The sequence below is a fragment of the Carettochelys insculpta genome, chromosome 20 (genome assembly GCF_033958435.1).
Source record: "Carettochelys insculpta isolate YL-2023 chromosome 20, ASM3395843v1, whole genome shotgun sequence".
In the NCBI taxonomy this organism is placed as follows: domain Eukaryota; kingdom Metazoa; phylum Chordata; order Testudines; family Carettochelyidae; genus Carettochelys; species Carettochelys insculpta.
The window spans coordinates 6,176,527-6,320,705 of record NC_134156.1 but is presented as its reverse complement, the minus strand read 5'-3'; the positions used below and the strand labels follow the sequence as shown (position 1 = coordinate 6,320,705).

General features: G+C 45.2%; 1 protein-coding gene across 3 annotated transcripts; it reads left to right on the top strand.

Moving 5' to 3' along the window:
- Positions 1 to 74,294: 74,294 nt before the first annotated feature.
- Positions 74,295 to 122,635, top strand: SEC14L1 (SEC14 like lipid binding 1). 3 transcript variants are annotated; one of them, XM_075014571.1, is made up of 17 exons: positions 74,295 to 74,431; positions 77,905 to 77,986; positions 103,554 to 103,703; positions 103,800 to 103,931; positions 105,056 to 105,184; positions 105,443 to 105,677; positions 106,078 to 106,187; positions 107,066 to 107,255; positions 109,939 to 110,027; positions 111,174 to 111,244; positions 112,463 to 112,634; positions 112,936 to 113,070; positions 115,189 to 115,323; positions 116,312 to 116,563; positions 118,763 to 118,941; positions 119,662 to 119,763; positions 122,065 to 122,635. In XM_075014571.1, the coding sequence occupies exons 2-17, from the start codon at positions 77,924 to 77,926 to the stop codon at positions 122,078 to 122,080; spliced, it is 2,160 nt and encodes a 719-aa protein (XP_074870672.1). In that variant the 5' UTR covers positions 74,295 to 74,431; positions 77,905 to 77,923; the 3' UTR covers positions 122,081 to 122,635. The 3 variants fall into 3 exon arrangements, with proteins under 3 accessions (XP_074870672.1, XP_074870674.1, XP_074870673.1); XM_075014572.1 differs by lacking the exon at positions 74,295 to 74,431 and adding an exon at positions 75,196 to 75,298; XM_075014573.1 differs by lacking the exons at positions 116,312 to 116,563; positions 118,763 to 118,941; positions 119,662 to 119,763; positions 122,065 to 122,635 and adding an exon at positions 115,967 to 116,285.
- The last annotated feature ends 21,544 nt before the right edge of the window (positions 122,636 to 144,179 follow it).

The window sequence follows — 144,179 nt, the reverse complement described above, 5'->3', positions numbered from 1 at the left end:
TAACTCCCATTGAAATTAGTGGTAGCTTGGTGTCTAAATACCTTTAAAATCTGTCTCTGAGTGACTCAATCAAGTGAAGAAGAGTGTTCACAGCCGAACTAGATATGGAAGCCACATTGCCTCGGTCCCACTCTTGCATTTTAACTGCCTGACACTTACTGTGCGCTGATGTAAATGATTGCATAAGAGGCATATCTGTGGACCTTAATACTTGTTGAGCACATGCCTGTATATGGCAGTCTTCTTGCTATTTTGGTTGCTGAGCCTTGCACGTGGTATTTATTTTAAGTAAACATAGTAGCAGAGAAAGGAGTAGAACTGACACCTTTGGAGAGAGGAGTCCTTAATTCACCCCCTCAACTAGTACAGCACCGGCTTACTGAAATTCTGGGAGGTGTGTGGGAGAGAGGCCACCCACTTCTAGAGGCCCTTCCCCCAGTCATACAGGAGGAACCACTAGATCCAGTTTTCAAGTGATTTCAGGGGACACCTGAGGAAAACCAGGAGCCGGAGTGAAGGCCAGTTCAAAACGAGGGATGTGTAGCTTGAATCAACCTATCAGCAATAGACTTATCTGCATGTCCTCACCAAAGAAAATTGAGAGGAGAGCTTCTCCTGTGGACCTCCCTTACTCCTGCCATCTTGCGAGTACAGGGATCAATGCCGACCTCTGATAGGTCAATTACGCACAAAATCGTACCCCAGAAGACTGACCCTGAGCAGGTCGATCTACGGGGCTGGGGTAGATGTAACCGGAGGCCTGGTCTACACTAAGGATCAAAGTTGATCCCAGATGTGCAATTCTAGCCATGTTATTAGCATGGCTAGAATTGACATATCAGGATCGACTTTGTTCTCTGGTGTAGATCAGGGATCTTCAGGTTCGCGCCAATGTCTCTTCCTCCATGCATCAGCATGGAGTACCAGGGTTGACGGCTCAGCCCAGAGAGATTGATTTTGCTGCGCCTTTACACATGCAGCCAAAAGGATCCCTAGAAGATCGATCACTGTGCGCCAAGCCCTCCCGGCACCCCCCGTAAGTATAGACGTACCCTAAGAGTCTGCCTAGAGAGCAATAGCTGTACATGCTGTAGCCTACCTATGCTAGCTTGAAGCCAGCTGCCGCAGGTAACAACAATAGTGACATCAGCATGGGTAGTACCAACCTGGCACAGACTCAGGCTTGGCATGCTGTGTGTGACTGCATAGCAAGGCATCCACCAGCTACCTCCCTGTCTCTGCTCCCAAATGCTCCCCTGAAAGATGCTGTGTAGTAAAGTCCCCTTTCAGGGGAGAGTCCTACTAAGCCCAGAAACATCTCATCTTTCAGCTGGCCAAGCCGGCACGGAAAGCCTGGCCCAGAAACCGTCAAAAAGGAAACACCTTGCAGTCCGCTCTCCTTGGAGTGGTGAGGAAGGGAGGTAATTGTAGCCATGTACTTTGCCAGCACTGCGTATGCCTAGTATCAGGGTCTGTTTGCGTTAGTGTGAGTGTGGCCAGCTGTAAGCGTTTCATTACCAGCAGAAAATATAGTAGGATTGTCACATTTCAGGTTTCTCCTTCTCTCCCACTTGCCACTTCCCTCACAATCTCTCTCTCAAACACACACTCTCACAGATGTATGGTGCACTCTCAGCTCGCTGTTTTCCTCAGCCATCTGAGAAAAACACACCTCTGCTTTCTCCCCAGACTGTTGTCTGGTTTCTCTACCTCCGGAAGAAGAAAATTGGTGGGTCTGTCTTACTTTCAGCTTGAGTAATGGAACGCTAATAGCATGAAGCTCTTTCAGGACGTTTTAACTGCCATGAGTGCAGCACTTCAAGGTGCTGGTGAGATGATCCATGTACTCTGGAGTCATATATTTGTCTGTGCATTAGGATGCCATTTTTGTGACCTTTCCAGCTAATGGGTCTTATTCCTCTCTGTCTCTCTCCAGCTCACTGGGTGAGCACTGGTTCTGATTCTATCTGCGTCAAAAGCTGCCAAAGTCCCTTGAAAATGCCTTGCATCTCTGCAAATCAGGTCATTAGCATGTCTGTCTGCATAAAGCACAGACAACGTCAGTGACAGCTGCTTCACCTGACCTGTCTATACTAACCTTCTAGAAGAACCAGAGTGCCCAGGCCACCTGATTCCTAGGAGAGACAGCATCAGGGACCCAGATGCTATAGATTAGCTCTTTTACCTAAGTTTAGCCGCCTCTGTGCACAGGAGACCGACACAATCTGTTGAGCCACTGCAGTGGGATAGTCGGAAACAGAAAGTGTTCTGGAGTGTAGTGGGGCTGAAGTGGTCACTGATCAATAACCACTATACATTGGTATGGAGCAGCTGTGAGTTCAGCGTTTTGCTGGGTGATGCCGAATAAACATTGCAAACAGTTTTTTGCACGTATTCACTCTCATTTTGTAATTAATTTGCTCTGGCCCCGTATTTGCCCATTCTGGGTTATGTCTATACTTACGGCAGGTTCGACGCACCGCCATCAATCGGCCGGAGTTCGATTTTGACGTGTCAGTGAAGACACCACAAAATCGATCTCTCTGGGCTCGGCTGTCGACGCTGGTACTCCATGCTGCCGTGTGGCGTAAGGGATGTCAGTGCGAGCCTGAAGATCCCTGATCTACACCAGGGAACAAAGTCGATCCTGATACGTAGATTCCAGCTATGCTAATGGCTTGGCTAGAATTGTGTATCTGGGATCGCCTGTGATCCCTAGAGTAGACCAGGCCTGGGTTTGTTCTCTATGACTATTCTTGCACTGGCATGAATGTTTGCAGAGAGTAACTTTCAGAGTAGCTTTAGTGTAGTCTAGGGTTCTCAGACTTCATTGCACCATGACCCCCTCTGTGTAACAAAAGCTATTGCATGAACCCAGGAAGTGGGGAGGGGGTTGAAGCCTGAGCTCACCTAAGCCTTGGCAGTCCTGGTGGAGGGAGCCAAAGCCTGATACCTACAGCCTCGTGTATTGAGTGGAGATCAATGCTGAAGGCCAAGGGCTTCAAGTCCCAGGCAGAGGGCCTGTAATCTGAATCCTGCCGCCCAGGGTTGAAGCCCTAGGCAGGGGGGCTCAGTGTGTAGCAATGGTTTTCAAACTCCAGGTGTAGTCAGCAGTCACTTGCTTAAATTTAAACCAAAATTTACAATGGCCTGTGTAGTGATCCTATGCTGGTTCTATGTATTTGGTCTGGGAGCTACAAAGACTGAGAGAACCACAGTTTTGTCTGTGTCCTCAGTGAGAATCCCCTCCATATTCACTACAGAAAGTTCTGACTCCTCTCTCTCCAGAGAAACATGAGAGCAAAATACCCACTCATATTTGCAAATGCTGAATTTTAGATTTGCTCATTCCGGTATTCACTCCAGACATTTCTGTGCCCTTCTCCAACCTGAGCACAGAAGCAAGGCCATGTGACTTATTGGGCCAATCACCTTGAAGCATCACAGCTCAGTCAGCAGGTAGCGTACTCTTCAAGTCTATCTCCACTGTTGCATAAGACCAGGGTTCGAACTCAGGCCCAAACCTGTCCTCCCTTTTGTCTACGCACAAATCACACTAATTCAGGGTTTGGACCCACAGTCCCATTCCTCCACATGCGTAATGAGCTTCATTCCCTGGGAGTCTGCCCATAGAACTGGTGAGGCCACGTCTGGAGCACTGTGTTCAGTTTTGGGCACCCCACTACAAAAAGGATGTGGACAAAATGGAGAGATCCTAGCAGAGGGAAATGAAAATGATTAGGGGGCTGGGGCACATGACTTATGAGAAGAGTCTGAGGGAACTTCGCTTAATTAGTCTTCAGAAGAGCAGAATGTGAGGATGGGGGAACTGGATTTGTTAGCAGCCTTCAACAACCTGAAGTGGGGCTTCCGAAGAGGAGGAAGCCAGGCTATTCTCAGTGTTGGCAGATGACAAAACAAGGAACAATGGTCTCACGTTGATGGGCAGGGAGGAAAAGGTTGGATATTGGAAAAAACCATTTCACTAGGAGGGTGGTGGAGCACAGGAATGGGTTACCTCAGGAGGCAGGAGAATCTCCATCCTTAGAGGTTTTTTAACGTGAGGCTTGACAAAGCCCGGGCTGTTGTGATTTACTCAGATCCTGCTTTGAGCAGGGAGTTGGACTAGACGACCTTCTGAGGTCTCTTCCAAACCTGATCTTCTATGATTCTAAGTATTCCTCAGTCTATATGCTGACTTTCTTTGTCCTCTGGCCAGTTTTGTGAACAGTCGAGTTTTCTACCCTGCACCACTAACAATGGGCTAATGCAGCCACATTTTGGACTGGTAAATGCCAGGGACTCTGAGATACAAGTGGCTGGACCTAAACCCCAGCTGAGATCCCAGGTTTAACAATTCCTAATCTACAGTTAAAATAGAGTGTAGGCACTAAAGCCAAATGTTAACAAAATCCAGGGGCTACTAGCTCAATTTCTCTTAACCCAGGGCTTACACTGCAATGTAGAAAGACTCCGATCAACACATAGAATTCAAAAACATTCACAGGAAAATTAATTGAATAGAAAACAACTTCATGGGAGCTCTGACTTTTCTTATGGATAGTCCAGGAGCAGAAACAGAATTGAAAATTGACAGATGAATTATCATCTGTGAATGTATTTATTCAGCTTCGGGACCTGTCTACCTTGATTACTTGTAGGTGGTGAAGGGTCCCTAAAAACAGAGAGAAAAACCATCCCTGCCTGCTGGGCACTGTAATTCTTCACACATGGTTAATAATTTGACAGGCCAATTACAGGCTAGCCTCTTTAATAGTTATTGGTTTGAACCCTGACTAGCAGGAGTTGAAATTTTCCAATATGTTGCCCTAGTACAAAATGCAGCAGTGACTTAAAGTAGTAAATGCTCCAGTTTTTAGAGCACAGAGATGTGGTTTGGGTTCCCTGCATTCTCTTTCTGGCTCTGCAGAGCAGTGAGTTGAAAGTATAGTAAACCCTTGATTTAACCAACTAATAGCAGAGAGGGTCCATTAAATTCGAATGGTTATACTCTATGACAATGCACTGATCTTCCCAGCCCAACACTCACTCCTGTCCTCTGCCCCCTTCCCTTCCCGCCTCCTACCCCATTCTTCCCCTCACACCTCCATTTCCCTCTCCCAATTGCCAAGAGAGGAGCTGCGCGCTGGCTGGGCTCCTTCACCTCTCACGGCTCTCAGCACGCTCAGTGCTGCGGCTCATCCGGCCCTGGTGCCTCCAGCCATGATGGCCACAGCCACGGCCCCGGCTGTTCCAGGGCAGCTCTGGTGAGTCACCAGCATTTATTTGTGGAGGGACAGGGCTGGCGGACAGCGTCCATTATTTCCAAAGTCCTTTAAATCGAGGGTTTACTGCAACTATAAGTAACTACATCAGTACCCAGGGGCCTAACCGAGCTGCGTGATTTTCACAGAAAGCTTCTCTTTAATTCAGTAGTGCTCAGAAGTCTTGAAGATTAGGTCAGTCATTGATGTGCCTACCTTTAGGTACCCAGGTAAGAAAATGGTGCCCATTTTTCAACTCACCACCTGCCAGACTGGAACAGTCAGAGCAGCCCAGCTGAAGAGGTAGACTGTGGTTGGCAAACACTTGGACAAACCCTTTGGGAATCCCAGATGACGGGCTCTATATAGAGGCAAAGTACAATGTTCACTGTACATTCGTCCCTTGTCTAGCTCTAATTCTTAAAACCCTTTTCGGCCCAAGAAATATGATGCCCCCAGGCCGGCTGGCAGGAGGTGCATGGGGTCTGGTGATTCAAAGGGGCCTCGGGCTCCTGGCTGTTCCTGAAGTGGCAGCTGAAGCCCCAGGCCCTTTAAATTGCCCCCGGAGCGCTTTGTGCGGTTCTCAGGTCTTGGGTGGGGGCATGCCTGGTTCTGGGCGGCACGGAGGGCTAGCTGCCCCAGCTCCCCCCTCTTCCACCTGAGGCCCTGCCCCTTCCAGGAGCTCAGAAATGCCCCCCCACACACACACTTTGCCCACAGGCTCGTGGATGCTGTTGGCTCCTCAGCAGACTCGCCATAGAACTGGGATTCCTTTTTACTCCCGTACTTGCCAGCTCCTGAATGGAGTTACAGGCTGGTGTTGGCGAGAAGGGCCTGTACATTAGATGGTTGGCTACATTAATTCAGCATTTGCAGGAAAGACACTTGATGTACAGGTTTGTCAACAGCAATGGGTGAAATTCAGAGGATTCACTTGACTGGCCCCAAATATCTAAATGCTTTTCTTGAGTTTGCCCAAACATTTGAATTAGTAAATGGTTGGAAAGCCCATTGGAAAAGGCTTCCTATGTAGGCTACTAATGCGCTAGTCCTTCGGGTTCAACAGAAGAGAGCACAAGCACAGGATTTGATATGATATTTTAGCACATCAACCACCTAGATGTGCAGAAACATCTGTAGAAATGAAAAATAAAATGTTTAAATTGGAATCCTCCAACATATTCTAAACACCAGAGAGGGCAATCTTAAATCTTGGACAAAGGCTTCTTTCCGTTCTGATCTTCACCATCACATCTTGCCTGTGTAGTACCCGGAGGCACTGAGACCTCATCTGGGGTGAGTGAAGTCTCTGCTCTACAGCCTCAACTGAGAGCCAACTGGTCTTTAGCTCACGTGGTAGAGTGCAGGGCTTTGGACTCTATGCTCACAGATTCTACCCCTGGGGCCGGCAGCCTAGGTCTGTTGGCATTACACCTGTCTTTGCCTATAATTTGACTGTAAAATGTTTACTCCGGGCTGAAATGTGGGGCCTCCCTCTAGGAGCGACAACTTTCTCCCCACCCTCGCTTTTACTGCAGTCCACAGAAAACTGCATTTGTTTAAGGCAAAAGGTGTAATTTAGTGGCTACAGCATCAAATATGAAAGAGGCTGGGGTGGATCTTCAGTGGAGGTCAATCAGCATAGCTTCACTGAAGCCAATCAAGATATGCTCGTTCACTGCAGCTGAGAATCTGGTGCCCAGACTCAGCTCAGACCCCAGCTGGCAGCTTAACTCTTTGCCCTGCGACCGATAAGATGATTTCCATGCTGTTTGCTGTATCGGGAGCTTTCAGTTAAGAAGTTAGATGACGATAAGCATGCTCCTCTTTAATGTGATGAACATTAAAGAGCCTGTGATCTTTTTCTCAAGGGCAAGAGTTCTTACTAGTATCCTTGGCCAAAATGCCTTTTTTTCCCCCCACCCACTATCATTAATTGTAATATTCAGCTCCCCATGCTATTACTGAGTAGATTTCAAAGTGCTTGCAAAGGATACGCATGTGTATTTTACGGACTGGGAAACTGAGGAACAATTCAAGATTGCGCAATGAGTCGCTGGCAGAGCTTCACATAGAAATCAGACCTCCGAACTCCGCGAGACCACTCAGCTTTCTGTCTCCTCGTTTGACTCCCACTCTCAGCATGATCGGCGAGTGTTTTGCTGGGCCCTATTTTAGAGGTGGCTGCATTTTAGCAGTGCAGCTTGCAAAGAATTTTGGATATCTTTGGGTATGGAAGAAGACAGATGAATTATGAATCTGCGAATTATTAACAGCCACATTTTCCTGAGATCTGCACTACGTCTCCCTCATTTCAGGGTGGTACATAGAGTATATAGAGAATGCATTCATTAAACAGATCTAAGCTTTGTTTCTGAGCCCATTTGTTACACCAGCAGTTTATTCTCTACACAGTTTATCCCTGTTGTTGGGTACATCAGTGTATTTGAGAGGTCTGGACATAGTGCCAGTAACATTTGCACACAACAGATTCTGCATATATTACACAGATTAACATTTTTGTCATTCACAGGCTATATTTCTTTGTGCAATGTTGTGAGAAAAAGCTTTCACGCCACACAAGAGCTGCACAGGTAAAAGTAAAAGTACTCACAAAGCCAATGGATTTTTTTGAAACCATCCAGGCTGTTTTGACACTCCGTTGCCCAGAATGACAAGAATAAAAAAAAAAAGTTCCATCAGTCACTGCTTCTGTTTCTGAACTGTTAATCCAATAACTGACAGTTTATTTGTACTGCTTAAGCTTTTTAATCCCTTGCATGAAATTAACTTGAATTCTACCCCCTCCCCCATACACACACACACACAGAATTATAGCATGAGAAAGACTGTGCTTTTACCTACAGGATGTTCACTGCTTATCAGATCATGGCTATATTATATTGTTGTATCAAGTATCATGTCTGTGCACTGATGCCCCCTGCTGGATGTGCTCAGGCACGGTCAAGGGTGTCTTCCTCGGTTTTCGTGCTGCCCTCGCTAACTAGAATTATCCTGATGTTGTTCTTTTTGATCAGAAGGACTCGAGATCTACCTCCATACGCACAGGGACCCTGCAGCGTATTGGGCAGAGATGTCCTGGTGGCCGTATCAGAATGGGAAAGTAATAAACCCTGACTTCCCAGCTGTCCCACTATTCCAGGCTTAGTGTGTTGATGCAATGACCAGTGGGCTGGTGGACATGTCTCCTTCTTACAGAAACCTGGAGTAGTCCAAACTCACCTTAGGGACATAGATAGAAATAAATTTTTTGGAAGTCCAGCTTCTGAAGAGCTAAACAGCGCCCAGGTGCTGCTTTCTCTTTAACATGAGGCGCAGGCCTGGAGGACTGGATAACCCACCACGCAGAAGACCTCCTGCAGCCGATAGAGAAGGTTACTGGAACTATGTTCTGCTCCCTCGAATACAAGTGGGGACTCTATGGCTGGTGTGGCTCTGGGCTGACAAAGTTGGAGGGTCCTTGCCCCAGAGGAGTTGAAGCACGGTTGGCATGCACAGCTCAACCCTCATGAACGTCTTCAGTTATTTCTTGCTGGTCTCGGCAAGCATCTAGATTTTGAAGCACAACAGCTGGTCAGTTGATCTAATGGCTCCATGGGCTATGGGGTGCTGAGGTAAGAACCAACGGAGACTAACAGAATTTCCACTGTGGCGTGCAGCGACGTTGGAGTGAAAGGGTAGCTGGTTCTGGCAGCTCAGGATGAAGAAGGTGGTAGGGCTGTGTGGGTCAGGGCTGAGGACTGTGACCATCCATCCCGTTTTTACTGGGACAGTCCCTTATTTAAGCTGTCTGAAAGGCATCCTGACTTTTATGAGAAAATGAGCTAATGGTCCCGTATTTTGCGTGGCCCCTGTGCTTTGGGCTGGCAGCCTCTCCTGCCAGGGAGCTCCTCCACTGGGGGGCTCCCTGTTCCCCAGAGCTTTGCACCTTGCGGCAGCAGCTCCTGCTGCAGGGGAGCTCCTCTCTGGGGCAGCTGCCCCATTCCCTGGCACCCCTACCCCCCCGCCAGAGAATTCCACAACAGTGCAGCTGCCTCGTTCCCTGGTGCCCTACACTTAGGGGAGGCAGCTGCTGCTGCCAGGGAGCCCCTCCATAGGTTGAATGGTTCGTTCCCCGGCCTCTCCTGCCTCAGGGAGGCAGCTCCTGCTTCATGCCCTGGCTCTCCTGCCAAGAGGCTTTGGAACACCCCCCCCAGGGGGTTCTGGAGCCCCCATCCTGCACTCCCCTTTGACCCTGGTGCCTCCCCATTGGAGGCTGCAGAGTGCCCATCCCTGGTGCCTCACCCTGGAGCAGCAGCCCCCATTACCAAGGAGCCCTGACATGGGACAGCAGCCCCGCCCCCACCCCCAGAGGCCAGTGTCCTGTGTTTGCCATAGGGCACTGCGGTCACCCTCAGGCTAAGGTGCAAGGGTAGATGAATTGTATCTCTCTTGAACAGGACACATGTATAGTTCAGAGTGATCAGAAAATATTATGGCTGTGTGTGAGTCCCCCAATGCGCTGGTGTTATTTAGGCTGTAGTTCAGCATCAGTTCTCAGTAGCTTAATGTTACCTGGTAGCTTAAACCAAGGGAAAATCAACACATGGTGAATGAAGAGGGATTCCTCTGGTTTCTTTCTGTTTCAATTACTTTCCTCCTAATGAGGGCATGAGTCAGGCAGTGACTCTCAGGTGACTCTCTTGTCACTGCCATATGTAAGCCCAGGATTCCTGTTTAACACACAATAAATCAGTGTGGTAGGGTGAGGGAAAACCTAATTCCATATTTCTTCAAGCAGCTCAGTGAACCAAATTGCCTGTCTGTATGGGCTGCGGACAGAACCTGGGAATAAACATTAGAAGATCAGAGTTCTAGTCCCAGCTCCGCTGCTGCCTTGCTACATAAACTTGGGCAAGTCATTACCCTGCTCTGTGCCTCAGTTTTCCCTGCTTGAAAAATGGGTATAATGATTCTCCCCTTCCTTTGTAAAGAGAGCGGAACAGTCCTCTTCACTTGATAACAACAGCTCGTTGCTTCTGAAGACAAATTTCTTTACACTAGTTGGGCTGAGGCTCTGCCATGTCATGTCAGAGTAGTTATAGTGAGCGCACACAGAACACTCCTGTTGTAAATGGTATTTCTGTGGTACTTAACAAACTAAAGATGCCATTCACTGAGTTGCATACAGCAGCCCCAAGTATATATATTTTTTAACATACAGATGACAAAACTTCTTGGCTCCTGCCTCTTCCTTGACAGCCTGGACTCCAGAGCTGGCTCAGCTCCGCTCAATGACTCTCACACCCTCTGATCACACAAGTTGAAATTATTTGGAAATCTGACAGAGCGTTCTGCCTGAGACTGCCTCATGAGGTTATAAATTATTCCAGCCCATCAAGCCAATCTAGATCTATCCCTGGTATGTGCAAGGCACGCTTTTTTCTGCAAGAACACATTGGGCAAATAGAGCATTAAAATATATCTTCCAGTTAAAATCAAATATATTTTAAACAATGTAAACTTTCAACTTGATTTATCGGTGTCAGTACAGCAGACTCATGGCTGTTCAGTTGCAGTTCTTTGCAGTATGAGAATATAATAGTGTTTGGTTTTAAAATAGCTCTTTTCATACCCCAGTAATGTTAAAATACTTAGCAGTTGAGTGGCGGCAATGCAGCGATGGTAGGGAAAATTGGAACGCCCCAGTCCTTGCTCAGTTCCACATCACATTGGCAAGAAAAGGGTGCTCATTGCTAGATCTTTAGCTTCCCCAGCAATCAGTAGTTGGGAAATTTTCAGCAAAATGTTCTCTGCCTTTGAAAAATGATGATTTATGGAAACCAAAACTGTTCACGGGAAAGGCTGTTTCACTGAATTTCCCATTTTTGAAAAAAATGAGAACAGCAGTTTAGACATTGCTTCAATGGGACATTTTTTAACTGAAGAGTTCTGCTTTTCATTTTGAAACAACTCTGTTTTGAAATTTAAGTTAATTTATGATTAAAAAGGTTAAAGCATTTTAAAGGTCAAAAATGAGACAGAAATATTTCAATTACCTCATCCGCAGTTGTTTCAGATGTTTAGGCAGCAAAACTTTTGAGTATTTTGCTTTTTTCTGCAAATGTTGATTGAAAAACTAGTTTCCCTTCAGCTCTAACCCCAAAAGACCTCATCTGGAAACCTCTCTTAAAGGACAGCACCTTTTGCAATGCAGCTTTTCCTGACCCTTGCACTCACATACGGTGTGAGAACTGTTTTGTGATGAGCCCTGTTCTCCATTGGATAGAAACTCATGCCTTCAATGAGAGTGCAAACAAATGGGCTGTATTAACAATCTCTTAGGTACTTATATAGGCCTTGTCCCCATGATGTCTGAGTGCCTCACCATCACTAATGGAATTTATCTCCACCAGGGGGCTGGACTCAATGACCTCCTGAAGTCCCTGCCAGCCCTGGGATTCTATGAGACTATGATTTTTCTATGGCTGAGCAATGCCAGCTGACTCAGACTTGCAGGGCGTGAGCTCAGGGACTGTTTAACTGCAGTGTAACTGCTCAGGCTCAGGCTGAAGTCTGAGCTCTGGGACCTTCCCATCATCACGAAGGCTCAGCTCCGCCAACATACTTAGGCACCTAATGCCCATTGAAATCGTAAGCTCTTCAGGCTATTAGTCTCAGCAGGGCAGCTATGTTAGTCTGTTTGTAAAAAATAAATAAATAAAATAATCCTGTGGCACCTTAAATACTAACAAATTTAGTCTTTTGTGGCTCCGGCCCATGAAAGCTTGTACCCAGATTAATTTGTGAGTCTTTAATGTGCCACAGGGGCCTCGTTATTCATGCTACGTAACTTTCAACGGGAGCTGATTTAAAAAAAAGGACGTACGGTAAAGCCTTGACATACACGGCTTCAAGTTGCAGATAACCCTCTTTAATGTGAGTTAAGCACAATTTAATGCTGCTCCGCAGCTCGTTCCCCCTGCCTTTTCCCAGCCGCACAGCTGTCAGCCTGACTGCTGCGCCACTTGGGGAAGGCAGGGAGAAGCAGCCAGGAAACTGACCAGCCCTAGTGGGCTGGTCAGTTTCCCAAGTCCACAAGTGGAGGGGGACTGGGAACCAAGTGGCAGCCTGGTTCCCATCTCCCCACCACCACAAACTTGTATGAAAATTTGAGTTATGTGTGGGCTGCAGGAACACAACCCTTGTGTAACTTGAGGGTTTGCTGTAATAGAAATACATAAAATGGTTTAGAGGAGACTCATCAAGTTCTTTCTGTTCTCCCCATCATAATATGAGAACAAGGGCTTTCAGTGACATGAAATCTGAGAAATTCATAACTGAAAAAAAAATCTCATGCAATCCATAACTAGACTGTGGCACTCATTGCCACAGGGCATTGTGGGGTCAGTAATTTAACAGGATTCAGAAACAGACTGGACATTTCTATGGATTACAAGAATATCTGGATTTATTATTAATGGCACATTCTGGAAGACAAAAAAGAAGTCCTGTAGCTCTTTAAAGACAAACAAAATGATTTATTAGGTGATGAGCTGTCATGGGACAGACCCACTTTGTCCAGCTCTGAAGAAGAGGGTCTGTCCCATGAAAGCTGGTCACCTAAGAAATGATTTTGTTAGTCAATAAAATGCTTTTTTGTTCACTGTGACAGTTCTTCTATTGCAATGTTTAAATATGTGTCTTTGTGGCTCCCAGGTAAAGCTCAGTGCAAGCCAATCACCAGTCAGAGAAGATAGGGCTTGGATTTGGACTTGAAGAGCTGCTTAACTTCAAGCCAGTGAGTAGACGGGGAAGTCACCTTTGTCTCCGAGGGATGCAGTGTTATTTAGTGGTTAGAGCAGGGGACTAAGAACCATGACTTTGGGTTCTCTTGTCAACTGTACCATTAATTCAGTGGGTGACAAGTAAGACAGAGGCATAGGCTTCAGCTGCCACATCTATGAAATGAAAATAGAGAAGTGTCCTTTCCTCACAGAGGCGTTTGTTTCTAAAGTGGTGATGGGAAGGCAGCTGGAGATTAAAGGGACACTGTAAAAATCTGAGAAAATAACTTCAGACGTGAAAAGAAAGTGCTCAGGTGGATTAGATGTGAGAGACTAGAGCAGTGTTAAGTCTTATTATTTATTGTAGGTTGTGGACTGAGCACTGAACGAGCAGAATTTACAATCCATGTAATGGAGCTTCTCTTCTTTGCATTTCAGTCTCACATTTCCTCCCATCAGGGATCCAAGGACACAGCCAGCAAGCTCAGTACCATCCCATCTCCAGTCTTCAGTGACATCTAGTGGCACCAAGAAAGTTTAGTGATATTACAGCAGTCCCCTCTGAGGGAAGAGCAAGCAATTTCCAGGATCCAAGATGAAATGTTTTCCAGCCTTGGTCAGAGGTATATGATCACAACTACAATACATGATGCTCATGGGGAGTAGAATTCTTTTTTGGGAAGAGAGACCACCTGAGATCTGCACACTTTAGGCATTTTAGTTAGCTGCAGGTCTGATGAACTCAGCAGGAATCACTTAAGGGCCAGGTGTTAAGGAAAAGGTTCAATAGATTCAAATATTTTAAATACATGGATGCATCTTTCCCAGCTGCAAGCGCTAAGCTAGAGCTCACTAACACAGCACTTTGAGAAGCCCAGACTTTTAGGAATTCATCAGGCAGGTTTCTTATACCTTCCACATCTCCTTGTGGAAAGAAAAATCTTAGCAAAACTCATTGCTTATGTAACCCACACACCTACTGGGTGTGGGTCACATTTAGAGGGTTGCAGCTCACTTACAGAGAGAAACAATGAGTCTCCTCTGCAGCCATAGCTGAGAGCCAGCTGACTTCTGGCTCCCACTGTAACTGCTTATCCTATGAGCTTCCAGGTTCAAAGTCTCCCAGTGGGCGGTTACACTAAAACTGTTACCCCAGGTGCTGCCTCTAAGAGCTAAAAACTAAGGGCTCAAGAAACCAAGCTATAGTTCTTTCCAACTGCAGAACCATAACATGGAGTTCTGTGTTATGTCTGCACATGGGATGGCTGAAACGTAGCTGGTGTGACTCTGCTTAGCTCTGTTGATGCCAACGGGCCAGGTCCCCAGCAGATGTAAAATTGATGGCGCTCCAGTGAAATCAATGGAGCTAGCTGAGGCCAAGGTAACACTTGAGTCTCCTATAGAAACATAAATAAATACAACAAAATGAAATAAGAAAGGAGGCAGCGAAACCATGGTTCTCAGTTGGTTGACGTCAAGGATGGGATGCCCAAAGCACTGAGCATTGATCTAGTCACTCCCATTGAATTCAAACGTTCCCATGGGCTTTCAGGAGAGTCAATGCACCATATAACTCATGTGTCCCACCTCCATTCGAGCAAGAGTTATGTGTTGGCCTCTGCACAGAACTGAGTTCCACCCACTCTTGAGAGAGAGACTCAGATGAAGACCTTCATAACTCTCCTTTGCACTTCTGCAGCACGCTCTTTCCTCTGAGACGTGAACATCCCTGGAGGTAGACAAACATTACAAGGCCTGTTTTCTAAAAGGCATGGATGGACTTGGCTATCGGGACGGTTCATTCAATGGGGATCTGGGAATAGGCTGCAGGAGACTTGCGCGGGACTGTATGAAAACGTCATGTATGCAAACTATGAACTTGTCAAACTCTGCACAAATCTCTTCCTGAGATGCATTCAAACCTCACTGGTGCATTGGGTCAGCCCTCAAGACACCTGTCTGCATTGCTTACACTAACAACCCCAATAGTTCTCTTATTTTATATAGCCTATGAGGGGCCAGATGCCAACAGCCCCTCTGCTGCTCAGATTGCATTCAACAAGAAAGATTTTATTAGTGTGCCAAGCACCAGGCTGCAGAATTGCACAGAGAGATCAGGAGGACCAGAGCAGCATTCCCAGTCCCCTAGCCTTCTCTCAAAGATGTTACTGATGGATGGCATGGAGTGGAGGGTTGGTGGAACCATCCATGAACTACCAAAGACAACTGATGGAACAAGCCGGCTAGATTCTCTTGGAGGACTTAGGAAGGTGTTCCAAACCACCACTGCTCATCTTCTAGGACGGGGTGGGCAAAAATCTCTGCTCTGATGATTTCTGAAAGAATGTGGTAAGCAGCCAAAGGCCACACTTTTCTAGGATATGAATGGAGAAAATGCAGGGCCAGGGATGAAGGTTGGATGCAGAATGGAGCTTGGGACAGGGGATTGGGTGAAGGAGGGAATGTGGAGTCTGGGAGGGAGTTTGGGGGACCTGGGACAGGGGATTGGGCTGCAGAAAGGGGTTCAGGGTCTGGGATGGGGTATGAGAGCAGGAGAGACGAGGGTGCAGGAGAGAGGTGCAGGGTTTAGGAGGGAGCTACGGCTATGGGCAGGCATGCAGGAGCGTGTGCAAGCTGGGGTAGGGGGCTGGGGTGTAGAAGGGAGTGGAATGTCAGATGTAGACTCTGACTGGGAAGCACTTACCATAGTAGGTGGCTTCCGACCAGAAGCCCAGCAGGACCTTCAGGCAGGCTCCCTGCCTGCTGTGGCCCTAATGCCATTCAAGGCAGCCAAATGCTGTAGCCGTGTGCATCTTTGCGCTGCACACCTCTTAGAGGAGTGGGGGCTTTGCCCGCTGCCTTCACTGCAAGCATGGGCAGGCAATTCTCATTGGCTGGTTTCTGGACAATGGGAGCTGCAAGGATTGTGCTGAAGGGTGGAGATGGTATGCGGAGCTTCCTCCCATGGGACATGTGGTTAAAAAGACACTTGTGGCCCCAGGTGCCAGCCGCTTTGAGCTGCATGTGAAGGTGTGGCAAGCAGAGAGCCTGCCTGTGGGTCCTATGGGACCACAGGACATTGATGACCCAAAGTATGGTGGCTGAATCTGTCCTGCAGGCCATATTTTTCCCACCTCTGCTCTAGGAGATGGCGTGGGTTTGTATTTACACAAGCACTCCGCGTTGGAATAACTATGTCAATATTTTCAACAGGAGCAGAGCTGGACAGCTTTGAGCACTTCTGAAAAGCCAAGCCGATGTAGAGAGGATGCTCCGGGGCTTGGCAAGGTGTAGCATTCGCTCTGGACAGCGCTTACTCTAGTTTTATATGTGTTCATACAAACCTAAAACTCCTAAAAGCACTGGGTTCACCACAGCCCCTCAGCCCAAAACAGCAGGTTTCAGTCCACTCTGCTTTGCACTTTCACTAATCCTCAGCGGCTGCCTTTCAGTGATTAAACCAGACTCTCCGTGGAAGGAGAATTAGAGCCCCAACCAACACCTGTGACCTGGAGCCAGGTCCTGCCCCATGGGTTAAATCTATTGTCATGCCAAACTAAATAGCTTTGAGTGCCAATACATCCCATCAATGATATGTTAGTTTAAAGACAACTGATCTACAAAGCTGATTTCCAAGCAAATTAAATGTAGAGCAAGAGTGAAATCTAAGTGGTGCTGCACAAATGTTTCAGGCTGACAAAGAGGGGAACAGTTGGACAAGAATGCAAAAATCAACAGTAATTGCTAAACACGTTGCCATTCTTTACTGCAGTGAAATGCTGGAATCATAAAACCCACATGTTTAAAACTTTAAGTTAAATACTTTTTAATGAGATAACGTAGCCATGGTATTTATCCGAGGCTCGTGTTTTACATACAGGCTGCATTTTCATACCCTCTTCCTTTGTAATGTGCCAATGGAACGTTTAAAAAAGGAAAGCCTGTAATCTGCAATTGACAGAAGCACAGAAAGATAAGCTTAAGATGTCTTCCGCAAAGCTGGTGATGGAATTTTGTTTTTTTATCTTATCTTCAGCTTCAACACTTTAGGCTTAGTGCAGGATTCCCGGAGTGGGGGTCTCAATGCTACAACACCCATATATTTTGCTGGGCACTGACCCTGAGGGCACCTTGAGGTTTCCTAGTAAATGTGAGTGACTGAGTGTTTTCCAATGATAAACCCAATTCAGACCCACAATGCAGTTCACACGTGTCACAGTCACACTGCCAGCAATTCTGCTAACACTGTGTTTGGAAAGTAAATATTGTTCGGCACAATGGGTCTTCACAGAGCTAGGAACGACGCCATTCCTAGGAAGAGTTAGAGAGCTCTTTGAAGTGCTGAATGCCTACAATATAGGACCTATGCAAATGTCCAGCATGGTTCCTTGCACTCAGTTTGTTTTGTCAGCATGCAGCCAATCTGTTCCTCCATCTCCTCAGGTACTGCAATAATTCCTAGGGCTTATTATTGTATTTGTCTTCTAATTCATCCATAACTGATATAACTTTCAAAGCTCAAATATGCCTTGATCTAAGGCATCAAGCCTTTCTAGCCCTCTTTCCTTTGAACTCTGATAATGGAGCTTTAAGAACCCAAAGGCTATCGCGTTATGCTTTTCTTTCAATCAACTTGTTATCCCTCACCAAAAGAAAGAAGTATTTGAACCATGTTCGATGTGGAGATTACGGCACTCTGGGAAGAGTGGGGGATGAAAGCACAACGTAGCAAAAGTGTGTTTTCTTTATATTTCCTCCATTTTATCTGGTTTGATTAGGGACCCCAAGACGCAAAGAACTATACAAAAACCAGTCTAGCAGTAGCATCACTCTGACCATCAAGACTCTTAAGTAATTACAATAAATGGTTTAATGAAACCATAGGCTATGGAACTGCATATGTAATGTGATGCTTCAGTGTCAGCTGTACAAGATAGTCACATCCTGTACTGGAACGTTCCTGTGTGGTGTTAGAAATGTCATGCGTCACCCCAGAAGTGCTTGCATTTCCGTGGTGGTTGCAGTCAACCTTTTGCATATATATACAATATACACACAAACAGTGGGTCATAATCTGGCCCCTGACAAGGCTGTTTTGTGTTAGTTCATTGCAGAGTGGTGCAGAACCAATGTCGACAGTATGTTGGGTCAGTGAATGGCTCAAGAGGTGGTATGACCAAAGCAAGGAAATGCTCCAGCAAGCCCCACCTGGTGTAATGATCCTGTGGGAGTCAATGCCAGCCAGCATATCTTAGAGCTACACTAAGTCTTTCCAGGGGACAAATGAACCCTACCTGGCCCCAGAACTGTAGGGCAATGCAACTGTGAGTGAATACCTGTTGGCCAGTCCCAACAATCAGGGCCTCAGAGTGCATGCAGCTGGTCAGTTTCATCCATTGCTGTAAAGGCACCAGGTGGTAGATGCATAAAATGTTCATTAGTGCAGAGAGGTGAGCCAAACTAGAGCAACTTTGTTCCAAAGAAAACAAAACAGCAGCCTGTAGCGTAGAGTTCTAGGGCTGGAAGGGACTTCAGGAGGGCATTGAGTCCAGCCCCCTGCCTAAAGCAGGATCAACCCCAACTAAATCATCCCACCCATGACTACGTCAAGCTGGGACTTAAAAATCTCTAGGGATGGAGATTCCACCACCTGTCTCGGTAACACATTCCAGGGCTTCACCACCCTCCTGGTGAGATAATTTTTCCTAATATCCAAACTACACCTCCCCCTCTGTAACTTCAGACCATTGCTCCTTGTTCTGCCATCTGTCACCACTGAGAACAGTCTCTCTCCATCCTCTTTAGAGCCCCCTTTCAGGAAGCTGAAGGCTTCTATCAAATTGCCGCTCACTCATCTCGTCTGCAAACTAAATAAACCCAAATCCCTCAGCCTCTCCTCATACATCACGTGCTCCAGCCCTTTAATTATTTTCGTTGCCCTCCACTGAACCCTCTACAATGCGTCCACCTCCTTTCTACACTGGGGAGCCCAGAACTGGACTCGATACTCCAGATGAGGCCTCACTAGAGCTGAGTAGAGGGAATAATAACTTCTCTAGATCTGCTGGAAAGACTTTAAAAACTAACAAAAGAATTTGTTAGGTGATGAGCTGTCGTGGGGCAGACCCACTTCAGACCTGGAGGCAGTGCTGTACTGGGAATAGTACAGAAAGTGAATTATTGGCATGATGAGTATATAACAGAGAGAAATAAATAAACAAAACATTGAAATGAAAACTGACAAATCAGAAAAATGCACCTCCCTTTAAGGCCTAACCTGAGACCTGGTGGAATTGGGGGAGCTGGACTCCCACAAGCTGATCTCTCTCTTGTCAGTCATGACAGAGCCTCGAGGGAAGAAGAGGGAAAATGCAGGAGAGAATTGGATTTGGTTTACACGTCCCATCTGGGAGACCCCCTCGAACAAGCAAGCTGCCAAGTATGGACCCACTGCCTGAGCACTCGGCCAGCTGGCTGGCTAACAGCCCTGCTATGCTTGCACACGTTAGGCTGGTGCTGGTGTAATTGGGAGCAGATCTTCTCAAAGCGGTTTAGTAGCAATAATGATAATTAGTACCCAGAGAGTATCATCAAAGCGCTTTACTAACATGAACCAACTCAGCATCACTACCCTTGGAGGGGAGTAAGCATCAGCCTGCAGGCGCGCACACAAAAACCCAGGCATGGTGTGATACAGAGGTTCAGCTATTTAGGCCAAAATTGCCCACCCATGAGCCTTCTCGTTTGCTTTTGCCTCTGTGGGGGATGAGCAGCTATGAGATCTGGAGGCCAATTCCAAGTTTAAGGCGGCTGAAATGAGACGTGAGCTCTACACAGGCCACGTGCTGAGCCTCTGCACAGGAGAACATTTCCCCCGTTGTGCTCAGTGGACCAAAATAATGCTGTTCACAAAGAACTGTTGAGCACTGGTAGACAGCGACACTCAACACTTGCTAGTATTTGTCGTAACAGACATTCTAACAAAGCCGAGTGAGGCCCACAATGGATAGGCTGCACGTGATCTGTGCAGAGATGTGATGCAGCGCACCTGAAGGAGACCTTCATTTAGATTCCACCGGAGAATTAAAGGAAAGATTGGGGTGATTTCCCAGTCTCTGATCCAGATGTCTCCTGCTGGCAGTGATCTGTGAACCACAGGAATAAAAGGGCTGCTGAAGGGCAAAAAAAAAAAGTCACCGCATTAGTTTGTGCTGAACGATTCACGTTGCAGTGTGACTTTTTCAGGAAAAATGGCCATTTTTGTCAACAAAACACTTCCAACTTATGAGGAGCTTTTTTCTTTCTCCCCCATTCTTCCTCTGTTGCAGACGAGCGGGCGGTGTAGACAGCCCGCGGTGTTTCCAGATTCCGGCATCCACGAAGTGGGTCTCAATTTCCAATCAGCCACTCTAGTCAGCAGTTTGAACTCGGCTGGCCTGCAGCCAGGTGACCAGCTACCCACCCTCTCCTGCAAAATTTAAATCCGCTTTCATGCTGGCCGGCTTTTCTGTGTGAGTTCATTGGAGAGGAGACTGACTGTCTGGTTTCATCCACATGGCTGTTGAGGAATTTGATCCGATGCATGATGTACACCACACAGGCCTGACCTTGCAATGCATGGTGCCTTAGGCAGCCTGATCACCTGGCCCCCCTCATGTCCTTGCAGGCTGGTTCAATGTGCAGTGGTCTTATGGCACATTCCCAGGGGCTCGTGCCCGGCTACCGTATCAAATGCTCTCTTGCTTGCACCACTGTGGAGCTGTTGGATTTGATCAGTGTATGGGGAAAGGTGTCTGTTCAGTCCCAGGCACCGTTCTCAAGCCTTGTGCGAAAAGGGGTATGAGCGGAATGTGTTGCACTGCTGAGGAAAGACTGAAGAACTCAGACAAACCCATCACAAGGCCCATGAGGCAAACCGCTGCGCCGGCGTTTCATTGAAGACCTGCCCTTTCTATAAGGCGCTGGATGCTATACTTGGCACTGAATACTACTTCAGAGGGCACAGAGGCAGTATATGCAGGAGCTAACGTGGCGGATGAAATAGTAGGTGAAGAGGATGGGATAGACAAGTGTCTCGGCTTTCCCCGACTCCCAGAATCACCAAGCGTGTGTGGCAGCCAGTCGCTGTTCTCCACTGACGACGGCCATAGCCAAGCTGAGCAACCGCTCTCCAGGGGCCAGGAAGCAGGGGATGAGACACTGTGTAAGTGGTTGTGGCTTGTGGCAGGCAGTGCGGAGGGCACAGAAAAGCGGGAGGCTAGTTGTGTGTTTCTGTGGTTTGCACGTAGCCATGTGCAGCTAATCAATATGGCCTAGAAGGGTGCTGGTGCTCGCTGTGATCTCAGTGGAATACTGCACAGAGAGGCTATCAAAACTTTTCCTGAAATACTTGTTGATCTTCTACCTCAGGTTCCATGGCAGTGCAGCTTTGTCCTCTCGCCCACTGCAGGACACTGTCCCGTACCATTCAGCAGTCACCGGTGGACTGCGTCTGTAGCAGGGTGAAAGCCACGACCATGGAGATGATGTGCCCTGGTTTCCTTGCTTACTCTAAGCAGGGTGATGTCTGCCAGGGTGGTACCTGTCTGTGCAGAAATGGGGCATAATTAGAACTCTGTTCCTGCAAAGGGAATTTTCTAGCCCTGGTTGGAATTTCTTTTGTCTGGGTACACAGTAGCCAGGCACCTCATCCCTTCACTCTCTGTGATTATAGTCCTTGCCAGATGTGTTCCTTTTAAGGATCAGTGGAAATGTTGGAAAAGGGATTTGTCAGTGAAATGTAGGACTTGCTGTTAACAGACCCTTTTTGGGGAATCACGCTGAACAGCTGAGGCCTTGCCAGCTCTGCCCCGGAGCACATCATAGAGGTTGCAACAGCTAAGAAAGCACCCTGGAAGAAACAGGGAGGTTTTGGTTCGCAGTGTGCTAAACCAATCAGCCAGTGAGCGAATATGCCAGGAACAACTGTTTGCAAAAGAAGCTGCACAACCACCAGGACAACTAGGCCTTTGCCAGGCAGGCCACAGAACATGTGATCAGGGCGCTGAAACTACAGACATAGATACTCCAGTGATTAGTCATTTGTGAGTTGTAACCCTATGCCAGCACCTCACTTACCAGCTGTCAGGGGTGCTTTATTGCATTTCAGTTCACTGTTTTCTCATAAATAAAGACACACTTTTATAACAGTACCACACAGTTATTTACTGTTCAATGATCTCATAACAGTTACTGTGATCCCAAGGACAGCCTTTAAAGGCATGTTCCAGGCTATGCGTTGCGTAACCTCCACCTCCCCTTCGATATCCCAAAGGAACAGTTGACCACCATGCAGCACCTGCCTAGCCTGTTGCTAAAATGCTCCTTTCTGCTCTCCAGGTGCCCCAGGTACAATTTCATGAGCCAGGTCAGGAAGAGGGAAGATGGGTCTCCCAGGACCAGAATGGGAATTTCCACATCACCCACTGTGATCTTGTAGTTTGGGAAGAAAGTCCCCAGCTGCAGCTTTCTGTGCAGGCCAGTGTTCCTGAAGATGCTTGAATCACGCGCCTTTCCAGACCACCCTGCGTTGCAGTCTGTGAAATGCCCACGATGATCTGCAAGCACCTGCAGCAGCATCAAGAAGGGATACCACTGTGGAGCACTCACAGGGGCAGACAGCTCGAAGAGCCGTCGTTACTGCACAAAGTGAGTAACTTCTCTTTCCTGTTGATGTAGCAAGGTAGGCTGGCACTAAAATAGGAGTCTGTCTGCCATCTGTTGTTCCCCTACAGTTGGGAAATCCCACGTCTGCAAAGTCAGCCACTATGCCATGCACATTTCCCAGAGTCCCGGGCCTCTGCAGCATAATGAGATTTATTACCCCGCACACTTGCAGCACCGATGGTAGACTTCCCCGCTCCAAACAGATTTGCACCTGACCGGCAGCAAGCAGGCGTTGCCAGCTTCCACATAGCAATTCCACACACTTCTCAACTGAGAAGGCAGCTCTCAGTCTGGAGTTCAGGGCAATAGCCTTGTTGCTAAAAGCTGTGTAGTGTATACACAGCCTCAGCTGCCAGTCTCCGCTGGCATTGTTAGCCACTGGGTGGGCTGGGGTTAATTTCTTTCTTGAAGCAGGCCAACCAATGAAATGATTAAGGGGAAGTCAGAGAAGCGTGAATGAACTATCAGGAATTGTCAGCTTGTGAACCGAGCTATAGAATCACAGAATAGTCACAGTCCATTGGATCAGCTTTATAAATCTCATATGTATCCGTATGGGTTGGTATTTGTACTTTAGCTTCCCAGGGGAAACATCAGATTTTCCTGCAGGATCTAAAATCCATAAGTAGGTAACCAGTCCAGAGATACCTCAGTCCAGGAGGAAGTGACATATAGTGGTTTGAGTGGGCTGGAGAATCCAGGTGGACAAAGAAGTTGTGAGGGATTTAAAGTAACCAACCTGACACAGGGAATGAGGATCACTCTAACAAGAAACCACGACCACAAGGGACAGACCCTGCAGAAATGACTTGAGGTGCTCCATGTGGAAGTTGTCTGGCTGCCTGGGAAGCTAAGACCTTCATGTTAACTGTTGATTGTTTTCCTACATAAGCTTCTCTGTAGGCCTTTAGTTCTGAATAACCAGTACTTTACTTGGTAAAACTGAGCTGGTCACTGGCATATCCTGTTATTGTCCCTAAACTGGCAAGGCAGATTTGGAAACAGAGGCAGAGAAAGATGTGAATTGCTAAGAGGCATGTAGCTAATCGGTGGCATAAAGGGGGACGGAATCCAGGCATCTATCCTCACACGCAGTCCATTGCCCTAACCACTAGGCCATATTGCCTATCATGGTAAAGTTTCCTTTTTTTTCCGGCTATAGAGACAGTAAGATTAAAAGACGCAGGCCTGCAGCATGACAGTGCAAATATATCTGATAAACTATGTATTTCAGAGTGACTGAGTCTACTCCGAAGAAAAATCTGCAAATCTCATGAGAGCCATAAAAATTGGACTTTTAATTCAAAACTATCTTTCATTGACTTGTGCATCTCTCCTCTGAGTCTCTGTTTCATTTCCCCTTTTGCAGCACTAATTAAAAGGTAACAAGGGAAAAGGAGAAAACTTATTATCTCGTAGGCTAGCTGTGTGATTTCGCTGATTTAAATTGTAGCTATAGGAGTGCTGGGATATTAATTTCTGTTTTTAAAAGCATAGCTCCTCCACCCTAATTTACCGCTAAATAATAAATGGCATCATAAAGCACTCAGGAAACATAAAGATGCCCCAGTAAATCAAGCATTCAGTTCGTAAACATATATGGATCAGTCTGTCTGGTATGTGTATTTAAACGGTTTGTGTTTTCTCACAAAGCAGAAGCAAGCAGGCACTTAACTGATGCTCTCTGCCAAACCAGAGGATGAACCGGCCAAACAAATTGCTTCCCCAGTGTTGCCAATTACCGTCCTGTGTTTGTAGAATCAGGGTAAAAATGGAGATGCATGGTTCTGAATTGTTCAGCTAGGAGGTGTTAGAATGAAGGAAGTTTCTCCACAGCAGCAGTGTGATCAGAATTTGAAATGTCTTTCCCAGCCAGGATCTGCAAAAATGCCTTGCCAGCGTGGCTGTTCTTGGGGGATGTCCAAAAAAACTCTGCAGGCCAAAATCCTAAACTAGGTAGTCCAGAATGACATGCTTGGGTCAGGTAATCCACACTCCTGAGTTCTCCTACACTGATTTACTCTGTGTCAGGGTGTACAGCTACACTGCAGCTGGGAGGTGTGATTTCTGACTCAGGTGGACACACACATGCACCAGTTTGAATTGAGGTAGCACACTAAAAATAGTGGTATGGATGGCATTTCAGGCTAGCCACTGGAATACATGCCTACACCCTTGTTCAGCACAGCTGCACTGCTATCTCAAGCATGCTAGCTCAGTCAGAGGTAACATGCACATCTGCCCCAGCTGGGGATTACACCTCCCAGTTGCAGCGTGCCCTTGTGGAAGTGTTTGGCAGTTTGGTGCCTCAGTTTACCCCTCAAGGAGAGGAAAGTTACAGCTGAGTTATGAATGTTAATTGGGAGATTCTATAAAACATGGAACCTAAACCTGGAACACTTTGAGGTTTGTTTCTTGTTCTTTTTTACCAGTTTTGCACGTGTTTACAGACTCCTTCTCTTTCCAAGTCCTGAAGATGTTCGTCTCCCTCCCTCCATCTGGCCTGAGCTAAAACGGGCAGCGGAGTGGAATGGCTGCTGCTAATTTCATCTAGCAAGAATGAAATAGTGCCTTGCGTGGCAAAGTAAGATTGATACTGAATCTGTCTATTGGTAGGATATGAATTAGTGCCTGTGACAACGGTTGCAGCTCCGTCAGTGACATGGGATCTAGCACTGCCCCCTAGACTGGACAAAGACACTTTGGGGTACACTTTTATACACATAGAGACATTATGATATTTTCGGTCATATTATCTAGTCCATTCTTATGATTTCCAACATCGTTTGCTTTTTGACGGCCTCTGCATATTAAGTGGATGTTTTCAGGAAACTGTCCACAATAACTCCAAGATCTCTTTCTTGCGTGATAACAGCTAATATAGATTTTGTGCTATATGTATAATTGGGAAAGATTATGTTTTCCACTGTGCTCTACTTTGCATTTATCAACATTGAACTCCATCTGCCCTTTTGTTGCCATGTCATCCAGTTTTGTGAGATCCTTTTGAAGCTCTTCACAGACCGTTTGGGATTTAACTATCTTGAGTAACTTTGTATCATCTGAAAATTTTGCCACCTCTCTGGGCACCCTTTTTTTTCCAGATTCTTTTTGAATATATGGAACAGGATGCTCCCAGTGCAGATGCCAAGGGAAACCAATATTAGCGTAACTCCATTATGAACACTCAGTCTGACTGAGGAGTGCTGCATACTTTCCCTTTGTTTCCTGGTGGAGAGGAACAGCCAGCAATCGTCCCATGTGGACTGAGGGAGCTGGGAAGCTCAGGGCTGGACCTGTCATGGACTAGGGAGGGAGAGGCACAACCCCTGCAAGCCGCTGTCACCTGCCAGGTAATCCTGTCCCTTTTCTTTATGGTTTGATGAGAAGCAATCCCATTCCAGGCACACCCCATTTTCCTGGCACTACCAAAGTCTGACCTGGCTTTAAGTTATGAGAGGAAGCTGCATACCACATTTAGTGGTCCTAGCTCTTACCATTAGGAGGGCTTCTTGAATGGGCAGGCAGGCAGGCAAACTCTGTCAAATATACAGTAGATTACTATGTAAGCAGAATACACATGCTCAGCCGTCACTGCCTTGCTCGCCAATCCTGATCAAGGCAAGCAAGCTTTCCCTGATGGCCAGGCAAAGTCAGTTTCATCTGGATTCTAGTTGCTGCACCTCACAGTCATGCAGAGGATTCTGGCTGCTCTGGTCTTAAGCTGTGTCTCGGAGGTGAGTTCCTCCAACCTTCCACTGAAAGTGAGAAAATGCCAAGTGAGCGAGTGGTAGCCCTAACTGGGGCATGGCCTCGCTGTGTGACTGCCAATTCACCCCCGTCCTGAACTGTGGCACTCCCAGCACATTCCAGCCCTGCGATCTCACATAGCACTGTTGGTCCACTTCAGACCTCACCCCCAGCTTATCCTCGCTCTCCTCATGTTGCATCCCTGCACAGCTCTGCCGATTCTCCTACCTCCCTCCCAGCATCATTCCTGCTCTGACAGGTTTCCTCCTCTCTTGGACTGCTGTCGTGGGACATGTTGCAACAGTTAAAGTTCATTTCATGAGTGCTGTCAAAGTGATTGGATCAGAGGTCTCCATGTGGCTGACTAGCACATTGTGCATTGAGTCCTGCCACACTCCGAGAGCAAAGGGGTCTTTCTTCACCACATTGCATTGCAAAGGTTTGCCCTTGCTACCCAAGTGGAGAGGATCTGTCAGGAATAGTAATACATGAATAATAACAGAAAGAAAGCCGTGCTAGTCTACGTACTATCAAAACAAAAAAGCAGTCCCATAGCACTTTAAAGATGAACAAAATAATTTATTAGATGATGAGCTTTTGTGGGACAGACCCGCTTCTTCAGACCATAGCCAGACCAGAACAGACTCAATACTCAAGGCACAGGGAACCAAAAACAGTAATCAAGGTTGACAAATCAGAAAAATATTATCAAGGTGAGCAAATCAGAGAGTAGGGGGCAGAGGATGGGGAGAGTCAAGAATTTTGCATCTTACTGAAGAGGAATTTTCACAACACTTTGGAAAGAGAGGCTGCTGAACTCTCTTTTATATTCAAATTCGACACATTAACACGAGGTTTGAATCTGGATGGGAATTTTCTAGGTCATTATAGGGGTTCTTTTGCATACTTGGCTTTATCTAATTCTTGACTCCCCCTCCTTTTGCCCCTCTACTCTCTGATTTGCTCACCTTCATAATATTTTTCTGATTTGTCAACCTCAATTACTATTTTTGGTTCTCTGTGCCTTAAATATTGAGTCTGTTCTGGTCTGGCTATGGTCTGAAGAAGTGGGTCTGTCCCACGAAAGCTCATCACCTAATAAATTATTTTGTTAGTCTTTAAATTGCTACTGGACTGCTTTTTTTGTTTTGATAGTACAGTGTTAACAGCTGAGGAGAGAGCGTGGGGAGCTTTTCCCCCTGCCTGTTAATATATCAGGCCTCTAAGAATCTGCTTTCACATGCACATTTTGCTATTAATGGCCGTGTAAGAACTAGAGCTGCTTGTTAGAGAGGAACTGGATGAGTCTGTCTCAGTGGGCAGCAAGTGGTTTGCAAGAAGCAACAGCAGAATGGCTTTGAACAAAGAGATTTGAATAGGACTGCAGGATTTGGCTAAAGAGGATTGACTGTGGGATGTTGCCTGGGCAGACCTGGCAGCCTTCACGCCTGCTCTCTGAAGTGATAGTCGGTGCTTCCCAGAGCACGCAGAGGATGTGTTTTCAATAACAAGACAAGCTAATCACTTCCAACTAGCACACGGCTGCTTGAAGGGCCAAGGTGGTCAAATTGGGAACACAACTGGAGTGATGCCTGGCAAAGTCTTGTGTGTTTCTCGCCCTTCATTTACCTCAGCTTGCAGTGCAAGAATATTTTAGCTTTGGCTGGTGCTTAATCACTATGTGAACTCAACCGTGTCTCAGCTCAGTCCAAGCCAGAGCTGTGGTAGCAGCTTATAACACGCTCACTGCCCACAGCACCTTTGCTGGCTCTCCCTTCCACTCTCACTAACAGATTTGTGCTTTTGGGGTGATCCTGCTGTGATGGGTTGCCCCATTTTCAGGTGTACCTGGTGTATTGGGATACCACCAAGCTTCTGCCAGCCTGGGCACCCTTTTACTCTGTCTTGCTCTTAAGCCTCCCCTAACACACACACAGGCAGGGCCACACCCATCTGCAGGAAAACACTGACATGGAGATAAGCTCTGGAAAGACTGCTTCAGAGCCTGCCTCAGCACTTAACATTTATTGTGAAATCTGCCCCCTCCTATACACCTCTCACCCGCCCCTCTCCCCTGTTATGATTTGCAAAAATGGAGTTTCAGAATAAACCAAAAACAAGTTTATTAACTAGCAAAAGGCGATGTCGAGAGATAACAAAGAGGACAAAGCAGATCACAGAGCAAATAAAATATGCAAGCTAAGATAAGCGGCTTACCAAAATGTTATTTCTTACCCTCAATGTTTTTTAGGCAAGTTGCAAAGTTTCTGTTTCTTAGAATTCCAGTTATATCTCTTTTCAGATTTGACTCCTGTCTCAGTCTGGACTCCACCTTGCCTTCTCTTCAGGTTTCTTTAGCAGTATTTCTTCTTGGGGCGACAGGCAATGGAGTAGAGTCCAATTTGCCTTCCTCTCCAACCTAATTAAATACAATTTAAAGAAGTCAGTAATCTTTTGTTTCCCCAAATTGACCCCACCCCCTTTGAGTGGAAATTATTAGAAGTCCAGGATCACTTTTAGTATCAGGAGACAGGACCACCTGACCTAGTAGCGTCACAGCTGTGTCCCAGGCTGCTTTTCTGGAAGAAGAGAGATTAGTATCTTCAGTCTTGTTGTTTCTTCCTAATGGCCCATCAAGTCTGATTCCCATTGTCGAGGGTGTCTCTCCTAAATACTTCAGGTATAAATGTGATAGATACAAATTGGGTAACCACAATCAGCAAATCATAACCTTTCAATTGATGTCTCACATGACCCATCTTGCATGAAATGTATCTTAGTTGTCCCATATTCATCTGTCATGGGGTGAACTCACTGCTAGGGCCTCCTGCTGGTTGATGAAGGAATTAGCTTATTCTTCTCAGCTGGGCACCTCCCTCTGGCTGGTGTGTCATCCACTACTGCTCCCTGCACTAGTTTGTGCTCTGCTTGGGACCAGTGCCGCTCACAGGATATCCGGGTCCCCTTTGGAGCACTGCTGGGGGGTCCTTGCTCCCTTCCTGGGGCCTCTGCAGTCCTTGTTCAGCATGTCCATCCACATGGCTGGCTGCAGTCTCTATGCAGCCTTGTACCTCAGGAGCAAGCACAGCCCATATTGGCCACAGTTGGAGTGGCTGGGTACATGCAAGGGGGGAGGGAAGGGACTCAGGACCACTCACGACTCTGAGTCTCAGCTCAGGGACCTTCTGGCAGCAGCTTTATCCTACCCTCCTCCTCTCTCCCCTTTGGCCACTTCCCCTGTGACTTGTACACCTTCTGGGCATCTACCTCAGGGCCCGCAGTTCAGTGGGAGTCAGGCGAGAGCTTTCCTTAAGCTCCCTTTAGTCTGCCCAGAACTTCCCTATCTAAGGTGCCAGCTGTCTCTGGGAACTCATCCTGTACACTTTCTGACCAGGACCCAACTGACCCAGCTCTGCTGGAGCAGCTCCTTATATGCAGGGCCACCCCAGCACGCTGTCCTCCGATTAATTGCTTCTAAGCCCTTTTCTAATTGGCTGGGGTTGCTGCACAGGCTCCCTCCAGCCTGCGTGAACCCCTTCCTTGCAGTAGTGGGGCACCTGCCCCGCTACAGGACCATAACAACATTTCTGTGAAGAATATGGGGTGTAATTCCACACCTACCCTTTTCAATCCGGAACTGCTTATCCTTATTTACCCACACCTTCCCCGGACCCACCCAAACCTTCTGCCTCTTCTTCTACACACGTACGCCCCTCCCAGCCCCTGTACCCCAATTCCCTGCCCCAGGTCCAAACCCCCTCCTGCCCTAGGTCACAATCCACTTAGTATTTCTAAGTTCACACACGCCAGTGATACATGCACACAAAGGCCGTGTCTACACTACAGCGATCTTCTTTTGAAACAGCGCATCTACACACAATAAAGCGGATCAAAAGATCGATACGCTCTTTCCATAGAGAGCATCCATACAGCCCCCGCTCTTGAAAGAACGGGCCGGGGATTGAAAAATCCAGCGCCATGAGGACCACCCTTTTGAGAAAGGGCCCGCGGGTATCTACACGTGCCTTTATCGAAAGAAGTTTTGAAAGGAGGTGCTCTTGCTGATCTGGGCGCAGAAGAGGGCTTCCAGAAGAACTGCATTCTTTTGCTTGACTTTCAAAAGAGCATTTTGTGTGTGGATGCTCAGTGTGTTCTTTCAAAGGAGGGCTGGATTTTCCAAAAGAATTTGTGATGTCAGAGTCTTGAACCTACAAACAGACACAGAGCTGGTCTTCTGACTCATGCTGGTGTTGGTTTCTTTTGTCCTGCATGGCATCCTCCTGCTGCTTCATCCCGGCATCCAAACTAAGTGGGTTAACACCAAGCCGTTTATAGAGGTTTGGAGTCACCTTCTGAGGCAGAAGGAATTGGGAGTACAGGAGATGCTATTGGGAATAATCCTAGAAACAGCCAAGCTCTAGTCTAGCAGGAAGTTTATGCCTGCTCTTTAAGTTAACAATAAAAAAAGAGAAGAGAGGTATAAATGTGGAAACTATTCACCATCTATTTTGTGCTAAGAAGAGCGGGAAGGGTTTTGATATCAGAGAGGCTACACAAGCAGTAATGCTTAGACCTCAGAGGTTCAGGAGACAAATTAGTAAAAGAGCAAAAGTAATGTGAATTTCTCCCCTTTGCTGCCAAGCTGTTGGTTGCAATCAGGCTGCCACAAATGATTGTGCTTATGTTGCCTTCTCTATCTGATCAACAAAGAGGAAAGAAGCTTCATTCAGGTCTTCCTGGAACAGCACAGGTTGAGTCTCTTGCATTCAAGTGGTGTTCTGCAGGGAGACCAGGCAGTCATGATGAGTTCTAGCTCATGTTCTGCACAAGGGTGCCTAAGTCTCTATAATAGTTAATGTAGCTCCTGAATTGCAATATCCTGGACTATCATAGTAACGGAGAGGTAGCCGTGTTAGTCTGTATTCTAACAAAACAATCAAGATCTGGAGCTCTGAAGAAGTGGGTCTGCCCCATGCAAGCTCATCACCTAATAAATTATTTTGTTAGTCTTTAAAGTGCTACGTAATTGCTGGCTTGTTTTGCTGGACTATCATGTCTAAGGCTTTGTTTTGACAGTGACTTGGAAAGAGGGAGGAGTTGTGGTTTCAAAATGCAATTAGGCTTTGAAAGGCTTCTGTTGTTTTGTTTTGCCAGAGCTGTTGAAAGAGAGGGCAGCTCCAGCTGAAAACTGCCTTTAACAGTAGAAACATTCAGCTAGCTTGCAGCATGTGCACCAGAAGAAAAACAAATTACAGTGACATAAATGTGACTCCATTGGGGGGGAGGGAACTGGTTTCAGAATCCATGTGTTAGACTTTGATAGTAACCATATAATGGCCCTTTAAATGTCATTGGGGATGGCGACGGTTTAGTAGCAACAAAAAAGCTGCCAAGCCAAAAAGCATGTAACAAAATAGATGGATGGATAGATCTATCTAGTATATGCTCCCTAGGAAGAAAAAATAGCAAGAGAGGGAATTCAGGCTGAGGTTTGATTGGACATGTAAATCTCAAAGAGGTGATATTTTCTTTAATTTAAAAATAAACACGCTTTTTCTTTTTCAGACGCATTCCCTGCCATCCGCCACATGGGTGGAGGTGAGCTGTACATATGAGATATGAAACATCTGAAGTTCGCTGCAACCTTGACAGTGTTATGCTAATGAAAAATGAAGGCACCACAGCATAGTTTGGGCAATCAATCAATCAACACCAGGCTGCAGTAATCCATACAGATTACTATCAACTGCTCAGTAAGACAGGTAGGAGTGGTTGCATGTGTGTGAGAGAGTCAGAAGCATGAACACATGCGGTGAGGGAGGGCCTTTGTTTTAGGGTCTCATTGGCTTTTCTGTTTGTCTGGATTGGACCTGGGCACACTTCTGAGGTGGTGTGAACCCATGGATTTTTATCTAGGCAGAGCGGTAGGCTGCCTTGCACAGCCTCGTTCCATGGGACCCTCTGAGCTTTACTTTGTGGAAGTATAAAAGCTGGAGCCATGAGCTCTGTTGAGCACTAGCTGCTGAGGGAGCCAGATGCCTTCCCTGAGCTCGGAGGCTGGTTTGCGCCTGAGGAAGGCTGACCAGGACCACTACCAATCTCAGAACTAGAGCTGCCGGCAGCTCTGTCAGAGCCTCTGTTTCATGAAGACCCAGAGGAACTGGTCCCAAACCAGGCAGGCCCACAAAGGGAACTGGAAAGCAGCCCAGGAGAGCTGACCCTGATCCAGCTGAGGAGATGGAAGTGAGCTGAGTCAGTGTGTTGTGGTCAGGATCTCTGCTGACCCAGTCAGTGGCAGCTGGGGTGCCTTTGTTAGGGCTGTGGTCTGGGATGCAGAGGAGAAGGAGGGCCTGTGTCCATACCCCTGAACCTGTGGTCGGCAGTCTCCCCACTGTTTTGGGGCAAAATGCTTGTGCTTGTCAGAGCTAGGAGACCTGACTGCTGCTCAGCCTGAACAATGGCCTTGGTATACTGACACTCTGCTTGGCCGGGACACAGACCCAAGTATGGGAGCCCTTTGCGTGCCCTTGCCCTGAAGCAGGGGCTGGGCATGTTGACTGTTGTTTGGCCTGAGCACCAGAGCTGTTCTAAAAAGGCCTCTGGCAGTAACTGGTGGGTGCGGTGCCATGGTGGCACGCATCTGAAGAAGCAAATGTGACCTCAGTGTTGGTGCACAAGACAAAACACACTCCACTCGCGCATGAAAAATCTTCGCCGGAACAGTGCCTCACCCGCCGCGGTCCTATCTCCTCACTATGACTACAGCTCCCTGAGCTAGGGTGAGGTTATTAGCTCTGGCTAGTAGGCCATACAGCCATGGGGAGGAGGGTGGATTTACTCGGTCTAGTCATAGACCATACTGCCTCATGACTAAAGGTGAATGTATAGACACAGGTTGGGAAGAACACAGTCAAGAGTTGCCCTCACCTATTCCCTGAGGGAGACAAGTGCACTTACCCAGCACTGGGTTTGTCTTCCTCAGCCGTGCCTGAGAGGGTTACAACAACCTGGCCTGTAGAGAACAGTAGATGGAAAGGTAAATACGGGTATTGATTTACTTCATATCAATGTGTATTGGGTTTTCTCTGCTATTGAAATTAGTCACTGCGTCCCCCCATGTATATTGATTTAGTGGCTGAGGCATACATTTTTTTTTTTAAAACCTCTATAGTTTTCCAGAATGTGGATGTTTTATATAAAGTGCCCTATTTTTTTTCCTATTTTGACAGAAAAGTAGTTCTCCCAATCCATCCCCAAATCTATTCCCAGCATTTTTAGGACCACAATGGTGTAATTCACACCTAGAACTAATCAATGCAAAGGTCAGGTGAAAACAGATTTGATTTCTTCCTGCTGTTCCCTAAGCCTGCCACCCCAGCTCTACCTTAAAGATCCCTCTGAAGGTAAATCCCTCCTCCATTAAGCAGGTTCTCATTTACCCTGCTGGATGAGAACATTTAGTTAGTTCCCCACCGTCTCCTTTCACTCATTAGGAGCCTGAACACATTTTGTCTGGGTCAAAGGAATGTCAACCTTTTTAGAGCTTCTTCGGGAACTGGAAACTATTGGTGTGCTTGCTACCAATGTTGCCAGCAGCAGGGAGACTATTTGCACAAATTATGTCCAGGGTGATTGCTGGTTTTGTACAACTGATCGTATAATTCGGTCTCATGTTTACATACATTTTCTGTGTTCTTCCTTTGCCTAAAATTTGTGGGGTGCCGGGGGGGGAGGTGCAGGGGTGGGCCTGAGGTAGGGTGACCACATTTCCCTATGATGAATACAGGACCCCAGTATATTTGCCCAAACTCAAGCGAGTTCAAAGGCAATCAGTCAGAACTAGGTGATACCCTCCCCAAATTGAGGGCTCGGTGGGGGGCGAAGAGCCAGTTGACCTTGATCTCAAGCTCAAAGGGGGCCTCAGATTTAGACACTTGTTAATTTTTTGGCATGTGATAGGCTAGAGAAGCATTTGTTAAATAATTACCAGTATTCTGACTCTGTCTCTCTCTTTTTTGGAGCTTTGTTTTGTTGTCATGTATCTTCTTTTTATTGGTTTAAGATGAGGGCCCTCAAAAGCTGGGAGTTGCCCGGGTCTCTCTGGACCTGGGTGTTCCCAACATGCTTTGAAAGCTCCAGGGCCCGGTGGAGGAGGGGAGCCATGAGCGTCTGGGCTGAGTTGGGGTTTCAGGTATAACTGTAGCGTGACTTCTGTTTTGGAGCAGGGCCCAGCAGGCTCAAGCCAGCTCCATATGGCAGGACCAGGGAGGCAGCACCACTTCCAGGCCATTCGTGCCAGCAGATCACCCAGCCTGGCTTGGCTGGGGTGTATGGGGTGGGGCAGGGAGGCTCAGCTCCACTCAGAAAGTTTGAAAACCGCTCAGAGGAGTGGTTGGGGCTGTGCGCAGCAGGAGGTAGCTAGGGGACCTGTGCAGGCAGCTCAGGGTTCAGGGAAGCTAGAGGCTGTGTGTGTATAGGCAGCTAGCCCAGGGTGCAGGCAGGAGATTGCTCAGGGGACAGGTAGAGGGCAGCGTGGGGCTATATGCTGCCAGGGGGTAGCTCAGGGTGCAGGGATGGGGTAGTAGGGGCTGTATGTGGGCAGGAGGCAGCTCAGGGAAGGGATCTCTAGGAGTTGTTTGCAGGAGGGCATAGCTAGAGATTGCTTGGGGGCAGGGATGGAGTAACTGGAGTCTGTGTGCCAGGAGAGCTCCCCTGCAGCCCCTGGTCTCTGAGGGCTCTGCCAGCCATGGAGCTGGGTCCCCCACCCTGCAGCTCTTACTGGCTATGTGAGAGAAGGGAGCTGGGAGCTGGCCGGGGCAGGGAGAGGGGCTGGGTCTGTCCCTGGGACTGCCCTGCAGTTTTACTTAAGTTTTGGCGGGGGGGAGAAAAGGGTTTCCCAGTGCTTGGGCATTGGCAGGAAAGAGGGGGAACAGCAGGGAACAGGGCATTAGCCTAGGGGAGGAGCATGCTGGGGATTGGGATCCAGCCTGGGCGGTGGGGAGAAATGGTTCACTGGGGAGCAGGTCTTCAGCCTGCGGGGACAGGCCCACCAGGGAGTGGGACTTCGGCCCCCAGCTCCTGTCCTCAGCCCCCTGGGGTCAAAATCTTAGGCATTCAGCTCTCCGGCTCTCAGCTTCAGTGGGGGAAAGGGAGTGCCGGGGTGGGAACGTCAGCCTGAAAGGGCTGGCAGACTCCACCTCCCCGCCCCACTGAGAAATGCTGCTTCAGGGTGTACATAGGGCGGGGTGACAACCCCTCCCACACACACCCTAACACTCCATCAAACACAGGCTGCCTCTCCTGTGACTGGCTTCATGTGTGCGTCTGCCTCCGACCCTGCCTGAGAGCACTGCCTGCTCCCTGCAGCCTGCCTGGGATTCTCCCGCCAGCCATGGGCAGGAGGAGGCTACAGCTGCACGGACCGGGGCTGCTGAGCAGAGGGAGGGCTGGAGCTGAAAATATGGGACAATTGGTTTAAAAAAAAGTTGCCTTAACTACAGCACTGTCCTGGCCAGAACGGGACGGATGGTCACCCTACCATGACGCTGGCTGGGGGATGTGAGGGAAGTGTGGCATATTTTCCCCTGCTCCACTCTGCACTCAGTGGGAACCCCAAGTAGCTACCACCTCTGAGATTTTCAGGGCAAACCTTTTATGTAGGCGCCCAGGACCAGGATTTAGGAGTCTGACTTTAGCTCTTGGGTTTGAAAAAATTAGCCTTACGCGCTCAGTGCCTCAGTTTCCCCATCTGGAAGATGTAGAGAATATCTCCCAATTTCGGGGAGTGTCGCAAGATCGATACAATATCCATAACGCACATGGAGATCCTCTGTTCAAGGCTCTAGAGAAGTGGCTGGTTCCATTTTAAATTACTCATGAATTCTGTAAGGTGCAAATGAAGAAGAAAATAACCCTTAATTATATGTGGCTTTTATTTCCTTTACTTAACAGAACGTTGGGCTATGTGTACAGTAGAGTGATCTGTTGCCAGAAGTCACCATCAGAAGAGATCTTTTGACAAAACTTCTGTCGACAGAGTGCAAGAGTGGATCCCAAAAGTGGTCAGCTCTGTTGACAGAGAGCTGCCAGACTGCCTGGCCCTCTCTCAACACAGCAGCTGACCGGAAGCACAGCAGACAGGGCTACCCAGTGACCCGGAAGCCCTGTCTGTGGACAGAGGGCCCCCCAGAGCATCCACACGTCTTTCTTATCCACAGAGTCTGTCGAGAAAGGTGTTCCGCCCATGGGGGCGATGCAGAAGGCTGTAGACCAAAGTGCCGAGTTTTGTCAACATACTGTCAACAAAACACATTTTAAATAGCAACAGAGAGGGAGCTGTGCTAGTCTCTGTACTATCAAAACAGAAAAGCAGTCAAGTAGCACTTTAAAGACTAGCAAGATAATTTATCTGGTGAGCTTTTGTGGGACAGACCCACTTCTTCAGACCATAGCCAAATACGGAGTCTGTTCTGGTCTGGCTGTGGTCTGAAGAAGTGGGTCTGTCCCACGAAAGCTCATCACCTAATAAATTATCTTGTTAGTCTTTAAAGTGCTACTTGACTGCTTTTTTTGTTTTGATAAAACACATTTTGTGTGTGAACGCTTCATGAGTTTTGTGAGCAAAACTCTCTAGGGTAGCTGTAGGCTTGGTGTGTTACACATTTAGAAGCCAAAGACCAGCCTTGGCATGCCTGAGAATTATGGGCGTTGAATTTAAGGGTATTATTACATTTATACTGTTTTATTTCTCTCGCAATCAGTGACTAGCTCCTAGCCAATCAGAGGAACACAACCCCTAATCATGATAGGTCAGTCTAGCTCCTCCTCCCGGTAATCTTATCATGTCTGGTCTTACTGGTGGCAATGCAGTACTCCCTGAGGCCTAAAAGAAAATAGGGGAACTACAATCTTCCTTAAGCACTGAGTAAATGACAAAAACCCTGGCAACTTCACTTCAGCAGTTCTTTTAATAACTACAGCAATAGGCTGGGGTATCTGTAAGTAACAAAGAAAAGGCCATTCTAATTGAAAATATTGGCAGCTGCGAAACAATTCGGTTCAGGCTCTTACCCCAGTGATGAATAGGCAGGTGCATCTGAGCATCTTCCAAAGTGAAATAAAACTCCAAGGCTACGTCTACACAAGAGGGTTTTGTAGACAAAACTCGCGGTGTATCTACACACAACATATATTTTGTAGACAGAAGCTGTTGACAAAAAAGCTGTGTAGATGCTCCAGGATGCCCTTCTACCGATAGAGTGGATCAAAAGATCCATCTGCTTTTATGTGTAGACAGGATCTGTTGACAGAAGTTTTGTCGGAACATCTCTCCTGATAGTAACTTCTCTAGACAGATGCTTCTAGCATAGACATAGCCAAAATGATTATACTTACAGCAGCCAGTTAAAATGTTCCCCCTTTTCATCAACTGTACGAAGAAAATACAAATAAAAAATGTCTAGCACGTATTTATTACTTTATTCTATGCATGTTTACAGAAATCAATGGTCCTTCATTCTGAACTGTTTTTCATGTATGAGAAGATAAGCACAAATGGAATAGGAGTTAAGACTGGAAGATCAAACCGAATTTCTATCCTGGACCCTCGTTTTCCTGCCTCTCTTGCGGTTAAGCCAGACATGATACTGACTTTGTTGCGTCTTTTGTGCATGTGGGTGGTGGTTTCATTAATCATGCCTTGCTGCAACCAAGGCAGTCCTTCGGGGTAATGTTAACAGATGCTGCCTGTGGTAAAGCAGGGGAGAGAGGAGGGCAAATTTTACTAAGTCACTGAAGTTACAGGAACTCAGCTAATTAGCAGTGAATGTAAATCTCCAAAGCTGCACATACAGTATACGTCACCATTCAAGAGGCTCAGCTGTCTCTAGTAAATACTCTTCTCATCCCTTTGGGGCATCTGGAAGGGGCATGGAACGCAGAGCATGATTAATTGTTCACGTGTGGGAGAATGAGAGCAGAAGGTCTGTCTGGCGGAGTTTGTGCTCGTGAATATTCATCATGGGAATCTGAAACAGCTGGGAAGCAAGTTTGTATCTGGAGAAGATGCAGATGGGGTTAATGGAGCAAATGGAACGGAACGTGTTGGGTCGCACAGACACTTTTTTGTGCCTTGGCTTCGTAGCAGTGGTTAACTGGAAAGAGAATGTTGGTGCTTCTGGGGAGACAGTTGTTAAAAGTGGAATGTTGTTTATGAAGGCCATTCTGTATCTAATGGAATGAAATTAAAGTAGGAAAGGCAGGTTGAATATAAAAAGCCTTTTTGAGAGAAGCTAGACTGTAGGATCGTCTCCAAATAAGAATGCATTAAAGCCACCCCTACAGACTTGTCACACTTGACTGAACAAAACAATAGAGAGAGCCTCAAATGTCATGTTTTTTTAATGTAATTTGAGTGACCAAACTGCGTGGGGTGCCTCGGCCTAAGGCGGTAACGTTCATGTAGTTAGTTACCTACCTAACTAGAGCAGTGTTTCCCAAGTGGTGTTCCGCAGAACCCCGGGCTTCTCAACTGAACTAGAGAGGGACCTGAAATAAAATCATCTGTAATCTGAGTATATTTGTCTACGTGGCTGTTTGGAATATGAACCTCTATTTGAATATTGTAAACGGACCATTTACTATAGGTAGTTAGGAAAAAATCCTAGATTCACCAAGGCCCAAACTTTGGGGTGTTTGAAATCTGGATAGGAAGTCTGTGGCTGTGGACCACCACATATTTGTAACAGGCTTAATACTCCTTCCATTGTGTTAGGAGAGAACCCTGTACTGAACAGCATGTGAAAATGCACTAACTAGGGATGGATGAAGAGGTTTGGATAAAAACGCTTTATGCAAAACTCAGGTAGAACCTTTTCCATTTCTATAACCAAGTCAGTCTGAAAGTTTGAAATCTTCAGTATTTTATCACATCTGGCTTTTGACTGGCCCAAATAGCCCCAGTCCAGACATGCAGGTTCAGGAAGTTGAGAGAATTTGGAGACCCGGAAGCAAAGTCCCTGAACATCTGGACTCTTCCGAGAGCTAAACCCAACTCCGGACCTGTGAAAGTCTGTTGCAAACCATGTGTTTTTACAGTTGCATGCTGACCTGGAAAGCTAAAGGGAAAGAGAGCTTGGTAGAGAGCTCAGCTCTCAACTGGCTTCCTGCTCACTGATCCAACAGACCTCAAACCTGTTCATCTTCTGTGTCTGTCATAAACATATAACAACTGAAAGATATTCCTTCCCCCTCCCCCCCCGCCACCTCCCCATTTAGATTCCTGACAGATGTTGGAATGGAGAAGCTAACTCCGGTACCTTTTTATTTTCTAAATTTTAGAATAAGCTAATAGTGACTTCCCTTTTTAGGGGGGGAACCTCTGGCCCAGGTCACTTGCTTTTCCTTGCTCTGAATGCATGAGCATGCACAGTGTTTTAGCTGTATTGGTTGCCGAGCATCGGAGCGACAGCTTCTATTAGTTAGAGGGAGACCTTCAGGGTTCATTATAGGGCATGCGCAAGGCCCAGCTACCCTGGCCTATCCTGGGCTGCTTTTGCATGTCCTCTGGATTAAGTCCCATAACCCTTTTCCCTATCTAGTATTTGGAAGAGGGATTCTTTTTGTTGGCCCTCTTGCACGTTTCTGGAGCTGCCAAATTGCATGCCTGCCACAGCAGATGTTCTGGCTTTATTTATAGCATGTGCCCCAAATATTACTGTCTTCTTTTCCAGGTAACTGAAGATGTGGAGTTATTAACTCTTTACTGTAAATTCATTACATTTAATTATAGTATTTTCCTGAGGCCTTTCTTTTCAAAGGCATTTAGACATCAGCCTGTACCTGTGGATGACTTCCAGCTTTCACCTCCCAGATGTTAAAATTTAAAATAACACTTGATTTAAAGATTCAAGTCTGGTCTCTAAAGTCCAGTTGATCATTGACCAAAGCGTGTTTATGCAGGTACATGTAGTGGATGCCATGCCAACTCATCTTACAACAAAGAGAATTTAAAAGCAGATTACACAGGGAGATTTGTGAACTAGGGTTCATGCTCAAATTTGACATACTAACACTTTGGATGAACAAAGACATCAATTATCTCATGCATTACAAGGACTGCTTCCCTTCCTTTGATGTTTGTAATTATTTCAGGCAAGACACTTAACATCCCACACCCCTCACCCTGGCTCCTTCAGTTCCATGGATTTGATTTGTCAGTTTTTATTGCAATTTTTCTTGGATCTCTGTTCTATAAAACTGAGTGGAAATGCTATAGATCTGAAGAAGTGGGTCTGTCCCACGAAAGCTCATCACCAATAAATCATTTTGTTAGTCTTCAAAGTGCTACATGACTGCTGTTTTGGTATGCCAATGCACGATATCTGTTCCTGGACATCCCCGTTTGCTTATGCATTATTGCCAAGATAGATATGTTAACGGATTCACTTTTCTATTCCTTTGCCTTTTAATGTCATACTTGTGGTGGGAGCCGAGGTGTGACAAGTGGTTAGAAACATGAAATTACTTATACTGAACTTTAACATGAACATTCTCAGAGTGCCTAATTAGAGGGCCACGTTTTCAGAAGTGCTGATTATCAACAGATCCCTTTGATTTTAATTGGTGTTATGGATTTTTCAATACCTCTGAAAATCAGAGTTAATTGGATGGTAGTGCTATTGGTGTGTATATATTCAAAGCACTGCCTGGAATTTAAGCTGTTGACTCACTAATTCATGGGTACTACACAGCTGAAGCACAATAGAACACTCATAAAATTTCGAGGATAATTCCTGGTTTTAATCAACTATTTCTTGGCAGTTGAACAATATAACTGGGAATATAATTCATAATACAGAACCATATGAATTAGGTAGAGCCATCACATACATAGTTTTAACTGTAAATCAGAATAAATACAACTTCACTGCAGGTAGCATCTGTTCAAAAGTAGCACAACCGGATTTGCTGTGGGCTTCTGGATTACTTTTGTAATTCCTGCACTATCAGGCTACATCTACACCACAGCAATCTTTCGAAAAGTCCTTCCAGAAGATCTTGTCTGAAAGAACTTCTTTTGAAAGAGTGTGTCCACACACATGAAAGCTGATCAAAAGAGTGATCTGCTCTTTCGAAGGAGAGTGTCCACACAGCCTCTGCTTTTGAAAGAACAGGCCAGGGATCAAAAAATCAGGCACCACAAGGACTGCCCTTTTGGGGGAAAAAAGAGGGCCCACGGAATATCTACACACGTTTTCTTTTGAAAGAAGCTTTCGAAAGAAGGCACTCTTCCTGAAATGGGAATGGAAGAGTGCTTTTGAAAGGAGCACCACATTCTTTCGATTTCGAAGGAACACTTTTTGTGTGCAGCTGCTCCAATGGATATTTTGAAAGAGCCCCTTCTTTCAAAAAATATTTTGAAAGAACTTGCTAGTGCAGATGTGGCCTATCTTTTTCAGTAGGAGCTCCCTGCACCCCTTAGACTAATGCATACTGAGCCAGACGCAGCATAGTATGTGGAGGGATTCCTCCCACTGCAATCCCAAATACAGCTGAAAAAGTATAGGAGGCCGTTAACAGCCTACAGCCTGTTTTGTTTATTGTGGCCTAGTAACGTACTTTGATCTGTCTGTTTTCACTTGCAACCACATAAATCCTACTTTTTGTACTTTTTTTTTGTTTTGTTTATTATCAAGCCCAGTGTAAATAATTGTTTCCTCTGGAGAGCAACCACTGTACGTATCTTTTATTGATAAAGGGGGCTGACCAGATGAGCTTTCACTGTGTAAAACTTTTATGCAGAATAAGACAGATTTACACGAGATTTTGGGTCGCATTGGGGCTGTGTTCCTGGGTGCTGACAAGACCCTGTAGCTGATCATGAATGATAAACAAAAAATCAAGACCCTGGTATTTGGCACGATGGATGGTTCGAATAGGAGAGGCAGACCCCACAGAGAATGGGTAGATGATATAGTAGATTGGTGCAGAGCTAGTCTACAGAAACTAAGCCACTCCACACTGGGCAGGGAAAGATGGAAGGAAATAGTGAGGGAGGCATCGGACACCAGTGGTTGGCATTGATGAGGAGACCCACACACTTTGAAAGAGAAAGCCAGGAAACGGGGTTAATGAGACACTACTTCTGCAGTTCTGTGTTGATTGGCTGCAGGTTGAGATCCACTGACCTAAGCAATCACTTTGACCCCGTTGGTAGGTTGGTGCCTGGGTGACATGGCCTTTGTATTTGGAGGAGCCCTGGTAGCTGAGAGGTGACTCGTTAGGTTGACTAACACTGTCCTTGAGGGCCCTTTCGAACATTCAGCTGCTGCAACAACTGAACTGTCACATGTTCCCCTACCTCCCAATGGAAGGTGGCATTAATGAGAGGCAATCATTTTGTTGAAGTAGGAGGAGAATTGGGGACCACTTAGATTTCTCTAAGTGGGAGAAGAGGCAGGTGGCCCCCGGAAGGTAATTCTCCTAGTTATAGCCCTGCCATTTCCACGCAAAGCATTAAATTATGAATCTTGAGGAACTAGTGTCAAGGCTGGATGATTACTGGTCTTGTTTCATGATAATGTAACGATAACTTGTCTGGCCCTTGCCACAAATCAAGTAATGTCAACATAAGTACATCCAAAAGAGCAATTAAGTGGGTGTTCTTCCTGAGTGCAATAAAATAAAGTTGACCTACTGCAAAGTTACTGCTGTTTTAAATAACGAGCACTTGTCATTTCCCTAAAATAAATCAAGGAAAAGAGCTGATTTAACCGATTTACTTTTTCACTGTGGTTCATAGCAACGTCAGCAAATACTGCTGACTTTCTCTACGCTGAGAGGACCAACTCTTTGCCTATATGTCCCTCTTTACTTTTCCTTTAAATAACCTGGGGGTTTGGAGAGTCTGGCACTAATGAGAAAACATACAATCAGGTACAGTTTTAATGTTGTATCTAAACGACTATTATATCTCCCAAAGTGACTGGAATTGTGAGTATCTAACTAGACAGACCTAGCTAACAGTCCAGTAAAACCCAGGAGGAACGTGTTATCACTCAGTTTCTTAATCGGTGTGTCATTGAGCATGTGTATGGCAGTTATGAATAGTAGAAGCACAGCAAGAGTTTCAAAAAGTGCCTAGATGATCGAGGGGCACATGGCCCCTCGCCTGCTGGAGAGGGTCTAGTGCCCCCAGCTTATTCTCTAGTAAGTCTGTAATTAAGCTCCAGCTAAAACTAAATAATACTTCTAAAATCTGGAAACATCTAACCAGTGTTCCCACTAATATTTTCCATCCATGAGCAGAATAAATTATGTTCACCAAGGCATGTACCGGTGTGTATCACCATAGAAACATGTGCTGCCAGCTGTGGTTGGTTGCAGGTGATAATTACCTGGGCAGTACCAGTAATCTGGGTCAACACTCAGTTGACACTACAGTTTTGGCTGTATCTTCCTACATTCCTTGGTGGTGACAGTCTGCCTCCATCCTATTCTCGGGATCTTTCCATAACTCCTCTTGAATGCCAATATCCCTCTCTTCGAATCTTTCATTATCACCCATATCTCACATCCGTACAGCATGCTGCTGAATACACGTGATTTCAAGACGCTCAGCTTCATTCCTAAGCTAATTGCTTTGCTTTTCCAGATCTTTTCCATCACCTTCAAACTTGCTCTTGCTTTTGCTATTCTAGTCGCTATTTTCTTCTTACAGTCTAGACCTACATTATGTTGGTCCCCAGATATGTGAATCTCCCACACACGGGCACTCAGCAGCTACCTTATCACTTTTCCACTCACCTCCTTCCCCCACCTCGAAACCTTCAGTGATAATCCAATAGAGCTACTAGTCCAATTTTCTTTAAATTATATTAGAATTTGGGCCTATATTCAGTAAACTGGGATGTGAGCCGTTTACTTGCCAAACTCCGCCATCAGGCAGGGACCATGTTTTGACTATATTCTGTAGAGAGGTCATTGTATTATATTTGAAAATATATATTTGATACTTTAGAATTGAGAACACTGCATCTGCATCTAACTGCAACAAGACTTTTGACTCTCTGAAGTTTGTTGATTAATGCATGATGCTGCCCCTGACTAACAGCTAAGCTCTTTCTTGTTGAGGTGCCCTGTGGTATAAAGATAAAACCGCTGATTGGAAACCAGCTGATCATTCTACTTTGCCTCCTGGGTAACTATTTATTCACATGTAGCTAAAAATGTCTATCCAGAAATCTAGTTGCCAGCATGGGAATTAAACCAATGAATTAAGGTTAATAAAGTACAAGATTTATAGACTTCCAACTGGCCAGGAAAGGGCAGTGTGATGGAAACTGAGCCAGCAGTTAGTGAACACTGCACTTGTCTGCTATTTATATGGATTAACATAGTCTGTCTGTTCATTTTTCTTGCTGTAAAAAGCTTTTCCCTGGTGTACAAAGCAGCATTGAAACAAGCAACAAATGCATTAATTATTAAAGCAAAGAGAGACTTCCAATATGTGATAAGGCTGTGGGAAGCTTTGGGTTCTACCTACAGAAGATGTCATCAGCTTGAGAAATGCTCATCATTTCCAAAGTGAAGTGACAATGGGGTCACATCACTGAGAGGTGCATTAAGCAGGATAAAGTACTGCCTAAGAAGTATAACACCCTATTCCCTCCACCCAGCATACATTATAGCAGGGGCGTGTGTGAAATTTTGTTGGGGGGGGTACAGTGCGATCACTTAACCAGTCGTGGGGGCAGAAGATATCTTGCATCTTTTGTGTGGGTGTCACCTGCTTTGCTTTAAAGGGGAAGGTGGAGGTGTTACTGGCAGCAGCAGCAGCAGCAGCAGGGGTGGCTTCTCTAACGTCTCCCCTGCTGTTAACCTGGGGGTGTCAGCGCTGCTGTCTCCTCCTCCCTGGTTCCCACATGGCTTTCAGCTCTTGAGGCCCGAGCGCCCTTTCCTGCCCAGTCTGCATCCCTGGCTGTGCAGCCAGCACCCAGGGAAACCCCACTCCCAGGCCCACCCATCTGCTCCAGGCTCTCCCTCCTGCTCACTCAATGCCAGGATCCGCTTGCAGCCAGTGCAGTCTGGTTCTCCTGTGCTGGGCTGGGCACTGACTGGGCTGTAGGAGGGGCTGGTATGTGTCTTGCCAGAGGGCTTCTGCCCTGCCGCCTTCTGCCTGAAGCCCCTGAACGGCAGGCTTGGCTGCATCTGTTGGCTTAGAACCCTTGTATAGCAAGCAGCATGGCCAGCACTCCCCAGCAGGCATTGTAACAGAGACAGCCAGTGGCCTCATCACCTGAAGGTCTCTTTCTCAGGCTTTTCTGTGCAACCTGCAAGGGTGAAACTGACTTCCCTTAGCAAAAAGGGCATTGGCTCTCCAATGGTTCAGCGCTGGGGCTTGAAGAGGAGGCCCTGGCAGACTGATGGGTCTCGGGGGGGGGTGCTGCTGGCTTTCTCCTCTCTCTGCCTAGGACAGGGACGAGCAAAGTGGGGGAAACTTCACAAGGGGCAGCAGTGCAATTGACCTCCCCTGTGGCCTCCACTGGCACTCCCCCCACCCTGGCCTATGTAGTAAGACTGGGGAGAAGGGGGGCCTGCTAATTGCAGGGATGGAAAAGGGGGCCGAATATAAAAAGCTTGCATGCCCCTGCACTGTAGTAAAACTACTTATAAGACCTGTGGTTTAGAGGCTGCTTTGACAAGTCATTTTATTGCAGTGTTTCCTCCTTGGAAGCCAAACTCAATATTTTTAATTTAGAGAGACGAACATGTATAAATATTTAACTCCGCAACTGTAAAATAACAAACCTGCGTGCATGTACAGCAGCAGGGAATAGGAAGGCATTTCATAGTGTCTTTTTGGAACTTGATATAATTTCTTCCATTTTGTTAACATAAGAGATTTCTTCCTGAATAAAACATTTGCTGAGCCTTATGTTCTGCAGTTTGGTATACACACAGTTTCCATAGCTTTGTGTCTGACTAGCTCACCTGGTCAACATCCAGAAATGGTTTTTATCAGCCAAAGTAGAGCATAGTGCATTTGTACCTTTGCTTTGACATTACATATTTTCACTCATCTAGGCTAGCATCATTTTGAGCCCTGTGTGCTTTATTTTGGAGCAGGTGCAGGTTGAGAGTTTCTAGATCACCTTTGTTTATAGAGTGATAAACTAATGGGAGTACTTGCTAGCTGTTAGCAATCTTAGAGCTGTTTTGTAATTGTGTCCAACTTGTCATCAGACTCTCCCAGTACATTGTCTTTTACCTTGCAGAATGGGGCTTTGCTTAAGAATGCAAATAAAATCTGTCTTTAAAAATATTACTGTAACTTTTTTTTAAATCCTTGTCATACCATATGCATAAGCTTACAGGGGTTCTCTGCTTTGCAAGTTTCTCCTGCGCTTCTGGCACCACTAACTCTTGCGCAGGCAAGTTCTGTACTCGTGGCAAATGGGACACTTCCTGTCTGTGATGTGGTGCTTTGAGGCTCTGTAGAAGTAATTGAAACCTTGCTGTCCTTGAACAGATCAAGAATTTGAGTATATTCTTGACATGGCACTAATAATTTTCTCCACTAGAGGGTGTAAAAGTACTGTATGCTAAATGGCTGAATTACAGTTCAACAGAGCAGCCTCACACTCTTTTAACCAGAAGTGCAAGCTGGTGGGTGAGAGCCAGGTTAGGAGTGCTTCCCATTTTAGGAGTTCTCTGTCTCATCAGTTGGCTGGTGTTCAGGATGAATACAGGTAATGGAAGGGGCCAGCTGTACTGATAATGACACCCACATGACAATACGGTGCTGCACATTTAGGAGTTAGTATTAAGGAAATAGTGTAGAAGGAGGGGCTGTGTGTATTTTGGAGGGAGAAGCACCCAGTAGTAGTTGCTGGATGTTATGACTTTTAATTTGCACTGCTCTGTAAAATGTGCGGCAACCAGGAGACTCGCCCTACTGTGAGGAGAATAACACACTAAATCTGCAGCAGCTAGCACCTAAATCCCTGTTACTCCAGGCCAGGGATTCCCAACCTATGCGTCAGGACCCAAACATGGGTTACCATTAGATTTTTCTAAGGGTCGCCAATTGGGTGGCTGCCACTCGCAAGTGGCTCTTTAAGGAGCCATTTGCAGCTCCCACCTCTGCGGCCACTCGCTCCTCTGGCTCCCAGTCTCTGCCCTGCTGCTCTGTAATGAAACTCAATTTAATTGGTTTAACAGCCAGCAGGAGGGATCTGGCTGCTAAACCAGTTAAATTGAGCCCCGTTTCAGGGCAGCAGGGCAGGGAACTGCTCATGCTGCAGGCGGGGAAAGGGAATATGTGGGCTGGGGGGAGCCACGTGATGGTGGCAACAGGCTGATGAAGGAGCAGCAGGGGGCAGCAGCAGCACTCGTGTGAGGTAGGTGGGGGGTGCTTTAGGGCTGCGAGGGATTTAAGGCTGGGGGCAGGGGGTGAATCAAGATTTATTTAAAAAAAAATTTGTCATGGGAGAAACCACACCCCCTTTCCAGTCTTGAATTGCCGTGTGTCACACAGTCTTACTGAACGGTCAAAATGGGTCACCGTCTTCCAAAGGTTGGAAACTGCTGCTCCAGGCCAATGTCAGAAGCTCTTCCTTCATGCTTGGCTTGGACATTTTGCCTAAGGCCTTGTCTGTGCTAGAGAACTGCAGTGGTGCAAAGATTAACTGTGCAACTAGGCCTATTCAGTTGGTCCGTAAGGGCTCTGGAATGGCTTCTTGCAGATTTTATTCAAAGGGGAAAATAGCTGCTTTCTTCATAATTGGAGATACACATCTCCTAGAACTGGAAGGGACCTGGGCAGGTCATCTAGTCCAGTCCCCTGCCCTGTTGGCATGACCAAGCACCATCCCTGGCATCTATTTGCCCCAATCCCTAAGACTGGGGCCCCCTCAAGGATTAAGCTCACAACCCTGGGTTTAGCAGGCCAATGCTCAAACTGGCTTCTAGGTGAATGTTATCATCTTACAAGATCAAAATTCAAACTTCTTTACCAGGCCTTGGCATAAATGGTTAGTAATGGTTGTGTGTGCTTAATAGATCGCGTTCTTATGCAAGCATCTGCTGTGATACGCTTGCTATCTTGTAATTGTTTTACTGGTATACTTGCCGAACATGCATTTGAGGAAGTGGGTCTTTGCCTGTGGAAGCTGATGCTCCAAAATACGTGTTAGTCTGTAAGGTACCACAGGACTTCTTGTTGTTTTTGCAGATACGGACTAACACGGCTACCCCTCTGATACTTCCCTAAGCAGTATCCCGAAATAGGTGCACCATGGCTATGCAATACAGCTGTCATTTTGAAATATTTTTCGAAATAACAGGCAGGCTATTTCAACATCCCTGTACACCTTATCATAGGAGGAGTAAAGGATGGAGGCTTCAAAATAGCACATTACTTCAACAGCGCCACATGCTGAAATAGCCTATTTCGAGTTTAGGCTGTTGTGTGGACGTAGCCTGAACAGTTCCACGGTCAGTACAATGCGGTGTCTGGATTGCTTAGTTATGTTAGGTGGATTGCTGTGGTAACAGCCCATTTTGTCTCTAATGGATACCCTCAGGAGAGTGCGCTTCCGTGCAATCAATGTGCAGAGGCCTTTTTTTATGTACTGATGTAAAATTGCAGCAACTGGATTAGTGATGTGTAAACATCCTTCTTTCTAAGAAAGCAGAACTGACTTGTTAAATTGGGTCAGTTGTGTATTCACAGCTGTGTAATTTGCAGAACATACTTAAGTATGTAACCAGTTTGCCAACAGAAGTGGTGTTTTGCATATTGTGGAACTCAATTATGTATAGTAACAGAGAGGAAGTCGTGCTAGTCTATACACTATCAAAACAAAAAGCAGTCAAGTAGCACTTTAAAGACTAGCAAAATAGTTTATTAGGGGAGCTTTCGTGGGACAGACCCACTTCTGGTCTGGCTATGGTCTAAAGAAGTGGGTCCGTCCCACGAAAGCTCACCTAATAAACTATTTTGCTAGTCTTTAAAGTGCTACTTGACTGCTTTTGTTTCAATTATGTATGTTTGAAGTAGAGAATGGCTGTAACCCTAACTTTTCTCCTTTTGTCTGGCTTCTGCCATATAGAGTAAACGCCTTCATATCCAGCAGCCCCGGGACCAGGAGGTTGCCAAATATTCTGGAGAACAGAGGGGTATACCTAGCAATGCATAACACTAAAGGAAAAGATTAGATATTAAGAAACAAACAAGTGTATGCTGGGTACTCTTTTTGCCAACGACAGTGGTATTGTACACTATAAACTTATACTGTATTTGCTATATTTATTTGTATTTACTTTCACTATACTGTATTTATAGATACATGACTAAAACTTGCTTATGGTTAAAATGCCAGTTATCTGAGAGCGTCGGATATGAGCGTTTACTGTAATCAGTTTCACTCTTTCATGGGCTGCTAAGGGCCAGGATATGCCTGGATTTGCTTATCGATCACCCACTTTATTTTCATCTAAGTGGTAGCTGCTGAGGGCCTTTAAATCACATATTACATGTTATTGCCAAGACAAAGAGCTTATCCAGACACACAAGCCTCTCTGGGTTAATATTATAGGTGTGTATTTTATTGTCAAATTGTTCTGCTGGGCAATCTCCTGCACTTAAGACACAGCAAATTCATTACTCCATCACACAGTTCCCTTCCCTGACCTAGCTGTAAGCACACCAGCTGCAAACACTCCCTTTGGCTGTAGATCCCCTTGCTGACTTCTCAACTGAGGGGGAAGCCTATCTGCAAATGCCACTTGAAATAAAAGCCTCTGGTAAATAGAGGGCTGTATCTACTGCTTCCCCCAGCCACGCAGTCCAAAGGAAGTTAGCATCAGACTGGCACTTGGGAGGATAGGATGCGGGTTCCCGACCCTCCTGTTGGCTTGTGTGTTCTTGCAGGGTCGATGCAGTCATGTGTTCCTGGCTCAGCTGGGTTTTTCTAGGTCTTATGAGGCCTTGTCCAGTGATTTCTGTGTCTCCAAAAGCTGAGCAACAGTATGAATGTTGGGAGAATGCGTGCGTCCTTCTGAGCACTTGTGGAGGACAATGAGAAGACATTAGAGAGCTGCCTGCACCCTGGCTGCAAGGTAGGCAGGCTACCAGCACAAGTGCAGGTGCAATCCAGGATGTAACCCACATCCCCACCTAGGCCAGTTTGCTTGGATTGAAAGCATCACACAACTTCTCTGAGAAGGCTTTACCTGTAAGCAGGGGAGTGGAGCAACATCCACATAAGAACCTGAGCTGGCTTCAGTGAAGATGTACCCCTTCACCTTGGTGCCTCAGTTCTCCTCTCTGCAGAGTGAGAATGCAGGGCTTTCCCATGTTTGCAGAGTGTTGGAAGAGCCATGGGAGAGGCGTGCTATGTAAGCTATGACTCACATACATGAGGATAAGCAAGCGTTCGCTTGTGGGGGTCTCTGTGCTGTAGCAGATAGGAAATTCTACAACTCCAATTTTGAAAAACTTTTGTCCTGTAAAACTCAGCTGCTCTCTGGAGTCCATACAGCCCATGTGCTTCATCAAATAGTAAGTTCAGTTGATATGGGCCACACAGACTTCCACTGATTTTTTTTTTTCTTGCAATGGCAGCTTGGGAACAAGAAATGTCCTATCGTCTATAGCAGCAATGGGCAACCTAGGCTAGCAAGCAGGCCACGTGAGTGGCCCTCCACTCCGGTGGGTTGTAAGATTGTCATAACCAAGACAGTCTTCCGGGACGCAGGGTGGTTTTGCTAACTGTGCGGGCGTGCCTAAAATCTGCAGGGTGTGCTGGCTGAACTGGGGCAGGCCTCTGACTGAATGCAGAGGGAGCTCTCAGCTCTTGCAGTCAACGTCGTGCGCAATCGGCACCCACCTCAGTTCATGTGCTGTTGCTTTGTGTGTGTCACTTTAGTAATACCGGGGTGCATTGGGGCAGGCAGAGACTGCAACCACTGGAATCTTGCATCTCTGTGGGCGATCAACAGTAAACGAAACGTCTTGTGGGTTGCATGTAGAACTCGCACACGCCACATGTGGTCCATAGGCCACAGGTTGCCCACCATTGCTCTATAATGATCACTATTTAGGGAGGCTGGGTGACGGGAGGATTGATCTGAATCAACTGTGTGCACACAGCAGCCTGCCCCCGGGTCAGGACAGGTCACACAGAGCCAGTCTGACTCCTCCATTTTGCCCTGAGGCTGTTCAAATTGAAAAGCAGGAAGATAAAACTCAGGGTGTGTGTACACAAAGCAGGAACAAACTCCTCCCCCATTCTCCGCCAGTGCTGCTTGACGGATTCCTTTGTGTGGGTCCTGCGTCACGAAGCACCTGTAAAATCCGCAGAGCCGGTTCTTTGAAGACCTCCTTGATGGAAGGGAATTCCTTGCTGCTGCGAAGAGACCATGCCAAGCCCCTCCCTGTGCCCAAGGGAAAGAAGGACTGGACTGGTGCTTCTTGGGGCTCCTGGCCACATAACTTAGAGCAGCCCATGGGTTGTTAATTCTGGCAGGGAACCAGCCCTTTGCACAGCTCAACCAGGAACATCATAACATGAAGACAGAAGAGGCTCCATTGCCAGCTGAAGTCAAATCTTTCCTTCCCCCAGTAGAATTGTACATGCCTTAGCTGCAGCTGTGGGTTGGAACTAAGGTCTTGCCCTAAGGCTTTTTGTTCTCCCAGTGTCCGTGGTTTGGCATGCTGGTAAATTCTCCATGTTACATGCAGAACACCTTGGTGCTTACTTTCTTTGGGAGAAGAGGAGGGGTTATTTTACAAGTTGGCTGAAAGCAGGCAGCTGATCCTGATGTGCTCTGACTCAGTCACTCCCATCCTCTTTGGATTGACGGCTGCCTTTCCTGCAACATCCTTGGTTCCCCATGTTCCACATCTCATTATGGCTGCCACCATCATTCCTTATTTCTGTCTACTTGTTCCCCGTCTTTTTCCCCATTTGTACTATTCTTCTTCTCCTCCCACTGTCTCCAATTCACATTTGGCTCTTGGCATTCCATGCCTGCTGCCATCATTCTGATTTCCTGTCCAACCTGTATACTTGCAAGCTCTCTAGTCTGCCTTTCAATAAATTAACCTTTCAAATCAGAGGGCTAAATTCACCTCTTGGAGACCAGCACAAATCTTCCACTGGGTTCAGGGCAAGTTAAATGCTTTTCAGTGGGAGAACTGTTTGTCATTCACATGTAGTCTTGCAGCATTTGCTGTGTCTGAGCGGAACACAGCACTTCTCTAAATCACTGTGGTGTAGACATATTCTATCTCCTCTTTCTCTGCAGGGCCAGTCACCTACCAGGTCTCAACACTCAGCCACTTTCTTGGTCCTTAACATTCTGAGGAGAACATGATGGTTAAAACACAAATAATCGTTTTAAGAAGCCTATTTATAACAACAAGTTATGTGCACTTTGATAAGGTGAACTATGTACTTGTTTATCCGGTTTGCAGTGAGACATTCCTTCCTGAGTGGGTAAGAATAGTCTGTCTCATTAGTACACAAGCCTCCAGAGCAATGAGTTATCTATTTTGGACTAATTCCACGTGCTGACTGAGAGCCCAAAAGGAAGTGTGTGTGCTTGTTAGAGAAAGGGCCTCTCTTGCTCGAAGGAATGTTGTTCGTTGGTCTTGGTTACATTTGCAAAGGACTTTGGAAACTACACGCTTTCAGCTTGTCCTGGAAGTAGCAGAGGTAATGTCTTCATTGGTTATGTGTTTATAAATACAGCTTCTTGTCCCGACTTCCAGCGACTCCCTTTCGTGAACTCCCAATGGACAGAACTAGTTAGAACTGACTAGCACTAGTCAGTGACATGTAGGGGCAACGAGCATTGACAGCAGTTTTGTACTGTTTATGACCCTAGGCTGACAAATGGCTCTCCCTAGTCACAAGAGTAACATACACAATCTTCTTTTGAGGTCCCTGCATGCTTGCCAGTGCTCTGTTATTCCACAGCCACACTTAGCTCTGCCAGACATCACTGTGTCTGCTCAGCAATCTTTGCTATTGTAGTTCAATATCCTTGCACAGCCCCGTTGACAATTTAATTTCTGCCCTTTTGCTGTTCTGGTTATAGGGATCCCTGGAGAGAGATCTGTTAATCATGCACTGTGACTTTGGGTAGGAGACTAGAAGGGTTACCAAACTTAATTTCATTTGGAATCCAAGATAGGATTTGAACCTAAGACACTAAACAGGACCATGTTAACCCACTTAGCTGTGCTTGCCTCCCCTTCATTTCCCCACCCACTCAGTCCACGCACACGTAATCTCCTGACCAGATAAACTTCTAGAATAGTGGCTATCAGCTATGGCTTGACTAGGAGAAGAGGTGTGCTCTTATCTGAAGGCAAACTCATGAAGACAAGGAGCTACCATGTGAGTTAGCGTGTCCGGTTAAAAGATCAAGTTCCCCATATGGTCTTTAACTTGATCTGCCAAGTTGTGTGAGAGCTACAAACTGTCTTGCCTTCACTAGTGTGAGTTAGTTAACTCAGAACACACCCCCTTTTTTCCCAAGTGAAGACAGGCCATCACTAACTTTGTCTTCATTGCCAAAACTTGCATCTACAGAGGTACAACTAGCGTGCATCACCTATCCTGTAAAATCTTCCTGGAGACAAGGTGCTTTCGTTTTTATCAAGAGGTAACCAGACCAAGTTAATTATGGGAAAGATATAGTGCTGACCTTGCCTAGCTGCCTCATGCTAAAAACGACAGATGCCTTTTCTCCACTAGGAGTTTATAGTGGGACAACAAACCCCTCAAGTGCTCACATAGGCATTTTTGCAGTGAAGACAAAGCCCTTGTTGTAAAAATGCCCAGTCGTCAGATAATACTGCTAAGAGTGACTGGCTGTATCCTTTGTGTACACGTGTGATGATAGCAGGAAACGCTCCCTTGTGTGAACGGCAACAGATTACTCCTGCTATCCACATGACCTGGCATGGGTTATCACATTCCTGTTATGATAGTGCTAGTAAGGACAAGGATCAGCATTTAAATGTAAACCCCCACATGGACATTATGATTCAGCAGTCGAGGCCACTTGGACAGTACACAACCATGTTGCTTTTGAAGGGGACAGGAGAGTTTATCCAATACACACCATCAGCTCTTGCAATAGAATCCTATTTCTCGAGAATAAGGTTTTTTTTTTTTTAAAGGAAAAAATGTTTGGGGGGATTTACCCAATTTCCTCTGACAGTTTGTGCTCCCCTTGCTGAGCATGCAGTAAGAATGGATAAATGCTTTCACCACCAACGTGCTGTGTTTATGCACAGCAAGAGGGCTTGGGTGTGATAAGGCCCCACATAAGGAGTTAGACTAAAGAAGCCAAGTTCCTCACCTTTCTAGGTACAGCAAGTGAACCAGCGTTTGATGTGTGGAAAAGGACAAAACTCAACCCTGGAGAAAAACAACAAGAAATCCTGTGGCACCTTATAGACTAACAGATATTTTGGAGCATCAGACCAAGCAGGTCTTGGCCCACAAAAGCCTAGGTTCCAAAATATCTGTTAGTCCATAAGGTGCCACAGGACTTCTTGTTGTTTCTGAAGATACAGACTAACTTGGCTACCTCTCTAATCCTGGAGAAGAGGAGACTCTTGGGCTTCTCGGGTGATGCTGCAGACAACCCAGAACTCAGTCACAGAGAGAACTTTGAGGGTTGAATTTCCAAGTTATCTTTTTAGTGCAGCCAAGCCCTGTTTACTACTTCTGCTGAGAGAGAACGTGAATGTTGGGGTGGGAAATCTGAAAGATGTGTGCTGACATCTTGGTCCCACTGACTTCAGGGGGACCTGAATTTTCACCCCTTATGTCTACTTTTATACTGCTAGCTTACTGTGCCAGTGTGAACAAATGACGCGTATTTGGGGTTACAAGAGTGATCTTCTAATGCTGCTCTGCAAGCGCCCATCAGGGATTGATTTCCCCCTTGTGATGCAACAAGAAGAGAGAGTTCTTACCCTAGTGCGCTTATTAATAAGCATTCTTAGCGATTGCCTGGGAATGACTGCAGTAAGGGATAGATTGCCTTTTTAATGGCTGCACATATAAACGTTACTAAACAGCATCCTATATCATAATCTTGGCCAGTTGCAACTTTTCCTGTGCTCTTTCTCACGATATGGGTTCCAGTGAAGAGTCCTGCAAAGTCACCTTTCTGCTGGGGCTTTGTGTAGTAAGGATGTTACATAATGTGTGTTCCGTAATATGCCTGCAGAGGAAATAAGTTCTTGGCAAAAACACTGTGTGCTGAAAAAGCTTTGGGCCATAATTCTGACCCCCTGTGTGAGTGCTGTGATAATCAGAAAGGGAGAGGTAGGTAGGTTGGGCAACTTGTTGAACGTGCAACACAGTCAGCGAACAGAGTTCTGAGGGTTACTTTTCTCCCTAGTGCAGCAGGGTTTCACTGTCCCTGTTGTACATGTCTAGTGTGGGATGGGAGAAGGTAGTGTTTGTCTGAATTGTTCCCTATGACCGCTGCCTACAAGGGCAAGTTACTTTAAAGTGGAAATTTACCCTTCTCCCCCATTGGGACATCTGTATAATTTAGCCATCGGGGTGTGTGTGTGTGTGTGTGTTTTTAGAACTTTATTCTCAATATTGGGCAATGAGCTAGAAATTTCTTTCTCTTACCCGGGGAACTTCAGTATCAACACTGCTACTGACTTTTCCGTTACTTACCACCCTGAAATCAGAGATATCTCCCTGCTAGCTGGTCATTATTCACTCCCCATCTAGGCTCTGTCTACACGGCACCCTAACCTCAAAAATAAGCTACGCAATTTGCTCCATGCAAATTGCCTAGCTTAGTTCGAGTAATTTTGAAATAGGTTGTTTCGGCATGTAGGGCTGTGTGAACAGTGCCACACGCTGGAATAAAGCACTATTTTGAGGCATCCGTACTTCTCCTGCAAGGAGGAGTACAGGGATGCTGGACTAGCACACCCATTAGCTCGAAAACTGTTTCGAGACAAAGGACACGTTTCCTAGACGCGTGCCCATTGCATAGACCTAGTGCTAGATGCAGTGTTGTGCCTCTAGTTTCCCCTCTATCACATACACCCAATGTACCTCTATACCACAGTGAGGGATTCTTAATCTGTGGAGCCAAGGATGCACATGGAGGAATCAAACTTTGGTTCTCTGTGTAGTATCCAGTCTGGATCCCCTTGAATGGAGGCAGAGCTGAAGTGAAAAGCTCCATGCTCAATCCACTAAATCAGCTTTCCTGACTGATGAACCTGTGGCATGGAATGAAATCTTGGCCCTGCTGTAGAAAAGCGTAGGGTTCTGTGCGGGGTTGAAGCACAAGCTGTGAAGCCAAGCCCTGTAAAGAATCATAGACGCGTGGGACCTGACAGGTCATCTCGTCCCATCCCTCGGACTTGAGGCAGGACTAGGTATTATCTGTTCTACGCTGACAGATGTTTGTTTAATCTGCTCTTAAACACCTCCCTAGTCAATTTATTCCAGTGCTTAAAGGTCCGGCACGAGGGGCCATTGAGTTGTTAGGATTTTATGTATGTTCCTGATTAATTTAGGATCCTAGCACCTTGGAAGAAGCAGGACTGAAGTGGGCCTGGGCCGAAGACCCAAACCAGTGCTGCTTTTGAGCTGACAGACGTACAGTTGATGCGTTGTGCCCCGATCCATTGCAAAAAGGTACCGCGGAGGCACCCAAGTCACAACCCCCAAGGTCACTTCTAGTCCTCTGGACCTTCCCCTATCATGATACCCACAAGCAGCTTGACAAGGGCTGAGTAGCTGATGTGCTGGCGTGCAGCTGATCATGCTGACAAATACGATGCCCTTGTTCCCCTGTGCTTCCCTGCTTCCTCCACCTATTGCCTCTTGCTCTAGATTGTCAGCTCTCCAACCTGGGGGCCACCTTTTCGTTCTGTTTGTACAGTGCTTAGCCCAGGGAGGCTGTAAGGTGTGGCTGGGACCCTGAGGTTCTGCTCCCAGACAAATCATTAAACATAACAATCCGATTGTGCCACTCTCAGGTGAGGTCTTGTCCTACTCCTGGGTCCCAGCAGTGGAGTAAGGAACATGTGAGTTGGGAGGCAGGATCTGGCCCGATTGGAGCTGAGGCTTGAATCAAATGTGGGTAACTTTGATAGTCCTGGGACTGCGGTATGCAAACTGCCAAATTTTGCATGGGAGGAAGAGGAAATTTATGTATCTGTCACTCTGATTTGCATAGGAATTGGTAGGGTGGAATTGAGGGCTGCAGCTCCTTCTATTCATGTAAACAACTAATGAGCGGCTTGTCTTCACGTTTTTCTCCCGCCGCCCCTACCTACCTCTGTAGCGACTGAACACAAGCCTTATGGGAGACTTGCTAGACTTTCTTGGATTTGAATGCAGCCCATTAAAATACATGTTACAAGCTTGAGACTTCTCCCATAGGAACTCTTGTCGCTCCAGCAACTCTAATCCCTGCACTGGAGATTCAGACAGATGTGACCATGGCCATGCTCCAGGCCCATCCCCGACCTGCTTCACGCTCTGTGAGTCTGTGTGACTCTTCCCACGGGCTGGGGCTGCACTGCCCACCCTCTGGGCACTTGCAGGCTGCAGCCCCACTGCCCATCCTCCTCTCGCACTGAAGGGCTAGCCCGGGGCAGGGGCTGGCAGAATTGAAGGGCAGGGTTTTGAGCAGAGGGGCAGTGCTGGGGGCTAGCCTCCCAAAGCCAGGGGTTACAGGTCCCCATGCCTGCTTTAATGAGCCTCTGTGCACGGCCCTGGTGCAGCAGTGGTAGCTACCTCCCGTTCTGCGGTGCCTGCCAGAGCCTGAAGTACACTGCTGTCATAAAGACTTGAAGTGCACAGATAATGGAGGTGGCAGGAACTGACTGAAGCCTTGGATATATTCAGTGGGGCCAGACCCACGAAGCCACTGAAGCTGCACCAATTCATGCCATGGGGAAGTTTGGTTCCTGTTCTGGCAAACTGGCTTAATCGCCCTGCCCAAAGAGTGTGGAACCGGGCCACCGGTCCAGGCCCCTGTTTTAGGCAAAGCATTGCTGTTGGTAAAGTAACGGAACTGCCCCATCACATAGCAGGAGCGGGGTGGCATCCACCCAGTCTACCAGTCCAAATTGGTGCCTCAGCTGTGGTAGAATCTGACATGAGCTTAAGCCAGGAACAATCCTCTTTGGGACATTTAGCCTCCAGTTGTGTGGTCTCCTTGGCTCAGTGACTGGGAAGCAGTGCAGAGAAACATCTTACTGCAGGGGAAGAGAGTGGTAGATGGGTCCATAAAGCAATAACGTCTCTTGGAGTTCTGCAGCCAGGGGCTGAGCTAATGCCACTGATCTTAGAATAAATAAGCACAACACTTGTACAGAGAGTCAGAACAGGAAAGGCGTTTGGTGAATTTTACCAGAATCCTTTAGTAAAATATTACTATCTGCTGGGTGGAGTGATTCCTGAAAAATCACCCTGGCTGGAGATGACTCATTCTTCCTCCAGGCTCAGACATGTATGGCCCTTCTTTTCCAGTTATTACTGAAATTCCAGGCTTTTTCCTGAATTTTGGACCACTCAGGTACACAAGAATGCTGATTATTAAGAGACTCCAAATTGTTGTATGAGGTTTATGCCAATAAATGTGTGTGCCTATGTTTCTGTGCTATTAATAGAAAATTCATGAAATAAACCATAGCATTATAATTCTTTCACTTTCAGTACCCTTCTGAGCAGTGCTTTTACTCCGTCCTTTCATCCTCCATGATTAACCCTGCTATTTATTTACTCAGAAAATTGTGAAGTTAATTTTTATACTGATTTATTGCCTGTTTACTAAGTTTTGCAATAAACACTCATAAATCCCCGGGAAATTTTGGGCAAAAAATAAAACCTGACATGGAAGGGCCTTGCAAATATGTTGGCAAAGAACAATGTGTCCCTGTCAATGGTGCTGAGTGTCAGGTATTTAAAGTGTCCTGGGAGAGATGACCAGTGCTTCTTCTTCACCTAACTCCGCTACAGACCTGTCTCCTCTTGGGGCTAAGAGTGTGAGACCCAGGATTGCACACAGGCTTGAGTTAGCTCTCCTGAACCTATGCTCCCATTTTTAGCGAGCTGGTGTGCACTCATCTATGCAAACTGGGACTCACACCCCTAGCAACAAGTGTGGACACAGCCTTTGGACACACAACAGGGGGGATCTCACACGTGCACACATGCATGTGAACAGGCTACAGTAGCGCTTGCAAAACAGTATAAACCATACAACCACTGGGCTGCAGAAATGGGGCCCTCACCTGTATCTAAAGACACTGGCAAGGGCCAGGCTTGGACCGCGCTTTAATACCTTCTGTGGTGAGGGAGATGAGAGAAGCAGGCAGGGTTATGGCATTTTGTGAGTGGGAACCTTTCCAGGGGATGTCTCATTTCACCAGGGTAATGGGGATTTTCTCCTTGACTATACACGCTGCAGGGAGGTAAGGGCAGCTTTATAGAGCCTCAAAGCAAACAGCATCAGCTGTGCCTGGATGGGACGGGCACTCAAATGGTGCCATGTTGGCTTGAGTTGCTAAAACTGGGCCTGATGTATAGTAGGACTCTTGTGTGTGCTCGTGGCTCAGTCAGTGGGCATTTGTCCAGTGTAGCACAGCTGCTGCTCTCTGGCCAGCCTGCCTACCTACCTTTGTAAATAAACAGCTGCAGTGTTCTCTGCCTCCAGGTCCTTGTGCATCAACTTCAGTAGCACTAGAAAGGTTTTTGTTGTTTCCCATAGCAAGGGCCTCTTTTTGAGGGACCTGTACTTTGTGATAGGGCAGCACTGGCACCTAGCCACGAGCTCTGTGACAGCATTTCATTTGCATTGGAACTCTGCAGCCAGCCCTCTGGAATATACCTGTATGGTAAAATCTACACGTAAGGTTCCCACAGACAACTCACAGCTGTAGCCAGAAATATCCCAAAGGACCAGGCACAATGACCCCAATGCACTGCAGCTCATCTAGCACGGAGTCTGCTCAGCTAAGCAAGAGTAAAACTCCTGACAAGGTCAGTGCAGGGTCCGGGCTGGGGAGGAAAAACACCTTTGGTGACCTCTGCTTGCAACATACACTCTTACCTTGTGACACAGACAACCCCTGCCCAAGGTGTCAGGACAACTTAGAGCAACATTTAGTTAAGGATCATCAACCTCTGCTAAGAAGCTGTTTTTAGCTGCTCTGGCGAGAGCTGATTTCAGAATACTGGTCTGGCTGTAGATAGCATTTTGCTTCAGCAGCAATAAAATCCAGCTGTTACAGGATTGCATTTCTGAACTCCAAGCAGTTTGAAGTAACTTCAGCCTGTTAATGAAAATCTACCATGTTTTCATCCTGCAGGGGAAACGCAGTCATGGGTGTTTCAGGGGGAGACTGGGCCGGATGGGGGATAGAACAAGCCCTTCTAGACATAGGTTACATTTGGGTCACTTGTTTACTGGGGTTCCAGGATTACACAGTGGTAGGAGGTCCTACTTTTATTTGCCCACTGCTGTGTTAGGAGGGGAGAAAAAGAAAGAAAAAGGGCTTTTTAACTTAGCTTATGAAATCTGCTAAGCCAGCAAGTTGGGCATTTTCACTGAGACGTGATCAGACTTAATTTGACAGTGATTTCTTAAATATTTAAAGAGCTGCCTGGAATAAACTGATCACTTCCAAGGAGTGACCTAAATTCCACTCGCTGTAAACTTCATTAGAAAGTGGATTTGTGTGCCTGCCAGGAACCAGGCACTCTGTAATTGCATTGATCTGGCCAAGCCAGTGTGCTCTATGAATGCTTCTGTTGGCACATTTTAAAGAGCACATCACAGCCTTCTACTATTGGAGTCACATGGCTTTGTGTTTGGTGGGTTGTTTTTTTCCTCTCCCTTCCTCTTAGTAAAGGGATCGTGCATTCTAACTAACTGTGCTGTAAAATAGAGGAATTGGGACTTCCCACTGGCTCTGTGGACTGCGATACCACAGCCACAAAGATGAATGATGCGTTAGATGATCTTTACCCAGCTTGAGACTCTTTTCTTTCCCAGCCAAGTCACCCTCCCATTCTCTCAGGCCTAGTCCAGACATGGGTGAGGGGGCCACAGTTCTCTGTAGCTACCTGGTCACACAGCTCTGCATGCTGGTCATTGGGGTGCCTCACAGCCCTGCTAAAAGCATCCTTTGCCTCTCCCTTCTCCCAAGGACCCCGACAATACTGTATCTTTCTACATCACTTCTAGCATCACGGCCTAAGACTCATGGGACTTGGCCTTGCAACCATTGGTGACTATATCTTTCTGTGACCTCTGCCAGCTTCAGTAGCATTCAGGCTGCACTTTTTCAGCTAGAGCTAGGCCAACATTTTCAGAAGCAGCATGTGATTTTGCTTGTGAAAATACTGGCCCAAGTTCTACACTATCAGCCCATTAATGTCATTTGGAGACCCTAGTTCTTGTGTTATGGGAACAAGTAAATCACTTTTCCTTATTCACTTTTCCCATGCCAGTCATGATTTTAAAGACCACTGTCATATCCCCCTGCATAATCTCCTCTTTTCTAAACTGAAAAGTCCCAGTCTTTTTAATATTTCTTCACACGGCACCCATTCCAAACCCCTCATCATTTTTGTTGCCCTTTTCTCAACCCTTTCCAATGCCAAGCTATATTTTTTTGAGACAAGGTGACCACATTTGTACTCAATATTCAAGATGTGGGCGTACCATCGATTTATATGGTGGCAATACGTCTGTCTTAATCTCTTTCCCTTTTGTAATGATTCCCAGCATTCGGTTTGCTTTTTTGACTGCTGCAGCACATTGCATGGATGTGTTCAGAGAACTATCCACAATGACTCCAAGCTCTCTCTCTGGCGTGGTTATAGTTAAAGTTAGTTTGCCCCGGTCTCATCATGAAGAGCAGACTAGCCGATTTATGCTCGGGTAGAGGCATTTTCATGAGATATTTGCAAGGCTGAATCAAAGGAAGAACTCCAAAGCAGCCACTTTTGGGCTGACTCTCTCATCTCCCCACTCGGAAGCCCAGTGTGAGTTTCATTTGACTTCTCTGATTCTTGGCATAAAGGAGCCTCAGGAGCAGCAAACCTGGGCTGCTGTCCCCTCCCCTGCGTGTATCCCTCCAGGAGGAGCTGTGAATCAAAGGCAAAATAAAAGCTGATGGGATCTTCCCCGGCAGGTAGATTGGCCTTCCCCTCCCCCATGTGACTGGGCTACCAGAGACACTGCTTTGCCTCATTCATGTCATGACTATTAATTTTCATAAGCAAAGCAGGAAACCAGTGCTTGAATGGAGAGACGGCTCTGCTGCCACAGGGGTCTGTGTTAAACTAATAGACTGGCTATGGAGCCTGCAGGTGCCCAGACAATGGTTAAATTAATTTTCCATAAATCTGAGCTGTTCTACTAGATCTTTATCCTCACCTTGCCTCTAATATGCTTATTGTTTTATTATTTGCTGCAAGCTTATGATAAATTCGCTGCCAATTTCCATATGGCTGGATGTTTGCTGGAAGGGCACCTGGCACAACCTTATTTTACTAAGGTTTCTTGCACAATTTAATCTCTGGATGTCAGGTGGATTTGTCTTGCCTGGCACATGGAAAAGAGCACCTTTGGTTTCTACACCCATGTATTACCTCCAGTCCCAGGAGGCCTGGGGCTAGGAAAGTCCTTTGTTGTGCTGCTTAATCTCTGGGGACACTGTGCCTGGATGGGAGGGGACTCACCAAAGGTGCCCAAGTGTATAGTGTGTTTCCAGGGAGAACATTCCAGCCTGGCAAAACAACTTTGATTGCAGAAAATGCAGGAGGGGGCGTGAAACCATCTGGTGCATTTACCCCTGGGTTCTGGGCAGAAATGGAAGAATGCATTAAACTCTCACATAGAGGAAGACAAATGGTCCCTCTCCCTTCTACCTGTAACTTTGTGGCTCAGGAATGCTATTACTCTGTCTGTGACTGGGTTGCTGGGTAAGCTGTGGGATCCCAACCTCCCGTGATGAGTGTATAGGTTCTGGTATGTTGTACTGGCTTTGGGACCCTAACCTTCTCTCTGTGACCTGACTCAAATCCAGCAGTTAGTCCAGTATAACTGCGGCTCCGTGTGCTTAGAAGCCACTGCAGGCGCACTCACTTGTGCCCCTCACTCCCACCAGCTGAAAAGGTCTCCCAAGTGTAAGGTGCCAAAACGTTATCGAAGCAGCAATTCTCTTCCTCCCTCAGAAAAAGGTTGAGAGACACATGTGATATCTTTAGGAAAGCTTGGATCTCTTGTCTTAGGCCAGCTAATCTCTGCCAACAGAGCTAAAGATGGGGGAGGATTTTTTCCCCTATATTTAGCTTTGGAGAAATTGCTGTAACTAATCGGATTTAGGATACTCTGCTCTCTTTTATTTTATCTCCATCCCCCTAGCCCTTATCACTTGACTGTAGACTGCTATTTGCCAGCTTTCTTTTCTTTCCCCCCTCCTTTTCTTGGAGTCGATTAATAACCTCAAAGAATAACACCTACAGCTGTTTCATTTGTAGCTGCTGGGCATGGAGACTAATTACTCGGAGCTGCCGTTGCCCTACTTTGCATGTAAAAGCGTAGATGGCTAGTAATGTGCTGAGGAGATGGTTATGCCTCATGAAAGCATGAAAGGAATGTGATTTGGGTCACTATTTTTAGCACTTTGAAATGAAATGTAAAAATGCCTTTCGGTATCTTTTTTCCTTGTAAATCTGACCAGGCCCATGATGTGATTCACATGGTACTTTGCACCAACTTTTTGCAGTTACCTAAATTTGTGTCTTGCAAAATCAGGGGATATAATTTAGCGATGCAGTAACAGGGATGGGTTAATATGAAAATAGGGTACATGGAATTTTTAGATTATTAGTCTTGTCAAAAGCAAGACTTCCTGTATCAGACTTAGCCAGATTTTAAGGCAGTTCAAAGACTGTTCTACCACTCAGAGCAGTAGATCATTTGTTGTTTAAAACACACACAAACATATGAAGAGAGTCAACTCAGGTTGTCCACTCTCCTGCCTCTTCCTATCCCTGTTTTGTGGCTCTGCTTCCTCTGGAGAGTCCAAAATGGTGAGCACAAATAACAAAGTGATAAAGTTCCTGGGCATCCTTGACTGAGTGAGCCAACAACGCACAGTCATCAGCAAGCTGAATATCACAGATAGTTGTAGTAAACACTTTGGTGCTGGCCTGAAATCTCTGGGGGTTGAAAATACTTCCCTCTGTTCAGAACGGAATAGCTATGTCCAACGTGCAATCCTTGAAAGCAACTAGCAGCACCATTGAAAAGTAGATGCTGAACAGGAGAGGATCAAGGACACGTCCTTGCTTTGTACCATTGGCTATTTCAAAAGGTGCTGATGTCTCTCCCTTGCGAAGAACATGACCCAGCATGCTGTCATGAACAGACTGAACCATGCTGATAAAATTTTCAGGACAGTCAATTTGGCCAAATACTTTCCAGAGCCCACTTCTGTTGACCGTTTTGAATGCCTTGGTCAAGTTAGTGAAAATCACATTGAGGTCCTGATGTTGCTCTCTCCATTTCTCTCGTATTTCCCTGGCTGCAAATACCACATTGGCAGTGCCTCGACTGGCACAAAATCCGTACTGGCTTTCAGGAATGATGCCAAATTTGGACTCATGTAGTGAAAGCTGGTTGTAAAGGAGGCGGGCCAGGATCATACCAGCTATGGACAGCAGAGAGATGCCCCGATGGTCATCCAAACATGCACAGTCACCTTTTCTTTTGTAAATGTGTACAATCAGGGCATCTTTGAAGTCCTGGGAAACTAGCTCCTTCTCCCAAATGGTGATAAATAGGTGAGATGATTCATCTACGGGCCACCAGCAGCTTTGTAAATTTCTGATAGAGCTGCACCACTGCCAGGTGCCTTTCCAGATGTCATGCGTTTAACCGCTTTTTGAACCTCATCAAAGAGTTGGTGATACGACCAGCTGTGAATCATTAGCCCACTGAGCAATCTCTTCAAGAACGTTGCTGTCAAAAATTGAGGTCTGATTTAGTAAACTTGTGAAAAGGTTCAGTCCTGTGGTCAAGGATTTTAGCATTGTGATCAGAGTGAGGCCATCAGCAGAGCACACTGCTGTAGAGCCAGTAATATGTGGCCCATAGACTGCCTTCAGCCCATCACAGAATGCTTTAAAATCATGTTTATGTCAGTTGCATCTGGAAGTTTAACTGCTCTATACTTCCACCAGTTCTCTTTCATTTACCATAATCTGACTTGTGACTCCTGCTGTGATGGGGTTCTGGGGTCCCCCAAGCTCTGCACCCCGTCTGCAGGCAGGAGAGTCTCTCACTTAGCAGGAAAACAGCAGGTTTATTAGCCGACAGGACACAGCATCGTACAGAGGAGTCAGTACAGCCGGCAGAGACAGCCAGTCCCATCCATGTTGGGGAGAGGAGGCCCCGAGGGGCCCCCAGAGCTGGGGCCTTGCCCCCTCCTTTGTCTCTCTCTCCCTCAGCCCAGACTAACTGCTTCCAACTCCCAGTTCCAATTCAAACCCCTCAGGCTCCACCTCCTCCTTTGTCTCCCGTACAAAGGTGTTACCTGGTTGTCAGGGTTACCCTCAGCAGGACCCCACACCCTCTGTGAGCCACTCACATACACACAGGTATCCCCCACTCCATCACACCTGCTTAGCTCGAATATGTTGTTTTCCTGGAGGCATGCTCTTTATCATTGATCCAGGCCAGGTGTGACACATACATCTTATCAAGGAAAGCTTGGGCATCTGTGTCCTTCTTGTCAAACCAGTCCTTGGGCTTGTGTTTTTGGAAACTGAGGATTTTGACAGCAGTTCTGTTTCTTTGATGTTAAGAGCATAAGAACACACGAACGGCCATTACTGGGTCAGACCAACGGTCCATCTAGCCCAGCATCCTGTCTGCCGACAGTGACCACTGCCAGGTGCCCCAGAGGGGGTGGACCGAAGACAATGATCAAGCGGCTTGTCTCCTGCCATCCATCTCCAGCCTCTGATTGAGGCCAGGGACACTATTCCTACCCCCGGCTAACAGCCTTTTATGGACCTAACCTCCATGAATTTATCTAGCTCTTCTTGGACCCTCTTATAGCCCTTGCCTTCACAGCCGCCTCTGGCAAGGAGTTCCACAGGTTGACTGTATGCTGTGTGAAAAAGACATCTTCAACAGTGGAGGACTCAGGGCTCTGGTCACTGCTGCAGTATCTGGAGCCCTGGATGCCTTTAAATCACTGAGCTCCAGGCAACTGCCCTGTTGCCTCCATTGATGGGCCTGGCTCTGCTGTGGTTGGACACGTGGTGCAGCTTGTGGTGCATTGTCCCAGCGCCCAGGGCTCCTGGTTCAGGATGGCACTGGCAATCTCCTGCACCACATTAAGGGGCAGGCAGCCAGGTGAAGCCAGCAGGTTAAAGGAGCCAGCTGGGTGCACACTGTAGGAGGAGACGTCTCAGCCAGGCATCTGATGTGTCCGAGCCCATCCTGCTGCCCCTCTCTAGCTGGATGCTGGGCAGTGCATATGCAGCCCCTGGCATTCACTGCTGGGGGCAGCCCCTGGGAAGAAGCCAGGAAACAGGAGTGGCAGGCCAGGGGGGTTCTCACAGCAGTGCTGTCTGTTTGCCTGCAGCAGTTCTCCCACATAGCCCATCCACAGCTCCCTGGGCAGCAAAGAGGAGCAGCAGAGAAGGGACCCATCCACCAGCTAACCAAGGTAACCCAGACACAGCCCCCCTTTCCTGAACCGCCCACACAGTCTCCACGTCCCCTGCCCTGACTCCTGAACCACCTGCACACCCGCCCAGCCCTCTGCCCCAAGCCTGCCCACAGGCCCAGCCCCCTGCCTAGAGCCCTCCGTCCCACAATTACATTTCTTACAGGTACTGGTACATTGCAATCCCACCGCTACCACCAAAGCCCTGCTCTGGCGGTGGATGAATGATACGACGGTACCAGGAAGAATGTAAGTTACTTTCACCCATGTTGCCAAATCTGAGACTTGCAGCCGTGTTTTAGTCTTCTGGGCCGTTAGATGGACCTCAGTTGTCAGCACTGCCTGTGTGGCATCTGCAGCCACTATTAAAATCCCCATAGTGAAAAATCATCCTCGTTCTGTTTTTACTGTTTGCACCACCAACTCAGTGATTTTCCCCCTTCAGACTGCAAAGTACCCTTGTCCCACAGTCTGACACTGATAACTGAGAGATGAAATCATATTGACTGTGTTGCAGATGCTGCTGATCTAATTTCTCTCTGAAGTCTGTGCTATCAAACTTCGGAGTGTTATCTCAGATGGGCAAGGCAATAAATGTCAGGTCTGATGCTTCATCAGGAATATACCTGTCACTACGCCCCCTCTCATCATGTTGTCATTATTTACAGTGCTAGCAGATCTCCTCCTGCTGCACTAGCCCTGGGTATTATGGGTGCTGACTTTAAATCCCCACGTAAATGGAAAAGGTTTGCCACACTTTCTGTGGTCACATGTGCATCCTGATTCATAACTGTCATGAATCAGAACGCAATGCTGTTTGCCACTAATGATCTGCATAAATCTTAACATACTATTGGCACCTGTGCTATAGCCTAGGTCAGAGGAATCAGAGGGCTGGCAGCTTCTGAATCATCTTCCCTGCATGTATTTGAGAGTAGGGACAAAGAACATCTTCCCGATGGTAAGTGACTCAGGACACCAAGGTCTAAGAACCTCCAGGGCACAAGAAAGCCATTAGCTCAGTTCTCAGCCATGTGGAGCTGGATAAATGTTACTGTAGTTGGAGTGTTGAGTTGGTTACTAGTTTATAGTGTGATCCAATGGAGCAGTGACTAGCCTAAGACTGAAACAGGTGGATTCTAGTCGTGGCTCTGCTATGGATTCATGTGTGATTTTTAAATGCAATATTTTATGGGCCTCGATTTTCTCCTCTGTAAAATGGGGATAATAAATACCTTTCCTCCCTTTGTACAGTGCTTAAATCTCCCCATGAAGAGTGCTGCTCTCTCCTCTTTCAAATCCTCCCCCAAAACAAAGTCTCAGAAAAATTCATACCCCTCTTCCAAATCAACACCCCAGCCTGCACTTGTAAGATATGCCTACACTGCAGTCAGGAGGGATGGCTGCAGCACAAGTGGGCATACCGAAGCTATATCTGAGCCAGCTTGCTAAAAGTAGTAGGGTGGGGTGGCAGCATGTGCTTGCTGCCTGAGTATGTAGCCAGAGTCTTGGATGAGAATGCATTCCATCAGCTGGCCTGTGCTGCTGGGGGTTATATTCCATTTTTAGCAATCTGACTCACATCAAAACTAGTTCAGCTGGTCCTACTCCTGTTGCAGTTACACTTCCCTGTTGCAAGGCAGGTATATCCTCTATGGCTCAATTGTTTTGTCACGTCTGAACCAGAATGCTAGTTCACTTGGACACAGACTATGTCTTCTTGTTTGTCAATCATCATGCTCCTTTTACCTGGGGAAGCAGTGCAGGATTGAGGCTTTTTAATGGTTTGGGGAATGTGAAAACTGGATTCTTTTCTCAGTGACATCAGTGCAAATCAATTATTTCATTGACTTACCTGGCATTGCTTTTGATTTACAACAGTATATCCAAAATCAGAATCTATTGTTTTGTAGCATTTAATTTATTTAAGATTTAGCCATCAGAACTTGTGATCTGTGCGTGATCTGTCCTGCTGAGCAATGCATTATTCACAACTTCCTTCTTTCTTGCAGTTTTAACACAACAGCAGCAAAGATGCAAGTTGGTTTTCAGTGTTTAGCAAAGTCTAACTGAATTCTTGCCCTTACTCTGTGATTTGCAATGAAAGGCAAGGACCAGTCCATTTCTGGTGAAACTCCATGGACGTCTGTAGAATTATATAAAAGATTAATTTGGACACAAGCTGTTTTAAGTGCCCAGAAAATCACAGGTCAATTTCATTTAGGGTGACTGTTTTTTATTAATAATGTAACCTACTCCAACAATTCCCATTGACTCCAGTCCATATATTGCCTAAAATGGAAAAAAATGTTGTATAATACGAATTCATAACACTGGAGAACGTAATGTGAGAAACACATTCACATGATCGGGAATGACCTTAAACAAACCAAACAGTATTTAACTTCTCTCTGTTGCTAGCAAACCACATCCCTTAACTGGTGGAAACATTTGTTGTGTCACACTTTCAGTCTGCATCCTGTAGACTTCAACCATCCCCTTCCTTCCTTATAGACAAAAATGACATTTCTTCACAATCTTTCACAAGATAGATCATTTTGCTGTTTCTTAATTCGCACCTTTTCTAAAGACTCACTTCTGTGATACCCATATGCACTGAGTCAACAAATATTAATAGTAATATTTTTAAAAACCCAGTGAGTCCCTCCTTTGTGCCTGTCTTGCTTAACTGTAGTTTTTAGTAGGGACTTTTGACAGTTTTATTTGCACATCACCAAACACAATGGCTATGTCTACACCAGAAGCATGTGTCTACATAAGGTATTATAAGTGGAGATGTTCTGACAAAACTTCTGTTGATAGATTGTGTCTACACATAAAAGCGGATCAATCTTTTGATCTACTCTGTCAGCAAAAGGGCCCCCAGAGCATCTACACAGCTTTTTTGTCAACGGTTTCTGTCAACAAAACACATTTTGTGTGTAGGTGCTCCATGAGTTTTGTTGACAAAACCCCAGTTGTGTCTGCAAAATTCTCTAGTGTAGACGTAGCCAATATCAATACTTAAAGAAAGAATACATTAATAATTTCCTTCTTACTCTTTGTATTTTTGAATTGGGGGCACTGAACTAGAACATAGATTACACAGAATCTAACGAGATAATATTTCTGAGTAATGAGAACCATACAGTGGAATCTCTACTGGAGGCAAATTCCAAGTCCTAAGCACATATAGTGTTATTTTATTGGGCTTCATATCAGGAAAAGGATATCGGGCACACAATTCTGAGGACAATCTAAAAGGCAACTACATTTAATAACACAGTATTGTTGGGTGACTTCACTTATGTGTACATAAAACTGGTCAAATGCTACAATAGGAAAAGGCTTAGAGAAGCAATTTCTCAATGTCTTAAGTAACTACTTCTTATAGTACCTTGTGTGAGAGAATGCTAGGAGAGGGGGTATTATTGCCTTAGTTCTAAGTACCGGACAGTTTGGTTCAAAAATAACCATAGCTGAATCACCAATCAATAGTGAGAAAAATATAATCAAGTTCAATGTCCTCAAGGAAGGATTTGCACTAAAAACATTCCCATGGCACCTGAAAAACTTTAGAAAGAGGTATTTCAAAAACATGAGGAAGCTTGTCGAAAAGACTCTAATGTCCAAAGTAAGGAAATTAAGTTTCTTAGGGTACATCTATACTGCCATTAAGATCAACTTCGTCAGGGTCCATCTTCCAGAGTTTGATTTTGTGGATCTGGTAAAGATGCGCAAAAATTGATCTCTCTGGGGTCGGCACTCGACTCTGGTACTCCACACTATTGCAAGGAGTAAGGGAGGTCAATGGGAGAAATGCTCCCGTCGACTTTCCTTAGTTAGGACAGTCAGGTGAGTTGATTTCCAGTGCGTCAGTTCTAGCTATTCAATTGCGGTAGCTAGAATTATGTATCTGAAATCAACTTATTTCCCTAGTATAGACCTAGGCTAAAAATAACAAGAAGGTCATGCAAGCTTTCCATAATGCAATCCCAGTGGGCATGCACAAAAGCCAGATCCTAATGTCTAGATCAGTGTTTCGCATCCTTTTTTATAAAAGACCCCTTTTTCAAAAGAAAAGAAAAAAAGTACCCCCAGACTTCTCTTGCCTACCCCTCAGGGCACACATACCACCAGTTGAGAAACAGGGTCGGGAGGTAATCTGAGGTTTTGAACCAAATGCCATTCAACCTTTCTAGATTACTGTACCCTTTTCAGGAATCATGTTTGTTTTGCATACCACCAAGTTAACACCTCACTTACTTACAAAAACATGCAAAAATATCACAGAAGACTACTACTGAAAACTTGCTGACTTTCTACCATCATATTATCAAATAAATTAATTGGAATAGAAATATTAGTACTTACATTTCAGTGTAAGGCATATGAAGCAATAGAACAAATCACTGTTTAAATGTACTTTTGGATTGTACTGACTTTGCTAGTGTTTCTTATGGAGCCTGTTGTAAAACTAGGCAAATATTTACATAAGTTAATGTACCCTTCAGAAGACCTCAGAGTACGCCCAAGGGTACACATACCCCTGGTTGAGAAACACTGGCCTAGATTATTATTGTAAAACACTTATACCTAGCATACAAAAACCACTTTAGACAACCAAATTGTATTTCTTGCTTTTGGCTCTGTCATGAATGAATGCAGGGAAAGGGTTAACTCTTACAGAGGCAACTCTCTGCAGGGGTTGGTCAGGTAAGCCAATGGGAGGAAGAGAGACTTTTTTGAACTGAGAACAATTGCAGTCTGAGGGGTCATTTGTTTGCATGGTTGGTGCAGCAGAGACAGAGATGGTTACTCCTAGGCAGTTAGAATGAAGCTTGTAAATATCCTGACCATCTCGTAATCAGCCTTAGCTATGTAGTTAGAAGGGAAATGTGTAGTTAGATGCTATCAGGTTATGGCTATTTTGAATTTGGTGTGGACTGTCTTTTTTCTGTGGCTTTGGTTAATGACTTGATTCTCCCCCCTTTATCTGTATGCTGAATTTCAGGGATGTAGTTTTCCCTACTGCGACCAGTATGATTTATTTTCTCATTTTGTGAATAAACTACTCTTTTTAAAGCAAATGATTTGATCCCCATGTCCTAGAGAAGAGTCTGTGTATATTCATGCCTGGGACTGAAAGGTCAGCTACCAGATGACAGTTCTTTGTGTCTGAGCTCTCAGCAAAAGGAAGATTAAGAGCTTTGTGTACCCCACAGGGAGACACCCCAAGTGTGTCTTCCCAGATTAAAGGGGATTTTTCTCTCTCAGGTGGTGGCAGCAATTAACCCCCTTCCTGCCTCCAAGGTCAGGGAATCTGTGGCCTTGGCGAGCTTTTTAAGCAAAGCCTTTTACAGGCAAGGTATTTTTTTTCAGGTTTTTGCAGAACCCCACCTTCTGCACTCAGAGCGTCACAGCGGGGAAGCAGCCCTAACAGGCGCATTACAGATTACACAGTTATCTTTATAAATGCGAATTAAGATAGCCCTCTCCCAGCAATCCACATCTGCAGAATCTCCCAGCCCCAGTAATTGCAGGCTGAATGTAGAACAGCTAATCAAAGCCAGGGAAAGATGAGTGCTATTGGAATGACTGTGTGGAGGGGTGAACAGTGTGCATCCTCTACAAACGACAGAGTATACATGCTGTAATCAGTTTACTTTTGGAGCCAAATCAGCCTCCGTAGCCTTTTTTGTTGACAACATCAGGAAAATGAAAATTAGAGCAGAATTTTCTTCCAGATTCATTGTATTATGAGTGGAAATATGAGGACTAGAGCGATAGGGATGGTCAAAGAGTTAAATTTAACCCCTTCACACATTTATTTTACAGTTAGAATTATGTCTTAGGCCTCAATCACGGAAGGACAGCAAGGAATAATGCCATCCCTATACGATGGGACTGTGTCTGAGCGTAGGGTTTACTTGAACGGATCTCTTTGCAGGTTTCAGGGTCTTACACCATAAGGGTCAGGGAACCTCCAGCCCACAGGCTGGATCTGGCCCCTGCTTGCTTGATATGGCCCAGGGCCCTTCCGCGTGCAGGACCACAGCATGCTGTGAGTGCAGGGTACTGGACTTGATGACTTATTTATCTCATACAACTGGAAGGGACCTTCAGAAATCATTAAGTCCACTCCCCTACCCTCTTGTAGCAGTGTTTTTATTTTTCAAATCTGCTTGTTCTGGGCCCTCAACTGGCCTCCTCAAAGATTGAGCTCACACCACTAGGTTTATAAGGTCAATGGTCATAACGCCTGCAGTATCTCTGCACCCTAAAGTCCTGCCCCTTCTATGAGATAGGTATAGCAGTGTGCTGGGGTCAGGCCATGGGCACCACACTGCCCATCACTGAGGTGCAGCAGCGTGACCTTGGACTTGTGCGGGAGAGGGCAGGAGCTGTGCACATTGCTCCACTTTCTGGGCTCCCACTTCCAGAGAGTGGGCAGGCAGGGGCTGACCTCTGCTGCTACCCTGCACCAACCCCAACTCCAGATAATCCATCAGGCTGTCCTGGGACCTGAAGGCTCCCATCACGATGGGGCAGTGTCCCATCCACGGGACGGGATGGAGCAGCCCCTCTGCAGCCATCACAGTGGAGGGCCTGGGTGGTCTCCCCAGTGGCCAAGGGCCGGGACAGCTTTGGGTGTTACTCGTCCAGAGGATCTACAGGCTGGGTAAGGATGAGGAGAGGGAGGAGCTGCACAGAGGAGCCTGGGGCTGAGCCACTGGCGCTCCCGTCCCCTGCAGGAACACGTGCTACCAGCCTCAGGCCTGGAGGCAGCACGAGGAACTGACAAATCCTACCCCCGTCAATCACGCGAGCGCACGCGCAGGAGTGACAGCTGGGATCAGCGCGTCGCTCAGCTGCGCACGCGCAAAACTGCCAAGCCGGGCGGCCGTCCCGGGCCGAAGCCGGACGCAGGCGGGGCATGCGCAGTACCTAACTCGGGAGCCGCGCTCCGCCGGTTGCGTGCGCGAGGCCTTCAGGGTGCGCATGCGCGCGAGTTGGCAGGCGGCCAGCTCTCTTCTTTCCCTGGACACGAGTGACAACAGGCGGCCGCTGCCTCTCCGCCCTCTCCGGAACCGGCCGGCGGCGGCGGCGCCGACATGAGACCAGCACCCAGGCGGCCTTTGTGACAGGAGGTGAGTGGGTGGCGCCGAGTGGCCTCCCCCGCCCCCCGGGGCTCCCCTCGCCCTCCTCGCCGACCCCGCAGCCCCTTTCCTCCCCTGCGCTCTCACCGCGGGTCCCCTCAGCTCCGCCCTCCCCTGGGCCCCCTCCGCCTCTCCCGTCTCCCCGAGCTTCTCCCCCGTGTGTCGCCCCCTTTCTTCCTGTATCGGCGGCAGCTGCCCCGTGCCCCTTCCCTGCCCCTCTCCCCGCTGCACCTCTCCTCCGCCCCGCGCCCTCTCCTGCGACCCACACCCTGCTGGGACCCCCTTTTCCTTTTCCAGGGCCCCCTCTCCCACTGCCGGCTCTACCTCCCTCCTGCCCCTTCTCAGTCCTTTACCCCCTTCACGCTGCTCCCCCCGCTTGGGTCCACGGGCCTTGTAGTGTTCAGACTTCCCCCTAAAATGCTGTAGGTTCCTTACTCTTCCTTCCGCTCCCCAAGAACTTCCCCTTACTGCTTCCTCCTGTTTTCTTCTGTTCAGAGTCCCCCTCTGGTTCCCCATTTATTCCCTCCTGTCTGTTATACTTTCACGCTGCTCGCACCCTCATTCTGCCAGGGAAGGGGAGGAAGCAAAAGGTACAGTCGTCTTCCCCCTTTCACCCCCTCACTGCTTCCCCTATGTCTCTTTCTGCCTCTGTCTACGCTGCTTTGGGTGTTTTCTTGTGCTCCTCTTTCTGCTACCATGAGGCATTATAAGGGAGAAGCTTCTTTCTCCTGCATTCTCTGTCCAGCTCTATTGAGTTTTCCCTCTTCCCCACATCTCTTGGAAGGGGGAAAAAATATATCCCCATCTGAAGAAAACAGTCCCTGCCCTGGGGGAGAAACACGCTCCCCCAGTTTAAAGGTGATTTTTGTCTCCCCTTTAAGAAAGCTTCTTTATTGTAGACAGAAACACCAAAATGTCAGATATGAACTGTTACTTTGAAAAGTCTTTCCAAGTTTTCTCTAAAGTCTTGAGAGCTTTGTAGTTTGGTGGGAAAGTGGATTTTATGTCTGTTGGTTTGTACCTACATTTTGTTCAGGAAAGCTGCTTTGGTAAAGCTAGAAAGATGCTTTTGACATAAAGAATCTGCCCCATCTGTACTCTTTTTTTCTTGCACTCTAGGTTTTGTAGCTTTCAATCATTTGTCAAATAGCTTTTAAAGTGTCTCTTGTTTTCAGATGAACCCCCACCATATTCCTGGCTTTTAGAATCTTACCATATATTTGTTAGTTTAACATATAATTTAAAAACTCTTAGAAGAGGCTGTTAACATTCCTTTGGTATTTTGAGGGTTGGTGTTGGAAAGGCTGAATTATACATTTGTATTGTCTTGCTGTAACAATAGAAACTATGCTTTCCATGGACACTAAGCAGGTACTACTTTGAGAGATGTTATGTATATGAGACTGCCACATTTATGCTTTTAAAAGCAGCCTAAGAATTCTCTTAGCTGATGTCAGGAGACCTCTATTTCATGTCTAGTTTCCATGGCTTTGTACTTGTTACCTTTTTTTAAATGTGTTTACTGAGTTAATTCAACTAATCAGGCAAACACATACTGTACAGATTTCCCATCTGCAATGAGAAACAATATAGAAATTCTCCACAGAAAATGCATTTGTAATTTTTTATTGAGTTAAAAATTATAGACTATTTATTAGTGCACTTTCAGGTATTTATTTTTAAAATAAATCCAAATTCATCCAGGATGACTGTAGATGGATGACTTCATCACTTGGATATAATCTTTAATGTAATATAATCTCTTACCAGATTTTCCCTATCACCTGCTTTAGCATTTGTTGCATCACGTTTCTGTTAAGTGAGTCTTCTGTCCATCGTACTGTTCATCTGAAGTTGATGAGTTTGAACAAATATTATAGACCATGTACGAGCATATTAGTATTAATGAGAAGCATGGATGTTTCTGTTTAAAAATGTTAACATTGCATGTGTCTTAAACCATCCTTTAGTACTGAAGCTAGTATTTTTCATAAGACTTAATGGCCACATCTACACGAGCAAGTTACTTCAGAAAATCAGGCCCTTTTTCAAAAGAAGACACGGATCATCCATACACAAAATGCTCTCTTTCGATCCAAAATCAAAAGAATGTGGCTCTTCTTCTGCAAGCCCTCTTCTGCGCCCACATCAGGAAGACACCTCCTTTCAAAAGTGTCTTTCAAAAAAAAAAAAAGCATAGACACTCTGCTGTACCTTTTTTCAAAAGGTTCTGGATTTTTTTGGTCCCTGGTCCGTTCTTTCAAAAGAGCCGGGGTTGTGTGCATGCTCTCTATTGAAAGATCAGATTTATCTTTCAGTCAGCTTTTTTGTGTGTGAACACGCTCTTTCAAAAGAAGATCTTCAAGAAGAGATCTTCTAGAATATCGTCTTTCGAAAGATCTCTGTAGTATAAACAAGGCCAGTGTGTTTAAAGAAGAACTTGATGGACCACATTCATTACTGGTATAAGTGAACATAATTGCTTTTGCTTATGCCCGGAAAGAATTTGTCCATGTGTGTATTTAATGTATTCATATTTTACTTAAGACTTATTTCCTTCTCTCCTCATCATCAATTTAGTTGATCCATCAGTGCCCTGTATTCCTTTCATGCCTGAAAAAAAGGTGATGGTTACGCTAATCCTATTTAAATAGAATATTTATTTAATTTCAGAAGAAAAAGCAGAAAACGTCTCTGAAACTTCTTGAAAAGCAGTCAAGTAGCACTTTAAAGACTTTAAAGTGCTACTTGACTGCATTTTGTTTTGATAGCGTATAGACTAGCATGGCTTCCTCTCTGTTACTATGAAACTTCTTCTTGGGATTTTATACATATTAGAAAATAAAATTCAGGACCTTGTTTCTTAATTGTTTAAAATTATTCTTTCAGGTATATTTGTAATCCCCATCTGAGAGCCAGATTGGTGGGATACAATAATAGACTACAAATTATGAGTTTTGCATGGTTTTGTACAGTGGAACTGTATAACTAATTTGGACAGGGCTTTTTGTATCTAATAGTATGTGCCTGTATTGATAATACTTGTAATGCTTATTTCTGAATGAGTGTTTTTAAAATGTTCAAACAACATGTTACTAAAATGGCTTGATGAGAACATACTAATTTGCTGGGCGTTTTTTACATTTTGGGAATGCCTAAAATGTAACATTTGCTTGCTGTCTCATATAGTTCCTCAGATGCTACAGTAGGAACAACAAACGGTAAAGCCCCAACCCATGAACTTCTGTAGTGCTGCACATCTGTCTGTGTTTTAAAAACCTAACTGCAAACAAAGCATTTTTATGGTGGCAAATCTGTATACTTTACTTCAGCTATAAGCTTAGGAAAAAAGCTTCAGCTGGATTCTGAAAACAAAGTGATTGGGTGAGGAATCTCTCTAACAGCACTGAAGAGTAAAACTGGCCTCCCGCATGTTACAATGACATTTTCAATTTGTTTTTCAGATCTGAATAACTCACAACCATGGTGCAGAAATATCAGTCCCCCGTGCGGGTGTATAAGCACCCTTTCGAATTAATTATGGCTGTAAGTATCAATTTTTAAACTGTAATTTTCTTAATTGAATATTATTACTTGTTTTGCTAAAGGGCTGTCAGGGCTCCTTTTGGCTAGGTCACGTGCACAATACAGAGTCTCTGCCCTGAAGAACTTATAGCCTATTAAGACAAGCAGAATATAAATTGTAGGACGGAGAAGAAAATGACAAACTTTCTACCCTAAAGCCTAGCTATAATTTTTCCTAGATGTATTGAAGAGTTTGCAGCAGAGTTAGGTCTGCAAAAGCAGGTATTCATCAGACTGTTGCATGTGGAAGAAGATAGAGGGGTGTTTGTGTGAGAATTTGGTAAAAGCATGGCTGAGGCTGTCAACTGTCTGAGAGGTGGGACAAAAACAATAGGAGATGAGCAAACAGTGGAGGCAGAGCTTAGAAGAGCATTCAAAGTGAGGATGAGAATCTTAAACTTGTTATAGTAGATGTGGTCAAAATAGTAAAGCAATGTCGACACTAGCTCCCCCCCCTTTGCAAAGGGGGATGCTAATGAGGTACTTTGGGATATGCTAATGAGGTGCTGCAATGAATATGCAGCACCTTATTAGCATAATGGCAGCCATGGCACTTCAAAAGTGCTGCTTTTGATTGCGCGTGGCTCGTCTACAAGGCATCCTTTTCCAAAGGACTCTACACAGTTTGAAATCCCCTTATTCCTATAGCCAAATAAGAATAAGGGGATTTCAAAGTATGCAAATTCCTTTGGAAAAGGACCCTGTGTAGATGAGCCACGCGTGATTGAAAGTGGCACTTTTGAAGTGCCACGGCTGCCATTACGCTGATAAGGTGCTGCATATTCATTGCCGCACCTCATTAGCATATCCCAAAGTGTTTCATTAGCATCTCCCTTTCGAAAGAGGGGAGATAGTGTAGACATAGCCTAAGCAAGAAGTATTCTTTTAGGAATTCCATTTTGAATTATGGGGAGGTATCACGGATAGAAGTATAAAGAAGGTGGTGGTAGGGGTGGGAAAAACACCAGACAAAACCCCTCAGGTGTATGGTCACTAATCCATATGTATTTGTTTACAAATGAAAACCAAAAACAATGATGAATGTTTCTACTTTAAAAAATAGCAGAAGTAGATCTGTGGTATTTCTGTATACATTTAGCCAAAACCGCAATTGTTCAAATTCTCATGAAATAGAAAAAGGATGTAAGGAGTGGTTACATCAACTTCTTCCCTCTTTGGTCCTGCAAATAGTCTTCAGAAAATCTAAATAAAATGTAAAAATTAATAAAATTCTCATAATCCACTGAAAACATTTTTTTTGCATCTTTGGAATGAACAACTTGATTGATAATGACTTACTTAAATATTACTTATATATTGCAAACACTGTAACAAAAATATAAAGTTCCTTTAGGGGAATTATTTAAATAGGTTGGTACCACACAGTGACAAGGCAGTACAGGATTCTGTTGCTAGACATGTAATAAACTATAGTTATGTTTTGACCTGATCTTTAAAATTGGATAGAAAAATTAGTTGGTTGTGTTTAACTTTCCTCACGTAGTAGGCCTGTTACCCTCTTTGGATTGGTTCCTGGGGGTGATTATATATTACATTTTGATTGGTGCCAGTATATGCTCAGCACCTTGTAATGCCATTTACACGAGATACCACAGCTATTCATGGAAAGTTTTCTAATATTCTGTTAAACTCAGTAGTTATATATTTAATCTTGAATGTGTTTTTAACCAGCTGCACTTGTTCCTGTTTTAGACTTATACATAGAAGAGGAATATCAGACAAAATTCTGTAGTATACTTTATCAGCAGAATTAAGGAGTTGTTAATATTCTATTGTGTGGAGGGAGTATTTCTGATTCCCTCTAAAATATCAGGAGATCTTCAACTCAGAAGAATTACAGTAAAACCTCGGTTTAATGATGTGCACATTCTTAGGAACTCTGGTCTGTCTAGAAAGCTGAAGAATGGGACTTTCTGCCCCGACCAGAAGATTACCATTGGATACCTAGAGATGCCTATAGGGTGACCCTACTTACCCCTTGCTACCTTGGCTCATCAAGCCATACACAGGCACCTTGGATCACAGCAAGAAGATGCTCAACTACAGGCTGAGCAAGTGCAGTGCAGAATGGTGGTATAATGTGCATTTGGCTGTTTAAAAGCCACGTTCAGGGTCCGTCTGACTTGGCTATACCCTCAGTGAAGCCAACATTCCCCTGGTAGTAGGAGCTTGTGTGCTTCAGAATTTGTATGAGATGAAGGGGGAAAATTTCATGTCAGGCTGGAGGGCAGAGGCAGATTGCCTGGCCAGTAATAACGAGCAACCAGACACAAGGGCAATAAGGAGAGCACAGTGAGATGCCCTGCAAATCAGGGATGCTTTGAAAAACAGCCTTATGAATGAGTGGACGGTGACATGAAAGTCAGATCTGTTGCTGTTAAGGAGTTTCCCCCAAACTATGTGTGCTGCCTTTTATGAAAGCACCTCCAACCCCACCCCAGCACAACCAATAAAAGACACTGGTCTTTTTTTTTTTTTTAAAGCTCAATAAAAAACATTCAGGGGACACTAAAAATAGTTCATGGCAGAGGCTGAGGGGGTAGGTAAGCAAGGACACCTTGCTGTTGCATGTGGGGGAATATGAGTCTTCTGCAGTCAGAAGTGTCCCTGGGCATGGAGTGCAACACTGCCCCTACTCCCCACACACTGTGAGAGGAGGGCAGGGAACATGGGGAGGAGGGCATGCACTTGTTCGTGGTTTGTAGGGGGGTTCTTTGCTTCTCCACAGGGGACCCCAGGAGCACTGTTTGCTCCCTGATTAAAGCTATAAGCTGTCATTGGTTCTGAGATTTAGGGTTCCTTTGCTGTTTTTGTTCCTGAAGAATGCTTTTCCTCCAAGCATTTATTTGCTCCCTTTCCCTTTGAGTGTTTTGATGTTCTGTGCATGCGGCCTCGATCTGCTCCATAAACAAGTCTTCCCTGTTTTTTTTTCTCCTGTGGATCTGAGATGCTCAGGTACAGGTTGTAGCTGACTGTTCCTGACGCTCGCTGTTGTAGAGCATGTGAGAAAGTGAAGGACAGACATTAGAGAGAGACAGCCATACATTAGGGAGGTGCATTTTAATGTAGATAAGTGTAACAACACACAGAGGCATCTAATGAATGGATGTCTGTTTCAAACTAAGAACCTGTTCTTTGCAAGGATACTTTTGGCCTCTTGAGGATGAGACTGGATCAATTTCCACAGCAAGATTTTACATCTCCTGCGGTGCATATTTACCTTGCAGTCATGGTAAGGGAGGAAGCATCATGGGGCTGATCTGTGAAAACTTCTTGAAAACCACTTAATCTTTCATTCAGCTGTACCACCCTCTCCTCTATACTTGGGCAGTGGCGGTTGCCAGGGGCCTGGGGAAAGGTGAGCAGCTGTTCTGGTCATGACAGTGCTGCTCTGTGGGAATCACAGTGGGGGAGAACTGCTGCTGCACAGCTGGGCAGCAGTCGGGGAGGTTAGTTCAGACTGCATTGTCTTAAAGGGAAGAGAAAACTTCCTGATTCCTTTTTGGAACACTCTTGACTTGCTTCCCCCACATCCCTGTAGCACAGCATGGCAGAGCAGCTTGTGCTATCATATATAATAGGTTAATGCTCCTTCCCCTGCTTCTTCCAAGTTGCAGTAAGAAACATCAGCCTGTTTAGAATAAGAAAAAGTAATAAGGAATGTATACTAATTCATTGTGTAGATTTGCAGAAATGCTTTGCGGTGCCATTATTCCAGATTACTTACTGGTGGCTTGGCATGGAAAGGTATGGTATTGTGGAAGTAGGACTAAGGCAGGCCTGTCCACAAACCTAATTAGAAAAATCAGAGTACCTATCTGACATCTTTTGTGGAGGCATCCAGACAGGATTGGTACTCTGTCCCTAGAAACATTTAACAAGCTGTTCCAAGGACCCTGGGCTGTGTAGGCATAGCAATTGTAACAGATTCTCCTGCCCCCCCATAAAACAAACAAACAAACTTACCTGAAGAGAAGTGCCCTCTGCACCATCGAGATCTGACTGGAAAATATCCTGGGATGAGGGGATTGGATCCAGAGTTGCAAACAACGCCTTGTCTCCACGATCAGCTTCTCCAGTCTCCTGCTGACTGTTTCCCTCCTCCTCCTCTTCCACCATGTCCTCCTTGCTGTTGCCAGAGGATTCCTGAGGAGTATCTCTGGCGGTATCGAGAGACTCTTTGGGGGATGGCGGTTGAGTCATTCCCTAGAATCCCATGCAGCCTCTTATAGAAGCAGCATGCTTGGGGTGGTGAACCAGACAGTCCCATTTGCGTCTTTTGTCCTTTGGTACGTCTGCTCGAGCTCCTTTATTTTCACATGGTATTGCTGGATGTCCCTGGTGTACCTTTCTGCTTCATGCCCTGTGAGATCTTTGGATATATGTCTGCATTTCTTTTGCTGTTTTGTAGCTTCAACAGATTATAGACTTCAAGATTCTAAATGACTATTATGATATAGTCTGACCTACAGGCCTTAGAATTTCACTCAAATTAGTTTTTATAATGACAACATTAGAATGATGGAATCCCTCATATATATATCATACTACTCTTGGCACACAAGAGGTTAAGAAATGAGAATATGAGGTAAAAAATATAAGCTGTAATGCTGGCTGACTGACTTAAGAGTTTCTTTGAGTGTAATTTCCAAAATAAAATTGGGCACGGTAAAATCAGCTGCTTTGAGATGGTTTTGGGGTTTATCAAAGCCAGTAAAAAGTTGTCACTGCCTGCCCTGTAATCTTGGATGTTTCTGTGCTGTGTGGCTTTGACTCAGAGTCCTGATGCACCAGCAGCACACTGACCTCACCATGTCTTGCATCAGTCTGGCGCAAGTATGAGACCTACAGCCCATCCAGTCCCGAGCTTATCCACAACTGCCTCCTCTGCAGTGCTCAGCCACTCTCACTTTAGAACTCTCGAGAGCTTGTCAAATTGACCTCTCCTTTAAAGAACCTACAAAGCATCAGCCTATTATTTTGAGGATGTTACGTTTCAATTTGAAATGCTGCAGTAAGATGGTTGTGTAGGAAAAACAAGAAAAGGGGCAAGCAGAAGGAATTGGGATAGAAATGGTTACAGACAAAATTAGAAATGTACTTTAAAGACATTTAGCTTCAGGCATTTGGGTACTCTAGGGTCACATTCTGATATTCAGCTCATCTTCCAGGGGATGAGTTTGAGTGCAACGGAACATGCCATGTTTTAATGAAATTTATATCTTAGATTTCAGCACCAAAGGTGTAGAGTATTTAGAAATATGATGAATGTTTGCTATATTTACATCTGGTTATAACGGTTCCATTCATAGTTAGAAATTTCATTTGAAAAATTAACCCTATATCCTAATTTGGTAGCTGTACATAGTTTGTATGCACCAGATCTATGCTATAGTATATGTTAATATAGACTGCATGTATATATTTTTAGGAATATATTATTTTTTATGAAAGCAGGAATGAGAATTAAGATGCTAAGCACCTTTAAGTGGAGCCAGACTTTCAGAAGATCTGTGCTCCTATTCAGGCATCTTAGATGAAGTACACATTTTCTTAAGTGCTTGGTATTCATTGGTTCCCATTGATAACATTGGAGGGTGCTGAGTGCTAAGCACTTCAGAAAAATCTGTTTACAAAATAATTCCATAGTCACTCAGTTCAAGAATTAGATTAGTATTCCCATTAACTGTAAAAGCTCAGTAATTCAAGAGCTACAATGCATGTGAATATGAGATGATCCTTAAATGATGTCAAACCATCCTTTGTAACCCCTATTTTAAGAACAGCACACCCACAATGATTTGTAATATGAAATGTTTACTGGAGGATGTTCACAAACTTTTTACATATTCTATCTCTTCACACTTTACATGTCTGTCTGTACTACTGTCTTCCCAACTTTCACTCCCAAACCCACTTTAATGATGCTAATTGTATTTCACATTTCATTTCAGTTTTCTTTCTTAAAATGCACGTTGCCCTTCACAGCAGGAGTGCTACAAGCTTCCTTTTCCTTTTCAAAATCAAGACTTTATTTGCAACATGATCAAAACACAGATAGTCATATCACGCAATGCGCCGCACATATTAAAGGGCGACTATCCAACATTTCAAGATCACATATCATTTAGATATGAGTTGGGCTCATTGCTGGGCTTTTAGATGTTCACCATTTATCAAATATAATCAGGAGGTTTTTTTCTTTTACTTTGCAGTTATAGAACTGGGAGACACAAAGAAGTCTTTAAAGAGCCGCATGTTGCAGACACCTGGGCTAGAGCCACCTGCCACTGGCAGGGTTTGCTCTAGCCCTACAGGACAGCAGCAGGTGGGGGCCCTGCAGATGTTTGAGTAGTTCTATACACAGTGCCACCACTTGGAAGAGATGGCTGGGAAGATCGCTACAGATGGGGGCTGCTCCAGCTGGGCCAGAGTGCACCTGCACATGGCTCCTTGGCTGTTGCAGACAAGGGGTGCCCTTGTCATGCTGTAGTGCACCCCCCTCCCCCAACTCCTCATGTGGCAGCATTGCAGGCAGGGACACTCCATTTGGGCTGGAGCAGCCCTGGTCCCTAGTGTGCCGTGGGAGTAGGGGGAGTGGGGGGCTGGACCCAGTTGGAGCAATCCCTGTCTGTGATGGGGACTGTTCTAGCCACCCCCCACCACCATTTAATTGGTTAATAGGTGAAACCTGGCATTTAACCAGTTAACCAATTAAATGGGATTTTATATCCTAATGTGTGTGTTTCAGTTTTAAGCTTTGAGAACATGTTGTTAGCAATTTAAAGAATAAAAAAAAAATTACAGGCTGAGCACCTCTAAATTGTCACTCTCAGGGCCTGAGTGGTGCTGAAGAAGAGAATTTACCAAATGATAGGAGGTCAATATTATCTAGCAGCATTACCAACACTTTAGCTGCTGACTGGGCTCTTTAAAAGAGATTTAGGGGTAAATTAGAGCTATATGACAGCACAGAACACTGAGAGCCAGGATTGGTGGCTGTAAGCAAACTTTATGGGACCATGGGAAACTTGGCTACACCTATGATAAGTGGACATTGGGCTAACTAAAATCATGATAGATGACAAATGTTGCTGGACTAGTGTGTGTCAGATGAGAGGTTCAACCCATGCAGGGATTTTGACACCTACACAACAGTAGCTTTTGCCCTGTAGTGACATGGGTGAGCTGTGGGGCAAAATAGAAAATTGTCTTTAAAAATCAGTTCTGTGGGCACGAAGATACCTTAATTCACTAAGAATACAGTTGTCTCTAAAGCGTACAATGAAGGCTATGCCTTAGATGTGCATTTCAAAACCTTATACATTCAAATTTCTTTTAAGCAGCTTCAGCTTGGAATGTCTTGTGATTCTAATGTCTGGGTTTTGATTAAATACAAGAGTCATGTTGTGTGTGTGTGACCCTTAAGTTCTGAGAATATATAATAGTAATTAACTCCATCTTAACAGGAATGTTGTTTTGTATTGTCTTGGAACCTGTGATCATATTATGTGACTTAACCTGTGTTACCATAGTGACCTTTCTCACCATAGCTTGTAATTGATTATGGCCTGCTACTGCTGTAATATCATATCCTGGTTTTACTAATAGTATGTGTTATGTAAGCTTCAAAAAGTGCTTGTGTGGCCTCTCAGATCTATCAGAGCTGTGGGAAGGGCAGCGCTAGATTTGGGCTATAATAGGAGGGGAATGATTAGTTTCCTGACATGAGAAGTTCCTTTTCCAAGTGCTTTATTTTTCTTCATGAAGTGGAAAATTTGAATTCCATTAATATTGGGTCCAAATCAGGAATACCAGTTGCCAGTATGCTTTTCAGAGGGCATTTTGTCTGCCATTTTATACATCATATTGCTTTTCAATTTATAAAACTGTCTATTATTGCTGTGTAATGCCTACAGATAAAGCCCTCCATGTTGAATTCATGAAATTACATATTTCTTAAAGATGTTTTCATAGTCTGCATACTGTAGACACTGACATAATGAACAGAATTTAATGTGAACTATTTCTTTTGGAACTCATGTATTCTTGCAGTGTGACTAAATTTATCCCACCTATCTTTGTCTGCACTTTCCAGCGTGGAGTGAACATGGTGAGAGAAAAAATATTTATGTAATCTTCATGGGTTTATTCACTTTTTTTTTTAAAGAGCTGAAAGAGTGTTGACAGTTTTGAAACAGATTTTGTAATTGGCTCATTTCCTGTTTGTGTGCAGGGAAGGGGATGTAGAAGTTGCTACATGTGATTGCTACATGTGATTAGATGGTTAGTCTGCTGGCATGCCTCTCCTAGGAGGTGAAACCTGATAAATATCCCATAATATGCCTAGTCAGCTGTGTATTTCAGTACATACTTGGAGAGGGATGTATTAGGATTCCTTCCTAGATACTTGGGGTAGGGTTGGGGGTGTCTATTCTGATTCAACATGACATTTGAATCCTCTTGTGACATTTTCTTAGCTAGCTGCATGTTAACTTCTTTGCAGGCTCTCCAGTACCTGTTGTGCTGCATTCTCTTGAGATTGTATTGAAACCACTTAACTTGTATGTTCAGCTGCATTCAGTATCTGCATTTTACTTGGAGCTTCTGTCTCTGGTAGAAGGTGCTAGTGGTCAGTTTCCTAGTCCTCTCTTTACTGTTTGTCTTGAGTATCTCCATTGATAATAAATTCTGTAGGTTGACTATGTTTATAACCTAGCAAATTGACCCGGCATTGCCTGAGTGATGTAAGGTGTTTTTGTTTGTTTTTGTTTTTCCTTCCTGTTTGGAAAATAAAAGGAAAATATATATGGTTGATGCAAATGTTTGTTTTGTAAAATGAAAGAAAAAAGAAGTTTGTATGAATAAAAGTCTGAGGGTGAGTCAAAAATTACATAGAGCTTGTTGGTAGACATTTGCAGTCTTTCTTTTGCCAGAATAAATAGAGGGGTAGGGAAGTGCTGGGGCTGTGGGAGGGCTGATGGCATAGAGTGGGTGGTATAAGAGTGAGAGTAGGGTGTGAAGGATGCTGCAGTGAGGGGTAATGGTGTGGTGAGGCTGAGGGTGGGATGGACGTGGAGACGTGGGGCTCAGGACGGCATGGGGGATGCTGGAGTAAGGGCAGGGTGGTGGGCACTCAGAGTGAGTGGGTCTGGGTAGGATATGGGGATATAGATGTCACAGCAGGGATTTCAGTATGGGGGTGGCTTAGGGCAGGTGTAAAGTATGATAGAGTGAAAGCAGGGGCCAGCCTCAGGGTGAGGGTTTGAGGGGAGCTTAGAAGTGGTGTTGGGGGCCTGCTGTGGCCAAGGGGGTGGATGGAGTTAGTGGAAGGGATGTGATTGGTGTGATATGGGTAGGGATGCAGTGAGGGCAGAGGGATCAGTGTGTGTGAGAGGGCTGGGGCATAGGGTGGGGTGCAGATGTCAAAGTACGGGGTTTGTTGGGAGTGGATGGTGGTGGCAGGCGGGTGGATGGTAGTGGAGTGAGGGCCGCGGGTCAGGGCAGAGAGTGGGAGGTCACAGAGCAAGTAGCTTATGGCAAGAAGTTGGGAGGTCTTGGGTCTTACTGGGGACAGCCACAGTGGCAAAGGTGGAGCTAGTCCATGGGGGGCAGGGCTGTGCTGCCTTGCCGTGGCATCTCTTTATGGGGGTTTCAGTCACAGTTCTTGGCTCCAGGGGTCTTTGGGGAAAGGGCTGGGCTGGGCTGGGCCAGTTCTGCACCCACAACTGTAGCTACTGTTGGGGAGGCGCCTTCTTGCACTCTGTGCAAGACTGGGTTTGGACTCCTTGCTGGGAGCTGTGTGAACTGTGGGTGGCACAGTGGGGGATGGCACTGTGGCCTTGGCTTTTTTCCTGGCCCAGACACAGTAGGAGTAGCGAAGCAAGGAGCAGATCTGGAGCCTGGACCAGGGCTGTGGTCACATTTTTTGGCCCAGCAATAGCAGACAAAGTGGGGGCCGGAGCCAGAGTCGGGCTATGTCTCTTTTCCCCCCCACCCCCCCCCCCCCGCCTGGCCCCAGCCCAGCAGTGGTGCAGGGCTGGAGCTGAGCCCATGACTCTTTTCCCCAGACCTGCCTAGCGAGTGGGACTGAGGGGCATAGCTGGGCTATGGATTTTTTTTTTTCCTCTGTCCAGCAGGAGCATTTGGGCTGTGGGTTGGTAGCCCTTTTTCATGACTCTGGTGCAATGGGATGGGGTGCACTGGGGCTGTTGTCCTGGCCCCAGCATGAGCTTGAGGGGGGCAGGGCCAGGATTAGTGGCTGCAGCCTCTTGGGGGCAGTAATTCTACAAGCGAGTTGTAGGGTGGCAGCGAGACTACCCCTGCATGGTTCTGTGACTGAATGCTGGGAGAAGATGGGTTGGGGGTAAAGAGCAATTACGTCTCCTGGCAGGGTGGAGTCCTGTCTCTACTGTTTTCCTGCTGCAGCTGCCCCCAGTGGTCATTCTGCACTATGGCTCTTCCCTGCACTTACTTCCCCCAGTGGTGAGTCTGAAATATGTCACCCTTCTGGTGGTGTCCCAAGGCTAGGGGTCTGCAACCAGAGGAGCCCGAAGAGCCATTTTTCCAAATTCAGTTACAAAATCAATACTTCAGGAGCCGCAGTGAATGTGAATAGGAGACAGCCCTTAGTAAGTAACGGCAAACTATATTTTGAAACCCCTGTTTTAAGAAAAATGTGCACACAGTGATTTTTACCACTCAGAAATGTTGTTACTTTTGCCCCGGGTTGGAGAACAAATGAGGGAAAGGAAAATGCTCTACCTGGGGATTGGCTCTTCAGCAGGAGGGAGCAATGATTGCAGCAACCCTCCACACCAGTGTTTCTCAAGCTTTTTTTTTTCTTTATAATAAAGCACAACTTTAAAAAAAAAACTGAGTATCCCCAGCCCTCCCACTCCTGCTTTAACCCAATCCCTCCTCCAGAGCCAGGCACCCCCAGCTCCCCTGCCCCTGCTTTAACCCAATCTCCCCTCTCTTCCTCCAGAGCCAGGTACCCCCAGGCCCCTCCACTGCTTTAACCAAATCTGCCCTCCCATTCTTCAGAGCCAGGCACTCCAGTTCTCTCCCTCCCATAGCTGTCCAATGCCAGAGACTCACCAGAGCTGCTACCGTCACTGCTGCCACTTGCTTCTCCCTTGAAGTTCTGGGGCGCGATGCTTGCGCAATCGGGGCACAGTGCTCCTGTGGTTCTGAGCATTTTATTGCTCAAAGAGCCACATGTACCTCCTGGACTTCTCTCGCATCCTGGGGTCGGCAACCTGCCAGTGGAGTGGGGAGCCCACCTGAAGTGAGATCTGTGGCCAGGTCTTGTTTGGGGGGCTCTTGTCAGGGGGCGCATTATAGAGTCCCAGATGAGTCAGCAGCAGCAGTGTCCAGAGACACAAATGACTACTTCAAGAGCTGCATGTGGTTCTGAAGCCAAAGCTTGCTGAACCCTGCCCTTGGCTAAATTCAAACCTCGTACAGGTGCAGTTCATTTTACTTACTTTTTGTACTTTTCTTTCTTGCCCCTCTTCGTGAGGAAGAGAGTGTAGATAGAACAACAAATCTTCTGCTCTGTTCTGATGTCTCATGTAAATCTCTCAATCTCTCTGTGCCAAACCATGTTAAATGGTTTTAATAGTTACCTAAAAAGAAACACATTGAGGCCTACCCTGTAGTTGTCTTAAGTAGGCAAAACCAAATTTGATAAATGATTAAACTTTTCATGTACTGTCCCAATAATTAGTACAAAAGTTGATATATTCCAAAATAGACATGGAACAGATAAATGCTTTATAAGTCTCTTCTAAAAGTGTGCCTCTGATCATAGCAGATCAAACAGATGCTATAAAATAGTTTTAGAACTATTTAAGTTTTATGCTAACAGCACAAAATCAGCCAAAAGTGTTTTGATACTTCCGAAAATAGATCCCCAATGGACACACAGTAGGATAATGGCTGAATTTTAAAGTAGCTCTGTGAGTGTAGAGATTCAAGTCTCAGAACACTCACCCTATGTTGATCACAGATCAGCTTAATGAAAAGGATGAGAGAAATCTCACAGCTAACCTTCTAAACAAAGAATTATTTTACGATAATGATAGGGCAACAGTGTATGAATTTTTTAGCAAGATGAATGTCAGCAGTACACAACGTTCACTTCTGTTTAAATTAAAAAATAAACAAAGTAACTGCATGGGTTTCAAATCTTTAATTCACAGAGTTTAAAATCAGAGTGAATATAAATATTGCTATATAACATAGAAGTTTATGCATTATATACAAAACTGCAGATAACTGAAAAGGGCTCCAAACATGCTCAGATTCATTTTTCAGTGGTTATGTCTTCTGTAAGTGCTGTACCATTTAAACCTTTTGATGCCTTCACATTTTTTTGAATATATAAACAAAAAACTGTGTGGTGAAGCAATTACTGTCCACCACCATTAAGTCACAAGTCACGTTTTCTGCCTCAGTGAATTAGTAGAGATTGTCCACTACAGTCCAGATTCAGGCTATTTTAAACATCAGATGTATGAACAACACTATACCTCAGTCTAATATTGGTAACAACATGGGCTTGAATTTTGCCTTTATGGAATAATAGTTGTCATAGCTAGAAAGATGATCTCTGAGCCCTCTGTTTAGAACAGAGTCCTGCCTTGTCAGAGTTTTCTGGTGTAGTTTCTGATTATCATATGGGTTCATTTTCCCCCAGTTCTAACCAGTCCCATTTGGCGAGCTATTAGGCTTTCCATGCCTGTCCTGAAGGATTTCATTTCTAAGACAATATCCTTTGACTGCTATCTTTCAGTATACTTGCCTTGACTGTCCAATGGGAGGGTGAATTCATGTGGAAGAAGAGATGATATATTCTCCAAACTTGTGCCTACAAAATAAGCTCTGCCTATGAGATGCAATTCTCAAAAATCACGTAGATGTTTAGGATATGACTCTGTATTCTCTGTGAGTTCCATTGGCTCCTACTTGAGGGAACTTGATTATACCTATGAACTCGTGTCGTTTCCTCAAATGGCTGGATTTTGTGGAATGTGTCAGACAGTCATGGTACTCTCCTGAATACCACCCAATTGTAGCATCAAAATGGGAGATCACTCACAAGCTACTGATCGGTGATCCTTTCTCTTTTTTTAAATACATGAGGAACAAAATAGTTAATGGGATTGGCATTTAAATTATCCTCACAAATGAATTTGCATTAACACATCACTAAGATGAAACAGCTGTTCAAGCCTCCCAAAGGTCCTGCTCCAGCTCTTTGCAGGCTCCTAGTAGATCTGTTCGCATCACTTATAGTCAGCTCACATTTTTGAGGTTTTTTGTTTTACAAGTGTTAACAGATAGAGGCTTATTTCTTTCTCTTAAATGAAAGCTGAGGTTCCAGTGCATGAAAGTGATTCGAGAAATGTTATGTTGTACCTGCTCGGTCCAAGGGTATGTCTACACTTCAGGGAACATCAACCCTGTCACAGTTGATCGTCCAGAGTTCAGTTTAGCGTGCCTGGTAGGGATGTACTAAATTGAATATACAGGATGCCCCCATTGGCTAAGTATCGGAGGGGTAGCTGTGTTAGTCTAAATCTGTAACAGCAATGAAGGGTCCTGTGTCACCTTATAGACTAACAGAAAAGTTTTGAGCGTGAGCTTTCATGAGCACAGACTCACTGAGCATCTGATGAAGTGAGTCTGTGCTCATGAAAGCTCATGCTCAAAACTTTTCTGTTAGTCTATAAGGTGCCACAGGACCCTTCGTTCCCATTGACTAAAGTACTCTCCGTCCCCTCCCCCCCCCCCCCCAGTTAGAAATAAGAGCTGTCGATGGGAGTTCAGGCTCCCATTGACTTCCCTTAGTGGAGGTGGGCATGGAAGTCTGAATTAAGGGTAGGTCAACTTCACCTATGTAATTAACATAGGTGAAATTGCATGCCTTAATTCAACCTTGCCCTGTAATGTATACATTCCCTAAGTTCTGTCCCTAGTGCAAGCTCACACATGCTTGATGTTCAGAGTACATCAAGCATGTGTGAATGTGCAGTGGAGACAGAACTTACTTACCTGGCATGGTAGAGGTGTGGCCCAGAGCCCTTTAAATAGAAGCAATTTAAAGGACTGTGGTTTCAAGGCTCACAGCTCCTGCTGCTATCATGCTGCCTGGTTGTCATTTGGGGTTCCTGCAGCTATTTTAAAAGTCTGGCTCCCCACTGCTGCTGCAGTAAGAGGATATAAATAGTACGTGGGCCTGATGCTGCCTGCAAGTGGCATCTGGATTGCTGGCTGGATCTTGCCCCCACTTCACAATACATGGTGACATAATTTCATTAATAAGAAATGTAAGCCTCTGACAGCTTACCAACATTTGTGGAGTACCATCAGCAAAAATTGTCCAGACCACCACAGGGTGTTTTTTAAAATATCAGCTGTCATCTTAATCTTGTTTGCTGTTTTTGACATTATTATTTGTCTGTTTTCATATTTCAGATGATTCTTTGTGGTTGCATAGTAAAATACTGTATTGGAATGCATTATACAATATGCTTTCAAAGCTAGCTTAAAAGAATTAGGTTGTATGATAATTGCTTGTAGAGTTATTTAACATGCCTTACTTTGCGTTATGATGTGTGTGTAAGAGAGAGAGAGGGAGAGATTATGTAAGCAGAACTTCAACCGGAAGCTAAAGGAATTACAGCACATTTTAAAATCCTTTTTCCAGTGGTGGCATTGTCCTTGCAGGCTATATTTTAAATAAGTGATTGTTGTTATCCCTGCACAAATGAACTAATTATTTATTGGCATGAATTTTGGAGCTCAAGGTTTAAACAGTCCTGTCACATTGACAGAAGGCTTGGAAGGCATTAAATAGACACAAAGTGTTCTGAGCTGTATTCAGATATCAATCAATTTTCAGTTAGTTTAGCGATTTGCCATAGAAATATCAAATAGAATACCAAGAGTTTTTATTGATGCTGCCTTTACTAGGGAAAGCTGAGCTTGTTTAATGAGGCAATGAATATACAGTCTCTGTTCTAAAAGGTTATTGATTTTCCTGTTTGTTTAGTTGTCATATGGTAGGGGTCTCAAACTCAGTTTATCTTGGGGCCAGTGCCAGTCTTCAGCCTCCTAGTGGGCCAGTGGGCATCCCTTTCTGGCAACGCTCAGGAGATAGTGGGGGATTGGAGGGCCTCCATGTGTCTCCCAGCCCTGCCTGCTGGCCTGTCTCACCCCCACCGCCCCCAAGAGCACCTCCTGCTACCGCTGGTAGCATAGCAGGTGTAGAGCAGCCTCTGGCTTCTTCCTCTGCACCACTGCTGGCATGTCCCTGTGGCTCAAGGAAGGTGTGTTAAATCATCCTGTCCATAGGACCATTTGGTATGGCTGCCCTGGGCCTGGCATATTGGGGTGTCCTGCAGCAGCTCCCCCAACTATCCTACAGATGGTTGTATTAGCATAGTTGTATTAGCATGTAGGGCCCTTAACGCATGAGGTCCTTTGCAGGCTGGGACCACTCCATCTCCCAAGCCAGCCCATTCTGGGCCTGGGGTGCTCTGCTTCCCATCCCCTCCAGTCGGTTGGTTGGTTGGGGACACCTTACCCCTGCTGCTGCCTGGTGCCAGGGGACCCACGTGCCAGCAGTCAGATGTGGGCCACATTGTAGAACTGCTTGGGCCCCCGGATTATGAGTTTGAGCCCACTGTCCTACAGTGTCACTTTAATATTTTCATATGCATGCAATACAGCAAATTGAATGATAATCAAAGCTAAATATTTAAGGTTTGGGTGTTGAGAGCTTTATGGAATCTCGGGTGGAGTGTGCAGGGGTGAATTCTCACCCTATGCGGCGTCTCCTCTTGCCTTCCCACTCTCCACCACCCCCTGCAGGCCTTCTGTTTCCCACTTTCCTCCTCTCCGTGGTAGCATTGAGGAATCACTGTGGAAACTGGTTGATAAATTTCATAAGATCATGTATCCCAACTCTGGAGGACGGGTGAGGGGCGTGGAGAGAGAGGAGGCTTTCCTTCTGTGTTTCTGAGTAGATGATGGTAGTTCTCTTCCCTTCCTGCCCCTTAAAATATTTTGTAACTGGAAAACATGTGCAAATGATTGCTTGAGCAGTTGGGACTACAATGGTTAATAATTCTCTGTCTGAGATGTGAATTAGCATTTTATCAGCATGGCTAAGAGGATCCTGTTCAGAATTGTGTGCTTCCTGGATGCACATTTCTTATGTTTCAGGATGCAGCCTTGTTGTAATGCAAATACGCATGTCTTTAGAAAAATTAACAAGATCAAGATGCAGTCTTTGCCATACATTGATTTTTATAATTATACTCAATTTCCATTGGCATTTTTTGTGTCCAGAGAACCTTGTTGAAAGCATTAAATTGCAGATCTCAAGTTCTTGACATTTAAAGTACAGTAATCCTCCGAGCCACATGCATTCAAAATGCATGTATCTCGCATTTATGCAAGAAGGGGAGAGGTGGGGAGACCCTGCATTTGGAAGCCAGCTGGGCAGCGCCCATCTAGCAAAGCCAGCCGCGGGGTCCCTAGCTGTGGCGGGGAGGCGAGGAGATCTTGCAGCCCCACGGTTGGAGCCTTCTCCCTCCCTTCCCACAGCTGTGCAGCATTTCTAATAGATTGGAGTTGGTGACTAGAAGTGAAACTTTCTACTGTGGCAAATGTGTAAGAAGGAGCACATTTAAAGGATGTATTTTCACATGTTATATTTCATATTGTGATTTCAGTAAAGGTGTTCACTGTCCTCTTCTTCTGATAGATCATTGAAGAAGGCTCCTTGAAGTTTATCTATCTTGTAAACAGAATTTGTGAAGACACTTATGGCTTCCCTTTTTAAATTTAATGTTTCAGTACTGTTTTGGCCATTACTTACATCTTATAGGTTTGACATGCATGGTTTTTTGCCCATGAAAACTTATGTCCAACTTATGTCGCTTAGCCTTGAAGATATCACAGGATTCCTCATTGTTTTTGTGGATACAGACTAACACAGCTTACCCTCTGATACCTTTTGACAGCTGCTTACTTGGTGATCTGTGATTTTCAGCTGCAAATCTGTTGACTGTTTTCTGCTCCAAATACTGACCTCCAAATGGGAGGTGTAATTTAGATTCAATTTCTGTTCCTACTTATTTTGACCTCATTCAGTCAGAGAAAATTTCTTTGGCAAAAATGTGCAGCAGCAGAAGGCTTGAAATATTTCTTTTGTAAGCCAAAAATAAGTCAACATTTCTTTCCTCTCTCTAGTAAGAAAATCAGCCCAAAAGGATTGGTCGAATCCAGTGTTTTATATGAAATACCAGTGAAACACCACTTCACAATATGCTGGCACATGGCACCTCTAAATCCGAGTAGTCATTCCATGTCATCTTGCTGTGATGCTGCTTGGGGCAGATCAAAGCCTTCGTCTTTGACCCAGCTTCCCGAAGTGTTTCTCACCAGAGTGTTCTCTCTCTCTCGAGGGCAGAAGATTCCTGGTTCTTAGCCACAGTCGTCATTGTCATCATCATCGTTGCCCTGGTGTGTAGGGCAGCAATGAACGTCCTCCATTTCTGTCACTAGACAGACTCTCGATAGTGCCCCAAATGTGATTCATGCTCTTCATTTCTATTTTGATGGTCCGGCGCCATGTTGTCTTGGGTCAGCCTCATTTCCACTTCCCTTTAGGCATCCAATGCAAAGCAGCCTTTTGTGATGGAGCTTCCTTGTTTCATCCTGGTTCTTATGAGTCTGCTGTTGACTGACTGGTTTCCATTCCAGCAAACATTTCTCTGTTCCTTAACATACATTCCAGAACCCAATTCTGGTCTTGGTCTTGGAGCTCAGGACTTCCATCTTCAGGTCAGTTGCTTCATTCCTGCTTTCACCACTAGCAGCCATACAAGTCACTGTAAGTGACTCAGGAAGGCAGTCGCACACAGTTGAGGAGGAATTCTTTGTTGCTGTTTCCATAACAAAGGGCTTTTTCTAGATCAGGGTTGTCAGCCTAGAGCCAAACCCCCAATCCTGGAGGACTGGTGTGCATGCTTGCTCTAACTCCTTCCCCCTTGACCTTTCTGGCTTGGTTGAACCTACCAAGAGCACTAAACTCCTGTTGCCATTATCCTGGGATGATAAGAACATGCAAGCTTCCCCGCCCCAACAGGGCATATGCACAAGGGGCATTTAGCCACAGTCAGATAGTATTTATTCCCTTCAGTGTCATTAAAGTGGATTATTTCATTTAAATAAGAAATTTCAAGAAGGCGATATGGAGAGAAACAGCAATTAGACCTATTAAATGGAAGCAACCGCTGTGCAGTCACCCTTCTACTGATCAAGAGGGCAAAGAGCAGCATGGTAATGGGGGAAGGTGGTAGCAGAACTCCTGCTGACGGTTGCTCAGACACATACCAAACGTTACAGGGAATTTAGGGGAGCTGTTGGGAGAGGCAGTTCCCTCCTCCATCTGGTTCCAAGTCTCCATGAGGGCTGGCTGCTTTACCAGGTAACCCTGCAAGTAGTGGACAAAGCAGGAGGCAAACAATGTTATAAGGGAGCATTGTACAACTTTAAATGAGCATGTGCTCTAATAGATAAGCAACATAATAATAAAACAACATTAATGGGGACAATGTTAAGTGAGGAGTTACTGTATATTGGAATATGTCTTTTGCCTGTCATCTCTTCCCTACCCTTCTCACATCATCCCACCAAACAGCTTGTTATGAATATGAAAATTATATAGTCTTACAATATTGTAATATTGACACCTCTGGTTCTTCACTTAAGTATGGCAGCTGGTTTCAATACAAGTTGAAACTCTCTAGTTCAGAACACTCACCTGGCAACGTCTGTAATCCTGCATTATTTTAGCTAGCTGCATGACTGCTTGTCATGGGTGTGGCCTAGTGTCCCGTGGTCACATAAAGTTTCTTTACAGCCACCAGTCCTGGCTCTTAATGTTCTATGCTGTTGTAGATCTGTAATTTACGCCTAAATGTCTTCTGAGAGCCCCGTAAGCAGTGGAAGCGGTGGTAATGCTGCTAGACAACATTGTCCTCTCATCCAGAATGGATCAGGTCCTCAGAGTGCCATACTAGAGAGGATCAGCCTGTCTTGCCAGAGAAGAGAATGAGTATGAACACATACATGTAAAGGAGGATAAGTAATTTGTTCTGTTATGCAGGTTAATCTGAAAAAAGTCTTTTTTTTTCTTTTTTTTTTTTTTTTTTTTAAGGTATTTACTGGTAAGGTGGATGCTGAGAGCCTAGAACATTCTGGCTTGTCTGTCATAGGGCAGTCATATTTTTCTTAGCTTCATCTGTAGCTCTGTGGTTAGTATTTGAAGAGTAAAAAGGAGAAAAAGGGCTGTAGCCAATATCAGACTATGGTGGAATGCAGTCTGTCAGGATACCACAGTGTCCTGCCGGGTTGTGAATCTTTGGGTTCCTGGGAAAATGCTAGCACTTCAGATGCTTCACAGATTGCATGGGAAGAGAGAGTAAGCGTACGTGGTGAATAGTTTTGTTTATGCAATATTTATGTATATGTGTGTGTATGGAGATATACCTATCTCATAGAACTCGAATGGACCTTGAAGATTATCAAGTGCAGGCCCCTGCACTCACAGCAGGAGCCAGCACCATCCCTGACAATTCTTTTTAATCTATTTGCCCCAGATCCCTAAATGGGCCCCCTTAGGGACTGAATTCACAACCCTGGGTTTAGCAGGCCAGTCCTCAAATCACTGAGGTATCCCTCCTCTCAAATTGTAGATCTATGCTTGCAAGTGGTGGTCCTGTGTTGCAAGTCCAGCTTCAATTTTATCTTGAATATTCCTTTATGGTGGTCTTCTCATAATACTTCTCCTATGGCAGTTGTAGGTTTTTCTCCCCTTCTGAGGAGTCTGAGTGTTTTACTTCTAAGTTCTCTCTGAACTAAATGTAGTCTAAGAAAACAGTCAATTTCTCAGTTTCACTTTCACACAGATGCTGCAGTAGCATTCAGAGCCTTCGGCTACCATGGTGATGAGTACAATGTAAGAACCTTCCTTTCAGACTTTTTTCACAGGCTTCCTGTAAGCACATAAATTACATGAATGCCCGCTGATGGAAGTGCTTATATAACATGGATTGTAGGAAAATGATTAGGAGAATTATATGAGAGCAAATTTAATTTATCTGTGGCTGTGCCATTTTCATGTTGGACTCAGCAAATGACTAATTCTGTTAAGATTTTTTAGAGCATTCATTTAATATATGATCATCTTGATATGGCCTCCCACATAATTCCAGCCAGCAAGTTAAGGACATATAGATTGGATAAATGGACTGTAAGTTAGATCGATAGCTGGCTAGATTGTTGGGCTGAATGTGTAGCGATCAACGGCTCGTTGTCTGCTTGGTGGTCGGTTTCAAGCACAGTGCCCTGAGGATGGTTCCCAGCCCGGTTTTGTTTAACATCTTTAATGACCTCGATGAGGGGATGGATTGCAACCTCAGCAAGTTTGTGGATCACCCTAAGCTAGGGGGAAAGGTAGATGAATTGGAGGGAAGGTATAAGGTCCAGAGTGACCTAGACAAATTGAAAGACTGGGCCAAAAGAAATCTGAGATTCAACAAGAACAAGTGCAGAGTCCTGTGCTTGGAGCAGAAGAATCCCAAACATTGTTACAGGCTGGGGACCGACGGGCTGAGCAGTAGTTTGGCAGAAAAGGACCTGGGGATTACAGTGAATGAGAAACTTGATATGAGTATACAGCGTGCCCTTGTAGCCAACAAGGCTAATGGGATATTAGGATGCATTAGGAGGAGCATTTCCAGCAGATCTGAAGTGATTATTCTCCTCTATTCAGCACTGGGGAGGCCACATCTGGAATACTGCGTCCAGTTCTGGGGCCCCCAGTATAAAAAGGATGTGGATGCATTGGAGAGGGTCCAACAGAAGCAACAAAAATTATTAGGGGGCTAGAGCACATGACCTGTGAAGAGAGATTGAAGGATTTAGGCTTGTTTAGTCAGCAGAAGAGAATAGAGAGATGCTGGTCTCAGTAATGACAGACGATAGAATGAGGAGCAGTGGTCTCGAACTGTGGTGGGAGAAGTCTAGGTTTGATACTGGGGAAAATCTATTTCAACAGGAGAGTGGTGAAGCACTGGGATGGGTTACTAGGGAGGTGGTGAAATCTCCATCCCTTGAGGTTTTTAAGTCCGAGCTTGACAAAGTCCTGTCTGGGATGATTTAGTTAGGGCCCTGCTTTGGGCAGGAGTCTGGGCTCGATGACTTCCTGAGGCCTCTTCCAGCCCTATAATTCTATATTATCCAATCTGGTTTTCAGCGCTAAAAAAAATGAACCACATCACGGGTCCTCAAGTTGAAGCCACACACTTTGAGATTTATTTTTAGAATTTGTATGATAGCATCTCCCAGTTTATCTGTTGCTATGGATGCCCTCTTAAGTTTTTCTTTCTCTTTAATCATTCTCCTGGATTTGGGGATGAGGGTGGGAAAAGTGATATATATGTTTAAAACAAGTCTTGCAGTTTGGGAAATGTTTGTGTGTTTAGAGTGGAAGCACTAATAAAGATATTGGTGAAGTTCATGTAGTCCATTTGAGTGTACTATAAATGTGAATAAGTAAGAGAAACATTTGTGGAAGAGGAAACTTAGTACCATGGGCCTAAATTATTTTTGTTACAGAATTTTGTCTCGTCATTAACTTGCTTTAGGAAAGTTCAAAGGATTATACAGGTTGTATTTCCCTTGTCCAGCACCCTCAGGAACTGAGTAATCCCTAAGGAAGGGGGTTTGATGGATGAAGGGAGGTCAGGCCTGCCGGCTGCTTGAAGAGGGTCCCCACTCTCGCAGGGCTGCCCCATGAGGCTTCCCTGGTCCTGGGGTCCCCATGGCCATGGGGCTGCTGGTGGGACACCATTGGCTGTGGCTGGTTCCCTAGTGTGGGGCTCTCTGTCCCGGCAGGGGTCCCCGTGGCTACAGGACTGTCAGCAGGACACCATGCCACAGTCCAGCTCCAGCTGACTCCTCACCGTGGGTCTCCTGACTGGGGCTGGGCACCCCACAGTGGGGCTTCCCAATTCTACCTGGATTCCCGACAGTGTGGTTCCTCAATCTGGCTCTCTGTTCTGGGGCTCCCCAGAGCAGACGGTTAGCAGGGCTCCCTGCCACTACCAGGGCTCCACTGCACCCCACACAGCTGGAGCTCTTTGGTCTAGCAGCTCTCTGATCCAGCAAAATCCATTGTCCTGCCAGCCCATAACAAGCCCATTAAATTTCAAGCTGCTTCACCATACTGTTAAGTGTTTCAACAACACAATGCCAACTCTCAATTTGTCAGAATACACAAATATTCTCCAGAGGCTAGTAGAAAATTGTAAAGTACAGAATCAATGAGCAACAAAATTCCAGACTTAACTTTTGTGAAGGACGCATAGGTGTATGGTTGTCTTCTAGCCAGAATGCTGCTGTGTTGATTTTTAGTGTCAGTGTTCATGTTATTGAATGGATTGATTGTAGCCCTGAGGGAGCTCTCTTTGGGCACATATCATAGGTATATAGAATATAAAAACAACTTAGTATGGGACAAAAAGTAACTTTATCATTCTGATCAGTTGTCTGTATCATTAAACCCTTCCAGTTAACTAAATTTAGTCCTTAGTGAATAGGTTTAGTTCTGTAAAGGAAATTATGACAAACACTGAATTTAAGGAACGAATTGCTGAGATAGTATGCAGTAAAGGGAATTTTTGAACAGAAAGTATACAACAACTAACTTTAAATTTAAATTAGTAAAGATGAATTATCTACCGGAGAGGTGTAACTTAACTGTGCTGTCTATTAGCTATATTTTAGTCTGATAAAGAAAACAAAGGCAGCATAATAAAGGGGGTGGCACACTTGTGCATATCTGCACAAACCGGCTGAAATTACACACGAGGTGTGTGTGGGGTGGGGAATCTATACCTAATATGGTAGATTTTTAGAAAAAGGCTACATTTTTTTTACTTACTTTCTCCTGTTCTCCTTTTATGGAACCTCCCTTCTTTGTGGCTTCCAAGCTCTGTAATCTTGGTGTCCTCTTTTAAACTGTTCTGATGATCCTTTGTCTAGATTTGGTGTGATTTATAGCATACAGATGCTTTCCAGGTTTCAGTTAATTTTCTTCCAATTAGATGCTGATACCCCTATACTGATTTTTGTCTAGCTGGACTGATCAGATTTGCAGGTCTCTGTCTCTGGCTGTGGTGTTCTTCCTGGCTTTCAGTGTAGAAGAAAAGATGACCTGAAGGTCCTTAAGTCTTGCTATTGTGCCTTTAAATCAGAATAATATTAATTATTTTGTGTGGTTTGCCAATTAAAATATTGTTCCTAAAACAAGGCTGTATTATTACAATGTATTACAGGAATATGTTGTGTGTAATTTAAAAGAATGAAAATGATCAAAAGTAAAATGACTGAGAACAGTCCTCAGTACATTCCTCACAAAAGAAAGTATCCTTTGTTCCTGTTAATCTGTCGAAAGCCTGAGTGTTCTGTTCTTGTAAGCGCTCAGCTTGCCAGCACCAGGCAGCTGATTACTTTGTTCCTTTCCATATTGAATAAAGTCTGTTAGTTCAATTTTCATTCTCAGCAGAAGTAGAACACATACTCACCAGCCAATCTCTTTGCTTGCCATTCAGTAAACGCTTCGGAGCATCAAAGCAGATACTGTAATTTTGTGGCATTGAAGACACAATGCAAAAGGGAAGAAAAGTTGTGTCTTCTGGGTGAGGTGAGAAATTAATCAGAGAGAGAGAGAGAGAGAGAAAGGAGATTAAGAACTGTAAAATGTACTGTCTTCTGTACGAAGGTGCAAAAGGCTCAAGTAGATGAGAATAAGAACTTGTTATGCCACAGTAATGGTTCTTAACCTCTTTACTTTTGTGAGCCATGTATGCAGAGCTCTGTGTTTTGTTGGCTGCATCCACACTGTGTGTGCTATCTGCATGGCCCTGAAGATGTCACGCATACTGCAGCTCTGTTCCGATAGGCTCACAAGCATCCCTTGAGTTGAGAACCACAGTGTCATGGCTGGTCTGTTCTCCCTTAGGTTTAAATTTTCTATACTGCTTACCGTTGTAAAGTCCTGACCCTAATGTTCTTTTATTGTGTGCCCTATTGTCACTTCTCTTATATACAGTTCTTTAAACCACTAGTTTATTTCTAGTCTCTGGCTTAAAATAATATCTGGCCACACAATGAAAGCCTGGTAACTATTGGAGTGTAGTCAGACATAATAAAAACATTAAAAAATTAACAATTGTTTGCATGCATCACAAAAAGATTTTATGTAGTATTTTAAAATGTTTATGGTATCAAGACCACAATATCTTAATTTATCACACTATTCATTTTTAAAAGCCTATCTTCAGCAAATCCTTAAATGTTTGTTTTTGAATTATTTTACTTGTTTTTACTCTTTTATTTTTTCTGATTTCTTTTCAAACGCTCCTTCGTCCCCTTTTTTTCTGCAGCTGCTCCCTATCTTATCCTCTGAGGCCTGAGCGAAAGGAGTGCAGTATTAGAGCATTTCAGCCTATTCAAATAGCATTTACACACTTAACAGGGTATTCTGTATAAACAAAATGTTGCCTGTAGAGATTTCAGCTAGTCCTAGGAAGTTCTTTATAGGTTTTCTTTATTTGTGTTAGTGTTTCCTTCCAGCAAGGAAGCATTAGTAAATAGGTGGGTCTTGAAAAGATTTCTGAAGACAAGCTAGACTTGATTTTAAAAGCAAACAGGAAATGGAAGTCAACAATCTGAAAATAGTATTCTTTCCTCACACATCCCTATCTTAGAAATACACTTTTAAAATCATTAAAAATTCCAGAGGGAGTGTGACCCTAGAAGCTTCATACAAACAACAGGACATATTATTTACTTTTGTAAAATAAGATCCTTTCCGGCCTAAATTTACAAGATTATCAGAAGCACATGACCATAATCTGAGTTAAATCAGGAGTTTGGTATGTAAATAGTTACATGCTGTTATGGAAGGTGTTCAGCTATTCTTGTGATAATAGGGTCTCTTAAAGAGTTGATGTTCCTGTTGTTAAAGGGAAGGTGATCAATGCACATTTTTTGAGGGCAGTGGATGATAAAGAAATGCTTCCTGTGTACTGTTTAGGTCAAAATTTACCATGCATTGCAAACGGGACTGTATATGAAATACTCTGATTTGCTGTCTGGAAACCAATCTTTCTTGGTGTGTCAGCTCTAGTAATACAGTAATTGCAAAAAAAAAAAAAAAAAAAAAGAGGTAAAGTGGAGATGCAAGATATCTGCTCTTCCTGCCAAATGACTAAAACCGCTATGATGCCTGGCCAGCATTTGTGAGCACATCATCAGAGAAGGAAAACGTGCGCAAGAGTGACAAAATTTGTACAGTCCATAGAATCATTCTTGACTAAGCTTTTGTTTTTTTTTCCTCCCCTGTGCATCTTTGTAGGCATATGAAAGAAGATTTCCTACATGTCCTCTAATCCCAATGTTTGTAGCTAGTGACACTGTGAATGAATTCAAGAGTGAGGATGGAGCTATCCATGTGATTGAAAGGCATTGTAAACTGGATATAGATGCACCACGATTATTGAAAAAGGTAACTAAACAATTTTAAATGCTTTTATCTTAATTTTCTTGCTACCAGCTCACAGGAATGGGAATCTTTAACAAAATCTGTGGTAATCTTTCTCAGATTGCGGGAGTAGATTACGTTTACTTTGTCCAGAAGAACTCCTTGAACAGACGAGACCGGACTTTGCACATAGAGGCCTACAATGAAACCTTTTCTAACAGAGTAATTATTAATGAGCACTGCTGTTACACAGTGAGTAGCAGAGAGAATATAACAGTTGTACAGTTTGGGTTTGACTAGCATTCACATTCAGCACTCATAACCAGAAGATGGATTATTTATTGGCTCCTCCTAAAAATCAGACTTCTTGTTGTGCCTAATTTTCAGGGTTATATTAGATGACCCTTAACAGGCCTTTCCTCTTACAAATATGAGATATTACCCATACATAAATATAAGTCACAACAAATAAATTCTAGTATGTCATGGGAGAAAAAGTTAGAAGGGCCAATGATATAATACTCTTAAGAATCAGATTTGTTCTGATTTCTCTTCTCTTTGTGCCATTGGTCGGAGAACCAAAGCTGGAAAATCCATATAGAGTTTTCTTCCAGATGTGGAGGCGTCAGGCTGCTGCCTTTACTTAAGTGGCAGTATGGACTGGAAGCAGTTACCAGCACACTCAGCTGCTTATGATATGAGAAGAAAATCAGTCATGTCTTTGAAGTCTGAAACAGGGAAGAAGAAGGCATTCATTCTGTGCAATGTAAAATCTGGCTCATTCAGACTGGTACCAGAGTAGAGGTCATACTCCTTTCTGTAGCATTCGCATAGGAGGGCCAAATACAAACACTACTTTTATCCAGAAAAGATTAGCAGCACAATTTACTATGCAGGCAGTGGCATATTGTGTTGCAGTATTATTCACAGTAAATAATCCAACAGGGCTGTGCTGCTGAATTGAGCACAGTGTTTTTCCTCTTAGTATCAGAGGGGTAGCCATGTTAGTCTGTATCCACAAAAACAACAAGTCCTGTGGCACCTTTACAGACCAACAGATTTCTTGGCACATAAGCTTTCATGAGCAAAGACCCACTTCATCAGATGCATCATTGCTATTGTTAAAAGGGAAAATGTGGCATAATGGCTTTGGTAGAGCCCATATAGAGGGTTCATCTTTTCTTTTTGCTATTAACTACCTTGAAACTTTCATGTGCATTTTGCAAATGTGACCAAAGGTTTCAGATTCTGGTTGGAGGATGCTTTATGAGCACTTAAAATATGGAACTTTGACTATCCACATATTTATATGAGGAAAATGTACACTATTCAGAGAATAACCAAAACATGTGGGTTCTGTTGTTCTTCACCAATAGGTCCATCCAGATAATGAAGACTGGACCTGTTTTGAACAGTCAGCAAGCCTAGACATAAAGTCTTTCTTTGGGTTTGAAAGCACAGTGGAAAAGATAGCCATGAAACAATACACCAGCAATATAAAAAAGGTAAGCACACCATGATGAGAGAGATGCCTGACACTAGTTAGATTTAAACCCTTAAATATATCTGCTGCCTCTTCACAGGCTGATTGTGCTCAGAACATTAAATTGTGTGACTTTTAGAACAGGGTATTGTGAAATACAGGTTGAAAGAGATCTTTGGGCTTTTTTGGATGCCTGACTGCCTTTCGTTGCATTTCCAAACAGGTTGTGTTTGTATCTAAATGGAAATGTTATTGTCTAAAACATGCTTTAATTTCAAAGGGGAAGGAAATCATAGAATATTACCTGAAGCAGATGGAGGAAGAAGGGATAACATTTGTTCCTCGTTGGACTCCTCCTGTTACATATAAATCCGAGAACAGCACATGTCACATTGCACGACCAATTTCTCCTGCTATCAATATACCAGATACTGCCATAAAGGAGGGACTAAACCATAAGGAAGTGCTCAACACCTCCAGCAGCCCATCCGACGCCACAGTAGGGACACCTGATGGTACATGTGGCATCTCTTGTGTGAACTGTTTGAATTTTTATTTTTAGCTGGGTTATTTGAAATGCATATAGAGACATGCTGAGCTCTGCGTCTTTGCTGAAGACCCTCACGTTAGTTTCTGGTTCATTAGTACTTGCGTTGTTGCTAACCAGTTCTGAGCCCACCCCATTAAACATCTATATGTAAGTCTGCTGGTACTTGACCATGTGATTTGAGTAAAGCCCAGCATTAAAAAGTCGGGGGGAGAAGCATGTTGAAAACCGTGGAGAGTAATAGTTTATATTCCCAGGGAAGGAAAGTAGAGAGCTTAGCGAACGTCAACCCCATGGCACACACGATCAGTTGTTAATTGACCTAGCAATTCGTAGCTACTGTAACCATGTGCACATAACCATTTCAGACAAACTTGACGCAGACTACATCAAGCGGTATCTGGGTGACTTGACACCATTACAGGAAAGCTGCCTCATCCGACTTCGACAGTGGTTGCAGGAAACGCACAAGGGCAAAGTAAGAAACTAGTCACCACTTTTCAGTTTTTTTGGGTTTCAGAGAAGTACACAAGATGGACTTCACTGAATTAAACAGCATGTGAATAATCCAGCACAAGAGACTGATAGCCAAGCGGTTTCACATGTCTGCCTTGTATTAGAATGACTCCATTTATTATGTCTGGAGTTTTTATGGAGTAACTGTGTCTAATTCTCAGACTTACTTCCCTGATTGGTTATTTAATCCAGTTCTTTCAAGATGGGGGCAGGGAATGCATAAGCATTATTGAAATTCTATAAGGTTAAAAGTTATGAAATAAATTTTACAAGTGTCTTCTATATTTCCTGCAGTAATGTATTCTGCAGAATAGTTTTAGAACCAACAGGGATCTAACTGTAAATTTATACATTAGTTTTGTGTTACATATGTTTAGCGCTTGTAAATATTTGCTAGGGTTGAATTAAGGAAGTGTGATCATTTTGGGATTTTTTTGTTTTTTGGGTAACGTTAAAAACAAGTTGCTCATTGTTCCCCAACGTGCTTGGGAGGATCCTGGAATAAATACTTGCAAAATCCTGTTCTACTTAAAGTTTGGAACAAGAAATAAATAACTTCTGAGATTAGTTCAGAAACTAAGGCACAGTGACTGTGCAAACAATGCACTCATGTTCCCCAGGGGAGATTCAAGTTCTGTAACAGTGCAGCTAAACCAAAGGGGCACTTTTTTACTCTTTCGTTTTCTTTTTTGTCCTCTTAGTGATATTCTGATAAGTTCGTAATTGTCTTCCTTTAATTAGCAATGCAATCTAATATGTGTATTTGTATTCTAGTTAATATAAATTGGCTCTCTTGCATGTCAAAGTTTCAAGAGTTTATCGGTAATTATTTTCCAATAGATCCCAAAGGATGAACACATTTTACGATTCTTGCGTGCCCGGGACTTCAACATTGACAAAGCCAGAGAGATCCTTTGCCAGTCACTAACGTGGCGTAAACAGCACCAGGTGGACTATATTCTGGAGACCTGGAATCCTCCACAAGTACTGCAAGATTATTATGCAGGAGGTTGGCATCACCATGACAAAGGTACATTTTAGATACAGATGGCCACTTCATAATCAGAATTGCATAACTTTGTTGAATGCCCACCAGATGTGTGCAGGGAGTGTGTAGGCAGTGCTTGGAAACGGTACTGTCTTAATTGCACGTAATTACAAGATAGTTTGAAAACAGTTAGTGATAGAAGTTGAGATATTACAAACACAAAAGAGGTTTGTTTAAAAGAATATGGCTTCTTATTTATTCTGCGTAATGGGGTATGGTCACGTCCCTGGAACTTAAGTAATTGGGCTCAGCTCCAGAAAGACACCACCCAACTTGCCTCTGCTGTGCACTGTTTTGTTGAAAAGTTGTCCCTCACCCCACGTGTAACTGAGAGAAGGTTTCCACCCAGCTGTTGATCTTGGAAAGAGTAATCTGACTGCAAGCCTTTTGTGTGCTGATTAGCCTTCACCTGCTATGCGTTACTATTCCCTTTAGCCCTTCCTGTTACTGTAAGCATATGAAATAATATAGGAGACTGCTGGTAATAGCAGGCTACCATTAGGAGTGACCATGAGGGAAAGAAGATAGATTTAAGCGTATCAAATGTGAATGTGGTGTTTTTCATCAACCTTGTAAGTTGTACATGTGTTAGGAAAAAAGGAAAATTGGGATGTGTTACTAGTTTGTTTTTTGTGTTATTTCCAGCAGGGCTAATAGTTTCGCCAGGCCCTGGGCAAGGTGGGGGTGGCCCTGGTCTGTGCCCTGGAAGGGGCGGGGCCTCAGATAGAAGGAGCAGGGCTGTGGGCAGCCAGCCCTCAATCACCTGGACTGCTGTGCTGTCTTCTCCCCCTCCCCTAGCACTTCCATGAGCACACCACACAGCACTCTGGCAGCAATTTAACGGGCCAGGCGCCATGGGACCTCTTGTATCACTGGGCCTCTGGGCATTTGGCCCTGCCCAACCCCCATCTGCAGGCTTGTCTGTTTCCCTCTTGCATAAATATAGACTCCCACCAGTAATGGAGAAGGAAACAGATGTCTGTAGGCCTTTGGTAGACTAGAATATCTGACAACTTTCTTGAGTGAGGCGAAGTACCTTCAGTTCTGTATTTTGAACTCTTGGTGCTGTCCGTGAATTCCCTTTTGCTCCCTTGTAATTATTCCCCTTGTAACATGCCCACAGCTGAAATATTGCTTGCTAGCAAGTAAACTATGTAGAGTTGCTCAGTTTGAAATCTGTTTAATATTACTACTTTAAAGCCTGGGCATAAGTTACTTTTAAACCTCAGCTTACCAGTTTCCCTCTTTCCTTTTGTGTATGCAAAATATGATCCAAACTTCAGCTGAGTGTATTCTTGAGGTGCAGTGTGGTAGCCATGTTGGTCCCCGCCCAAGATTTTATAGAGGGTGAGGTTAGATCTTCTATGGAGCTAGTTTCTGGTGGCGAAAGATACAGACTTATGCATTTACAAAGAGCTCTTTTGTCAGGTTAAGCCATTTTAATAACACTTACCACAAGCCATAGAGAGCAGTAGCCATAAAACATGCTCTCTAGGAGATAGCTGTCAATGCTAATGAATGAAAGATCTCTTTTATGCGACCATAAATTATTAAACATTCTAACAAACAATATGACTCTCCTACGTATTTGAGTAATTCTTATTCTGATAATAGAGCCTCAAGGCAAACAATTGTTAAGCAACAAAACCCTAGTGACTTGTGAAGTGTTGATGCAGTGTTAAGAACAAAACACTCCCAGTTATACAGCCTTTCCTCATGTACCATTTGGGTGGGGTAGATTAGTAAATTGTTATGAGTTACAGTTCGCCAAGCTTAGCTGTTTTTTATATATTGCTCCAAAACCTGCATACAACACTCCAAAAGAATGTGTGGTCTCTGGCTTAAATGAAAATTTCATTTGAACACTGAACTGTGTAACTCCATACATATGTAGCTGTGTTCCAGGGTGGGGGAGGGCGGTGCTGGCCCCAGCCCCATACCCTGTGCGTCTGCCCCACTCTTATGCTGCATGGTGGGACGAGGGGCAGGGCAGAGCCCTGCATCTTTCCAAAGGCTTATTAGGGGCAACCCAGAGTAATGTAATTGTGAGAGAATGATTTCACACTCTGTACTTGACCAGAGGACTGTGATATCAGGAAAGATATTGGACCAACAGTCTCATCCATGGCTATATTAGAGGTTAGATTTTTGTCCACAGATCTTGTCAAGTACAATTAAATATCCTCAAAATTACAAAGTCACTTGGTCTTCACTGTCAAAAAGTTTTGTCTTCGCTAAAATTTTACAGCAAACTGGGTTAGCTGTCTCACTTTAGAAACACACCTTTCGGCAGTAAAGACAGGCTTAGGCTAGGTTTACACAGCAGCATTATTCCTGAAATAAGCTATTCCTGAATAGCCTTGTTCCAAAATAGCGCAGCTACAACCACAATGCATTTTGAAAGAGCGCTCAGCTATTTTGAAATAGAGCCATTGGATACACTATGGCTTATAGTCTCTATCCCCTGTCTACATGTCCCGTTTCAAAGTAAGTTCTATTCCTCGTCCAGTGAGCTTTACTATCTTCAAAATAAGGCATCCTCTGTTTCAATTATTTCGAAATAAGGTTGTGTAGTGTAGCCATGTCCTTGGAACTTTGCTGTGTAGACATACCCTTAGATTTAAAACTTTAACACAATACTAATTTATTGTCTCTTGCTCGTCAGATGGCCGTCCTCTGTATGTGTTGAGGTTAGGACAGATGGATACCAAAGGCTTAGTGCGGGCTCTTGGGGAAGAAGCCTTGCTTCGATATGTAAGTGCTTAAGAGATGACTTGTTTATTGCTAACACATTTGTTCTAATTTTGCTGTTTCCTGCAACACCAGAATGATGGGCACAAAGTACATATTTTTCTGTATGCTTTAGCAATCTGTTTGCAGTTTGAAAAGATCAAATCTCTCTGAATGTCTCACTTGAGTATTTTTTCAAGCTGTAGACTGATGCCAGAAAGTTCATGTGTAACAGTTACTATAGTTCAGGGCTGAGACATTATCACCGCTTCTTATTTTATAGAGAGGGTTTTTATATATAATGCCTGAAACTGATGCTTTTATATGTGCACAGGGGGATAAATGCCTTCCTAGCTATTGTGCAGGTATCCTATTTTTCATTTGTAAAATGCACCTCTATTTTAAAAGGAAAATGACTTGCCTGTAATTTGATTTCTTCGAAGGCCTCACTGTGGGATTTTAACTGTTGATGTACTCAGCTTTCAGACAGAACAGGCAAACTCTGTAGAAGCATAATGGCAGCAACCCGTACTTACAGTGGCAGCAGCCAGCCGCCACATCTCGTGGTTGTATACTTGCTGTTTCTGGTGGTGCTGTTTCCACGCAAAAGCTTTGTTTGTCTCCTTTTAAAGCATGATTTTTTTTCCCAATCTTTTTTGGTAATTACCTTACCTTTTCTGAGGGGAGTTTTTGTTTCCAACTCAGTCAGAATTTAAAGGTTCTAAGGACAGAAGTTGGATGTTTAAGGAGGAGCTTAGGAAGTTTTTGTCTTATGCTAAAAATCTGAGACCTGGGAGTGAAAATACTGCACAGTGGTGTCTTCAAAGAAATATACAATGTATTGATACTGACCAACTGAAGAGACTGAATGCCTTTCTAAGGCTCATTTGCCTGAGGGGAAAAAAGTTGACCCAAAAGTTTTGTCCTGAATTCTTCACTATAGTATCCAAGAACTAAAATATATGTTTTTTTCCCCTAAAAGTTTCTGCACTCATTGCTCCTCTTAAATCCACTATTACACGTTTTCAGTAAATGTCCTTTTATACTGGTCTGTGGTTGGCATGATTTGCCTTAAGGCTCTGGTTATGAAAATTTCAGTTTCTTCCCAATCCCAGGATCCCAACAGTTTTAGAATATTCTCTAAAACAATGCTGCTTTTTTTTCCCTTAGGTTCTTTCTATAAATGAAGAAGGACTGAGGCGATGTGAAGAGAACACGAAAGTATTTGGCAGGCCTATAAGGTGAAACATGAGACTTTTGTTACTTTTCAGAAATAACATGAGATCTGGATTTTTTATTTGGCAGTTTTTCTTCAAGTTTGGCCACAAAGTTGCTTGGCTCCAAAGTTGCTTTGTTTCCAAGCTCCAGTCTGGATTAGGATTTGCTTGCTAACTCCCTTATCAGCCACAAAATGAATTCAGGGTGTGCGATGACTGCAATATTTGACTTGAGAATAAAATCATTCTTCTGTCATAAAACATTAGGCTCCTTTCAGAGGCCACTGATTCCATCCTTTAATCTCCAAAAGGTTACCGGTGGATAGCCTTCCCATTTCTCATCATCTTAATACAAAGAACTCCCAGTCCCGGCTGGCCTGAGTAAGAAGCCAAGTATAAGATTTGGGTCTCCTTTGTGCTGCTGTGGCCTTGTGCTGCCAAAGGATGCTTACATGGTAAAGGTTAATGAAGAGGCAGCAATGAAATATTCACCCACTTACTTAAAGGAAAAAAAAAAACCACTTTAATTCATGTAATGCCTGTAGGAGTCATTCCAACGGCCCAGAATTAGTACAACATAACTGTGAGTGTACAAGAAAGAGTGGGCCTGCTTTAGAAAACATTGAAATACCTTTTTCAGTCCTTCTGACTTGATGAGTTTAAATATTGTCAGGTATAAGGAATGTTATCCTGAAATTGAGTCGTAAATTCTAAAATACAGTCTCATAGTGCAATGGCATTTTTAGAACACGCACAGTATTTTTTATTTGCTGGTACTAAGTACAAGCTCCTCCACAGTCCCAGCCATGGGATTGGCTGAAGGGGAGGGGCAGGGAGCTGGCTTGAGTACCAGCACTCTTCCCCCCGCCCCCCCCCCCCAAAAAAAGGGGGCACTGCACACACTTACATTAGGAAACAAGCTTGCTGAATTTTAAGCTCCCACTGCAGAACCAGTACTCTTCTTCCACCCACCCTAAAAATTATGATTTACTAGTCACAGTGATGAGTGTTTTGTGTTTAGCTCTTCAGCTGGAGATTGAAATGGTTGTCTATCCTTTGCGGACATGCCTGCCCTGTATCAGAATAAGCAGAGTGATCATTCAGAGAGTCATAAACATGGCACTTTATAGCTAAAAAAAAGAGGTGGGATGAAGAGTACTATAGCTGTGTGGATAATGAAATGTGATTCCAGTGGCTTTTTTTTTTTTTTTTTGTTTTTAAAAAACTCTTTAAAATTAACAGTTCCTGGACCTGTCTGGTGGATTTGGAGGGCTTGAATATGCGACATTTATGGAGACCTGGTGTCAAAGCATTACTAAGAATCATTGAAGTGGTGGAAGCAAATTACCCTGAAACACTGGGCCGCCTTCTTATCCTGCGAGCTCCCAGAGTATTTCCAGTCCTCTGGACACTGGTACGTTGACACTTCTAGTATCTGTGCACAGGTGTGTATTTGCATGTGTGTGTTCTCATGAAAACTGATCTTCATGGTGTTAACTGTAACTATTACCACATGGAACTATTACTCAGCCATTTTATAAGATGCTTTATTTCTGGAATTACCACAAATTCTTAAGAAAAACATTTTTAAGTAGCTAGATTAATAACTTCATTCATTTACTGTATATTATTTACCTAACCCAGGATAAAACAAAATATAATTCTTTTGATGTCATTCTGGCTACTTGACCAATTCTGTTGTTGTTTATTTTTAGGTTAGTCCATTCATTGATGACAACACCAGAAAGAAATTCCTTATATATGCAGGAAATGACTACCAAGGTCCCGGAGGGCTGCTGGATTACATTGATAAAGAAATTATCCCAGATTTCCTTAGTGGAGAGTGCATGGTAAGAACTTAAACTATCGACTATAACAATTTGTTTGTTTTTTCACTCTTGCATTTAAAAAAAAAAAAAAAAAAGAAAAAAGAAAAGAAAACAAAGGAAACCTCCTAAAAGAGAGATTGCCAAGTACAATCTGTAAGTGTGGTCTTGCTTTGCTGTGCTTTTTATATAGGTTCTTTAGAATGGCTGAGGTTGTAGGGTTGGTTTTTTGTAATCGCAGCCTTTGCAATCCAAGCTGAAAAGAGGAACAAAGGTGCTCGTGAAACAGATTGCAATTCACTAAAAGAATACCCTGTGTTTGTAAATAAATGCATTTTAAAAATTGTCTTCACCATTACATGCCAAGTCTCAAGTTCAAGCCAATAGCACTGTCACATACTGCTTAGCTCAGGGCAGGAATGCATTCCTTCCTCTGTATTTAGGTTCATATATCCATATATACTAAGACCGGAGGGGAATTATCACAGGGTTTGACCTCCTGCATACCACAGGCCAAAGATGTCACATCCAGTAATTTCTGTAGTTATGATAGTCCCCACTGTTGCTAGAGAAACAGACCATTTATGAAAAGTCTTTTTAAATTAAAATATTTGTCCATGTATGTAATGAGCGTCTTAATGGTTTAGGTTTCCTAGCTTCATATTTTTAAGAAAATGATCTATGACTATATTAGTTTAAACTCTTCAGTTATAGTACCTGAACACCACTTTGTCACAGTTCTCGCTGCAAACCCTGTCCCGCTCCCAGTTAAGATAGCTGGAGACTGTAGTTGAAAACCAGTAAATCATGAACCACAACTCCATGTGGAAGGTGGAGAGGACAGAGATGAGACAAAATTCAGCATTTCCAGATCTCGTCAATTCATAATTTCCCATGTGAAACACAAGTCTGGTGTTGCTGTTCTTGTCTCTTGTCTCTCCTTCAGATCACCATTGTAATAGCAGGTCCCTTGTAGTAGTACAGCTTGTTTTTCTGTAGTACCCTTCCCCTGTTAATCTTACTGAAATGCGTAGTCCTTAATGCCTCTGGTATCCAGTATGGTCGGGAAACATTTCATCTCATTTTAATAGCTGGAAAAACTGAGGCCACGTATAGCTAAGCATTGAACCTAGAACAAACAGTTCAGTCCTTGCTTGAATCAAAAGACAGTGTTTTTCCTTTTTTTGCTCATTGGAATTATAACTGTAATGTCTCTAAAAATGTGGTTTGGTTTTTCCTAGTGTATCACTGTGACATCACACTAGTGCATTTGTCTTTACATAGATTGCCCTGTGTTTAATAGGCATGATCTCACCCCACTGTTCTTCAGCAGAACTCATCACAATAGCGTGTGAGTGCTGGAATTGGATTAATCAGTTGTGTACAAGCATCTTCCTTTTAGGTTTACATTATAAATCCCTATAAGTGATGATTAATTTACCCATCTCCCTTTCATGGAAATTCTGTTGAGCTGCTCTAGTCATCCAATTAAAGACTGTAAATTCTAATGTGCACACATACTAAGCATTTTGGACTTGTGTGTACTTCAGCTGGCTGCCACTTTCAGTGAAAGGAATCTGCTCTCTGTAATTTAGAACTGTGTAAGTTATTAATGAAACCAGAAAAGCCCAGCAAAATGGACTTAAAAGAAGATAGATCAAAATATTGAATGCTTTCTATCTATTGCAGAAAACAAGGCAATAGTCACCTCTGTCCTGGTTAGTTCTAGAGGAGATCTGAGTGCTTTAACAATATAAACAAACACAGAAACTGCAGAGCTGTGGGTGTTGTGTTTTTTTAAATATTATACTGTTGCATGTGCAAGATCTGTACTTGTTTCTGGTATGATGGTTCTTATGGATTAGTAAAGAGTTAAAAATAGACCAATTCTAGTAGTGAATATTTTGAAGAATATCTTTGTATTGATAACTGTAAGATGACTTGTACAGCAAGATCAGGTTGGCTAAGGCTAAGATATTACTGAAGTTGGTGTTCTCCAGGAATACTTTGCAGCACTGGTGTGATTTTTGGGAGTGCCACTATGAGAATATTGGTTTGACAGGATGTTTAAATTCTGACAGGTGTGGGGGAGGAGAGAGATTGGATTGTTGCTCTCATGGGTTTTTGTTAAATCTCCTGCAGTGTGAAGTTCCCGAGGGTGGGCTAGTTCCAAAATCTCTGTACCGCACCGCAGAAGAGTTGGAAAATGATGACATAAAATTGTGGACTGAAACGATCTATCAGTCTGCCAGTGTCTTCAAGGGAGCTCCACATGAGGTACAGTCCCCACTCCTCCTCTTTCACTTTAGTCTAGCATCCCGTGTTTCCCTGCTCACATAAAATGAAAACAGATAAGATTCTGATCACTCGGTTTGGTTGAAAGGAGATATTTGGAACTCCCTAAGTAATCAGAATTCTAAAGCTTCTTTTGATGTCTCCTTGAGGCAATGAATAATACAGGTCAAAATCAGGATCTGGATAGCTTGTAACAAATTAAGTAATAGCATTTTAAAGGCATCCCCTCTCTTTTGTGATGAAGGTCAGCTGAACTGACTACTCTGTTGGATTCCTTCACCAGAGCCCATGGAAAACCATTAGCAGCTTATAAAAATGCTACTGGTGCTATCCACTTAATGAGTGGAACTATTGTTTCCCCATTCATCTAATATAGATTTTAAAAACTGAACTAAATTAGTTACTCCATTTCCGTTCAAGACCATTCTCGATCCAAGCACTCTCGATGGTCTCAACTTTGCATCTCAGTGAGTTTCGCTAAAGCTACACAGAGCAGATGATTTTGAGACCTTTTGTAGATCATAAACAAGAAAGCACAAACCCATTTTTTAGCTTTTGTAAGTCACTTTGACTTGTCTAACCAATTGCAAACATGGTATCAGTGCATTTTTTTTTTTTACTGAAGGTGACACCCTTTGCCCTGTTCCCCAAAAGTCCTGTTGCTGAAGGAGGAGCATGGATACCTGGTTTGATCTGCTTATTAATACATAGATTTAGAGGGGGGAAAAAAGTTACTAAGTCTTTCAATGAAAGCCACAAAGAGAGAAGACCAAAACAGGCTCTGTTCATGAAAGCTCTCATGTTTCCTATCACAAAGCAGGTAATGTGACACAGGAGAGAGTGAATTTGTTTCTATTCTAGAGTGTTCTTAATAGAATAAATGAAGAGCTCACCTATAACAGCTTTGTTTCCTGGTAAGACTTCCAGCCTTTATTGAACATATTGCTCAATTTAACTCTTCTGTCCCTAGATTCTGATTCAGATTGTGGATGCCTCATCTGTGATCACATGGGATTTCGATGTATGCAAAGGGGACATTGTTTTTAATATCTATCATTCCAAGAGAGCGCCACAGCCTCCTAAAAAGGAGTCTCTGGGCACCCACAGCATTACATCACCTGGGGGAAACAATGTGCAGCTGATCGACAAAGTCTGGCAGTTAGGGCGTGATTACAGTATGGTGGAGTCCCCACTTATCTGCAAGGAGGGGGAGAGTGTGCAGGTAAGATCATTAGTTACGCTGTCAAAGCAAGGCTGTATCTTTTTTTGATTTGCTGGTTTGCACACAGCCGGTACCTTATTGTGAAGTTGCAGACCATCAGCAATGGGACTTTGTTTTCTTTCTGCTTGGCTTGTCCATTTGCCTTCTTCAGATGGGGTTGCGGAGAGAGAAGGGTAGTTAATGTTTATTCCCTGGTTGCTGACCCCTGTATTAAGCTGACAAGCAAATCTGAAGGAAGACACACACCATAAGTGTAGCTACATCAAAAAGCAGCTACTAGGTCACATTCTTAGCCTAGAGGCCTTGATGGTGTTGCTGCTTTCTGAAATGAGGATAGCCAGCAGTGTGTGCGAGCATTAGAGGAGTTGAGAGATTCTTTGACTAGAAAGAAGACTTGAAAATTGAGACTGAGAGATTCTAGTCCTGGCTGCCATGGGCTCTGACACTAAGGCCAAAACTTCCAAACGTTTGGCTGTTAATACCATATTTACCTACCTAAATAAAGTGGTCTGTATTTCAGAGGTACAGTGCACCCACAACTGCTTTTGGCTGGAAGCTATAGATGTTGATGTCCTCTGAAAATCAGACTTCTTGTTCAAGTTGCCCAACTGTAGGTGGCCAAATTTGGAAAATATTTTCCTTAGCCTCTTCTGCATCTGAGTTTCCACTGTAATACTGGGATGTTTGCAGGTATAGTTAGCTTCATTGCTTTGAGAGATGGCTGGTAGCTAAAATAAAATTTGAGATTAAGCAAAAGTGGAAAATAATCTCAATATGGAAGAGGACCAGTATATCATAAGATTATTTGGACAGTCTTGAAAATTAGAGTAGTAGAAGTAGGATGATATTTAATAGTACAAATTGCAGGGTCATTCATTTCGGGACTTAAATAACAAAATGTTTGCTGTTAAGATGGATGTGCCAGGAGAGAGAGACCGGGGCAGCATATCAACTGATGAAAGCATAACTTTGAACCGCCAATGTGGTGCACCCATAAAAAAGGCTAATCTAATGGATAGGGAAGTGCTAATCCCATTATACAAGGCACCGGTGAGACCTCATCTGGAATACTGTGTGCAGCTCTGGTCTCCTGTGTTCGAGAAAGATGAATTTAAATTGAAATAGGTGCAGAGAAGGGCTACAAGGATGTTCCAAGGAATGGAGAATCTGCCTTATCAGAGGAGACTTAAGGAGCTTGGCTTGTTAGCCTTAACCAAATAAAGGCTTAGGGGAGAAGTGAATGCTGTCTGTAAACACAGTGGCTAGGAAGAGGAGTTAATTCAAATTAAGGGTCAATGTTAGTATAAGAATGAATAAATGTAAACTGGTCATTCATAAAATTTAACTTTAAGCATCTGAGGAGGAACATTGTGGAGAATAAGGGGAATAGTTGAGGCAAAACCCAATTTGTTTGTCTGAGCATGATAGAGTTATAAAGAGATTTGCTCACATGAGCATATGGCCTATCTGTGACTGCTCCTGGCAAATATGTCCAGCAGCCATGGATGGCAAGCCGGGGCGGGAGGGGGGAGGTTCTTAAATCACTACAGCAAATTCTTTTCCAGGTATTTTGTCTGGTGGGTCTTGCCCACGTGCTCAGGATCTAATAGATCACCTTATTTGGGGCCAGGAAGGAATTTTCCCCCAGGTCAGATTGGAAGAGAGCCAGGGAGGAGAGCGGTGATGTTGCCTTGCTTTGCAGCCTGGGTCACAGATCATATGCTGATTTTTAATGAGGGTAAATGGGGCATTCTCTGTAATGTGAACTCTTGATTTAAAGGGTGTTCAGAAACTGAGCCAGAGGCTGTGGGCCTTTTACAGAAGTGGGTAGGTGAGATTCTATGGCATATAATGTGGAGGAGGTCAGATTAGCTGATCATGATGGTCCCCAGTAATTTATTTAATTGGGGCAGAGGTCTTGATTTTAAGTTCCTTGCTTTGCTTTTAACACCCCAGCAGTGGAGAGGTCAGAAGGTCCTTTTGTAATGTTCTAATGCAACTTTTGTTGGTATTTTATCTCAGGAAAGCCTAGCTGGCCAGTAACATTAATGAGCCAGAGGAGCTGGCACATCAGCATTCAGAAATACTTCCATGCATTTTGGTAATCTCCTGTTGTCTGAACAATCAGTTTCACTCCAACATGCAAATGCTTGACTTTGTATTGTTAAGTTAATTTCCATTTGTCATTGATGCTTTCAGGGGTCACATGTGACCAGATGGCCTGGCTTCTATATTCTTCAGTGGAAGTTTCACAGCATGCCTGCCTGTGCTACAACCAGCCTGCCTCGTGTGGATGATGTTCTGGCATCTCTACAGGTCTCCTCACATAAGTGTAAAGTCATGTACTATACAGAAGTGATAGGATCAGAAGATTTCCGGTATGTCCATTCAAGGGCTCAGGGTCAAGTATTCTTTTTGTGGCCAGCTTGCATTTTGCTTTATGACTTGACTACCTTGGTACAATACCAAAAGCCAAGTCCACAAAAGAAAAATCAAAATACTCTGCTGTAGTTGCCTTGGTAAGAAAACAGATTTTGTGGGCATGTACTTAAAGAATCTGAAGTTGCAAATAATGCCCGATGACAATATAGAGATGGTAGCACTTAAAAATATCCAGCATTGTGGTGGATGACACCACAAGAAATAGTGAGTCAGTTTGTGTCATCTTAATTGCATTGAGACTAGTTCCAAGTCTCACTTTCAAGTGCATCAAATTTCTCTGAAAACCTAACTGTGATGCTCAGAGATGGTATTTTTTCTTGTTGCACACAAGAACCACTACATGCTGACACTAATGTTGTAGAGCAGGTGTGTCCAACCTGCGGCCCTGGACAGCTAGTAATGCGACCCCACAAGATAGTAAACTTTTAACATTATTATGTGATTTATATACATTAACTATATTATATTTTATATGCGGCCCAAGACAATTCCTCTTCACTCAGTGCGGCCCAGGCAAGCCAAAAGGTTGGACACCCATGTTATAGAGGGTTCTTTAGGTTTAGTTGGTGTAGTCAAGCTGCATAGTAAATAGTACTTGAATGAGTGTAGCAGAACTTAAATCTGATCTTCTGAAGTCTAATACTTTCTTCTTGCAGAGGATCTATGACGAGCCTTGAATCAAGCCACAGTGGATTCTCCCAGCTCAGTGCTGCCACAACCTCTTCGAGCCAGTCCCACTCCAGCTCCATGATTTCCAGGTAGTGCCACAGCAAATAAAAAGCAAACGGATGACGTGGCTGGACCCTCATCTGTGGCAGCTGACTACAATACAGCATATTCAAGTGGCATTGCAAAAAACAAAACCCTTTTGTAGATAGTAAAGTAGCTGTTTGAATTTTAAACGTAGTGTTTCTGTTCAAGTTAGATCTGACAGCTAGGCTCTTTATCCCTCACTCCTAACTCAGCCATAGATTTTTGTAAGCACGCTTGCACAAATCCTAACTGTAAAACACAAGGGCTCTCTTGAAAGGAAAAGAGCAATCAGTGTGCTGATTAAGAATTCTTTTTAAAGAATTGCGTGTAAATGATAAAAAGCAAAAACAGTCCTACCAAAAATATTCCATAATGCATTAGAAAGCGAACAGAATTTTCCTGCCTTCTTGCCATGTTGTGGAGCACCCAGTGATCTTCCAGCTGCTGCAAGCTCTCCTGCTACTGCCACCCACTCACACTGCTGTTCAAGAGAAAACGGTTCCTGTGCAAGTGGAAGGTTGTTATAACAGAGTTGCGGGCAAGCCATTAACACTAATATCTGTTGCATAAGCACATGGCTGGGGAGTCCCAGCGCTGGACATTTAGGGTATATTTTCACAGGTAAAAAAAACACTTGTGGCTGACTGAGATCAGCTGACTTGTGTTCCAGAGCTGGAAATTGCTGTGCGGGTCTTTGGGCTTGAGTGAGAACTAAAGGTTTGGGACCCTGGGAGGGTACAGGGTCCCAGCCCTTGCGCCAAAGGCCAGGTCCACTGATGTGAGCCAGCTGGGGTTATTTTACCCTGGTGTAAATGTACTCTTAGGGACTAAAAGCAAATTTAACCCTTTTCTTGAACTCAATTTAAGCACTGATGGTGGTGAGGAGAGCGGCAGAGAACAGGCTCTCATTCATCATGATGACCCAAAGGCTGGTCCAGATTGGGTCCTTGATTTATTTCTCACTTTGTTCTGGAGTCACCTTTTACACATTCCACTTACCTGCTACAGAACAGAATTAGGCTTGTTTCTTAAATCAGGCAGGAGTCAGCATGGCTACAGGAAAGTTAATTGCTGTACTTGCTCTCTCTCAGATTCTCCTTTCTGGCATTTTATGTACACTAGGAAGAACAGAACTTTACCATGTCCCTTGTTGGCAAATAATGTAAAGAGGCAGTAGGATCTTTACCACCATAAAAAAAACAAAACAAATGAGTAGATGACACACTGAATCCTACCTGAGCTACTGTTTTCATTGTTGCAGTTACCAGTGGTGAAGTTCTTGTCTGGATCATCATATAACACATGTAGGTCCCAACCTGTCCTGCTTAGTTAGGAACAAACCTGATGTCAACACATGTTCTTCTCCCATAGCAACTAGCTATTGGATCTCCCAGGCACTCAAAAGATGAAATTGTGAGTGAACACTTTTTTGATTAAGGGAGGTAAAAACACAACATTCAGAATATTGATATTTGAGATGCCACCTGCCATTACACTTCAGTACAAGTGACAGCTTGGAATTCAGCACAAGCTGCTGATTTAGACCAGTGGTGGAAAGCTTTCCCCTGCTAGACAGCTACATTGTTCATCCAGGTGGAATAAGTTGCTATACTGCCACAAATGTTAATAGCTAACTGGATAGGATCATAGAAAAGCAAGGGTTTACTAAAGATAATAGGCTGGCCTGTTTGGAGGGCACAGACTACTGAGAAATTCTGAGTAAATATTTTAAAATGTACATTATTTGCATATCCAAATTCAGAAAAACAAAACTGATGTGCAGCAAGTGCAACACAACACTTGCAAGCCAATGCTGGCATGGAGTGTTGCTTAAAATGCTAAAACTCAGTATTAATAGGAATAGCTGTGCTGAAAAACACACCCTTCTGCACTTATCAGCCAAACCAGACACCTTTGACTTGCCAGTAGCGTTTGCTGTAATATCAAAAGTAGAGGTGGGGCTCTCACACTGGCTGCCAAGAGTATTCGCAAACTAGCGCTGGGGCAAAAAATGCAGGCTCTACTGCCCAGCTGTTCAAGGTCCACAGCCAGCGTCTGTACTGGCTCTCCTTTGTATGAACTGCCATAATCCTGCCTACTGACATTCCCTCTGAAGAGAAGTAGTTTCATACTTGACCTACAGGAGCTAGTGTTCTTGTACCCGGAGGGGCTAATGCCATAGGCCGTATTATACCATTAACTTGGTGACATTTGTGCCTCTTTTCAAAGGGCGCTTCCCCTTTTCCACGTTCTAAGGGCTCTACCTTGAAGATGGTCCCCTCTTTCTCTTTCTCCCTCTCTCTCAGATGGCGATTTTGCTGACAGCTGTAAAGAAACTGCGCCATTCAACGGTCCACATCTGCCCTGAGGTGTCTGGCTTTGTAGACCTCTTAGAGTTACAGCCATTTTTCAAGGCTGAAGATCTATTGAGTATTTTTTAGTTAGCTCATAAATGGCACTTCAGGTTTTCCCTGAAAAAGTTTAATGCATCTTTAAGAACTCAAAGCACATGATCGCACAAACGTTCGAGGGGTACACAAGGAATGCAAAATGTAAAGTCTCCTCTGAGTGAAGTGCTGTGGCAAATGGGACTGAATAATGCAGTTTGACTGAATTAATTTTAATACTGTTCGCCTCCTTTTTCATGTGATGTTGCTGTTCTTATCCACTCCTTCCTTTCTGTCAACCATTCTGTGGGTTTTTCTCTGTTTCCAACTTCCTTTTTGTGTCGTCTTGTCCATATTCATGAATTGCATATCAAACCCTGTAAATGTTTTGTAAACATATTACCTCCTGATTGGTAATAAGAAGCAGCAGTCTTTAAAAGATTTTTTTTTATTGTTATCAATAATAAATGTGAACTGTTTGGAAAAAAAATCAGGCTGTCTATATCTGATTGCAGAGATTGAAGTTGCTAGAAACTGCTGCAGAGTCTGTGTTCCCCGACTTCCAGTGCTACTGTTGGACTGGGGAAAAGTACTATTTGGCTATTGCTTTGGTTGACCTTTCCTTTTTCACGATGTAGCTTGGTTGTTCCAGAGCAATGGATTTTTCCAAGCAGAGCATAGGACCGAGAGAGCAAGAACATGGCCTGTGAAAAGGAAGGGTTGGCTTTTCCACAGGATCTTCTGCAAAAGCTGGGGTAAATTTAAATAAAGATTCTATAGCAAAGAATTCTGCTTGTCTTACCCAAAAGTAAACCTACGTTATTTTCACATAAGGGAAGACTTGGTCTGTTTTACCAAAACTTCGTGGATTTTTTAAACTAAAATAGTTACGCTGATGTAGAGGTAACTTACACCAGTAAAGTTGTGTGTCTTACTCTGTAAGAGTGCCATAAATCACCATTATACTAATACAATTGCATAAGGCTGATTTAAGTATTGACAAGGCCTACTGCTTAACTGTAGCTCACCATGGTAGCATTATAGCTGCAGAAGTGACGTGTAAGTCTTGGTGGCCTATGCAGCCATTGTGTTGCTAACAAATTCTGCTTCATGCCAGCATGTAAGTGAGATGCAACCTGTTCTTCCCCAGTCAGCTGCAGAGCTACCAGTTAGGGAGAAAAAACCCTCAGTACATTGACAAAGCACATTGCCAAGTCACTAATAAAAATGAAACTCCATTGGGTTTTTAAAAAAGTAGGTCCATTGTGAAAGCTGTATTAGCTAAAATAGGGTGCCTGGCCTCTAGAAAGTGTGACCAATATCTTTATGCAATCTGTAGGGAAAGGCCAGATGTCTATCCCCAGAAAGTAATAAAACACATATGCATTAGCTTTAGGTTGAACAAATCTCTGTGCCCATGGCAACCAAGGGGCAGCTACACCAGGTAATTGACAACTAGGTTTAATTAGGAACCTCCTAGAATTCAGTTAAGGCTGTTAGGTTAATTAAGACACCCAGAGCCAATCTAGAACCTGGTAGACTGAACTGAGACAGTTACGTTTGGGACACCTTGAGCCACTGAAGGACCCACTGGAACTGGTTAAATGTCTCCTTTAGTCAGTCTAGTGGCATGCCAGAAGTCATGGAAGGACGACTTGCTGCTGGAGAGCAGAAACTGTAGAGATGCTGTCAGGTATCAGAAGAGAGCTCTGCAGCTACTAAGGTACAGGGCAGGGACATCCCTGCCAGGGGAATAGACCCTTTGGCCCCAGAAAACTCGGAGAGGTAAATGCCTGCTTCAGAGGAGCACCTGAGATAAGAAGTCTAATCTGTTGCCTCCCTGACTGTCAGGGTGGTCAAACAGTGAAATAAATTGCCAAGGGAGGTTGTGGAATCTCCATCGCTGGAGATCTTTAAGAACACATTAGATAGATGTCTGTCAGCGATGGTTTAGACAGTATTTGGTCCTGCCATTAGGGCAGGGGGCTGGACTTAATGGCCTCTTGAGGTCCCTCCCAGTCCTTGTATTCTATGCTTCATGTATGGAGTGGCCACTAGAGGGAGAAATATTTTCCCTTCTCCATCCCTTTTATGAGAGGCTCAGTCAGATTACACATTGCCCCTGCTGTAGAGGGGTCAGACAGCAGGAAGAGAGAATACTCAGCCTACTGCTAGCCAGAAATACAGGTTCCACTGTGGAATTAGGAACTGCTTAAGAGATGTATCAGAAAATCTCAGAAGTCTGAATATAGCAGCACAAATTAAAAATGCAGCCCCAGTTCCTGTAGCTGGCACACTCAGGTGATGCTGAATCTGCAGGATTTCTTCCTGTGGTACTGTTTGTAAGACTGACTAACAGGTCCAGGGTGATGCCTTACACAGCTGCTACTACACCTGACATATGAAAACAAGGGAGCAACCCAGTCTGCTTGTGTTTGTGTACTTCCCCTTGAATGGTCACGTTCAAAGACAGGACAAATACCTGAAAGACATCCATATCACCACATCCAGCAGTGATGATTGCCTTTCATGAGCCTGCTGCAACTGAAGTTTCAGACTGCGGGGGGGGGTTTCCTTAAGCCCATTCACACTTGTGAACCAATGTGTTACCATGACTATAAAAAGTGTCTGTTTTCAGCAGCATTAGCTAGGCTGCTTCATGTCCCCTGTGCACCAGACACAGCTCACACTGTCACACAAGTGGTGTTACTCAGGAAGAGGTGGTGGGGTGTGATACATGTGGCTGGGGGAGAGGGCTTGCTGAAGCAGCTGCCCTTGATTCTTATACACAGTTCTTAACCTGTTCTTTCCCCACCGACAACTGCCCACCTCTCTCCCATACTGCATTGCCTAGTGCGGTAGTTTGGGAGCTGACCTTGCCTGTGAAGACAGAGGGGAAAAAAAGCATTTCAATGCTTTCCCCACATCATCTGTCACAAGGTTTCCTCCCTTGTCCAGCAGGGGTCCCATTCATGATGGGTATTTTACTGCTCATCTTTCTTCCTTTTGTCAGGATCCTGAAATCTACCATCTCATGATCATTGCAACCTAGGTTGCTCCCCACATCTACTAGTTTCTCCCTATGTTTGAGCCACAGGTCAAGCCTGTGTGTGTGGCCACTGGTTGGTTCCTTCAACACTTGTACCAAGAAGTTCTCCACACCATTCTTTAAAAAATTCCTGGATTGTGTGTGCTGCTGTATTGGTCTCCCAACAAATATCAATGAATTTATTTCAAAAAATAGCATGTACCCCGTTTAGACACTGTTCAAGTTATTTTGAAAAAATTGCCCTGTGTAGACATAGCCTGACTCAATTTACAACATAACTCAGGCTGTGTTGCAGTTAAGAGCTCTATCTGGGGTAGGTTGTGTAGCCCCTTAGTATAAAATTGTGGAGGGCACTACAGACCCCCTTGATCCCACCCCCACCCCCATGGTACTGTGGTCTTATGGCTTCATTGCTAGACAAAATAAGCACCCAAAAGTTATAGATGCTTGGACAACTATGGCCAGGTCTGAGAGGATGATCTACTCTTTTGTTCACTGTTTCAGTGGTGAGCAGCTGATGGACACAGTCAGATCATTTCTTGGTAGGGGCTCCTTGAAGCTAAGTCAGCAGAGATGCCTGTTTGTTATCCCATTTCACCACCTCCTGGTCAGATCCTGGAACTGCTGCTTCAGCACCACCACTGGTCTCAGCAAATGAGCCCCAGCTTTAACAGAAAACCGTCAAGCACGATTTTAGTCATGGTTTGGACCAACATGGCCTTAACACCTGTGGCTCGTTGGCTGTGTAGGGGAAGTGTTAGTCAGTGAATGCAAAGACATGAGCGTGGGTCGTGAAACCTGTACTGTATTCCAAAGCTGAACCTACTGCATTACATACCACATGTATGACTCCCATTTCTCACCACATGATTCTCTAGAAAGCACAGTCACAGCCATAGGACGAATTCAATAGAGTGAAGCAGCCAATCCCCCAGGTGAATACTGGACCAAAGGCTCTGGTTTTTTCCCAGCTAGAATATTATACATGAACCATCGATGCTTTCAGTCGCAGTATAGGCCATGGCCACTGGAGGAGGCAGTAATCCCGCTCACACCTGGAAAACAGCTGCAAGCTGCCTTCCTACGACACACAAATATCTCGGGTGCTTGTATTGCCTTCGTCTCAGCCCACCTTGCAATCTTCAATGTATTTAGCACCACAACGCCAAAAAAATGGAGGCGAACCCAGATCTCCCAAATCTTCAACAAAATGTTCTAGTCATGGGATAATCCGGCCTCTGTTAGGCATGGGTTGGGAGCCCTTACTGCTATGGGGGGGGGCGGTGGCTGTACAACAAGCACCTAAGAGCTGGTTTTGGAAGTGGGGGGGGGGCAACACTGATCACAAGGGCATGGTGAGTGAGACGCTTCCATCTGGCACATAGCTGGCGGGGGGACATATCAGTAGCTAGAGACAGATTGTTCATGCAAATCTCACAAGTACACTAAATAAACATTGTATTATTATTTCCCTTTTTCCTATGAAATAACTCCGATGAATATAGAAACATGAGGGTTGCACTTTATCTTCCTGCCTCAGATGCAAAATTAGTTAGTTACGGTGCTCCCAGCAACATAAAAATGAGGAAAAGACCTGATGAATCAGGCCCTGATGCAGCAAAGGCCTTAAACATCTGCTTGTGTCTTTAAACATGATGGCATTCCTTTTCCCTCATGGAAGCAGTCACAGGACAGCAGAACTTCTGCTGCCCTTTGGCTTCAGGCAGACAGAGCAGCAGCAGTCCCACTCTAACCTGTTCATCCCCAGGAAATGGGAGCGGCAATGGCTGGAATGGGAAGTTTAATGGCTCATCTGCTAGGATTCAGGGTCTTGGCTGTTTAACTAAACATGCACATACCTGTCTAGCAGAAGGAGGACGTAAGTTAGGAGGCACAGCTAAGCTGCAGCCTACAGGAACTGGGGCCCCCATGCAGCTGCGTATGCATTTCCAGCAGGAGCCCCCAAATAGCTGGCTGATTAGCTAGGGAAGAAGCCCTGCAACCTGTTTTGTTCCTGCTTAGACCTGGGTTTGTAAGTCAAAAACAACAGCAGGGCTGTAAACTGAGCTGCAAACAGCTCAGCGAACAGGGTGCCAGGGGGCTGTTTGAAGCACACACCAGATGGAGCTAGCATTCTGTGCATTGGAGGCAGGGCTGCCTTACAGTCACCAACATGCATGCTGGGTCCCCTTCACAGCGCATCTAGTGCAGGGATGGGCCCCACTTTGCCCCCCCCCCCCCCCCCCCCCCCCGACCTGCAGCTGTCTCATGCAATTTCCTTTATGGTCATATGTGGGTGGGGGGGAACAAACCCAGATCTGTGGCATGTGTATGAAAATGTCTGGAGCATAAAGAAAAGCTTTATTAATCAATATATGACTGGGAATACAGAACCAAAAAAGCAGGATGATATGTCAAGCTTTTTAATGAGAGGGATGAGCCTAAGACCCAGCAGCCACTTGTGGTGTGCTCCCTGCATGAAATTTCATGCCGCACCCCCCCCCCCCCCCCCCGGCCCCAACCCCGGTCCGGGGGGGGGGGGGCGGGGCACTTCTGCTTCACCCCTACTTTATGCACCCCAGTATACAGCATCTGGCGGCCTCAGCCACATGTGGACCTGTGGGATGTGGCAAGGGGCTCTGCTTGTTGGGCCCTGCCTTTTGGCCTCAGGGCTGCACATCAGGGCCTGGTTTTGCATTCCATCACCACCCCCCCCACACCCCAATAACTTGGGTACCCTTGTCCTATTGTAGCCCTCTTCTTCTTATTTTTTGGGGCGTGTCTTTTAGTTCCATGTCTTCCAGGCCTGCAAAGACCCTGCATGCTGGCTGTTCACAGTGGGTGTTAGCCTGGGAAAAGGGGCAGGGCTGGGCTAAGCCTGGAAAGGGTGAGCTGTTTTTTTTTTCCCCTGGCTGACATGACTCAGCCAGGGCTTGGCTACACAACACTGCAGTGCGGCTTAAAGAGGTGTGCTGGTCAGCGTGAACAAAAATGGTGCTAAAAGGCGCCTTATGCTTGTTAATGTAGTCCTGTTTGAAGATGATGGTAATGTTAACTAGGTACCAACTAGTACAGGCCAGTCATGCCTTTGTGATGTCAACAGGCTGCATGCCAGTAACACACAACGCACAAGTACAGCCTGAGCCGCCCCGACTGTCCCAGCCTTTTGTTACCAAGGAAGGCAGTTTGCTTCATGTCACAGAAAACCATCAACTAAACCGCCCTGCACTCACCCCCCCCTCAAACCCTCCCCAGTGGTCCCAGCAGGCTCAGCAATGGGGCTAGCGCCTGAATGGGCCAGACAATAAATTCAATATTGGCCTCTGGAGCCATCTCTTCCAAAGCTGTGGTGGAGCTGAGGCTGGTGAATTTCAGAAGCCCAATGCCTACGCTCTGCCATTTCTGTGACTAAGCAGAGACCTCTCGTTTCCCAGGTGCTCTCACTTTCTCGGCACTGTGAGCATTTATACATCACTGTATGAACACCTCTAAAGAAAGAGAGAATCCCTCCAAGCCACCAACTAGGCGTCAGGATCTACCTCATCCATTCCTCTGCCTTTCTGAACGAGGCAGCTCCTGGCCAGGCCTTCTGCTGAGGTCACCTTCGCTCCCTGGATGTGCCATTGCTTCGGATCCGCACCCTTTCGTTTAAACGTCTGCCTTGTGGTATTTAGTAACGCTCTTGTCCCAGCCATTCTCCTGGGAGCCAGCTTCTCTCCACATCAATAACCGCCACTGCTCGCCACAGCACTCAATCACCCTTCATTCTCAATCCTGCCCTGAGAAAAGCCCCGTTAGAGGGAGGGGAACAAGTGTCCCTGGAGGGACGGGTGCTCCCAGACCTGCAATGCGCCTGGCAGAGCATGCCTTCTTGCAGCCACAGGCAACCAGCTGATCGGTCCTGCCCAGCCTCTCAAAAACACCTCTGAAGGACAGTTGATGAGGCGCTCATTAAGGCTGCTACCCACCCCCACCCCCCACCCCGCACCCAGCTGTGTTGTGCTTGGCTAGCTCAGGTTACCCTCTGCTGTCTGATACCAATGTCAATACCATTTTGCTTGGCAGAGCCCTGGGATGTCTGACTCACTCCATGGAGCAAGAAGAATGACATTGCTCTGGTTTGTGGGCCAGGTCTGTTAGGGAGTGTTTACAGGGAATCTTCCCCTGATGCTGGCTATAATTAGGATGCGTCTCCCTGCCCACTGCCATGTTCCCTCCTATTTCTGTTCAAAGTCCATTTGGCCAGTTGCCCACATGATCATAGTTTATTTGCTAGCAGGCATACAGCTGTGCTTCGTTGCACTCACATGAAGCTAGGGATGCATCAGTCATCTGTCTCCTTCAACATAGCCCAGTTAGAGATCGGAACAATGGCCCTCAGGCCAGCAAAAAAAAAGAGCCTCAAGTGTCCAAATTATGATACCAGGGGTCTCTGGGCTTTGAGTCCCCTCAACAGGACCTTTGCTGGAGTTTCCCACTAGAAAGTATAGACCACATGAAAAACAAAGCAAGAAGGCTTTTGAATGGCTTCTTCTCCGTGTGTTTCAGAGCCCTCCTCCTTCCTGGTCTGCAGCACAGGCCAGCAGCTTGAAGGCTGAAATCAACACAACATAAAGCAGCTTCAGTGTGTGACACATCATGCCCAGAGGCACACGACTTAATTGATATTGAACAGAGGCATGTCTGGCGAGCCTGCTCTGCACCTCTCCCTGGCACAGACTGTTCATGGAGCACCAGGTGTGGCTAGCCGAGAGAAAAAGCCAGCAGCCATTTTCAGCTACATCATTTTTGATACCCTGACAAAAACGTCATTGAAAAATTCCTGGGAGATCAGCGGGAGCAGTGTAAGGGCACTGTGGCAGAGGACTCTCTCATAGCAAAAGAAACCAGCCCTACTAGCTTCTTTAGACTCTGCAGACGCAGCAACTCGCTCGCTGGCAACAGCAGTTGTGATGTGTAGGGAGTCGTGGCACCATCTCTCGTGTTTGCCTAAAGAAATACAAAACATGGTTAAGCTTCAAAGGTCTAAAGCTCTTTGCTGAGTCTGTAGATAGCTCATTCCATACCATCCTAAAGACCCTGGGCATGTATGGTCCCAAGTCCAAAATGAAACAGGGACACTACAACACCAAATGTTTCCGTCCCACACCATACCTACAACCTAGGATCAACCATCGCTGGTGCAGCAATCATATTGCACCCTTTGTTGATGGGTTGATGGGGCTCCTTGACAGACATCACACAACAACCCTGTGTTTTCATCACAGACTGTTAACTTATTATCCCATCTGGTATGCTCGTACATTGGACAGGTGGGTTCTGGAAATTATCAGCACAGGATTAAAACAATGAGACGTCCTGTTGCACCTTATAGCCTAACAGATATGGCGCCACAGGCCTGCTCCTTATTTTTTTGCAGATACAGACTAACACAGCTACCCCTCTGATACTGGGACAGGATGCTCCAGCCCTTTTACTTACAAACCCACTTCCTATCCACCTTCCTTGGCCTTCTTCAGGGCCCCTTCACACAAGACCTTGTTGCAACAAGATGTTTCCCATTTGTCACACATCGGAGCAATAGACATGGGACTATCTCAAAACAAGGAAATGAGGTGTTACTTGTTGAACTTTCTCACACCAAAGAAAAATGGGGACTGGCGACTTATCCTGGATCTACATTAGCAAAACAAATATATTACGTTGTCAGCACCTCAAACTAGTAATGCTGGCAACCACAAGCCTGTTACTACAAGAAGGAACTTGGCTGTTGTCCCTCAACCTACAAGTACCTATACACCCAGCACGTACCAAACTTTTCTAATTCATCCGAGGAGAAAGCACTGCCAATAGCGAGGCCTTCCTTTCTAGCTCGCAACGGTGCCCGCATTTTCACAAAGGTATTCGCGGTGGAACCAGCCCACTTGCGGAAGATGGGTATCAAAATGTTGCCTCATCTGGATAACTGCCTCACAGTGGCATCATCAGAGCCAGATGCACCAGCCATGATCCACCTCATGGTCAGCTTCCTAACCAACCTCAGGTTTCAAATAAGCTATCAAAAAATCTCAGCTGTCAGCATCACAGAAGCACCTTGCCACAAACCAAGCCAGAACAAACCGCCCTCCACTTTGAGTCCTAGTATTAACTGATTTTATCAGCGCTATCATGCAAAGCCCTCAGATTACAGCAGGGCAATGTCTGCAGCTTGGGGGGCATGTCTGTTGCTGTATTTTCACATTCGCTTGTTAGCCTCCATATGCAAGAATGGCTGCAGGATGCAGCCAAGCGCTCCGTAAAGAAAAAGTTAAGCATGCCCCTTGGCGTTAAAAAAAAAAAAAAAAAAAAAAGGCTTCCCTGAAGTGGGGGCGAGAACCACCTGCTGCATGCTCTGCAATTTTTATTTAACTCTCTTATGACTGAGCCCCCCCCAGCCATGGAAGAGCAAAGGGGCAACCAGTATCTTCAGCAGGCTCTGAAGCTGCAGCACGACACAAACACACAAGTATGTAAGATGCAGCCATTCCGCTTTCCCATTCCATGCATGCGTTCTGCGCAGAGCGGCACCTCCCTCTCCCAACGTGCTGGCGGTGCCCTGGTGGTTTCCAGGAAAGGAAGAAGAAGAAGAACAATATTTAAACAAGATACTAGGCACGAAAGGAAAGGATTAGAAAAGCTCGGTTGGGTGTGTGTTAGTGATAAGCGGCAGGGCGGCACTGATGGCTGAGACTGTACTAAATGCACCCCACACAATGGCAACACTTTCCTTTCATTCTGCCCTGGAGATCCCAAACGTAATCATCTGCCAGACATCAAACTAAATGGCAATGTCTGGCTGCAGCCAGAGCCCTGAACACCCATATAGGGGCAAATTGCATAACTGGAGAGATGTGCAAAGAAGGTTGATGTTTGGGGTAAAACTCAAGGACCATTGCCTGTGACGCTGACCAACAATGTCTCATTCTTTCCTTGTACTCACACTTAACATATGGACCTTTGTTCTGTGTTTGTGCAGCACCTAGCAAAAGGGGGTACTGGGCCAGGCCAAGGGTTCGCAAGCCAAAGTAAAAGAAGCAGTGAGAGAGAAAGCAGCATCATTTAGTAAGTGGAAGTTAGACTTTAGTGAGAGAAGTAGCAAGGGGCATAAACAATGGAGAAGGTAGCTTGCTCATACAAATAGGAAGGCCAGAAAAAAAAACCCTTGAACAAACCAGCAAAAACACTAAAAATGTTGGAGCAATTTTTCTGAACACCATCATCAGAAGCAGGACTCCTGCTAAGCAATTAGTGGGGCCCCTGGAAGATCGAGCTGCTTAAGGAGCACTCAGGGATGATAAGGTCACTGCAGAGAAACTAAATTAATTCTTGGCTGGAATTCCTGGTTGAAGATGTGAGGGAGGTTCCCAGACCTGAGCCTTTTTAAGAGGACAGATCCGAGGCATTGTCCCAGACAGAGGTGTCATTAGAGAATTTTTAGCACAGTCACCCCATAGATGCTCCTTGCTTGGACACACCCCTGCTCCTCGGTGACAGAAAGAAATATGCTGCCTGGGAAACAACAGGAAGCCTGGGGGGGACTGAGCGTCCTGCACCCCGCACACGCCTAGTTTGCCTAGCTTGAGGTCCTTCACACTGCAAGCCCCCCAGTGGCATTGTAACTTGCTCTTGGAACACCGTGCTCTTGGAGAGTCGTCCGTCGAGAGAGTGCTGCTTTAAAAACAGGCAAACACATACAAAAGGTTCACTGTTTGCCGCAGACTAGAGTTGTTATAGTGAGAGAGAAAAATTAGGGAAGACGAAAGCAATAGTACCCAGTTGATGTCCTAGCTTAAAACTAACACCGTGTCATTCTCCAGGCTGCACCCTCCACTTGCTCCGTCTAGTTTTAAAATGTCTTCAACAATCCCTGGATTGATTATTAAACATTTAGAGCACAGCAGCACCTGGAGACCCCATTCAAATCAGGGCTCCCTCGTGCCACATGCTGAGTGCCCATGAAGATGGAGTCCCTGCCTTGAGAAATTTATAATCGAAGGCTTCAGTCCCGTAAGGTGCTCCATGCAGGCAGACCCTTGTCTCCATTGTCTTGCAGGAATGGGAAACTGAAAACTATTGAAAACCAAGACTGGTTTTCTCTGAACAGCCAAAATAGTTTCAGCACCTCCCTTATTAATCCAATCAGCTGTAGTAATACACTTACCCCAGGCATAAAGCTGAAGAACCTGCGGGAGAAAGCAGGGAAGTGACTTGCCCAAGGTCATTGAGTGAATCAGTAGCACAGACAAAACTCGAACTCAGATTTCCCTAGTACCTCATGCAGGCCTCTAGGCACTGCCTTGAACTCTGAGCAGTCAGCAAAAAGTCGGCGGCGGGGGAGGTGTAAATGTGCCTAAATGAGTGGCTAATTCTTACTAACAGCAGGCTAAGTGATATAAGATGCCAGGTGGTGGAGAAAAAGAGATGGTATCATGCTAAAGCTAACTAGACAGAAACTGGCCATTCATGGTGCATTGCCTCTGTTTCCAGCCTAGCGCCAATCTGCATTTGCTAGTTGCTATGGCAATGTGCATGGCCAATAACTCAGTGGCAAAGAGGAAGCCTTTCCCTGGAGACTTGGAAGCAGAGTTGGAACTTCTAGCATATGAAAATAAGCTATAAAAATTTGCTTCAGAGAAAGCGCTGGATGGTAATTGCTCTGTGTTAGCAACAGTGGTACATATCAACAGCAGTTTCTGAGCTGAAGTGAAGCTGCCAAATAATTGCCCCTCGCCCAGAATATATTACAGACCAAGAACAGCTCAGGGAAGTCTGACATGCTTTGCATTTCGAGCTGTGTGCTGCAAGTGAGACACAAGGCCACCTCCCGGAGCAGCTCCACTCCAAAGGCATTACGTAATGATGGGCTTTTCCCTATTGCCTTGGAAGTGCTAGTTTCAATGTTTTGCTTCCTACTTGGAAAGAGCTCAGGCTGGCTGGGAAACAAGATCAATTAATTAATTAAAATTAATTAATAAATTGGACATTTCACTATTTGCTGCTGGTCTACTGCTGAACAAAAACTAGAGCCTTCAAACTGTTTTGTGAAACACTGGGTAACAGGGAGCAACCCACCCCAATATGACTAATAGCTCAGTGGTTATGGCACTGACTTGGGACAGGGTCTGACTGACTGGAACCAGTGGTTTGAAAGTTGGATGCTCACATGCCAGATAATTGCCCTAACCCATATATAACGCTCCCCGCACTCTGAAATTCCATCAAGGGTCTGACACACCATCCTGATGAACGGTCTGCGAATACCAAGGTACTCTGTGAACACTTCCTACAAATCAGCATTTTTCTGACCCAGCACCATTTCATCCAAAAAAATAAAAAATCCTGATCTTCTCTCGAGGGAGCAGCTACATCCTTTCAAATTTCAGAGAGGAAGCCGTGTTAGTCTGTAGCTTCAAGAACAACAAGAAGTCTTGCAGCACCTTAGAGACTAACAGATATTTTGGATCATAAGCTTTTGAGGGCAAAGACCCACTTCATTCAAATGACAATCAAGGGGAAGAGAACACAGCAAAGCGTGGAGGAACACAGAGTAAATGTGTTCTCTAGCAGGCTGCATCTGAACTACGCATAACATGGCAGCTACTGCTAACAGCTTCCGACTGTAACGCCAACAGAGCTTGGTTGCCAGCACCAGGGATAGCACCTACAAGCAGCAGGTCTAAAGCCCTGCCCTCTACCCCCTGAGCTAAAGGCCAGCTGGCTCTCTGCCAAGGCTTTAGAGCAGAGACCTCGCTGACCCCAGATGAGGGCTCAGTGCCTCTGGGTACTACACTAGAACAAAAGTGAAAGTTGGGGTGGGAGCTGCAAAGGTTGGGGATGGGTAGGGACCCAGCCGAGGCCGGACAGAGGAGAAGGAAATTAAAATCCAGCTTTTTTTTCATTGCTCCGCAAGGTTCAGCTCTGGTTTGGGCACCTTCATTTTGAGAGGCGAAACAGTCAGCTTTTTCTATAAGATGCACACACGACGAGACCAGCCATTGACACTGATATTTGTGAGACAAACAGCAAAAGCCGATACAGTAGGGTCCCAGCAGTCGCAAGGGTTTGGTGTTGAATGCTGAATTTTGCTAATCTTGCCTTTCAAATGTTGAATGTTGTGAATAGGATGGTGAATGACCAGGAGGGTGATGAAGCATTGGAATGCGTTGCCTAGAGAGGTGGTGGATTCTCCATCCCTCGAGGTTTTTAAGTCCCAGCTTGACAAGGTCCTGGCTGGGATGACACAGTGGGGGTTGATCCTGCTTGAAGCAGGGGGCTGGACTAGATGACCTCCTGAGGTCCCTTCCAGCCCTGGGATTCTATGAATGGTATTTTACCCCATGGGGGAGACAGGAATCTTGACCACTGCTCCTTCCCTCCCTAGACAGCTCAGCTCCAGCTGTCGCTGGTGCAGAGGGGCCAGGCAATTCCCCTGTTCGTGAATAATTGACATGGTGAATGGTTACAATCGCAAATGTCATGACCTTAATGTACTAGAAATCCAATACTAGCTGCGCTGCAGAAAGAGAACAAGTCCATCAGCCATCGAAGGCAGAACTGCCAAATCCACACATTCCTCTGGGAGAATGCCTCTTTCTGGCCCTCTCTGCAAGTTGACGGGAAAAACCTGAGTCCAGTGGTCCCCGCGTTACACGAAGGTTCTGTTCCCACACACCCTTATGTAACTCGAATTTCCCGTAAGTCGGGGTCGGGACAGCTTTTCCCCTGGTGGAACGCATGTCCTGCAGCCAGGGAAGCAGCCGGCCCACCTGGTGCTCCTTTTGAAAGGTAAATCCTGGAGATGGGCAGGGATGGGGGATTTGCATTGAGAGCACAGGAGAGATGGGTTCCCTGCTCTCTGTTCCAGAGCCAAGTCCTGGGCCTGGGCTGCCACAGCCCAGCACATAGACCTGCAATTGTAGGGAAAATCCACCGCAGCTCTGCAGTGCCTGGGTGGGGCCTGCCCAACGGCGACAGAGTTTCAGATTTTTAGCAGTGATGTTCTAGCAAGTCTCTGCTGAACACGGGCAAACTGAGGTTTCAAAACTTGTAACGTGGCTGAATTTCAGTACACTAGTCCAGGATTAGCAAAGGCACAATCCTAACACTGAGGGTGGCACCCAACCCCTCCATGGTTCAAGCCAATGCATGATGATGCTAGATCTTCTAAAAGAAAAGGTCACCAGAACAGTGCTGCCATGGGTTACCCATTTGTCAAACTAACGTGTTTTTTTCCTGTGCCACCCCTTACGCACGGAAGGAGCCTTCTGTAATAATCTACACAACCTGCACTCCATTATCCTCCTCTAAAGCTATCTTGACAATCCACCTACACAGTGATGTCTGCACAGCACTTGTCAATGGTTATCCAGCTGGTGTGCGGTGGCTGCTGCTTATGTTACTTATAGATGTCTCACCATTCTTTGGCACTTCCCCCACATGCATCTGTTACAGCCGTCTGTTGTCCTTGATTTTATAGATCTTGATCGTAAGCTCTTCAGGACAGAGACCGTTTCTTTGTAACCATAGTGTACCTAGGGCCCATACATGGGAGTTAACATGACTCACCTCTGAAGAGGTTAATTAGCAGTGAATTTAATACAAGCATTTCTTTGCTTCTACAGCACCTTAAGCCAGTGTTTCCCAAACTAATTTGGTCCTCGAATACTTTTGGGCTTGGAATATGCTGATGGAACACACACACACACACTGGTCTGGAGTGGGGCGGGGTGAGGTTATACCAGTATTTGGAAACGGTGATTTTTTCTCACCAAAAAAATACTGATATTATAAGACAAACAACTTAATATTGCGGTCACAGCACAAGCTCCATTAGCACATCTGACAGCCTGGGCCAGTATCATGTGACCCCCACCCCACGCCCATGCGCCGAGAACCCACCCCTTACTGGAGGATCATCATGTGACTTCTCTGAACATGAATTATGCTGAAACAATCAGAATCGATTCTGATTATTTCAGCACTAGTTGCCTAACAACAACTATACAGTTATGAATGCGTTATAAATACTAATATACCGACAACCTAAAATATCTTGGTGTTTCTGACACACACACTTTCATATTTAATATTTTAGCAATAAAAATACTGCTAGCTTTGAAATTTTTTCACATGGTGTGGAACTGCACCAGCGTCCTGCTGAACACAGTTTGGGGAACACTGCATTAAGCAGAGCTGTTCAGTAGCGGAAGACAGGGATACAGGAGTTAGTACAGGAGCATGGACATTCCTAATTGCATGCCCACGTCAGTACTTCTTGCTCGCATCCAAGTTCATCATCTCTGAAGTGCTGGGGTGTAGACTGGGATGGAGGTTGAAAGCAAGCTGAGCCTGCGAAAGGACCCAGAATATGCCACAAGCAGCACGGGCTGCTAATTTAAAACACAGAGTAGCCTACAACTTTTTATTTTATCTGTCCCAAGAGCAGTGGTTAGCCAGGCGTTAGTGGCTGTGCTGTCTCTGAGGGGGCTGATGATTCAAACAGGAGAAGGCATGTCAGTTATGGGTGGGAAAAGCTGCCAATCTAGATTTAATTTGTGCACAAATCCAACCATCTGGCTTGACTGACTCATTCAACACTCTCCCCCCTCCACGCAGGGTACGGTGCAGGTTCTTTAGGATTCTTCATTTATGCCGAGCAACCCCAAACCTATTTTCACTGGCAAGATCAGACAGGACCTGTGGTGGCTTTGTGCCACCGGAGCAGCGCTTAGCCCTCAGAACACACCAGCTGGCTCAGCAAGTCTGGGAACCATGTAGCCACCAAGCGGAATGGCTCATCCTGTCAGATGAGACTTGTGCGCGTTTAACCAACAAACAGCCTCGGTTGGGGCTGGGCCCATTGAGGGCTAAAGCTTCAGGCAACTCAGCTAGCAGAACATCGGCTGAACTATTCTTAGCAGTAAGTGCAAAGGGTGACAGGGCCAGAGCGCTCAGTGGGAGGTACTTAGCTCCACGGCAATGGGAAAGGCCAGCACTTATCTCGTCAGCGCTTTCCAGGACGAGATGCCTCGCTCCCTCCTGGGTCTGCTCAGTGTCACCTAGGTATTCAGCGCATCTGGGAAGGCAGCGTCAATCTGACGCTACGAGAGGGTCTTTCGCCCCTCTGAAATGTCACACAGCAGTCTGGGTGCCATGGGAATCATTCCCAGGCTCAGCCGTGTCTGGTGACAGCAGGTGAACTGAAGCAGACTGGGGAGCACACCCTTCTCTTCTGGGGCCATGGAGTGCAAGGTCTGTACTCGTGGCTAGCACAGCAGGCTCCGGTTCATCTATTAGCCACTGCACGAACCACCGTGCAATTCAGTGTGCAGATGGCAGACCCTTCTCAGGCCAGCCGGGAAGGGACCAGCTGCGCAAGACATTCCAGGTGGAAACACAGACGATGCACAGGACAGAGGAAAGCACAGACAGGACCTGCTTTTCTGCTGCCTGGTTTCAGCCCTTCATTATTGCAAGCACTAACGCCATAAGTAATAACATTACACCCAAAACCAAAGCAGCAAGCAGCCCAACACAGACACTCTGGGCGTGAGATTTGCTACCTCTTTACAGCCCTAAGGATGCAAGTGGTAGATGCCAAGTAAACAGTCTGCATCAGCCATCTAGGCAATCATGTGCTCTTGGGCAGTTCCAGCAGGAACTGTGCCTCTCAGGTGCATGGGTCAGCACTTCAAGCTGCTCATTAGAGAAGGAGATATATATGAAGACAAACACTGTGTGTTCATGACAAATTGTTCCCACAGTGAAGTCTAAATTCAGCTAATTACTATTGCGAAGCTGTGCACAAGGCTCAGAGAAAGATTGGGCTTTTTCACATGTACATAGCAACCAGACCCACACCAGTCACACTTATATGTGATAGTTTTTCCTTCACTTGCAGATAGGCAACCCTGATGTGCTCCTCATGCTGTTGTGTGGGAAACCAGTTGCCTTGCAGAGGTACAACTGCTAAGCATCGCCCCATCATTTCACCACCACATTCAGTAAGGTTCTCTTATGCTCAGCCATGGAGGATTCAAACGCTGTGGCTACTTGCTCACCAAAACTTGTTGTTGTTCGCAGATGTGTCCATCCCCCACCCCTGTGAATGACGAGGCACGGCTGCAGCAAGGGTCCATATGAATGGTGCTTTGCTGGTTGCCTGCTGACAAAGCAAAACCCGCTCGTTGGGAGTAGAAATATTGTGTGGGAAAAACTGCTGACCAAAAAAAAAAACCCCAAAAACAATTCACACACGCAAAATTTGAGCAAAGGGCTGTGGCAACACAGCCATGTCCCCAAAAGCCATGTAGCGTGTAGCCAAACTAGCACTTTCCCTGCCACTGATCTCGCTTTGGTGCACTTCCACTGGGCATCTTAATTTTGGAGGCAGGCGTCAAGGACCTGTCTCCATCGGCGCACCCCCCTTTGGCTATTACTTGCCATGCACAGTCCCATGTCAGCCATCTCAGCCCTGTCACTGAAACCTTCTGGCTATTCCCCCTCTTTCTGGCATTTCAGTTTCAGGGCTTGTCTACACTAAGATCATCAAGGCAGCTGCACCACTATAGTGGCTAGTTGAAAACAGCAAGAAGTCGTGGCCCCTTATAGACCGATATTTTGGAGCATCAGCTTTTGTGGGCAAAGACCTAAAGACACAACCTGTGCCAACAGGAGAGTTTCTAAGAGACTGGAGTAGATAGTCCATCTATGTCACTGGACAAAGCTCATTGTGACAGGCGTTTTATATACTTGATGTGCCATAACTCAGCATAGCATTGTCTGCACCAGTGATTAGCTGTACATTGCTCAAGGGTGTGGACGTACTTTATATATATATATATATATATATATAGAAAAGCACCCAATATTGGCCTAACTCTGTGCCTTCCAATGGCAACCCTGATTAGCGCATTCACAGGGGTAGCCAAGTTAGTCTGTAGCTTTAAAAACAACAAGAAGTCCTGTGGCACCTTATAGACTAACAGTAAATTTAAATCTTGGTGAATGAGGCAGTTTTGACTCTGTTTTGTTCTGAGGTTTGGGGTCCACATAAGGTGGTCGACCAATGGCTTTGAATCAACATGAAGTTGCATCTGCAGCAACCTCAAGAAGCAAAGCCACCAAGAGATGGCACAGCTCCACACACACACACACACGGGGGAAGTCAACCGGACAAAATGCACAAGACTCTACCTTTAGTCCTAGACTTTTTCTGGATGACACATGAAACATGGTTTCCTTAGGTGTTTCCTGAAGGCCCTTTCACCCAGCTGGTTTTGCTAGTCAATGGATGCACAACCACAAGGAGAAAATCGGATTACACTATCTTCCCTCCACATCCTTCCAGTATTTTTTTCTCTCTTCATTGAATGATTATGCACTTGAACATTTAAACAAAAGCAGCTTGACATCCATAGCAACACAGGGCCCAGCCTCTTGCACTTTGCTGGAGGGGGACTCTTCGCTGGTCAGTTGCACATGTTAGTTCAATGGGTGCAAATTCCTAATGTAAATGCACTTAAACTGGGTTAACCCTTGCTTATCAGAAATTGTGTGGTATAAAGCACCGGTTCTCATGCCAATCAGCATATAGCTACAGCCCTTGTGAAATCCTCAGGGGTGTATGGGTAGTAGTTTTCATTGTGTGATCACAGTGGTGATTTAAAGCCTAGCTTGGTGAGAGCCATGGTCATGAAGCCTTGGGTTCTCTGCAACAGTTCAAGCCACCTGGCACTAACCACATTAAAAGCTGAGTGAATTGGCAAGAGGCAGTACATAGGCCCAGCTCTGGTAGAACGGTAACTCCTCTAAGCATCTTTGCCCAACCTTAAAAGGTCCAACTTCTCACCAGCAGCTCATGGATAGACAGTGCATTTCCTAGTTCCAGTGGTTCATGTGTCATGAGTCAGTACAAAGAGAGCAGTAGTATAAACTAGAAAAGGAAGCGGCAACAGCTGGCCAGATAATGCCAGTGTATGCGTTTTGCATGTTCTCCAAATCATCCTTATGTCAGTGTGCATTTTCTAGGCTAATCAAGCCAAGAAATCCTCAAGTGGGCCCTGAGCAGCAGCCTGCAATTATCACTGGAGGAGTCATTAGGAGAGGTCAAGATGTATCCCTCCTCCACTCATGCACATTCACGGTGTGGAGCGAACAGGCCTCTTCTCCAGCCAATGCAGGAAACTGTGACTCTCCAGCCTCAGCAACTGGCGCATGTCTCGGCAGGTTTAATTTGGGTTGCAACCAACTGCTGTAAACTGGGACACCTCTTAATTAGGCATGAAGGAGGTACTGGGGCTTAAGATGCTCCTCTGGCAGCTCAGTGTCATATAACTGATGTGGCAAGCGCATGGGTGGCAGGGCTATGAAGAGCCACAACCAAAGAAGCTGGAGCACGGCTCTGGCATGAATTAAGTACTGGGTAGGGAATGGTGAGCTGGAAGATGAGGGGATTGGAATTAACATGAACTTGCATCTGCACCAACCTGAGAATGCAAGTAATAGCCAAAGGGGGCGGGGGGGATGTGTGTGCTCTGATGGGGCAAAATCCCTGACGGCTGCCCACACCATTGCTACGCCTAGCAGGCCTTCCAGTAGTTCTGTTCCCAACCCCCACCCCTGCACCCATAGGTTGGTTGAGGATACCTACTTTAAGGGGCTGATGCACATTTTGCTTAGTGGGTTTCTTAATCCACCAGCAAAAAGTGTCATAGCTGAGACAGGCCTCTGCCCACTCCTCATGCAAACCACATCACCATTAAAAGCCACCACCACCGTCGTCCAATGCAGAATGGGCCACCTCCTGCAGTGGAGGACGGGTAGAGAAGAACATGGTTTTATTCCTGCCTCAGGTTTCTTTCAATCTCTTTTTGCTGGGGAGAGAGAGCGAGAGAGAGAGACCAACCCAAAGACATCAGCACAAACTCCTTGTGGATGTCCTGGGGAATGGAGGTGAGCGCTAAGAAGAAGGGGACATCTGGGGCTCTTGGGCAAGTCACTTGTCTTCTATATGCCACAGATTCTCACCTGCATAAGGGGGCACTCGCCCTTCCTGACCTTCCAGTAGTGGGGTGAGGATAAAGCCATTACAAACGGAGAGCTGTGCAGCTACTAAGACCTTGCTGACCGCCGAGCTCTTGTGTGTCAGGCCTTCACATGGTTATTAACATTTGCATTCACTGGTGACTAGTGTAGAGAGGCCCAACCAAAGCTGGGGCTGTGCAGACCGATAGGAAAGGAACCCTCCCTGCCCTGAACAGTTCACACGATGTATGTCACCGGTTGAGCCCTGAGCCATAGAGGGCATTGGCTACACAGAAAGGCAGGAATGGCGTCTAAATCGCCTTCATCGCAGTTCAGCAGCCTGACAGCAGATTTTAAGATCAGGCACAGTAGGGACCTCTGTGCCCTATGCTGGGCCCAGTTCTCTCCTCAGCTGGGTTTAGCACTCGTGTGCTTCCAAGAGTTTCAGCGTCAGCCTGGTTTATGCCCAATGCTAATCAGAATCAGGCCCCCTGGTTTTAAATGACCCAGGATGGCAGAAATCAGATGTAAAGAGCTGACATAAAATTGCCACACAATAAAAGTTGTGAATGCTTGTGAGCCCTTTACTAAATGAATCGCAAAACCTTGTACAAAAGGAGGCTACAGTTTGCTGGATCATTTCACACAGAGGGGAGAGGAAACACAGGGGTTAAGTGACTTGGCCAAGATACCACAACAAGTCAGTGGCAGAACATTTCTCCTCACTCCAAACACAGCACTATGCAGCCAGGCAAGGGAGACTTTTGAGGGGCTAGCGAGCAGATGTGGCCAGATGGTTGCTCTTTGGGGGTGGGGGGGGGGCAAGGACCTTGTCACAAAATTCCCTAAAGCCTGTTCCCAGTTAAGGCTCAACCCCAAACCATACTCCAAACCCTAGCTTGGAATGGCTCTCAGCACTTAGGTTTCAATGGGAGCTAGCAATAGGCTTGCTTTTTGCAAGGCCCTTCAGCAATGTCATGTTCTTAAGCAGGAAAGCGTTGTTATGGGAAGGGCTGTTTCACTGCAGACTTCAATAAGCTCTCCAATGAGCTGGCTACATTCTTTCTGAAGATTAAATAGGACACACTGGCATGACACTACTACTGCCTCACGCATGGACCAAGCAGCACTAGCATTGAGGCCATTTGTCCTTCAAAACTCTCCACCGCCGCCACGGATTGTTGCAAAATCGCCTTGTGGAGCGTACCGGAGACAGCCCTGGCGGGGAGGTGGCAGGATGGAAAGGGCTGCACACCAGGCTCTGCGAGTCCCTAGTACCATCTGCACGGACTGACGCTATGAACTAGGCTTTGGGCTAGAAACAGAACGGGGAAGGAGGATGTTGTCCTCCTAGACCCTCATCTTAAATGTTGCTATTGAAGCCCCAGCACCCAGTGAGCAGATGGGCTTTTCTAAGCACAGCCCCCCTCGAGTGACCAGGAGGGTGAGAGGAATTAAGACACTAAACAGCTAGTCAGGGGCACAGCAGACAAGCGATTAGAAACATACTTTGCCAATAACCAGGCCAGGTTGGATGCTGCCTCCAGCTAAGTCGTCACCTGTGCGCCTGGAGCAGTCCCACCACACCAGGTCAGGTTCTCGCCCACATTCGATACCCTAGATCAGTGGTTCCCACCTTTTCACTAGTGCAGCCACTCAATCACCCTCCCCATCCACAAACTGTTCACAGTCCCGCCCCCCCCCGACACCAAAGCCAATTCTATTGCCTATGATCCTTTTTATTTATCTTTCTTTTTTTTTTTTCCACAGCGCCCCCCCCCCCCCAACGATACCCTCACAGACTCCCGGGGTCCACAGACCCAGGTTGGGAACCACTGCCCTAGATGGCTGTTTCCATCTTCCAGGCTAAGGAGACGATTGGCTGGGCCTCTCCCCTGAGCTCATAAATGCTGTGTTTTAA

Bases quoted from the DNA above. Each gene is read 5' to 3' on its own strand.
- SEC14L1 (XM_075014571.1), top strand. From the start codon at position 77,924: ATGGTGCAGAAATATCAGTCCCCCGTGCGGGTGTATAAGCACCCTTTC. The intron at 77,987-103,553 runs GTAAGTATCAAT...GCATCTTTGTAG, and splicing joins CTTTCGAATTAATTATGGCT to GCATATGAAAGAAGATTTCC. The intron at 107,256-109,938 runs GTACATTTTAGA...CTTGCTCGTCAG, and splicing joins TTGGCATCACCATGACAAAG to ATGGCCGTCCTCTGTATGTG.